This window comes from Oncorhynchus kisutch, linkage group LG20 (assembly GCF_002021735.2).
Source record: "Oncorhynchus kisutch isolate 150728-3 linkage group LG20, Okis_V2, whole genome shotgun sequence".
Lineage (NCBI taxonomy): Eukaryota > Metazoa > Chordata > Actinopteri > Salmoniformes > Salmonidae > Oncorhynchus > Oncorhynchus kisutch.
The window spans coordinates 8,401,525-8,518,868 of NC_034193.2; the positions used below are offsets into that span (position 1 = coordinate 8,401,525).

Here is a 117,344-nt window from a genome sequence, read left to right on the forward strand (position 1 = left end):
GAGCAATTATTAGGAAATGGAAGACATACAAGACTGCTGATAATCTCCCTCGATCTGGGGCTCCACGCAAGATCTCACCCCGTGGGGTCAAAATGATCACAAGAACGGTGAAATCCCAGAACCACACGGGGGGACCTAGTGAATGACCTACAGAGAGCTGGGACCAAAGTAACAAAGCCTACCATCAGTAACACACTACGCCGCCAGGGACTCAAATCCTGCAGTTCCAGACGTGTCCCCCTGCCTAAGCCAGTACATGTCCAGGCCCGTCTGAAGTTTGCTAGAGAGCATTTGGATGATCCAGAAGAAGATTGGGAGAATGTCATATGGTCAGATGAAACCAAAATATAACTTTTTGGTAAAAACTCAACTCGTCGTGTTTGGAGGACAAAGAATGCTGAGTTTTATCCAAAGAACACCATACCTACTGTGAAGCATGAGGGTGGAAACATCATGCTTTGGGGCTGTTTTTCTGCAAAGGGACCAGGACGACTGATCCGTGTAAAGAAAAGAATGAATGGGGCCGTGTATTGTGAGATTTTGAGTGAAAACCTCCTTCCATCAGCAAGGGCATTGAATATGAAACGTGGCTGGGTCTTTCAGCATGACAAGGATCCCAAACACACCACCCGGGCAACAAAGGAGTGGCTTCGTAAGAAGCATTTCAAGGTCCTGGAGTGGCCTAGCCAGTCTCCAGATCTCAACCCCATAGAAAATCTTTGGAGGGAGTTGAAAGTCCGTGTTGCCCAGCAACAGCCCCAAAACATCACTGCTCTAGAGGAGATCTGCATGGAGGAATGGGCCAAAATCCAGCAACAGTGTGTGAATACCTTGTGAAGACTTACAGAAAACGTTTGACCTCTGTCATTGCCAACAAAGGGTGTATAACAAAGTATTGAGAAACTTTTGTTATTGACCAAATACTTATTTTCCACCATAATTTGCAAATAAATTAATGAAAAATCCTACAATGTGATTTTCTGGATTTTTTTTCTTCTCATTTTGTCTGTCACAGTTGAAGTGTACCTATGCTGGAAATACAGGCCTCTCTCATCTTTTTAAGTGGGGGAACTTGCACAATTGGCGGCTGACTAAATACGTTTTTGCTCCACTGTATACCAGGGATCATAAACTAGATTCAGCTGAGGGACGATTTTTTGTTGTTGTTGCGTGGATGGTGGAGGCCGGACCCAAATGACAAATCATTTGTAGACTGCAAATTGACCGCAAGAAGCCCAAACACATCATATTTGTCTAAAACAATCATTTCACACCTTTCTTACATTTGTATATGATCAGGTGTCTCTCTATTATGTGTTGGAATACTTGGGGACATATTTCTCAAAATTAAAATCACTTGGAGCTGATTTAGTGTTTTTGCAATCTTATGTCTAACAAAAATAAAAATACATATTTTATTTGTATTTATTGCTCAGAAAACATGGGGCCAAATGAGACCACCCGCGGTCCAAATTCGGCTCCTGTGCCGTCAGTTGGGGAACTCCGCTATATACCTTAAGTCATGCCTTATTGGAATGGTTTTATTGATACTGTCTGTTGGAAAACAGTGTGGATGTTGCCATACACATACCTACTTATTAACAAAATGAAGGAATTTTCTTTTTAAATTATTCATAAATATTATCCTGCCAACCATTATATGAAGAAGTTTAAAAAAACATACATTCAAATTGTACATTTTGTAATAACCATCCAGAAACGGTTTTGCATCTTATTTGGCACTATATTCATGTAAGGAATCTGTGTCAAGACATCAGTAGATTGTAATTGAACACATTTATTAAGATTTTTACACTATTCTGGAGAGATGTACTGCCTGGATTCTTTACTTAAGATAAAATTGTTTCAACTTATTAATTAATTAATTATTCTTTTGGACAAATTTCATATTCACTTATGTGCATTTACAAACAAAACACCATATTTTTCTTACCTTACAAAAATATTTAAATACTCTGCCAACAAAAAAACTGTTAGAATGATAAACGTGTGTTTGCCACTTAAGGTCCTGTGTAATGTGATATTGTACCCCCTAGCCACGCCCCCAGCCCCACCCCTAGACCATTGTCCTTTGTATATTCCTTATGACCTGTTGTCATGACGTTGGCCTGGGGGTAGGTTTATGATAGTCATAAATGTTACTTTTGCAAACCCCTTGGTTAACATAGAGATTCTGGGAACATCAGAAGGTGGGGGGAAATGAACAATATTCTGGTAAACCGACCAATTGAACATATCCGGTGGTACTTAATGAATATGATGTCAGTTCGGTTGTCATCTGAGACATTCTCATCAATGATAAGATGACAGGAACTCTACAGTGGAAAGTCTACACATCAGAGTTATCAGATTCACATGGAATTGTTGTTCAATTTAAATGTTTGAATATGAAATTATTCGTGATGGGATGAAATGTGATTTTAGCTTCTAAAATGTGAGATTTGGGTTTTCATAAGGTTAGGGCTCTGCTCAATCAGTGGCCCGCCCCTGTGAAGGGACATGGGCTATAAAACGTTTCAAACACGCCCTCCTCTCCCTTCCTATTTAAAGCCTTGACGACAATATAACCTCCTGTTCCGAGGATGTGAGGACGACGGTCCGATGTCAGAATGGTTCAGATAATAACTACAGAACGAAGCCAACATCAGCGTGAGCTTTGGTTGCGAATGGTATGAACATTGAACTCTTATTCACTACAGAAGTGATACCTCCTAGCCGTTGAGTTAGCAACAGTAGCTGCAAACGAGTGTTAGGAAGGAACAGACAGAGTATCCCGTCTATCACACAACGACGTTACTGCAACGTATCCAATTGACCACCAGAGAAATTCTTCAAAGGACAAAGGACTCGGTTTGGCAGCACGGCCTTCCATCTACCACCAACCTACTGAAGCGCAGCTCAGAGTAAATATTTATTGCATTTTCCTTTTCCAAATGGGTGGTAATTTAGAATGCATAAGACACTGTATTTACGATAGCACAGCTTCGCCCTTTGGTCCTCAGTCTTCCCGCTCTTTCACTCAAACCCAGACCCTTTTCTTTTGTGTAACAAGCTGTCATATCTGTCCCGCCCGCTAGGGACATTTTCCTTCATGACATAATTTGTAATCAAGTTATGATTAATTATGTGTATGTGTAATTCTGTGTGATTAGTTAGGTATTTAGTAAATAAATAATTAAACCCAATTTTGCATTGCTGATTCAACTTGTTAGCCAGGGTTCGTGAAGATAACCAAGAATTTACAACTTTCAGTTGAGACTGAATTAGGGTGACGATTAATATTGACTGCTATTGATGTAAAATATTACTAGGTCTTTAAGAGTTTATTCGGAAGATAACAGCTCTATAAATATTATTTCGTGGTGCCCCGACTCTCTAGTTAATTACATTTATTTTTTTACCTTTATTTAACTAGGCAGTCAGTTAAGAACAAATTCTTATTTTCAATGACAGCCTAAGAACAGTGGGTTAACTGCCTGTTCAGGGGCAGAACGACAGATTTGTACCTTGTCAGCTCGGGTTTGAACTTGCAACCTTCCGGTTACTAGTCCAATGCTCTAACCACTAGGCTACCCTGCTGCCCCACATGATTAGCTCAATCAGGTAATATTAATTACGGAGAAATTATTTTATAGAATAGCATGTCATATCACTTAATCCGGCATAGCCAAAGACACGACACTGTGTTCCCCCATGTACTTTTTGGAAGGGATTTGTTGTTAATAATAAGGAAAACATTTAAACGGCAGAGTTCAATACATCAATGTTGTATATCGTTTTACTCGAGTGAGACAACTTGTATTGTGTGAAAAGGTTTTGTCCTGAGTCATATATTAATAATATATTATAGACGTTTCCATTTGTGCTTTTTGAGGTCCATTCGGTTCTATTATTAAAATGTTATCATGGTTATCGAATTCGGTTTTGATTATTTATTTACCTAGGCAAGTCAGTTAAGAACCAATTCTTATTTTCAATGACGGCCTAGGAAGAGTGGGTTAACTGTCTCGTTCAGGGGCAGAACAACAGATTTGTACCTTATCAGCTCGGAGGTTTTGAACTTGCAACCTTCCGGTTACTAGTCCATCGCTCTAACCGCTAGGGTACCCTGCCGCCCCAGATTATTTGGGATGAATGCTGTAACACAGAATAAAACAATGAATAAAAGTCCCATGATGGTAGTGAATTCCCATTACTGCTTGTCCCTTAACAATTTATTCACACTACTACTAATAAAAATATTTCAGTTGTGTATTTTACAGTTTTATTTGACCATTTTATTATTTAATTTCAAGTCATCATCTCACAGTGGCATGTATTCATGGATGCCAAGGGAATCCCGTCTTCCCCAAAAAATGACCAAGGAAAAAAGTATAAAAGAAAATGTATCTTTCATCTCTCTGTTTCATAATTTTCTTTAAATTCGCAAGAGGCTGAATGTACAGTACTTCACTTTAGAAAGCACCGGAGCGAGCCAAACAGCACCCCTCTGTCTCTGTATGTGTAGGCCATTTATCTGATGGCGTCTGGTCCAAAATAGTATGATATTGTTGCCACCTGTAGGATTGAACGCAAAGGGAGCCAGTGTGCATTTGTCCTCCTTTGATAAAAAAAGTATAAAATAATAGCCAATCAACATTGACCTAAACTGAGTGAGCTCAACTGTGAATGGTCCTGGACCCAAAACACGTCCTGGACCCAAAACAAGTGTCAAGGGAAGACAGTTTGCACACATCAAATAACATCGAGCATACGTTATTGACAGAAACAACTTCAATTGTTGCATCTGTACTGAAAAAATTGATAAATGCAACATGCAATTTCAAAGATTTTACTGAGTTACAGTTCATATAAGGATATCAGTCAATTTAAATAAACTAATTAGGCCCTAATCTATGGATTTCACATGACTGGGCAGGGCCGCAGCCTGGGAGGGCATATGCCGACCACTGGGGAGCCAGGCCCAGGCAATCGGATTGAGTTTTCCTGCACAAAAAGGCTTTATTATAGATAGAAATACCCCAACGTTGACAGCAAACCACTCGCCCACACGGCGCCATATACTCCGTCTGCCAGGTACAGCTAAAAATGGGATTCTCAAACCACTCGCCCACACGACACCATTCACGCCGTCTGCCATCTGCCTGGTACAGTTAAAAATAGGATTTGTCTGTGAAGAGCACACTTCTATAGTGTGACAGTGGCCATGGAAGGTGAATATGCCCACTGAAGTCGGTTACGACGCCGAACTGCAGTCAGGTCAAGACCCTGATGAGGACGACGAGCACGCAGATTAGTTTCCCTGAAACTCAAAACTGGACAGAAATGATTTGGTTTTGCAAACCCAGTTTCATCAGCTGGCATGGTTACATGTGGTCTGCGGTTTTGAGGCCAGTTGGATGTACTGCTAAATTCTCTAAAACGATGTTGGAGGCGGCTAATGGTAGTGGAATTAACATTCAATACCATGGCAACAGCTCTGGTAGACATTCCTGCAGTCAGCATGCCAATTCCACGCTCCCTCAAAACTTGAGACATCTGTGGCATTGTGTTGTGTGACAAAACTGCACATTTTAGAGTGGCCTTTTATTGTCCCCAGCACAAGGTGTTCTTGTGTAACAATCATGCTGTTTAATCAGCTTCTTGATATGCCATACCTGTCAGCTGGATGGATTATCTTGACAAAGGATAGAATGTTCACTAACAGGGATGTAAATACATTTGTTCACAATATTTTATAGGAATAAGCTTTTTGTGCGTATGGAACATTACTGGGATCTTTCATTTCAGCTCATGAAACATGGGACCAGCACTTTACATTTAAAAAAAATGTTAATTTAACCTTTATTTAACTAGACAAGTCAGTTAAGAACAAATTCTTATTTCCAATAAGAAGAAATAAAAACGCAAAAGGCCTCGAGCGGGGACGGCGGCCTGGGATTACATTTTTAAATACAAATATATATATATACACAAATATAAATATCAGACAAAACACACATCACAACAAGAGAGACAACACTACATAAAGAGAGACCTAGCAAGACAACAGCAAGGCAGCAACACATAACAAAGCATGGTAGCAACACAGCATGGTAGCAACACAACATGACAACAACATGGTAGCAGCACAAAACAGGGTACAAACATTATTGGGCACAGACAACAGCACAAAGGGCAAGAAGGTGGAGACAACAATACCTCACACAAAGCAGCCACAACTGTCAGTAAGAGTGTCCATGATTGAGTCTTTGAATGAAGAGATTGAGATAAAAAACTGTCCAGTTTGAGTGTTTGTTGCAGCTCGTTCCAGTCGCTAGCTGCAGCAAACTGAAATGAGGAGCGACCCAGGGATGTGTGTGCTTTAGGGACCTTTAACAGAATGCGACTGGCAGAACGGGTGTTGTTTGTGAAGAATGACGGCTGCAGTATATATCTCAGATAGGGGGGAGTGAGGCCTAAGGGTTTTATAAATACGCATCAACCAGTGGGTCTTGCGATGGGTATACAGAGATGAGCAGTTTACAGAGGAGTATAGATCGCAGGGTATTAAAATGACCCTTTGAGGTTTTCATTCAGCTTTGACTTACTGTATCTTCAGATCCTCTTTGTTGCGTTCACATTTCTCCACCGTGTACCCTTTTAGACAAGCCCAAGAGACAACCAATTATAAGCCATTATCAAACATCTGCTAACAGATGTCACATATGACAACACAGAAAAACATTTGATAAGCTATGTTCACCTCACCAACAATGGCCACCATATTTCAAAGGCCTACTTGGCAACATGTCAAAAGAGGTTAGTGGAATAGGTAAGTATACCAATATGAACATACTGTATATTTGCATAAAAACACATACTTATTAGCTAGCATGACAAAAACAGGCTACATACAGTAGCTACATTTCAATGGGGCTCTAGCAAACAGCTGGGCTAAACCCAAATCTCCATGACAACATCTCTATGACAACAGCAAACTGTTTTGTTAAGCAATCTTTCTGATTTTGTAAAAAATTATATAGAAGGTCTAACGACAGGATGACTATGGATGATTACATTCAGGGATTGTCAAAAACAGTAGCTAGGGAACAACCAACTACTTCCTGTTTTGTCTTCTGGTTGTATTTTGAACTTATTTACTACCAACATCAATTAGTACAAAACTCTACCTGATTACTGGAAACTAGTGTTTTCCTACTGAACACTGCAAAACTCTACTTGTACATCTTGAGTAGTGCATGAACTACACATTCACTACTGCACGAATAGGTTTTGTGAATTACTACAAAAATATTTGGAAAAACGTCTAATTTCCATTCATTTTGAAACGGTGGAGGTTGTGTAGATCTGTTGGAAAGAAATCCAATTTAATTCCTTTTAATTTTAAAGGAGGCAAAATGTGAAGTATGTGCGAGGGCTGTGTAGACTTTCAATAGTGTTCTCTCTGGGCAATTGATCAATTAAATAGCAGACAGAAAATAAAACCTACTTGACTGGGGCCCTTGAAAGACAAGTGTTGCTGTGTATAATTCCTTTTAAATTGGTTTGGAGAAAAATTAACACAGTTTAGTAGATTAAAACACTCAAACTGAACACAGGGTGCAAAAATATTTATTGCTAATAAACCGGTTGTCAGTTGGTATACATTGGCTGTATATTTACAACAGTAGAGTACAGAGGGATTGGTATGCGAGGCAAAAAAACCAAAAAACACACATAAATAAATACAAAGGGACTGCCACTGAACAAGACTACAGACATAACCGACTCCAACAAATCATCCTCCCATACAGCTGTGCCAATACGATTACACAGAGAAGAATGTAAATATATTTATATCGGAAATCAGATAATCCCATTCGTTCTGTATGCGTTCAGCAGTCGCCATTCCCAGGGGTCATTTTAAAATGGCCCTGTTTCAGAAAACATTCTATGATGTTAATAATTATCATATAACAAGTCAACACATCAGGCAAGGATGGAGCAACATCCAACATAACAGATAGTTTACTTGTACAACGATGCAGGCAAACATTTGATTTACATAGCTTTGTTAAGGGGATAGAGACAGCATGTGAACACTGCATGTGAACACTGCATGTGAACACTGACCTCACCTAGCATTTGGCTTATGTAAGTCATTATTCCATCATCATCATCATCATCATCATCATCATCATCATCATTATGCAGTTGTGTTTAGCCTTTTACAACATCATAATTATTCCTTCGGCTATTAACACAGACTAAGGAGTCCAAACAGTAGCTTACAGGCCATCTTTGTTAGTGTAGGCACGATCGATGCCTCATTAAAAACCGTACAGAGTATTTACTGTAACACATGGTGATGAAAAACGAAAAAACTAAATGTCACAGTAACTAAAGTGCATGGAATGAGTCGAGACATAAAATTCAAAATCTTCATTACCATGTTTTTTAAAATATATATATATATACACACACGACATGTGTGTGTGTGTGGTGACCAGTGTGTTTCTAAATAAGTAATTACAGAGGTAAAATATAGTGGCCTTTTTAAACATGCTGCAAGGTGGCTGGAGCGGTGCGACTCAGTCAGAACTCCTTAGTGTCTTTGTCAAACAGGTGGAGTCGCTGCTCGGCAGTGAGCCCTTCCTTAAGACTCTGGGGGGGAGAGAGACTGTTAAAGACTGTGGTCAGGTTTAACTGAGACTTTCAGGTAGACAGGACTGAATCATTGACGAGGAAGCAGATTGATGCAAACAGAGAGGTCATTTCTGTCACTGGTAAAACTGATGTTTCTCTCTAGCCCCACTGGTACCAAAAACAAAAAGGTGATCTCATTCCCAATCAAAAATGTGATTTTGACTGTTAATGTGCGAGATTACAAATACTACAAATACTTAGGTGTCTGGTTAGACTGTAAACTCTCCTTCCAGACCCATATCAAACATCTCCAATCCAAAGTTAAATCTAGAATTGGCTTCCTATTTCGCAACAAAGCATCCTTCACTCATGCTGCCAAACATACCCTTGTAAAACTGACCATCCTACCAATCCTCGACTTTGGCGATGTCATTTACAAAATAGCCTCCAATACCCTACTCAACAAATTGGATGCAGTCTATCACAGTGCAATCCGTTTTATCACCAAAGCCCCATATACTACCCACCATTGCGACCTGTACGCTCTCGTTGGCTGGCCCTCGCTTCATACTCGTCGCCAAACCCACTGGCTCCATGTCATCTACAAGACCCTGCTAGGTAAAGTCCCCCCTTATCTCAGCTCGCTGGTCACCATAGCATCTCCCACCTGTAGCACACGCTCCAGCAGGTATATCTCTCTAGTCACCCCCAAGACCAATTCTTTCTTTGGCCGCCTCTCCTTCCAGTTCTCTGCTGCCAATGACTGGAACGAACTACAAAAATCTCTGAAACTGGAAACACTTATCTCCCTCACTAGCTTTAAGCACCAACTGTCAGAGCAGCTCACAGATTACTGCACCTGTACATAGCCCACCTAAAATTTAGCCCAAACAACTACCTCTTTCCCAACTGTATTTAATTTTTATTTATTTATTTATTTTGCTCCTTTGCACCCCATTATTTTTTTATTTCTACTTTGCACATTCTTCCATTGCAAAACTACCATTCCAGTATTTTACTTGCTATATTGTATTTACTTTGCCATCATGGCCTTTTTTTGCCTTTACCTCCCTTCTCACCTCATTTGCTCACATTGTATATAGACTTGTTTATACTGCATTATTGACTGTATGTTTGTTTTTACTCCATGTGTAACTCTGTGTCGTTTTATCTGTCGAACTGCTTTGCTTTATCTTGGCCAGGTCGCAATTGTAAATGAGAACTTGTTCTCAACTTGCCTACCTGGTTAAATAAAGGTAAAATAAATAAATAAAATAAAAGATTCAGAGGAGGGAAAACACAAGAGTCCAGAGGGTCTAGTAATGCAGAGGGCTTTTCTCTCATCCGTACCAGAAACATGGGGAATAATAATGTAAGTCTTTTATACACACCCAGAAGGATGTTGGAGACCATTAGAATGAGCAGAAAGGGGATATAGTGATTATTTCTGGGTAACACACTGCTGAAGGGTGAACATATAAACAAAATGGTGGTACACCAATGGATGTACTACTATTGGTGGTTGTCTGGTTTGGTATGTGACCATAAGGAGAAAAGTAGGCCTATAGGTTCTCAGGCAGCCCTAGCTAGCCCTGGGCACCAGACACAGACTGAGAAGGGGTTTGGGGGGGGACCCATCTCATCACATGTTGGTACACTTCTCTCTTATAGAAGCATTTTAACCCAGAATCAAATAGCACAAAGGGGTTTGTTTAGAGTAATATGACAAACGTGTTGTATGTTGGGGAATTCAAACCTCAAAAGTTGCAGTGTAATGTAGTCGTTAACCTGAAGGTGGCAGTGTGTCACAGCTCAATGGCACTTGGTTCCAAACTGAACAGTTCTCACACACACAACCTTCAGCTGTGGGAGACTTCTCGATTGGGAAATACACATTAAGATGTCTTACTCAGGTGTTAATAAGTTATACCTTTGACCTCATGATGCGCTCGGTGCGTTTGGCGGCAGCAGCCGCCATCTTGAGAATGTCAGGGTTGCTTTTGGACTTCATGATATCTGAGGAGAGATAAGACAATTACTTCATTGACATGTCCTGGGGGGAAAAAGTGGCTAGTTCAGCTTATGTACAGTATACTATAGACACTACTGTAATAAATCTATTTGTCTGGCTGGTTGTCGTAAGGAGGTCAGTGGGTTGCAGGTCAGAGACAGTCTGGAATATGAGACATCTTATGTAAATAGACAGAACAAATGCAAATGTTGGAGGCATTGCCACACACTGGTTATGTGAAACAACCACCAAACTTGTTAAGACTGAAACAAAGGGCTCAGGTCATAAGTTGTGCACTAAGTAGGGACTAGGGTTCCATTTGGAACACTAAGTAGGGACTAGGGTTCCATTTGGAACACTAGGTAGGGACTAGGGTTCCATTTGGAACACTAGGTAGGGACTAGGGTTCCATTTGGAACACTAGGTAGGGACTAGGGTTTCATTTGGAACCCTAGGTAGGGTCTAGGGTTCCATTTGGAACACTAGGTAGGGTCTAGGGTTCCATTTGGAACACTAGGTAGGGTCTAGGGTTCCATTTGGAACACTGGAAGGGTCTAGGGTTCCATTTGGAACACTAGGTAGGGACTAGGGTTCCATTTGGAACACACTACTGGAGTAGCAGAAGGCTAGAAAGTGTTCTGTATTCCTACCGTATCCTCCTGCCCTCTCCACCTCCTCCAGTGACGGTTCCCCCAGTGCCTCGTGGGCCAGCTGCAGCTGCTCTCTGAGCCTCCCCAGGTCTCGCTCTGCTTTGGCCTTCACGATGCTCAGCTCTGTGTAGATGTCCTTGTACTTGTCCGTCGCATACTTCTTATCCTGGAGGGACAAATTATACATTGTTTAAGGTGGCAGGGTGAGAAATACAACCTCGGCATTAAATGAGAAAATAGCATAAAATACAATGAAAAATGATTTTTAAAAAAGCTGTTTTTAGATAACTTGGGTCTTACTCTTTGGGCGGCCTGGAGTTCATCCCTCAGAGAGTTGATTTCCTGTTTCAGATACTGGACCTCCGACTCCTTCACCCTCAACATCACCTGGCAAAGATCAAAACGCTAAGATTTAAGGGCTAAACTTCAGCTGTGTATAAAAGCAAAGTCCCCTTTCAACAAACAGGAAGACTTCAAATCGTCCAATCTTATGTTCACCTCGAGCGGAGCTTACCTCTAGTTCGTACAGTTCCTTCCCATGTGTGATGTTACAGGTGTTTCCACCCCCGTCTTCAGTGGCCATAGAGCGCATCTTAGTGATCTCTGCAGCTAGACGGTTGTTCAGCTCCTACAGACACAAGGCACACTTGGTAAGTGTGTGGACTATTACCTGGGTGTTTGTTAGTGCCTGGGTGTGTGTGTGTGTGTGCACCTGGTTGTGTGCGTTGAGCTCCTGGTTCTCCCTCTGACACTGTCTGAGGGCCTGTCTCTCAGCCTCCAGGGCCTGGGCCAGGTGGGCGTTCTCCAGACACTTCTGAGAGTACTGCTCTGACAACACCTCGATCTCCCTCTGGAACGAACACAGCTCCTCTCTGCAAAACAGATGGGGGAGGGAGAGGGAGAAAGAGAGAGAAAACGAGAGGGAAAGGCAAAGATAGAGAGAGAGGGAAAGAGATAAGGGGAAAGAGAGTGAGAGACAGAGGGAAAGAGGGGAACGTGAGAGGGAAAGAGGGAAAAAGAGAGAGAGAGGGAGAAAGAGGGAGAGAGAGAACACAGGAAAAGACTCAGTAAATAAGGCAATACAAGGCAACACACTCAGCCAATCAACACCATACATTTACCACTCAAGAAACTCAACCAAAAAGACCACGCTGAACACTTTTCCATCATAATAGCTGACCAAAGGAAACAGTAGCACAGATCTGAGAAAACTCCTTCATTTTGTAGGGTGAGTAGGAAAAAACATTGTAAAGAACCAGACTCAGTACAGCCACTCCTTCCTTCATATTTTAGTTCTGGCCTGACACTGGAGCTTCAGTGTATTCAGAGGCTAGACAGACTGTGCCAGACTGCTGCTAATCAGTTCCTTAATAAACCCCAGACAGACGGCTGGAACTGGAACCGTCTGTCATTCCAGGTTTGGCAAGGACACCAGCCACCACCTTTAGTTCCAGGTTGCCCTGGTTACAGCTGGCAAGGCACAGCCAGTCACAGTGACATACTGGCTTTGCCCAGACCTTTGTTCCCATGGCACTGGGTTGGATTTGAACTTCAATATAAAAACAGAATTATAAAATTAAGTTATAAAAGGTGCAGTCACAACCACAGTTTCCAGCAGGTGTAGAAGGTGCAGTCACAACCACAGTTTCCAGCAGGTGTAGAAGGTGCAGTCACAACCACAGTTTCCAGCAGGTGTAGAAGGTGCAGTCACAACCACAGTTTCCAGCAGGTGTAGAAGGTGCAGTCACAACCACAGTTTCCAGCAGGTGTAAAAGGTGCAGTCACAACCACAGTTTCCAGCAGGTGTAGAAGGTGCAGTCACAACCACAGTTTCCAGCAGGTGTAGAAGGTGCAGTCACAACCACAGTTTCCAGCAGGTGTAAAAGGTGCAGTCACAACCACAGTTTCCAGCAGGTGTAGAAGGTGCAGTCACAACCACAGTTCCCTCAACATTACAGAACATTAATTAATAATCAATCATTTTAAAAAGTCAAGTAAAAAAACAAGTAATAGAAGAGGCAGCATAGTAATAATGGACTGGATTTACAAATGTAAAGTGGTTGTGTCTTGGTCGCACAGTAGAATCAATAGTACATGATAGAACAGCAGCGTTGAGTGAGTGTGTGTGTGTGTTAGTGTAAGGCAGCGTTTTCCAAACTCTGTCCTCGGGACCCCAAGGGGTGCAGGTTATAGACCCCAAGGGGTGAAGGTTATAGACCAAGGGGTGCAGGTTATAGACCCCAAGGTGTGCAGGTTATGGACCAAGGGGTGCAGGTTATAGACCCCATGGGGTGCAGGTTATAGACCCCAAGGGGTGCAGGTTATAGAGCCCAAGGGGTGCAGGTTATAGACCCCAAGGGGTGCAGGTTATAGACCCCAAGGGGTGCAGGTTATAGACCCCAAGGGGTGCAGCTTATAGACCAAGGGGTGCAGGTTAAAGACCCCAAGGGGTGCAGGTTAAAGACCCCAAGGGGTGCAGGTTATAGACCCCAAGGGGTGCAGGTTATAGACCCCAAGGGGTGCAGGTTATAGAGCCCAAGGGGTGCAGGTTATGGACCCCAAGGGGTGCAGGTTATAGACCCCAAGGGGTGCAGGTTATGGACCCCAAGGGGTGCAGGTTATAGACCCCAAGGGGTGCAGGTTATGGACCAAGGGCTGCAGGTTATGGACAAAGGGCTGCAGGTTATAGACCCCAAGGGGTGCAGGTTATAGACCCCAAGGGGTGCAGGTTATGGACCCCAAGGGGTGCGGGTTATGGACCCCAAAGGGTGCAGGTTATGGACCCCAAGGGGTGCAGGTTATGGACCCCAAGGGGTGCAGGTTATGGACCCCAAGGGGTGCAGGTTATGGACCCCAAGGAGTGCAAGTTATAGACCCCAAGGAGTGCAAGTTATAGACCCCAAGGGGTGCAGGTTATAGACCCCAAGGGGTGCAGGTTATAGACCCCAAGGGGTGCAGGTTATAGACCCCAAGGGGTGCAGGTTATAGACCCCAAGGGGTGCACGTTATAGACCAAGGGGTGCAGGTTAAAGACCCCAAGGGGTGCAGGTTAAAGACCCCAAGGGGTGCAGGTTATAGACCCCAAGGGGTGCAGGTTATAGACCCCAAGGGGTGCAGGTTATAGAGCCCAAGGGGTGCAGGTTATGGACCCCAAGGGGTGCAGGTTATAGACCCCAAGGGGTGCAGGTTATGGACGAAGGGCTGCAGGTTATAGACCCCAAGGGGTGCAGGTTATAGACCCCAAGGGGTGCAGGTTATGGACCCCAAGGGGTGCAGGTTATGGACCCCAAAGGGTGCAGGTTATGGACCCCAAGGGGTGCAGGTTATGGACCCCAAGGGGTGCAGGTTATGGACCCCAAGGGGTGCAGGTTATGGACCCCAAGGGGTGCAGGTTATGGACCCCAAGGGGTGCAGGTTATGGACCCCAAGGAGTGCAAGTTATAGACCCCAAGGAGTGCAAGTTATAGACCCCAAGGGGTGCAGGTTATAGACCCCAAGGGGTGCAGGTTATAGACCCCAAGGGGTGCAGGTTATAGACCCCAAGGGGTGCACGTTATAGACCCCAAGGGGTGCAAGTTATAGACCCCAAGGGGTGCAAGTTATAGACCCCAAGGGGTGCAGGTTATAGACCAAGGGGTGCAGGTTATGGACCCCAAGGGGTGCAGGTTATAGACCAAGGGGTGCAGATTATAAACCAAGGGGTGCAGGTTATAGACCAAGGGGTGCAGGTTATGGACCCCAAGGGGTGCAGGTAATAGACCCCAAGGGGTGCAGGTCATAGACCCCAAGGGGTGCACTACACAGCTGATTCAAATAAATCACAGCTGATTCAACTCATCATCATGTTTTGATTATTTGAATCAGCTGTGTATTGTTAGGGCAAATACCAAAACGTTCACCCCTTGGGAAATGCATGTGTAAGGGTTGAATGTGTGGAGAGTCCATGCAAATCATTTCTACGGTGCAAAGTCTGAGGTGCAATAGGCTCTAAGGTTTAGGTCTGTGCAGGGAGACATAGCTGTTCAGCAGTCTGATGGCCTTGTGGTAGAAGCTGTCTCGGAGCCTGTTGGTCCGAGACCCGATGCTCCGATACCGTTTCCCAGATGGTAACAGAGTAAACAGTCCATGGCTCAGGTGACTGCAGCCCTTGACGATCTTCCAGGCCTTCCTCAAACACCGCCTGTTGTAGATATAATAGGAGGGCAGGGAGCGTATTGGGCAGTCCATACCACCCTTTGTAGAGCCTTCCGGTTGAGGGCGGTGCAGTTGCTGTACCAGGCGGAGATGCAGGTGGTCTTGGATGCTCTCGATAGTGCAGCGGTAGAACTTCTTGAGGATCTGAGGACTCATGCTGAATTTCTTCAGTCGCCTGATGATGATGATGTTGGAGTCGTATATGGCTATGCAGATGTACAGGAGGGGACTGAGCACACACCCCTGGGGGACCCCGTGTTGAGGGTCAGTGGGGCAGACGTGTGTTGCCTACCCTCACCACCTGGGGTACAGTTGAAGATGCAGGTGTTCATACCCAGGGCCTTGAGCTTAGTGTCAAGCATGGAGGGGCCTATGGTGTTGAAAGCTGATCTGTAGGTGATGAACACCTTTCTTATATAGGTGTTGCTCTTGTCCAGGTGGGATAGGGCAGTGTGTAGGGCAATTGCGATTGCGTCATCTGTGGATATGTTGGGTCAATTGCAAATTTTAGTGGGCCCAGGGTGTCAGGTACGGTGGAGCTGATTTGGTTCTTGGGACCAGCATCTCAAAGCACTTCATGATGACAGAAGTGAGTTCTACAGGGCGACAGTCATTTAGGCAGGTTACCTTTGTTTGCTTGGGTACAGGGACAATGCTGGACATCTTGAAGCATGTGGGGATCACAGACTGGGACAGGGAGAGGTTGAATATGTCCGTGAAAACTCCAGCCAGCTGGTCTGCACATACTTTGAGGACGTGGCCGGGGATACTGTCTGGACCGGCTCCTTTGCGAGCATTCACACGCTTTAAGGTCTTACTGACGTCAGCCGCAGAGATCTAGAGCTCACAGTCTTCTACAGCAGCGGGGGCCCTCATGGGAGGATCGGTGCTGGGGGTATACAGCCGTGATTATAACCACTGGGAATTATCTTGGGAGATAGTGGGGTTGGCATTTAATCGGGAGGTATTACAACAGCGGGAGAACAGAAAGTTGTGAGGAATTGTAAGTTCCCACAGTCACACCATGAGTTGTTGATAATGAAGCAAATGCCTTCTCCTTGACTTTTCCCAGAAAGATTACGCGATAATGGAAAAGACTGGATCCAGCATGGAGCCCGTGAGCCACGTTTCAGTGAGGCAAATTATGTGTCTCTCAGGTCCAGTTGGTAGGAAATCCTCACTCTGAGCTTGTAACTTATTGTCTAGAGACTGTACATTTGCTAGTACAATACTAGGAAGCATTAGGTGATTGGCCATTCTCTTTAGTCTGACTAGAACACTAGCTCTCTTTTTGGTAGAGGCTCCTGGAATGAATGAGAACTGAAAAAAGGGTCGAATCTGTCAAATTTGTGGCGAGTAATCGTCGATTTGATGACCAGGAATGCTCGTCGGTCATCGGAGATAATACTAGAAACATTTTGGGCAAATAAAGTAAAAAAAGAACACTCAAATAAACAAAAAGACGGCAAAGTTGGCTAGGAGCTAGCAACACGGCGAACATGTCACTCGGTGCCATCTTGTCATAACTTACTCGTGTTGCCGGCATATCTCCTCTATGTCTGCGTTCTCCGTGTTGCTGTTGGACTTGCGGGCCTTGTCCAGCTCCTTCTCCAGCTCCGACCGGTGGGCGTTCTTCATCGCCTCGATTGCTGGGGCAACCAAAACAAAGAATGTTATTTAGGAGAGATCATCAAGCATACCCGGACCACGTTAGGTAATCATGTCGTTTTAGAAAGAAAATCCACTGTTTTATAAAGCAGAACCCAAAGACCATGATAACTCACAATTGAGGATTTGTGTACACAAGTGAACAAAATACTTAATGATGGTACTGCTAGCATGGGACACTAGGCCTATATGATTACCAAGGTGCTACTGCTGATAGGGTTAGCGTTAGCCGCTATCGCAATTACTACTGACCGGCTATGGTAGCGGCAGTCTCCTCGGCTAGCAGCCTCTCCTTTTCCTCGTGTAGGTTCTCCAGTGCTCTCTGGTTTTTCCTCTGCAGTTCTTCAATCACCCTCTGGTGGGACTCCTCCATGGCAGCAAAGCCCCTCTCACAGGTGGCCTATCAATGGAGGGGAATGGGTGAAAAGTGAATCTACACGAAACCATAAGCTAGGGCCAGGAGTTTCCTGCCTGACCATGTGACTTGATTAGGAAAACCTCTGGCCCCTAGTTATAGGGTATTTTTCGTGGTCAAACTTGATGTAGTTAAAGCCCAAAAAACTCTGACCCAAAACTCCTGACCCAAAACCACTGTTGACCATCTATTCAATGATCACTGACGACAAACACCAAGCTAGCTACTTTAGCTATTAACAACATAAGCCTCTGGTACAGAATACACAATACGTTGAAGAAATGCGTAGGCAGCTAGAACCCAATGTGATTGAGAAGGCCGTGTTCTGTGTAGCCTAATTATCCCTGCAACAGTGAAGGTATTCAACCTCTGCCAAGATTTTAAGCCAAGTGAAATCCGGGCCGTCTCGCTCATAAAACACCTATTACAAATTGAGTTTGTGTAATAGCGTGTCATATCGTTTAGCCGTCTATAATGTGAAAGACGTCCACTCTGTTTCTATTGGGGATGTCTTGATGGGATGTAGGAGGTTAAGATGAGACCGAGTAAAACACAGGATAATAGGCTGATTCTGTGGGGACAGACAGACAGTGGAGTCTGGTGTCTCCCCATCGTACTGTCTCTGGGCCAGCCTGTCTGTGTCAAATGAGGCACGATTGGCAGCTTCGCACCAACACCTTTTTAGCAGTATAGAGAAAGAAGGCTGGGGAGGGGAGGGGAGGAGGGGGTCTGATCAACACGGTTTTAGAGTCACTCACAATGCTATTATAAATTACAGTGCATGTTTCCACAAGAGAGCATTTGAATGGTCTTCCGACCAGCTCGACCCAAATGTTACTTCCGTCCTCTATTCAGTGCTGCTAATCTGAGTACTGTCCTATGCTCCCTCTCTCGTTTCCTAAAAAGTATTTTCACAGGGATAAGTCCCCAGCGCTCAGGAAACTGGCCCAGGAGGGAACAACCTTTGAGACTGAGCCAACCCCCACGCCCACTGGCTGGGTATTTAGGGGCACTTCCTACTGTGACATCACAGCAAGCAACACCTGCCCTTTGTTTAGTGTGTGTGTCTAAGTGCGTTCGTGGGGGCCATTTCCTGTTTAGGGGAGTGGCTGGTGTATAGTATACAACTACATGTAAATAAAGGGACTGTGTTCCAGGGATGAAACCTGTCCTCGAGGACCAGGAAGGGAACTGCTAAAACGTTATTACTGATTTTACAATGTTATTACTGTTAAGAGGACCGCAAAAATGCTACCACCCGTCCGTCTCCATACACAACAACAATACAAAGATTACAACACCAGCAGCAACAACAAAAGACCTGGTGTAGCGCAGGTCAACTCATGTCAGCTGTGTTCCCAAGCTGTGTTCTAAACCTGAGTAGGAGAACCCATGTCATCTGCTTAGAAACAGTCACTATTCAGGCCTAATAAAAACATGCAGAACACAACAACAGCTCTTAAAACTATTCCTGTAAAGCTGGAGCCTGATTATAAATGACCTGTGATGACCTGTGTAATTCTTATGAACGTCTACAACGTAATGTAGAGACCATGACAATGGATAAACGGTTTTTAGTTTTTTTTTAACTTGAATTCTATGTAGTCTAAATAAATAATAATAAGACAGGATCTATGATGTATAAAAACACCTGGGTAACTATATGTTCACATACATTACCAAAGATTCTAGGTATATGATCATGGTGGAATGTGGTTAATATACTTTTTTTTTTTTATAGCTGCGATTAGATCTTGTTTTGCATTTCTTCCTTTAAAGAATGACGTTTCCAAGGAAGTAAATATCAATCAAATATATTTATAATGCCCTTCTTACATCAGCTGACGCCACAAAGTGCTGTACAGAAACCCAGTCTAAAACCCCAAACAGCAAGCAATACAGGTGTAGAAGCACCTGCATTGCAAATATGTCTATGCTTCAGGCATTCTGCAATGTTTTGATAGCCTGTCAATTATTATAAGTTCAATCAGCATGTCAGAAGGGGGGGAAAGGTTAATTATTATCAGTTAAAGCAAAAGCACATCAAAAAAGACAAAAGAGGTAAGCCCCATGCACCTTCAAATGCAGGTCATTTAAACTTCCTCCTCGAGTCCACTCAATTATCTAAATCATGTATCTGTTGAGGACAACCATAGGTAGACAGCTTTAAAAAAGGGCTTCAACCGTTTGTAATTGACACTTCTAATACATACGACGCCTACTGAAGCAAGGAATCTGTAATGAAGCACATCAAATTGTAGCTTCCGAAGAATTCCTTTCATCAACAACTATACCTGCTGGGATGCTCGTTTCACATTGGATGTGTAAATATGCTGATAGACACTAAATAACATGACCTGAATTCTTTGTCAGCCTGACTTTCATGGGACTGTAAGAGAGGTTCTGGTTGGTCTCCCTAAGCAGATGGGTTGCCTCCCACATAAACAATGTTCCAGTTGGGATTTCGGAGAAGAAGTTCTGGTTAACTAACCTTTTTCCTGTCAAACAAAACGGGTTCCTCAGTGCACACGTAGCGTCAACAACCACATGCACGAACAGTGGATTAGTCACCATGCAACACTGGAGGATACTGATGTACAAAGGAAAGCAAGCAGAGTGAGGATAGCAGGGCTACAGAGGAAAGGGGGGGGGGGGGGTAAGGAGTGGGTCGGGAGGGTGGGGGGGTGCCACAAGGAGAAAAGGCATCACGGACGAAGGAACAGAAAGGACAAGGAAAGGCTTCCACCTTCAGATTCTCCAGGTCTTGGTCGTATTTCAGCCGGAGGTTAGCTGCGTCACCCTGGAGCTCCCTCCGCTTCATCTCCTCTGTCATGGCCGAGACCTGGGCCACCAGCTCCTGGATGCGCTCCTTGAGGGCGGAGGTTGTGGAGGTCTCAGGGGATATCGTCCCACCCTCTGCCCCAGTGGGATAGCTTCCTCCTGGGGTGACATCCATCTGATGGTGGAGCTTCTCCAGTAGGACGATCCTCTCTGTCTCGTGTTTCTTCTTCAGGTTCTCCATGCAGACAGTCAGAGAGTCGATCTCCTTCACATTTTCTTCACGTTCTAGACGCAGTATCTCGGACACCTTCGACACCTCCTGTCGCAGATTTTCTGTTACCTGTGTGTAGACGTCCTTGGTCTCCCTCAGCTCCAGCTTGTGCTTGGCTACAATGTCTTGCAGCTGTATGGCCTTGTCCAGGGAGTCAATGGGCTCCCCTTCGATCTGAATGTGTGTTACTGGTCTAGTATCTTCACTCATAGTGCTTTCAAGGCGTTGCAGAGGATTCTGCTGATCCGCCAATTTGGATTGGAGTTCTCGGTTCTGTCCTCCCAATAGAAAGCAGCTGGCACAGTCAGAGTTGCCAATCTGAAGTTTCTCAACCTGTGTTTCTTTCAGTTCTTTCTCGTGTTGGAAGTTCAGCCTGCTGATGAGATAGGCCATGTGAGCTTCTGTGGCTGCGTCTTGAAGGTGCTCAGACCATTGTTTCTTAACTTTGCCGGAATCAAAGCTAGCTAGGACCAAGGACAGGAGGGTGTCATTTGTGGACATTTCAATGGTGGAGGCAATTAGATTAAACAAATACACTTTCTCTTGCAATGCCTCTGTTAGATCTTTCAAAATGAGAGTGTTGGTGTCGTTATCAAGCCAGCTGCACCAATTCAAAAGGTCTGCTTGCATGGTCTGTGCCATCACAGTCATCTTATTATCAACTTCCATCTTGGGTCGAGGACAAATCCTGTTCATCAACATCAACATGCTCTTCTCAGCTACCGTACGTTGTACTACACGCATTTCAAAACTACATACACGTTCACCTTCAGTCTGGCATGGGCTAACCTCTAAAGCGTTCAACAGACCACTCCAGAACGCTGCGTCTAATACCAACCTTTCCATTACTCTCTGACTTACTTCATCTGGCTCTTCTTCAAAGGATCCAAGGCAGTCTGTGATATGTAAAGAGCTTTTCAGATCATGTAGTGTTTTCTCCACACTAACATCAAGCTTCACTAACACCTCTAAAACCCGACTAAGGGCCTCAGACTTCATTTTTATCTCACCTACTACTTGCTTTATAACACTTTTGTCTGCTACCTTCCTCTCACCTGTCTGCATCAAGTCTTCACTAACATTCACTTCTCTTTCTCCCCTAGCCGACTTTGCCTTTACCCCCAACTTTGCTCGCAACATCCTAATCTCATTCTCTGCCTCTAAAAGTTTCAGACTCTGGACTCTCTCCGATTCCTGGTTTCTAGCTTGAAGTTCAACGTTCTGAGTTTGAAGTTCTCTACAGAGATCTTCCTTTTCTAAGAGCTTTGCCCCTGTTGCCTCCAGCTGCTCTTTGACTTGCCCTTTCTCCTTAGGAGCACCTTCCTCTGCCATCTGAAATCCCAGAGCTTTGAGAGTGGCCTCTTTCAGCTGCAGTCTCCTCTCCCCGTCCTTCAGGCCGCTTCCTAGCACCTCTAAGGTGACAAGGGCCTCATGAAGCTTCACAGACTTCTCATTCAACTCTCTCTCATAGAACTCCCTGTCGATAGCATTGGCTTGGCTCTCTGCTAGTCTGGCCCTGACTCCGTTCAGCTCTTCTAGGATCAGTAGGTGCTGTTTCCCGCCTTGCAGGTTGATCAGCTCAGCTTTGAGCCTGTCGATCTCCCTATCTGCCTCAGTTAGTTGGTTCACTATCTCCTGATAGCGCTGGTTCAGCGCTCCGTTTTCGCTCTTTAGAAGTTCAACCCTGTGGGACAACGCCTGTACAGCGATCTCGTGGCTTTCCGAGTGGTCTTCGATTTGACACAGTGGTCCGTAAGGGGTCTTCTGGCTCTCCACCTTCTGAACCCTTCCTAGCATGTCCTCCATGGCCAGGAGACGCGATTCGTAACTGTGGATGCTTTCGCCGGCCCTGGCCAAGCTCTGCGTCATGGTCTCGTTGTCTACCTCCTGTTGAAACTTCCAGCTCTCCAAAAGCCTCTGGCAACTACCCTGTTGTCCTATTTCCAGACTACCCTCCAGGCAGAATTCACTGTGAGATCGTAGCAATCTAACCAGTGCCTTCAGAGTCAAGGACTTTCCTGATATCAAGTCCTCTAGCTCTTGAATCCTGTCTGCACTATCTTCGATCAAAAAGCGAACAGTTTTTTTGACAAGCGGCTCTGAAGAAGGCAGGCTTTCCAGAGGGGCTGTTGTTTGGGGGTGGTAAAGGTAAAGTTCCTTGATGGAGAGGTGGGAAAGCGAGAGGCCAAGCTGTGCCTGCATATTACGCTTTTTCAGTTCTTGCAGCTGCAGGAGCTCTTTGGTCTCCTGATACTTCCTTGCTAAGCTCTGCGCTTGAGAACTAACCAGTTCCGGCCTCTTCGTCTGGGGCTCGATATCAGCCTCCAGAACCAAAGGGAGATCCAGCTTGGAAAAGGGGACCAGACAGTTGGTTAACACACACAGCAGGGGTGAGAAAGGCTAGCTAAATTGTTTTAGGTAATACATCAATGATTTCCCTCTGGATTCAGAGCAATTAAACATTATGACATCATAATATAAAGCACCAGTCAAAAGTTTGGACACACCTGCTCATTCCAAGGGTTTTCCTTTATTTAATTTGTACCATTTTCTACATTGTATAATAATAATGAAGACATTACAACTATGAAATAACACATATGGTATCATGTAGTAACCAAAAAAGGGTTGAACAAATCAAAATATATTTTATATTTCAGATTCTTCAAAGTAGCCACCCTTTGCCTTGATGACAGCTTTGCACACTCTTGGCATTCTCTCAACCAGCTTTATGAGGTCACCTGGAATGCATTTCAATTAACAGGTGTGCCTTGTTAAAAGTTAATTTGTGGAATTTCTTTTCTTTTTAATGCGTTTGAGCCAATCAGTTGTTTTGTGACAAGGTAGGGGTGGCATACAGAAGCTAGCCCTATTTGGTAAATAAGCAAAGTGAAACGACAGTCCATCATTACTTTACAACATGGTCAGCCAATACAGAAAATTGAGAACTTTAAGTTTCTTCAAGTGCAGTTGGAAAAACCATCAAGCGCTATGATGAAACTGGCTCTCATGAGGACCGTCACAGGAAAGGAAGACCCAGAGTTACCTCTGCTGCAGAGGATAAGTTCATTAGAGTTACCAGCCTCAGAAATTGCAGCCCAAATAAATGCTTCACAGAGTTCAAGTAACAGACACATCTCAACATCAACTGTTCAGAGGAGATTGTGTGAATCAAGCCTTCATGATTGAATTGCTGCAAAGAAACCACTACTAAAGGACACCAAGAAGGAGAAGAGACTTGCTTGGGCCAAGAAACACAAGCAATGGACATTAGACCAGTGGCAATCTTTCCTTTGGTCTGATGAGGCCAAATTTGAGATTTTTTGGTTCCAACCGTTGTGTCTTTGTGAGACGCAGAGTAGGTGAACGGATGATCTCCGCATGTGTGGTTCCCCCCGTGAAGCATGGAGGAGGTGTTGTGATGGTGCTTTGCTGGTGACACAGTCTTTGATTTATTTAGAATTCAAGGCACACATAACCAGCATGGCTACCACAGCATTCTGCAGCGAAACACCATCCCATCTGGTTTGGGACTTAGTGGGACTATCATTTGATTTTCAAAAGGACAATGACCCAACACACCTCAAGGCTGTGTAAGAGCTATTTGACCAAGAAGGAGAGTGATGACCTGGCCTTCACAATCACCCAACCTCAACCCAATTGAGATGGTTTGGGATGATTTGGACCGCAGAGTGAAGGAAAAGCAGCCAACAAGTGCTCAGCATATGTGGGAACTCCTTCAAGACTGTTGGAAAAGCATTCCTCATGAAGCTGTTTGAGAGAACTCCAAGAGTGTGCAAAGCTGTCATCAAGGCAAAGGGTGGCTACTTTGAAGAATCTAAAATATATTTTGATTTGTTTAACACTTTAGTTACTACATGATTCCATTATTTCATAGTTTTGATGTCTTCAATATTATTCTACAATGTATAAAATAGTTTAAAAAATAAAGAAAAACCCTGGAATGAGGAGGTGTGTCCAAACTGACTGGTACTGTATATCATTCTGACTTCAACATTTAACAATAACGAAGAAAAACATTACAGCTTCTATCATTAGGCCAAATTATGAGAATTAGAGCACTGGAAAGAGATTTAATGGCCATGATTAGTGAATCACAAATTAGCATGCACATTAAATGGTTAAGGAGTTCATTCATGGGGTAAGTAATGCAAAGTTAGTGCTAGCTAGGTGGTTTAATTAGAGATGGGAGGCATACCAGGTTCTTGGAATAAACTATGTTCTTGAGTTATCCTTTTTCTGAATTCTTCCCGCTCTTCACAAAACATTTCTCAAAAAGGCACTCATCACATCGCATTTCATTGCGTAATAGTAATAACAATGCAGGCCAGAACTAAAATCAAACAGTGTAATGATGTGAAAATTGCTTCTTAAAACCCAAAATAAGTAAAAACAACACGAACAGGAAATTAATTATTTTCTCCTGAAATTACCTTTTTTTTGGTTGGCTTCAGCAAAAAAATGCAAAGGACAGCATAAACTAACCAGATTCTCTCCCTATCTAAACATCAAAGCCATCAACTCAAAAACGTCCCCTTTTGAACTGATTCAAATTTGTTACACAAGCTATCCAAGAAAACCAACTATCTTTGATAAAACTCAGATTTACACAATTAAGTGGTGAAGAATTCAAAAAAGCATACATTATAACCCTACATACGGACACACTCTGACCCGCTCTCTAACACACACACACACACACACACACACACACACACACACACACACACACACACACACACACACACACACACACACACACACAAAAATGCAACAGAAAACTATTATCTGTATAAAGGTCTGGTCACATCAGTAAAAAGACGAAGGGATGGTCGGGAACAGCAGTAATAACACAAAACATCTGAAATCCATTCAAATAAAAATCACCAGGAGACAAGCCAGACCATGTCATTTTATACAGTTCTGAGCCAAACGTCATTATTTCAACTACTATGGCCGTACTGTTGAAGTCAAGTGTGCATTTATGCCATTTACAGCATCACAGGAACACCGAAAAGGAAACCTATCCATCTAAATGTTAATCGTTAATTGAATGCATCACGTTCGATACACATGCATGAGTTTGCGACATCTGTCATCACCTAAAAAATTTTTTTTTTAAACGAAACATCAGCAAGAAGCCGTAAAAGGAGTCATAAAAACAATATGTTTCTCCTCACATGCAACGAACGGACTCATGCAAAGGAACATTCTGGAGCCCCGATGTCAGTTTGATGTTTTCTCACAATTAAAATACAACATGCAAAAAGAAGGTTATGAAATGAAAAGAGACCAACACTCAATCTGTACGGTTTACTCAACAGCCTATAGAGAATAGAACAGCTCTGTGGTGCGTACCTGGGAGACGTATCCAGAACGGACGTGCTGCTCTCTCTCCAGAGCCGTCCTCAGCTGGACCTCCAGATTCTGTTTGTGCTGGTTGGAGTGCAGCAGCTGCTGGTGACAGCTCCCCAACTGCAGCTTCAGCTCTTCTACCTGGGAGAGGCAAGGTACAATGGACAAGGTGAACACTGACCTATCAGCAACCTCTGACCTTTGACGTTGATCTCGGTTCCCATAAAAACACCCACCCCTTTCTTGTAGCTCTCCAGCAGTTTCTCCAGCTTGGCCGTCTCCCTGGTCTGCAGTGTCGAGGGCAGAGTTACCCTCCTCTCATCCCTGATGGGTGTCTGCTCCACCTGCTGCCAGCGTTGCTCGATCTCCACCTCCACCTTCTGTTGCCTCTCCAGGGAGGGGGGCCCCACGCACTCACCCCCAGGGCTGCCTTCACTCCCTCCCCCCTTCTCAAAGTCCATCCTCCTGCCCTCGGAGCCTGCTGGTTGGTCCTTGGAGGAGCCAGTGACAGATTCATACCTCCTCCGTCGTTCTTCCCTCCTCCGGTTCCGATCGGGGTCTCCAATGTCAGTCTGCAGGGGCTCAGCCTTCTGGGCCCGCTGCTGGGCCAAAGCCTGGGCAATGGGTCGGAACTCGCCCCAGTCGAAGGTCTTTGAGCGGCCTTGTTGTCGGCGCTCGCGTGCCCGGCTCTTCTTAGGGCCTGGACCTGGCTCACGCTCCACGGACGAGGTCTCGGAGGAAGGGGAGTCCTGGGTCACGTCTGGCTGAACCAGTCCCTCCAGTGGGGAGAAGGAGCTGTGGTTGCTAGCCACGTCTGGAGCGGTGGAGGGTCTGACATTCTTCATGACAGCCTGGATCCAGTTCCTCCGTATGCCTGCAGTCATGGCCGACAGGGTGTGCAAGCCCTCCCGGGTCTGAGGAGGACAGTTAGGACGTTAGATTCACACTGTACAATAACAGCTATCCTATTGGGTGACAGTGAAGGGCTCCGTTACATCCATACAACAAAGTGTTTTTTTGATAATAAAAAGTGACAAAAATGGTTAGATAAATGCAAATCAAATCATTATTACGACATTAAAATATTCTGAGATTGTATGTGAGTGATTGGGGCTTACATGTATCTGGAAGCCGTAGTTGCGTTGAGCCTGGTATTCAGTGACGTTATAACATGTAGACAGGTTTATCTCCCCGTCCAGATCTGAAGCCTGAAATACAGCATTATTACAGATGGTGAAGTCAGGAACAGAATAGTCTATTATCAGCAGCCAGTTTTCAGGGACAATTCTTTTGAAACGGGCTACTGTGTACTTACGGCGAACAAAAAATATAAAACGCAACATGCAACAATTTCAAAGAGTTTACATTTCATATAAGGAAATCAGTTAAATGAATTCATTAGGCCCTAATCTATGTATTTCACATGACTGGGGAATACAGATATGCATGTTGGTCAAAGATGACTTTAAAAAAAAAGTAAGGGTGTGGATAAGAAAACCAGTCAGTATCTGGTGTGACCACCATCTGCCTCATGTAGCCTGACACATCTCCTTCACATAGAGTTGATCAGGCTGTTGATTGTGGCCTGTGGAATATTGTCCCACTCCTCTTCAATGGCTGTGTACAGTTGCTGGATATTGGCAGGAACTCGAACACAGTGCCATACACGTCAATTCAGAGCATCCCAAACATGCTCAACGGGTGACATGTCTGGTGAGTATGCAGACAGTGGAAGAACTGGGACATTTTCACCTTCCAGGAATTGTGTACAGATCCTTGGGACATGGGGCCGTGCATTATCATGCTAAAACATGAGGTGATGGAGGCAGATGAATGGCAAGACAATGGTCCTCAGGATCTCTTCACGGTATCTCTCTGCATACAAATTGTCATCGACAAAATGCAATTATCCTAGTTGTCCGTAGCTTAAGCCTGCCCATACCATACCCCCCCAATGGGGCACTCTGTTCACAACGTTGACATCAGCAAAGAGCTCACCCACACGCTGCCATATACGCTTTCTGCCATCTGCCTGGTACAGTTGAAAACGGCATTCGTCTATGAAGCTTCCCTGAGACGGTTTCAGACCGTTTGTGCAGAAATTATTCAGTTTGTGCAAACCCACAGTTTCATCAGCTGCCCGGGTGGCTGGTCTCAGACCATCCCACAAGGTGAAGAAGCCAAATGTGGAGGTCCTGGCCTGGCGTGTTTGAGGCCGGTTGGACGTACTTCCAAATTCTCTAAAACAATGTTCGAGGCCAGCTTTTATTGTCCCCAGCAGAAGGTGCACCTGTGTAATGATCATGCTGTTGAATCAGCTTCTTGATATGCCACACCGGTCAGGTGGATGGATTATCTTGGCCGATGAGAAATGATCACCAACAGGGATGTAAACAAATTTGTGCACAAAATCTGAGAGAAATAAGCTTTTTGTGCACATGGAACATTTCTGCGATCTTTTATTTCAGCTCATGAAACATGGGACCAACCCTTTACATGGTGAATTTATATCTTTGTTTAGTATACAACGTTATCAATAGGAAACCAATACTGTATTGACGAACAGTTATTCCATTTATTTTAAAGGTAACTACTGCCCTTGCTATAGTCGGTCACAGTTAAACTAGCACGATTGACGAGTCTGGATGGATTTAGAGAGAAAAAAGTCACCTCTTCAGCAATGGAGTCCTTATAGTATTGGAGGCTGTGGTCTGTCAGTACGAACCAAAACTTTGTCCACTGTAGAGGGGAGAGAGAGAGAGAGAACACAACAGAGTTCACTGGGAATACATCAACTGTTCTGTTAGTCCAGTAGACTGAGAATAATCAAATCACATTTAATTTTTTAAAGCCCTATTTACATCAGCCAATGTCAGAAAGTGCTGTACAGAAACCCAGCAATGCAATGCATATATAGAAGAATAAAACATATATTTAGCGCCAGTGAGAGTTATCACAATGACATTAGGAGCTCGGTTTCTGTGTGCAATATATACATTTTAGTAATTCAACGGAGTGATATACAGTAGTGAGTGCATACGTTTTCATACTGGTCCCCAGTGGGAAGCGAACCCGCAACCCTGCCGTTACAACCCCACTCTACCAACTGAGCTACACTACACACAGCACAGACAAATACCCGAACAAACCCATAGAAGAGGATACTGAAGTGATGTTGGTAGCCCTCTGAACAGTAAGGACTTCTATGAGAGCTGTGTGTTAACTTGGACTGTGCAATATATCAAATCAAAAAGCTTTGGAGCGTAGCTCTATCCATTAAACGTAGCTCTATCCATTAAACGTAGCTCTATCCATTAAACGTAGCTCTATCCATTAAACGTAGCTCTATCCATTAAACGTAGCTCTATCCATTAAACGTAGCTCTATCCATTAAACGTAGCTCTATCCATTAAACGTAGCTGTATCCGTTAAACGTAGCTGTATCCATTAAACGTAGCTGTATCCATTAAACGTATCTGTATCCGTTAAACGTAGCTGTATCCGTTAAACGTAGCTGTATCTGTTAAACATAGCTGTATCTGTTAAACGTAGCTGTATCCATTAAACGTAGCTGTATCCGTTAAACGTAGCTGTATCCGTTAAACGTAGCTGTATCCGTTAAACAAAGCTCTATCCGTTAAACGTAGCTCTATCCGTTAAACGTATCTGTATCTGTTAAACGTATCTGTATCTGTTAAACGTAGCTGTATCCATTAAACGTAGCTGTATCTGTTAAACGTATCTGTATCTGTTAAACGTATCTGTATCTGTTAAACGTAGCTGTATCTGTTAAACGTAGCTGTATCTGTTAAACGTAGCTGTATCCATTAAACGTAGCTGTATCTGTTAAACGTAGCTGCATCTGTTAAACGTAGCTGTATCCGTTAAACGTAGCTGTATCCGTTAAACGTAGCTCTATCCGTTAAACGTAGCTCTATCCGTTAAACGTAGCTGTATCCATTAAACGTAGCTGTATCTGTTAAACATAGCTGTATCTGTTAAACGTAGCTCTATCCGTTAAACGTAGCTCTATCCGTTAAACGTAGCTGTATCCATTAAACGTAGCTGTATCTGTTAAACATAGCTGTATCCATTAAACGTAGCTGTATCCATTAAACGTAGCTGTATCCATTAAACGTGGCTGTAAAAGAACATCGATCTGCTGTATAAAGAGAAGCACCACACAGCCCTTTCAACGGTCACCCATTGAAGCTGTGCCATCAAAGGGGCGGCAGGGTAGCCTAGTGGTTAGAGCGTTGGACTAGAAACTGGAAGGTTGCAAGTTCAAACCCCCGAGCTGACAAGGTACAAATCTGTTGTTCTGCCCCTGAACAGGCAGTTAACCCACTGTTCCTAGGCCGTCATTGAAAATAAGAATTTGTTTTTAACTGACTTGCCTAGTTAAATAAAGGTAAAATAAATTAAAAAAGACGGACTGACGCTCGGCTCGAAAGGCCATAGAATATTCTAGAAGGCAATAGGGTGAACGTTCAGATGAGTGTTTCAACTGCTACTGATTCCCTGCTTTTTTCTGACCCAAAAAATAAAATAATGTAAATACAATTTTTCAAAATCTCATGGCATCAAATAATGTTCATTTTTCAAGTGTTACGATTTCCAAGGAACATATAAAAAAACATTTTAAAAAACACAACATGAGTTGTTTTGGTGATGTAATGTTTGTTGTTTACTTGTCCATGCTCATCCAGCTTCACCATCCAACCTTTCTTGAAGTTCAGCAAGTCCGGCTGGAAGAAGAAACAGAAAGACAGTGTTTACACACCATCCCTAAAAGCATCACTTCAAATCGACTCTTTAAAAACGCCACTGAAATCAATAAAGCCAGTAAAGTCTAGTGACGCCACACAGCAACATCACGCAAGATGAACCAAGAGATGCTGAAACACACAGAAACCAGGTGACCAAAGTTACAGCCTTTTAAAAACAACTTGTATCTGGGATCCACGCAGGCCTTCATAACTTTAACATGTCATACGTACAGCTGACAGAAAAGGTATGAGTTATCACGACTACAGTACATAGCTGACGGAAAAGGTATGAGTTATCACGACTACAGTACATAGCTGACGGAAAAGGTATGAGTTATCACGACTACAGTACATAGCTGACGGAAAAGGTATGAGTTATCACGACTACAGTACAGAGCTGACAGAAAAGGTATGAGTTATCACGACTACAGTACATAGCTGACGGAAAAGGTATGAGTTATCACGACTACAGTACATAGCTGACGGAAAAGGTATGAGTTATCACGACTACAGTACATAGCTGACAGAAAAGGTATGAGTTATCACGACTACAGTACATAGCTGACGGAAAAGGTATGAGTTATCACGACTACAGTACACAGCTGACGGAAAAGGTATGAGTTATCACGACTACAGTACATAGCTGACAGAAAAGGTATGAGTTATCACGACTACAGTACACAGCTGACGGAAAAGGTATGAGTTATCACGACTACAGTACACAGCTGACGGAAAAGGTATGAGTTATCACGACTACAGTACAGAGCTGACAGAAAAGGTATGAGTTATCACGACTACAGTACATAGCTGACGGAAAAGGTATGAGTTATCACGACTACAGTACATAGCTGACGGAAAAGGTATGAGTTATCACGACTACAGTACATAGCTGACGGAAAAGGTATGAGTTATCACGACTACAGTACAGAGCTGACAGAAAAGGTATGAGTTATCACGACTACAGTACATAGCTGACGGAAAAGGTATGAGTTATCACGACTACAGTACATAGCTGACGGAAAAGGTATGAGTTATCACGACTACAGTACATAGCTGACAGAAAAGGTATGAGTAATCACGACTACAGTACATAGCTGACGGAAAAGGTATGAGTTATCACGACTACAGTACACAGCTGACGGAAAAGGTATGAGTTATCACGACTACAGTACATAGCTGACAGAAAAGGTATGAGTTATCACGACTACAGTACACAGCTGACGGAAAAGGTATGAGTTATCACGACTACAGTACACAGCTGACGGAAAAGGTATGAGTTATCACGACTACAGTACATAGCTGACAGAAAAGGTATGAGTTATCACGACCACAGTACACAGCTGACAGAAAAGGTATGAGTTATCACGACCACAGTACACAGCTGACAGAAAAGGTATGAGTTATCACGACCACAGTACACAGCTGACAGAAAAGGTATGAGTTATCACGACCACAGTACACAGCTGACGGAAACATTGTAATTCCAACACTCTGTATTTTCTGCACTTTGTTAAATAGATGTTGAGTATTTTGAACATTTGCATTGCAAAAAAAAATACACTTCATTAGTTAAGTTAATGTCTGAGAAAGAGCTGGGAAACAAAAGAGGTAGAAGTTTCCCCTGAACACAGACTTAGGATCAGATTGCCTTAGCACTAATCATTTGGAGGATACAATAATAACTGACCCTGGACCAGTGGTTAGGGGAAACATGTATCTACTCCACTATGCATTCACAGATCCTGCTATACAAGTCTTAGTGCTGAGTAAAACAGTTCATGTCTGCTGTGGTTTCACACAGTGGGAGAACACACACACACACAGTGGGAGAACACACACACACACAGTGGGAGAACACACACACACACACACAGTGGGAGAACACACACACACACACACACACAGTGGGAGAACACACACACACACAGTGGGAGAACACACAAACACACAAACACACACACAGTGGGAGAACACACAAACACACACACAGTGGGAGAACACACACACAGTGGGAGAACACACACACACACACAGTGGGAGAACACACAAACACACACACAGTGGGAGAACACACAAACACACACACAGTGGGAGAACACACACACACACAGTGGGAGAACACACACACACACACACACACACACACACACACACACACACACACAGTGGGAGAACACACACACACAGTGGGAGAACACACACACACACACAGTGGGAGAACACACACACACACAGTGGGAGAACACACACACACACACACACACACACAGTGGGAGAACACACACACACACACAGTGGGAGAACACACACACACACACACAGTGGGAGAACACACACACACACAGTGGGAGAACACACACACACAGTGGGAGAACACACACACACAGTGGGAGAACACACACACACACACACACACAGTGGGAAGAACACACACACACACACACACAGTGGAGAACACACACACACACACACAGTGGGAGAACACACACACACAGTGGGAGAACACACACACACACACACACACACACACAGTGGGAGAAACACACACACACACAGTGGAGAACACACACACACACACCAACACACAGTGGGAGAACACACACACACACAGTGGGAGAACACACACACACACACACACAGTGGGAGAACACACACCACACACACACAGTGGGAGAACACACACACACACACAGTGGGAGAACACACACACACACCAGTGGGAGAACACAACACCACACACAGTGGGAGAACACACACACACACACAGTGGGAGAACACACACACACACACACACAGTGGGAGAACACACACCACACAACAGTGGGAGAACACACACACACACAGGGGGAACACCACACACACACACACACACACAGTGGGAGAAAACACACACACACACACAACACACAGTGGGAGAACACGCACACACACACACACACACACAGTGGAGAACACCACACACACACACACACACAGTGGGAGAACACACACACACACACACACACACAGTGGGAGAACACACACACACAGTGGGAGAACACACACACACACAGTGGGAGAACACACACACACACACACACAGTGGGAGAACACACAAACACACACAGTGGGAGAACACACACACACACACACACACACACACACACACACACACACACACACACACACACACACACACACACACACACACACAGTGGGAGAACACACACACACACAGTGGGAGAACACACACACACACACACACAGTGGGAGAACCACACACACACACACAGTGGGAGAACACACACACACACACAGTGGGAGAACACACACACACACACACACAGTGGGAGAACACACACACACACAGTGGGAGAACACACACACACACACACAGTGGGAGAACACACACACACACACACAGTGGGAGAACACACACACACACACACAGTGGGAGAACACACACACACACAGTGGGAGAACACACACACACACAGTGGGAGAACACACACACACACAGTGGGAGAACACACACACACAGTGGGAGAACACACACACACACACACACACAGTGGGAGAACACACACACACAGTGGGAGAACACACACACACACAGTGGGAGAACACACACACACACAGTGGGAGAACACACACACACACACACACAGTGGGAGAACACACACACACACACACAGTGGGAGAACACACACACACAGTGGGAGAACACACACACACACACACACACACACACACACACACACACACACACACACACACACACACACACACACACACACACACACACACAGTGGGAGAACACACACAAACACACACACAGTGGGAGAACACACACACACACATAGTGGGAGAACACACACACACACACAGTGGGAGAACACACACACACACAGTGGGAGAACACACACACACACACACACAGTGGGAGAACACACACACACACACAGTGGGAGAACACACACACACACACAGTGGGAGAACACACACACACACAGTGGGAGAACACACACACACAGTGGGAGAACACAACACACACACACACAGTGGGAGAACACACACACACACACACAGTGGGAGAACACACACACACACACAGTGGGAGAACACACACACACACACACACACACAGTGGGAGAACACACACACACAGTGGGAGAACACACACACACACAGTGGGAGAACACACACACACACAGTGGGAGAACACACACACACACACACACACAGTGGGAGAACACACACACACACACAGTGGGAGAACACACACACACACACACACACACACACACACACACACACACACACACACAGTGGGAGAACACACACACACACACACACACACACACACACACACACACAGTGGGAGAACACACACACACACACACACACAGTGGGAGAACACACACACACACACACACACACACACACACACACACACAGTGGGAGAACACACACACACACACAGTGGGAGAACACACACACACACACACACACAGTGGGAGAACACACACACGTGCAAAATGGGTGCAAACACACGGAGGCCTGAAAGCCATGGCTGAACACAGGATAAGCTGGAGAGGAGAGGGAACTGTGCTGCCCCCTGCAGCGTGGAGGACTGCATTAGGACGTCCACGACACCAACCAACCATCTCTGAAAAAGCATGTCCCAGCCACATCACCCATCACAGCCCCCTTGACTGTACTGTCCCAGCCATATCACCCATCACAGCCCCCTTGCCTGTACTGTCCCAGCCACATCACCCATCACAGCCCCCTTGCCTGTACTGTCCCAGCCACATCACCCATCACAGCCCCCTTGCCTGTACTGTCCCAGCCACATCACCCATCACAGCCCCCTTGCCTGTACTCTACAGTTTAATCCACCACCAACGCAGACATGAAAACCCTGGCCACTAGAACAGTCGGAAAGAGCAGGAACCAAAAGATTCAGAGGTGCAGACTAATAGATCATAAATCACAACAATCCCTAGACAACCTATTTGATTAAACTAACAAAAGGCACGGTGTACCAAAATGGGTTCGTCCCTTCATTACGACGGCTGAGCCAGGAGCTGCTGTAGCAGCATGTTCAGTATCATGTGGCTGAAAGGTTTGGTGGTTTCATAGCACAGTGACTCATCATTATCATAACATTTTCATTAGCTAAGGCCTGCTGCACCTTTTGTCAACCCAAATACTTTACCTCCTTATCTTTCATTATTGCTGCTGGGTTGTCGAGCAGGAACCTGGACAGTAAGCATTTCATTGGACGGTTGAGAGAATGTTTATCCCGTATGTATGCCGAATAAAATTTGAATGCTCTTAACACTGGTAACTCAACCTATACTCTCCACCAACCCAACGACCCATTTAAAACCTCCACTCAGCAGGGATAAAGTCATCCCCTAGCATTGCTGATGACCTCTTAGCCTGCAGCTTTAGGAAAACAGAAGAACTATTGTGATGTTATCTGGACCTGGAGAGAAAGCCCCCCCCCCCCCACACACACACACACACACCTTAAGTAAACAATCAGCGCTAACTGATTACAATGTTCTCAGTTGAAAAGTCTACCTGGTGTATTTGAGTATGTCAGAATGACACACCCGAGAGGCGACAAAGAAACACTGAACGACGGAAGAGAGGAAAGTCAATCAATCAATCAACTGTATTGATAAAGCCCTTTTAATTATTATTATTATAATTTTTTTTTTACATCAGCTGATGTCACAAAGTACTGTACAGAAACTCAAGTCTAAAACCCCAAACAGCAACCAATGCAGATGTAGAGACTGAAATGGTACTCACGGTCATGACAGACTCGGTGGTCCTACGGTCCAGGGACTTGGCTCGTCTGAGAGGGGGCAGGGTGGAAGGGAAGTCCAGGCCCTGGTCATGTCTCTGCTCCTGAAACACACAACGTAACATCAACACTCCAGCAGCCATTTGGGTCTAAATTAAATCGGCATGGCCGATTAATTAGGGCCGATTTCAAGTTTTCATAACAATCGGTATTTGGCATTTTTGGACGCCGATTACATTGCACTCCACGAGGAAACTGCGTGGCAGACTGACCACCTGTTACGCGAGTGCAGCAAGGAGCCAAGGTAAGTTGCTAGCTAGCATTAAACTTATCTTTAAACTTATCACTATTATCACTACTACACATGGTTGATGATATTACTAGTTTAACTAGTTTGTCCTGCGTTGCATATAATGGATGTGGTGCCTGTACATTTTATCATCGAATCACAGCCTACTTCGCCAAACAGGTGATGATTTAAAAAGGGCATTCGCGAAAAAAGTACTGTCGTTGCACCAGTGTACCAAACCATGAACATCAATGGCTTTCTTAAAATCAATACACAAGTATATATTTTTAAATCTGCATATTTAGTTAAAAGAAACTCATGTTAGCAGGCAATATTAACTAGGGAAATTGTGTCACTTCTCTTGCGTTCTGTGCAAGCAGAGTCAGGGTATATGCAGCAGTTTGCAAACTGTGTGAAGACCATTTCTTCCTAAAAAAGACCGTAATTAATTTGCCAGAATGTTAGATAATTATGACATAACATTGAAGGTTGTGCAATGTAACAGTAATATTTAGACCTATGAACGCCACCAGTTAGATAAAATACGGAACGGTTCCGTTTTTAGCTGAAGGAATAAACATTTTGTTTTCAAAATGATAGTTTCTGGATTCGACCATATTAATGATCAAAGGCTCGTATTTCTGTGTGTTATTATGTTATAATTAAGTCTATGATTTGATATTTGATAGAGCAGTCTGACAGAGCAGTGGTAGGCAGCAGCAGGCTCGTATTTCTGTGTGTTATTATGTTATAATTAAGTCTATGATTTGATATTTGATAGAGCAGTCTGACAGAGCAGTGGTAGGCAGCAGCAGGCTCGTATTTCTGTGTGTTATTATGTTATAATTAAGTCTATGATTTGATATTTGATAGAGCAGTCAGACAGAGCAGTGGTAGGCAGCAGCAGGCTCGTAAAAGCATTCAATCAAACAGCACTTTCCAACGTTTTCCAGCAGCTCTTTGCAATGCTTGAAGCACAGCGATGTTTATGACTTCAAGCCTATAAACTCCCGAGATTAGGATGAAAATACTATAGTGCCTATAAGAACATTGAATAGTCAATGGTATATGAAATACAAACGGTATAGAGAGAAATAGTCCTATAATTCCTATAATAACTACAACCTAAAACTTCCTACCTGGGAATATTGAAGACTCATGTTAAAAGGAACCACCAGCTTTCATATGTTCTGAGCAAGGAACTTAAACGATAGCTTTTTTTACATGGCACATATTGCACTTTTACTTTCTTCTCCAACACTTTGTTTTTGCATTATTTAAACCAAATTGAACAAATGGAACATGTTTGAGTATTTAGTTGAGACTAAATTTATTTTTATTTATGTATTATATTAAGTTAAAATAAAAGTGTTCATTCAGTATTGTTGTAATTGTCCTTATTACACATACAGTTGAAGTGGGAAGTTTACATACGCTTAGGTTGGAGTCATTAAAACTCGTTTTTCAACCACTCCACAAGTTTCATGTTAACAACCTATAGTTTTGGCAAGTCGGTTAGGACATCTACTTTGTGCATGACACAAGTCATTTTTACAACAACTGTTTACAGAAAGAATATTTCACTTATAATTCAATGTATCGCAATTCCAGTAGGTCAGAAGTTTACATACACTAAGTTGACTGCGCCTTTAAACAGCCTGGAAAATTCCAGAAAATTATGTCATGGCTTTAGAAGCTTCTGATAGACTTATTGACATAATTTGAGTCAATTGGAGGTGTACCTGTGGATGTATTTCAAGGCCTACTGTCAAACTCAGTGCCTCTTTGCTTGACATCATGGGGAAATCAAAAGAAATCAGCCAAGACCTCAGAATTGTTTTTTTATAGACCTCCACAAGTCTGGTTCATCCTTGGGAGCAATTTCCAAGCGCCTGAAGGTACCACGTTCATTTGTACAAGCAATAGTACGCAAGTATAACAAACACCATGGGACCACGCAGCCATCATACCTCTCAGGAAGGAGACACGCTCTGTCTCCTAGAGATGAACGTACTTTGGTGCAAAAAGTGCAAATCAATCTCAGAACAACAGCAAAGGACCTTGTTAAGATGCTAGAGGAAACAGGTACAAAAGTATCAATATCCATAGTAAAGGAAAAGGCTCTCCAGAGGGTAGTGGGGTCTGCACAACGCATCACAGGGGGCAAACTACCTGCCCTCCAGGAACACCTACACCACCCGATGTCACAGGAAGGCCATAAAGATCATCAAGGACAACAACCACCCGAGCCACTGCCTGTTCACCCCGCTATCATCCAGAAGGCGAGGTCAGTACTGGTGCATCAAAGCTGGGACCGAGAGCCTGAAAAACAGCTTCTATCTCAAGGCCATCAGACTGTTAAACAGCCATCACTAACATTGAGTGGCTGCTGCCAACATACTGACTCAACTCCAGCCACTTTAATAATGTAAAAATGGATGTAAAAAATGTATCACTGGTCACTTTAAACAATGACACTTCATATAATGTTTACATACCCTACATTACTCATCTCATATGTGTATACTGTACTCTATACCATATACTGCATCTTGCCATCTTTATGTAATAAATATATCATTAGCCACTTTAAACAATGCCACTTTTATATGTTTACATACCCTACATTACTCATCTCATATGTATACACTGTACTCTATACCATCTACTGCCTATGCCGTTCTGTACCATCACTCATTCATATATCTTTATGTACATATTCTTCATCCCTTTACACTTGTGTGTATACGGTAGTTGTTGTGATATTGTTAGGTTAGATTACTCGTTGGTTATTACTGCATTGTCGGAACTAGAAGCACAAGCATTTCGCTACACTCGCATTAACATCTGCTAACCATGTGTATGTGAGAAATTCAATTTGATTTGAAACGAGTCCTACATTGACATAACCTGATAGGCAGCTCAGCAAGGAAGTAGCCACTGCTCCAAAACCACCATTAAAAAGCCAGACTACGGTTTGCAACTGCACATGGGGACAAAGATCATACTTTTTGGACAAATGTCCTCTGGTCTGATGAGACAAAAATAGAACTCTTTGGCCATAATGACCATCGTTATGTTTGGTTGAAAAAGGGGGAGGCTTGCAAGCCGAAGAACACCATCCCAACCGTGAAGCACGGGGGTGGCAGCATCATGTTGTGAGGGTGCTTGCTGCAGGAGGGACTGGTGCACTTCACAAAATAGATGGCATCATGAAGATGGAAAATTATGTGGATATATTGAAGCAATATCTCAAGATATCAGTCAGGAAGTTAAAGCTTGGTCACAAATGGGTCTTCCAAATGGACAATGACCCCAAGCATACTTCCAAAGTTGTGGCAAAACGGCTTAAGGACAACAAAGTCAAGGTATTGGAGTGGCAATCACAAAGCCCTGACCTCAATCTCAAAGAAAATATGTGGGCAGACCTGAAAAAGAGTGTGCAAGCAAGGAGGCCTACAAACCTGACTCAGTTACACCAGCTTTGTCAGGAGGAATTCACCCAACTTATTGTGGGAAGCTTGTGGAAGGCTACCTGAAACATTTGACCCAAATTAAACAATTTAAAGGCAATGCTACCAAATACTAATTGAGTGTATGTAAACTTCTGACCCACTGGGAATGTGATGAAATAAATAAAAGCTGAAATAAATCATTCTCTCTACTATTATTCTGACATTTCACATTCTTAAAATAAAGTGGTGATCGTAACTGGTCTAAGACAGGGAATTTTTACTAGGATTTAATGTCTGAGTTTAAAAACTGAGTTTAAATGTATTTGGCTAATGCGAATGTAAACTTCGACTTCAACTGTATGTATGTGTGTGTGTGTATATAAAATAAATACATAATTTGTTTTTGTTTTTTAATATTCGGCCGATTAATCGGTATCGGCTTTTTTTGGTCGTCCAATAATCGGTATCGGCGTTGAAAAATCATAATCCGTCACTTTTTTTATTTTTATTTTCACCTTTATTTATTTAACCAGGTAGGCTAGTTGAGAACACCTTTATTTAACCAGGTAGGTTAGTTGAGAACACCTTTATTTAACCAGGTAGGCTAGTTGCGAACAAGTTCTCCTTTGCAACAGCGACCTGGCCAAGATAAAGCAAAGCAGTGTGAACAGACAACAACACAGAGTTACACATGGAGTAAACAAACAAGCCAATAACACAAACAAGTCATTGGCACAGTAGAGAAAGGAAAGTCTATATACATTGTGTGCAAAAGGCATGAGGAGGTAGGCAATAAATAGGCCATAGGAGCAAATAATTACAATTGAACAGATTAACACTGGAGTGATAAAAGAGCAGATGATTATGTGCACAGCGGAGAAGGTACGGAGGGATTCGAAATGCTCAGTGATCTGTTTATAAACTTTGTATCCGAAGACTTTAGATGGGCAGGGCAGGATGGATAGAGGTCTGTAACAGTTTGGGTCTAGGGTGTCACCCCCTTTGAAGAGGGGGATGACTGCGGCAGCTTTCCAATCTTTAGGGATCTCGGACGATACAAAAGAGGTTGAACAAGCTGGTAATAGGGGTTGCAACAATGGCGGCGGATTGTTTTAGAAAGAGAGGGTCCAGATTGTCTAGTCCAGCTGATTTGTACTGGTCCAGGATTTGCAGCTCATTCAGAACATCTGCTGTCTGGATATGGGTGAAGGAGAAGCTGGGGAGGCTTGGGCGAGTAGCTGCGGGGGGGCGGAGCTGTTGGCCGGGGTTGGAGTAGCCAGGAGGAAGGCATGGCCAGCCGTTGAGAAATGCTTATTGAAATTTTCGATTATCATGGATTTATCAGTGGTGACCGTGCTACCTAGCCTCAGTGCAGTGGGCAGCTGGGAGGAGGTGCTCTTGTTCTCCATGGACTTTACAGTGTCCCAAAACTTTTGGGAGTTAGAGCTACAGGACGCGAATTTCTGCTTGAAAAAAGCTAGCCTTTGCTTTCCTGACTGACTGCCTGTATTCGTTCCTGACTTCCCTGAACAGTTGTATATCGTGGGGACTATTCGATGCTATGGCAGTCCGCCACAGGATGTTTTTGTGCTGGTCAAGGGCAGTCAGGTCTCGAGTGAACCAAGGGTTCTTAGTTCTGCATTTTTTTTCGAACGGGGCATGCTTATCTAAGATGGTGAGGAAATTACTTTTAAAGAATGACCAGGCATCCTCGACTGACGGGATGAGGTCAATATCCTTCCAGGATACCCGGGCCAGGTCGATTAGAAAGGCCTGCTTGCAGAAATGTTTTAGGGAGCTTTTGACAGTGATGAGGGGTGGTCGTTTGACCGCGGAACCATAGCGGATACAGGCAATGAGGCAGTGATCCTGATTGAAAACAGCGGAGGTGTATTTGGAGGGCAAGTTGGTCAGGATAATGTCTATGAGGGTGCCCATGTTAACAGATTTGGGGTTGTACCTGGTGGGTTCCTTGATGATTTGTGTGAGATTGAGGGCATCTAGCTTAGATTGTAGGACTGCCGGGGTGTCCCATATCCCAGTTTAGGTCACCTAACAGAACGATCTCTGAAGCTAGATGGGGAGCGATCAATTCACAAATGGTGTCCAGGGCACAGCTGGGAGCGGAGGGGGGTCGATAGCAGGCGGCAACAGTGAGAGACTTATTTCTGGAGAGGTTCATTTTTTTAATTAGAAGTTCAAACTGTTTGGGTATAGACCTGGAAAGTATGCCAGAACTTTGCCGGCTCTCTCTGCAGTAGATTGCAACTCCTCCCCCTTTGGCAGTTCTATCTTGACGGAAAATGTTATAGCTGGGTATGGAAATCTCAGAATTGTTGGTGGCCTTCCTAAACCAGGATTCAGAAACGGCAAGGACATCAGGGTTGGCGGAGTGTGCTAAAGCAGTGAGTAAAACAAACAGGGAGGAGGCTTCTGATGTTGACATGCATGAAACCAAGGTTTTTTCGATCACAGAAGTCAACAAATGAGGGTGCCTGGGGACACGCGGGCCTGGGTTTACCCCCACATCACCAGAGGAACAGAGGAGGAGTAGGATGAGGGTACAGCTAAAGGCTATCAAAACTGGTCGCCTAGAGCGTTGGGACAGAGAATAAGAGGAGCAGGTTTCTGGGCATGGTAGAATATATTCAGGGCATGGTAGAATATATTCAGGGCATAATGTGCAGACAGGGGTATGGTGGGGTGCGGGTACAGCGGAGGTAAGCGCAGGCATTGGGTGATGATAAGAGAGGTTGTATCTCTGGATAAGCTGGTTATAATGGGTGAGGTCACCGCATGTGTGGGATGTGGGACAAAGGAGGTATCATGAGGTATCATGAGCCTAATTCTGTTGCTCGTCCTTCTCCCTGGAGAGTGCACTCGTACAGAACACCTACCTACCTCATGGATTTCAGAGGATCCAAACATTATACAATAGCCTTAATGTATGTTATTTGTGTTGTTATGAACAGAACATCCGACTTCATCAATGTGAGTAGTTTAACATATGATAAAACGAGATACGATCTCTGCACAGCTGTCATAAGAAGAACAAGTCATTTTTCTAATCAGAATCACACATCTTCTAACCTGAACCCAACAGCCTTTCACCAAACCAGAGAGAACGGAAACAAAGACACTGACACAGAAGAAAACAAGCCTCATTCAGGAGCAGTGTGTGTGTCTAAGAAAGAACGAGAGAGAGAAGGTAATGGGAGTGTGTATGTGCAGGTGGCATGATGTTTACTATAAGCACCCTTTATTTGTGCCAGTCTGAAAATGCTATACATGCTTGACAATACAGACAGGACAAACTTGGTGTACAGGTTTTAAAAGTTGCTCTAAACAGTCTCACTTCTGGGGACATTTTTCTCATTCTTTTTTGGGGGGGAAACAATTGCTCTCTTTCTGTTGTTATTCCTATTACAGAGGTTGGTTTGCCCCGGACCAGAGCAGGCAGGCCAGACCAGAGCAGAGCAGGCCAGAGCAGAGCAGGCCAGAGCAGAGCAGGCAAGACCAGAGTCAGGGGTGGAAAGGGAAGTAAGTGTCAGGGGAATCGAGACACATAATGGAAACTGGAAATGAACAAAGCACAAGCTCCTGATTTCAAAACAAAGAGGATGGAATATGTTCCGGGATTCCTCCAATGGCATTGAGGAGAACACCACATCAGTCACTGGCTTCGTCAATAAGTGTTATCGATGACGTCGTCCCCACATAGACCGTACGTACATACCCCAAACAGAAGCCATGGAATACAGGCAACATTCGCACTGAGCTAAAGGGTAGAGCTGACGCTTTCAAGAAGCGGGACTCTAAACTGGAAGCTTATAAGAAATCTCGCTATGCGCTCCGATGAACCAGCAAACAGGCAAAGCGTCAATTCAGGACTAAGATCGAATCGTACAACACCAACGTGTGGCAGGCTATTACAGACTACACAGGGAAGCACAGCCGAGAGCTGCCCACTAACACGACCCTACCAGACGAGCTAAATTACTTCAATGCTAGCTTCTAGGCAAGTAACACAGAAACATGCATGAGAGCTTCAGCTTTTCCAGACGACTGCGTGATCACACTCTCTGCAGCCGATATGAGTAAGACCTTAAAACAAGTCAACATTCACAAGGCCGCTGGGCCATACGGATTACCAGGACGTGTACTGTGAGCATGCGCTGACCAACTGGCAAGTGTCTTCACTGCCATTTTCAACCTTTCCCTGTCTGAGTCTGTAATACCAACATGTTTCAAGCAGACCACCATAGTCCCTGTGCCAAAGAACACTAAGATAACCTGCCTAAATGACTACTGACCCGTAGCACTCACGTCTGTAGGCTTTGAAAGGCTGGTCATGGCTCACATCAACACCATTATCCCAGAAACCCTAGACCCACTCCAATTTGCATACCGCACCAACAGATACACAGATGACGCAATCTCTATTGCACTCCACACGGCTCTTTCCCACCTGGACAAAAGGAACACCTACATGAGAATGCTATTCATTGACTACAGCTCAGCGTTCAACACCATAGTGCCCTCAAAGCTCATCACTAAGCTAAGGACCCTGGGACTAAACACCTCCCTCTACAACTGGATCCTGGACTTCCTGACGGGCCGCCCCCAGATGGTAAGGTTAGGGAACAACACATCCACCACTCTGATCCTCAACACGGAGGCCCCTCAGGGGTGCGTACTCAGTCCCCTCCTGTACTCCCTGTTTACTCATGACTGCACGGCAAGGCACGACTCCAACACCATCATTAAATTTGCCGATGACAACAGTGGTAGGCCTGATCACCGACAATGATGAGACAGCCTATAGGGAGGAGGTCAGAGACCTGACCGTGTGGTGCAAGGACAACAACTTCTCCCTCAACATGATCAAGACAAAGGAGATGATTGTGCACTACAGTAAAAGGAGGACCGATCACACCCCCATTCTCATCGACAGGGCTGTACACCTGGTGACCTGGTCAGCGTACACTTCGCCCGGCCCGCCACAGGAGTCGCTAATGCACGATGAGACAAGGATATCCCTGCCGGCCAAACCTTGCCTAACCCGGGAGATGCTGGGCCAATTGTGCGCCGCCCCATGGGTCTCCCGGTCGCGGCCGGCTGCGACAGAGCCTGGGCTCTAACCCAGACCGAGTACACCCCCATTCTCATCAACGGGGCTGTAGTGGAGCAGGTTGAGAGCTTCAAGTTCCTTGGCGTCCACATCAACAAACTAACATGGTCCAAGCACACCAAGACAGTCCTGAAGAGGGCACAACAAAACCTATTCCCCCTCAAGAGTCTGAAAAGATTTGGCAAGGCTCCTCAGATCCTCAAAAGGTTTTACAGCTGCACCAACGAGAGCATCCTGACGGGTTGCATCACAGCCTGGCATGGCAACTGCTTGGCCTTAGACCGCAAGGCACTACAGAGTTTAGTGCGAATGGCCCAGTACATCACAGGGGCCAAGCCTCCTGCCACCCAGGACCTCTATACCAGGTGTTGTCAGAGAAAGGCCCTGAAAATAGTCAAAGACTCCAGCCACCCCAGTCATAGACTGTTCTCTCTGCTACCGCATGGCAAGCGGTAGCGGAGCGCCAAGTCTTGGTCCAAGAGGCTTCTAAACAGCTTCTACCCCCAAGCCATAAGATTCATGAACAGCTAATCAAATGGCCACCCAGACTAGTTGCATTGCCTGCCCCCCCCCCACACACACACACTGCTGCTGCTACTCTCTGCTATTATCTACTTTAATAACTCTACTTACATGTACATAATTACCTACATTTCCTCAACATACCGGTGTCCCCCGCACATTGACTCTGTACCGGTACCCCCTGTACATAACCCCACTATTGTTATTTACTGCTGCTCTTTAATTCATTTGTTATTCTTATCTCTTACTTCTTTAGGGATTTCCTTAAAACTGCATTGTTGGTTAAGGGCTTGTAAGTATTTCACTGTAAGGTCTACCTGTTGTATTCGGCGCATGTGACAAATACAATTTGACTTGGCAGAGGGAGTGACAATGTGTGTGTGTGTGTGTGTGTGTGTGTGTGTGTGTGTGTGTGTGTGTGTGTGTGTGTGTGTGTGTGTGTGCGTGCGAGATAGAGAATCTGCTTCATGTGCAACAGCTAACTTCATCTAGCTGAGCTATTTCATGTTATGTTGCTTATAAAACACTGGGATTTTAAACAAGTAGACAATGTCCTGTGTCAGCTAGGACAATAATGTCTGGGCAGAGGCTTTTTTCCATAGTTAATAACCTCTCTTTGATCGACCTCAACTGAATGACGTTAAAGATCATAGTATCTGTACCACACACACGGTCCTGAAGTTGTACCTCTGTGTGGAAGCGTCTGCGTTCGCTGCGGCCCTGCCTGGCTCCTGTCCTCCCAGCCTCCTCCACCTCCATCCTCTCTGGATTCTCCAGCTCCAACGCCTCCAGCTTCTCTATCACCCCAGATCGGCTGGAACACACAGGGAACCAGAGTAGAGGTCAGAGGTGAAGGGTAGAGGCCAGAGGTGAAGGGTAGAGGTCAGAGGTGAAGGGTAGAGGTCAGAGGTGAAGAGTAGAGGTCAGAGGTGAAGAGTAGAGGTCAGAGGTGAACGGTCAGATGCCTTTATTTGAACTTTCATTACATCTTCATTCTTCCTGTGGATTAAAGAAATGGATACAGCGAAAGAGAATTCCTTCTCAGTGGAGAGAATAAAACAACTTTATTGGATAGTGCAGCTTTGCGTGTGTGTGTGCGTGCGTGTGTAGGGGGGGGTTGTTCACCAAGTAAACATTACATAATCCACATGCATATAAATGAATATTACAATACACTGCTACATGAAGACATTGAGAAGGACAGGCTCCTCCTCCTGTGACCGTGTTCAAACTTCCCCAAACACACCCAGATACACCGACAGCCTTCCTCCACACACAGATACACAGACAGCCTTCCTCCACACACAGATACACCGACAGCCTTCCTCCACACACAGATACACCGACAGCCTTCCTCCACACACAGATACACCGACAGCCTTCCTCCACACACAGATACACCGACAGCCTTCCTCCACACACAGATACACCGACAGCCTTCCTCCACACACAGATACACCGACAGCCTTCCTCCACACACAGATACACCGACAGCCTTCCTCCACACACAGATACACCGACAGCCTTCCTCCACACACAGATACACCGACAGCCTTCCTCCACACACAGATACACCGACAGCTTTCCTCCACACACAGATACACCGACAGCCTTCCTCCACACACAGATTTCTTTTGAAGCTCTCTTTTGATAAGGAGAATAATTAATTTACGGGGAGCAAGAGTCGCTTTACGGGGAGCGAGAGACCGGTACTGGGCCGTTCGCAATACCCTCTGTAGTGCCTTGAGGCCGGAGGGCGAGCAGTTGCGTACCAGGCAGTGATACAAACAGTCAGGATGCTCTCGATGTTGCAGCTGTAGAACCTTTTGAGGATCTGAGGACCCATTCCAAATCTTTTCAGTCTCTTGAGGAGGAATAGGTTCTGTTGTGCCCTCTTCACGAATGTCTTGGTGTGCATGTTAGTTTGTTGGTGATGTGGACACCAAGGAACTTGAAGCTCTCAACCTGCTCCACTACAGCCCTGATTATGAGAATGGGGATGCGCTCGGTCCTCCTTTTCCTGTAGTCCACAATGATCTCCTTTGTAGCCTCCCGGGTGGCGCAGTGGTCTAAGGCACTGCATCGCAGTGCTAGCTGTGCCACCAGAGATTCTGGGTTTGAGCCCAGGCTCTGTCGACAGGGAGGTCCATGGGGCGACACACAATTGGCCCAGTATCTTCCGGGTTAGGGAGGGTTTGGCCGGTAGGGATATCCTTGTCTCATCGCGCACTAGCGATTCCTTTGGGGGGCCGGGCGTAGTGCACGCTGACCAGGTCGCCAGGTGTACGGCGTTTCCTCCGACACATTGGTGCGGCTGGCTTCCAGGTTAAATGTGCATTGTGTCAAGAAGCAGTGCGGCTTGGTTGGGTTGTGTTTCGGAGGACGCATGGCTCTTGACCTTCACCTCTCCAAAATCCGTATGGGAGTTGTAGCGATGAGACAAGACTGTAACTACTACCAATTGGATACCATGAAATTGGGGAGAGAAAAAAGGGGGTTAAAAAAAGATCTCCTTTGTCTTGATCACGTTGAGGGAGAGGTTGTTGTCCTGGCACCACACGGTCAGGTCTCTGACCTCTTCCCTATATGCTGTCTCATCGTTGTCGGTGATCAGGCATACCACTGTTGTGTCATCAGCAAACTTAATGATGGTGTTGGAGTCATGCCTGGCAATGCAGTCATGAGTGAACAGGGAGTACAGGAGGGGACTGAGCACGCACCCCTGAGGGGCCCCTGTGTTGAGGATCAGCTTGGCGGAACTTATAAGCTTCCAGTTTAGAGTCCCACTCCTTGAAAGCGGCAGCTCTACCGTTTAGCTCAGTGCGAATGTTGCCTGTAATCCATGGCTTCTGGTTGGTGTATGTACGTACAGTCACTGTGGGGACAACGTCATTGATGCCCTTATTGATAAAGCCAGCGACTGATGGTGAACTCCTCAATGCCATCGGAAGAATCCCGGAATATATTCCAGTCTGTGTTAGCAAAACAGTCCTGAAGTTTAGCATCTGCTTCATCTGACCACTTTTTTATAGACCGAGTCACTGGTGCTTCCTGCTTAAATTTTTGCTTGTAAGCAGGAATCAGGAGGATAGGGTTATGGTCAGATTTGACAAATGGAGGGCGAGGGAGAGTTTTGTACGCGTCTCTGTGTGTGTAGTAAAGGTGGTCTAGAATATTTTTCTTCTCTGGTTGCACATTTAACATGCTGATAGAAATGAAGTTTCCCTGCATTAAAGTCCCCGGCCACTAGGAGTGCCGCCTCTGGATGAGTGTTTTCCTGTTTTCTTATGGTGGAATACAGCTCACTGAGTGCGGTTTTAGTGCCAGCCTTGGTCTGTGAACAGCTACGAAACATACAGATAAATTATCTACCGGTAGGTAGATAGTGTGGTCTACAGCTTATCATGAGATACTCTACCTCAGGCGAGCAAAACCCTGAGACTTCCTTAGATATCGTGCACCAGCTATTGCGTACAAATATGCATAGGGCCTCGCCCCGTGTCTTACCAGAGGCTGCTGTTCTGTATAACCCACCAGCTGTATGTTCTTAATGACGTCGTTCAGCCACGACTCGGTGAAACATAAGATATTACAGTTTTTAAATGTCCCGTTGGTAGGATATATGCGTTTTCAGTTCGTCCCATTTATTTTCCTGTGATTGAACGTTAGCTAGCAGAACAAAGGGCAGATTAGCCACTCATCGCCTGATCCTCACAAGGCATCATGATCTCTTTCCGCGAAACCTACGTTTCCTTTTCCAGCGAATCACAGGGATCTGGACCTGGTCGGGTGTCCGTAGTATATCCCTCGCATTCGACTCTTTGATGAAGAACTCCTCATCCAGTTTGAGATGAGTAGTCCCAGTTCTGATGTCCAGAAGCTCTTTTCGGTCATAAGAGATGGTAGCAGCAACATTATGGACAAATCAAGTTACGAACAACGCGTAAAAACAAACAAAATGGCCTGGTTCGTTAAGAGCCGATAAGACGGCAGCCATCTTTGGCGCTGGAGGGTAGGGCTTATTCTCTATTTGAGCTGTTCTTGCCATAATATGGACTTGGTCTTATAGGGCTATCTTCTGTATACCACCCCAACCTTGTCACAACACAACTGATTGACTCAAACACATTAAGGGAAGAAATTCCACAAATTAACTTTTAAAAATGCAAACCTGTTAATTGAAATGCATTCCAGGTGACTACCTAATGAAGCTGGTTGAGAGAATGCCCAGAGTGTGCAAAGCTGTCAAGGCAAATGGTGGCTACTTTGAATAATCTCAAATATAAAATATGCAAATTTTTAGTAACTGTTTTGGTTACTACATGATTTCATATGTGTTATTTAATAGTTTTGATGTTTTCACTACTATTCTACAATGTAGAAAATTGAATGAGTAGGTGTATACAAACCTTTGACTGGTACTGTAATTCAGTACTAAAGTGCTAGTTGGTTGCTGGGTTCCAGAGTGACAGCGTTTCCAAATGAAACCAAATGGACCGTCAGTCTACTGGACGTCCCTGCACTGCCCTTGCCCTGCCCTCTCTCTGCCCTGCCCTCTCTCTCTGCCCACTCTCTGCCCTGCCCTCGCCCTGCCCTCTCTCTCTCTCTGCCCACTCTCTGCCCTGCCCTCGCCCTGCCCTCTCTCTCGCTCTGCCCACTCTCTGCCCTGCCCTCTCTCTGCCCTGCCCTCTCTCTCTGCCCACTCTCTGCCCTGCCCTCGCCCTGCCCTCTCTCTCTCTCTGCCCACTCTCTGCCCTGCCCTCTCTCTCTGCCCACTCTCTGCCCTGCCCTCGCCCTGCCCTCTCTCTCTGCCCACTCTCTGCCCTGCCCACGCCCTGCCCTTGCCCTGCCCTCTCTCTCTGCCCTGCCCTCGCCCTGCCCTCTCTCTCTCTGCCCTGCCCTCTCTCTCTGCACTGCCCTCGCCCTGCCCTCGCCCTGCCCTCTCTCTCTGCCCACTCTCTCTGCCCACTCTCTCTGCCCACTCTCTCTGCCCACTCTCTCTGCCCACTCTCTCTGCCCACTCTCTGCCCTCTCTCTCTGCCCTGCCCTTGCCCTGCCCTCTCTCTCTGCACTGCCCTCGCCCTGCCCTCGCTCTCTGCCCTCGCGCTGCCCTCGCGCTGCCCTCGCACTGCCCTCGCGCTGCCCTCGCGCTGCCCTCTCGTTTCTCTTTTCCTTTCAGGACTAGTTTTGGATGAGGGGATGAGGCGGGTGGGGGTTGGATCTGGGAGGAAAACGATGAAGCACACCCGTGCGTGTGTGTGACCTCTTGAACCTTTCCTAGAACAGAGTCATGAACGGATGATGAGCGAATGGAAAGTACAAAACCTGTTTATTCAGGATGTTTATGTTGAGCGTCAGCCCTGATAAAACCACAGGGAAAGATGACTAGCAATAATCAACATAGTTCATTCCCATGTGAAGTATACTGGGAACTGTGGAACGCAGACATTCACACATCTTACACTGTCTGGATTACACCAAACACAGCCTTTTCCTCGAGGACAGAGTCTGTGTATTGACACAGATGTGTTGGGGGGGGGGGGGGGGGGGTCACAAAGCTGTGTGTGTTTAGCAGCAGAGACTGTGTATCTTGCTGCGTTATGGGATTCTCTACAGATGTCCTTCTGCTAGTCTCAGCAGTCAGACAGTCCACTAACCTGGTTACCAGCCTATGTCAGTACCTGATTAACAGATAAAGCTTTACCTCGACAAATATATCCCAGGTAACAAACAGTGATTGCGGTCAGGATCACCTCCTCTCTGAACTAACACAGGAAAGGATCAGGATCACCTCCTCTCTGAACTAAGACAGGACAGACAGTCAGAATCATCTAATCTCTGAACTAAGACAGGACAGACGGACGGACGGACGGACGGACGGACGGACGGACGGACGGACGGACGGACGGACAGACAGACAGACAGACAGACAGACAGACAGACAGACAGACAGACAGACAGACAGACAGACACCTCCTCTCAGGACGGAAAACGGCCTCTCTCTCCAAACTAAGACAGGACAGACAGGCAGACTCACCTCTTCTCAGGACTGAAAATGGCCTCTCTCTCCTCACCAGGACTCCTCACTCTGCTCCTCTTCTCTGCCTTCCTGGCCTCGGCCTCCAGCCTCCTGGACCGTGGAGTATCATGGTGCCCTCCCAGGACCAGCCCTAACCGCCCTGCCAGGTGGCTCTCTGTGCTGGCCACCGTGTTGCCGGTTGCGTTGGAGTCCAGCGAGCTGACCGAACCGCTGATGTGGGAGCCGTTGGACAGCAGGGAGCTGCCGGAGGGGAAGGGGTCGCTGGGGAGCGGGGAGAAGCAGCGTGGGACTCCACCCAGGCTGCAGCAGGAGCCCGTGGGAGACAGGAGGTCGTGGTGGCCTAGAGGGACCGAGCCGTGGAGGCCACTTCGGTCCACCTCGTCACCGTTGACTGAGCCGGCGTCTGAGCCACGGGCCACGGAACCACAGTCACCTGGAAAAGGGTCAAAGACAGACAGATGATCTCTCCATGGTAATGTTATAATATTTCACAGCTGTGTTGCTCACACCATTCCAATCCCTTCAGATATATCTGATGCAGCACATACACTAGAGATGGGGACCATGGGGCTAGATGTGTACTGTACCATGGTTCCTCCATACCTGTAGAGGGCTGTGGTGAGCCCAGCCTGGGGAGGTCAGGAGCAGGCCACAAGGCCACCCCCTCGGCCTCTCTGTGGCTCAGCTCCTCCTGCCAGATGATGGAGCTGGAGTCCGGAACGTTCTCCGAGCCCCCCTCTGGGATACCTGATCCCTTCACAGCCACTTTAGCTGGTCCTGGCTCCTGAGAAGTGGTGGGCTCCACCTTGCGTTTCTTCTTCTGGTTCTGCTTGTTAGTCCTGGGATAAACCACCAGCTGTTCAGTCCAGCTGGACAGAGAGAGAGGAACAGAATGTTAGTCAGGGTCCTGGGATAAACCACCAGCTGTTCAGTCCAGCTGGACAGAGAGAGAGGAACAGAATGTTAGTCAGGGTCCTGGGATAAACCACCAGCTGTTCAGTCCAGCTGGACAGAGAGAGAGGAACAGAATGTTAGTCAGGGTCCTGGGATAAAACAACCAGCTGTTCAGTCCAGCTGGACAGAGAGAGAGGAACAGAATGTTAGTCAGGGTCCTGGGATAAACCACAAGCGGCTCAGTCCAGGACATAGAGAACACACACACACCAGACACACACTTACCCATTGATGATCTCTTTGTTCTCCCCTCGTATAAAGTACTCCTGCTCAGGAGTGATGATACAGAGAGCGTTCTTCTGGCCCGTCTTGGGCTCAGCGTCGATGACGTCAGTACACAGGTTCAAATTCACCGTTCCCTGGGGAAGAGTGCTCGACTGGAGGGGGAAGAAGAGACAAACAATATTCAGGCACAGATAACGGCCAACATGACAGCATGTAGACCAGGGAAAATTCAAGCAGAACAAGACTACAACCAGGACAGTGATGAGAGGTTACTGCCCTGTAGCAAACTGGGAAGTACAGTTTACGTCTGATTAGTTCCTCTCAACAGCCGCAGTGGAAACTACAACTTCTGAAAGGTTCAATGATCTCAGTCTGTAACAGGTGGGTTCTAGATCTCAGTCTGTGACAGGTGGGTTCTAGATCTCAATCTGACAGGTGTGTTCTAGATCTCAGTCTGTGACAGGTGGGTTCTAGATCTCAATCTGACAGGTGGGTTCTAGATCTCAGTCTGTGACAGGTGGGTTCTAGATCTCAATCTGACAGGTGTGTTCTAGATCTCAGTCTGTGACAGGTGGGTTCTAGATCTCAGTCTGTGACAGGTGGGTTCTAGATCCCAGTCTGTGACAGGTGGGTTCTAGATCTCAGTCTGTGACAGGCGGGTTCTAGATCTCAGTCTGTGACAGGCGGGTTCTAGATCTCAGTCTGTCAGGCGGGTTCTAGATCTCAGTCTGTGACAGGCGGGTTCTAGATCTCAGTCTGTGACAGGTGTGTTCTAGATCTCAGTCTGTGACAGGTGTGTTCTAGATCTCAGTCTGTGACAGGTGTGTTCTAGATCTCAGTCTGTGACAGGTGTGTTCTAGATCTCAGTCTGTGACAGGTGTGTTCTAGATCTCAGTCTGTGACAGGTGTGTTCTAGATCTCAGTCTGTGACAGGCGGGTTCTAGATCTCAGTCTGTGACAGGCGGGTTCTAGATCTCAGTCTGTGACAGGCGGGTTCATTGATCCTCTTTGGTTGAGTTCCAAATTACTCCCTGTTCCCTATATAGTGCACAACTTTTGAACAGAGCACTATGGACCCTGGTTGAAACGCAGTGCACTATACAGGAAATAGGGTCCCACCTGTAAAGGGAAAGGAAAGGGGGAAACTGAAATATGAGAGGTAAGGGGGGGGGGGGGGGGGGGGGGGGGGGGGGCTGCCTTAACCTTAATCGCCTTAATCGACATCCACGTCTTCAGCGTCCGGGGAACCGTGGGTTAACTGCCTCGCCCAGGGGAACAGTGGGTTAACTGCCTCGCCCAGGGGAACCGTGGGTTAACTGCCTCGCTCAGGGGAAAAGTGGGTTAACTGCCTCGCTCAGGGGAACAGTGGGTTAACTGCCTCGCTCAGGGGAACAGTGGGTTAACTGCCTCGCTCAGGGGAACAGTGGGTTAACTGCCTCGCTCAGGGGAACAGTGGGTTAACTGCCTCGCTCAGGGGAACAGAGGGTTAACTGCCTCGCTCAGGGGAACAGTGGGTTAACTGCCTCGCCCAGGGGAACCGTGGGTTAACTGCCTCGCTCAGGGGAAAAGTGGGTTAACTGCCTCGCTCAGGGGAACAGTGGGTTAACTGCCTCGCTCAGGGGAACAGTGGGTTAACTGCCTCGCTCAGGGGAACAGTGGGTTAACTGCCTCGCTCAGGGGAACAGTGGGTTAACTGCCTCGCTCAGGGGAACAGTGGGTTAACTGCCTCGCCCAGGGGAACCGTGGGTTAACTGCCTCGCTCAGGGGAAAAGTGGGTTAACTGCCTCGCTCAGGGGAACAGTGGGTTAACTGCCTCGCTCAGGGGAACAGTGGGTTAACTGCCTCGCTCAGGGGAACAGTGGGTTAACTGCCTCGCTCAGGGGAACAGTGGGTTAACTGCCTCGCTCAGGGGAACAGAGGGTTAACTGCCTCGCTCAGGGGAACAGTGGGTTAACTGCCTCGCTCAGGGGAACAGTGGGTTAACTGCCTCGCCCAGGGGAACAGTGGGTTAACTGCCTCGCCCAGGGGAACAGTGGGTTAACTGCCTCGCCCAGGGGAACATTGGGTTAACTGCCTCGCCCAGGGGAACCGTGGGTTAACTGCCTCGCCCAGGGGAACCGTGGGTTAACTGCCTCGCCCAGGGGAACCGTGGGTTAACTGCCTCGCTCAGGGGAACAGTGGGTTAACTGCCTCGCCCAGGGGAACAGTGGGTTAACTGCCTCGCCCAGGGGAACCGTCGGTTAACTGCCTCGCTCAGGGGAACAGTGGGTTAACTGCCTCGCTCAGGGGAACAGTGGGTTAACTGCCTCGCCCATGGGAACAGTGGGTTAACTGCCTCGCCCAGGGGAACAGTGGGTTAACTGCCTCGCCCAGGGGAACAGTGGGTTAACTGCCTCGCCCAGGGGAACAGTGGGTTAACTGCCTCGCTCAGGGGAACAGTGGGTTAACTGCCTCGCTCAGGGGAACAGTGGGTTAACTGCCTCGTTCAGGGGAACAGTGTGTTAACTGCCTCGTTCAGGGGAACAGTGGGTTAACGGCCTCGCTCAGGGGAACAGTGGGTTAATGGCCTCGCTCAGGGGAACAGTGGGTTAACTGCCTCGCTCAGGGGAACAGAGGGTTAACTGCCTCGCCCAGGGGAACAGTGGGTTAACTGCCTCGCCCAGGGGAACAGTGGGTTAACTGCCTCGCTCAGGGGAACAGTGGGTTAACTGCCTCGCTCAGGGGAACAGTGGGTTAACTGCCTCGCTCAGGGGAACAGTGGGTTAACTGCCTCGCTCAGGGGAACAGTGGGTTAACTGCCTCGCTCAGGGGAACAGTGGGTTAACTGCCTCGTTCAGGGGAACAGTGTGTTAACTGCCTCGTTCAGGGGAACAGTGGGTTAACGGCCTCGCTCAGGGGAACAGTGGGTTAATGGCCTCGCTCAGGGGAACAGTGGGTTAACTGCCTCGCTCAGGGGAACAGAGGGTTAACTGCCTCACTCAGAGGAACAGTGGGTTAACTGCCTCGCTCAGGGGAACAGTGGGTTAACTGCCTCGTTCAGGGGAACAGTGGGTTAATGGCCTTGCTCAGGGGAACAGTGGGTTAACTGCCTTGTTCAGGGGAACAGTGGGTTAACTGCCTTGTTCAGGGGAACAGTGGGTTAACTGCCTTGTTCAGGGGAACAGTGGGTTAACTGCCTTGTTCAGGGGAACAGTGGGTTAACTGCCTTGTTCAGGGGAACAGTGGGTTAACTGCCTTGTTCATGGGAACAGTGGGTTAACTGCCTTGCTCAGGGGAACAGTGGGTTAACTGCCTTGCTCAGGGGAACAGTGGGTTAACTGCCTTGCTCAGGGGAACAGTGGGTTAACTGCCTTGTTCAGGGGAACAGTGGGTTAACTGCCTTGTTCATGGGAACAGTGGGTTAACTGCCTTGCTCAGGGGAACAGTGGGTTAATGGCCTTGCTCAGGGGAACAGTGGGTTAACTGCCTTGTTCAGGGGAACAGTGGGTTAACTGCCTTGTTCAGGGGAACAGTGGGTTAATGGCCTTGTTCAGGGGCAGAACGACAGATTTTTACATTGTCAGCTCGCGGATTCGATCCAGCAACCTTTCAGTTACTGGCCAAACGCTCTAACCACTAGGCTACCTGCCGCAGTCCATGTGCTGTAGTGGGTTTGATTTCAACAGATCCAATTTCATATCTTTCTATTGTGTCCTCCTTCTACGGGGCCAGCTATATTTATCTGCACAGAGGGAAAATTATTAAAAGCAAACTGCTTTCTCAGACTCTCTGTGACACCGTTTTTATGAACTGAACACACAGAGAAGCAGCATTTTTCAGTGATACCAATTGCCCCACCGAAGACATTATTTTTAACAGACTTTTATATGGACAAGTAAAACTCAGAATAAAAAGGAATGTTTGACATCTTCATAAATCTGAAGGGGGGGGGGGGGGGGGGGGGGGGGGTTAACCTCTCAGCCTTGGAATTGTATCAACCCGCCAGCAAGGGCTTTTACTTACAACATATTTTATCGTTAAATACAGTGAAGAGGAACTATGGGTACATATTGTATCGTTAAATACAGTGAAGAGGAACTATGGGTACATATTGTATCGTTAAATACAGTGAAGAGGAACTATGGGTACATATTGTATCGTTAAATACAGTGAAGAGGATACTATGGGTACATATTGTATCGTTAAATACAGTGAAGAGGAACTATGGGTACATATTGTATCGTTAAATACAGTGAAGAGGAACTATGGGTACATATTGTATCGTTAAATACAGTGAAGAGGAACTATGGGTACATATTGTATCGTTAAATACAGTGAAGAGGAACTATGGGTACATATTGTATCGTCAAATACAGTGAAGAGGAACTATGGGTACATATTGTATCGTTAAATACAGTGAAGAGGAACTATGGGTACATATTGTATCGTTAAATACAGTGAAGAGGAACTATGGGTACATATTGTATCGTTAAATACAGTGAAGAGGAACTATGGGTACATATTGTATCGTTAAATACAGTGAAGAGGAACTATGGGTACATATTGTATCGTTAAATACAGTGAAGAGGAACTATGGGTACATATTGTAATGTTAAATACAGTGAAGAGGAACTATGGGTACATATTGTATCGTTAAATACAGTGAAGAGGATACTATGGGTACATATTGTATCGTTAAATACAGTGAAGAGGAACTATGGGTACATATTGTATCGTTAAATACAGTGAAGAGGAACTATGGGTACATATTTTATCGTTAAATACAGTGAAGAGGAACTATGGGTACATATTGTATCGTTAAATACAGTGAAGAGGAACTATGGGTACATATTGTATCGTTAAATACAGTGAAGAGGAACTATGGGTACATATTGTATCGTTAAATACAGTGAAGAGGAACTATGGGTACATATTGTATCGTTAAATACAGTGAAGAGGAACTATGGGTACATATTGTAATGTTAAATACAGTGAAGAGGAACTATGGGTACATATTGTATCGTTAAATACAGTGAAGAGGAACTATGGGTACATATTGTATCGTTAAATACAGTGAAGAGGAACTATGGGTACATATTGTATCGTTAAATACAGTGAAGAGGAACTATGGGTACATATTGTATCGTTAAATACAGTGAAGAGGAACTATGGGTACATATTGTATCGTTAAATACAGTGAAGAGGAACTATGGGTACATATTGTATCGTTAAATACAGTGAAGAGGTACTATGGGTACATATTTCATCGTTAAATACAGTGAAGAGGAACTATGGGTACATATTGTATCGTTAAATACAGTGAAGAGGAACTATGGGTACATATTGTATCGTTAAATACAGTGAAGAGGTACTATGGGTACATATTTTATCGTTAAATACAGTGAAGAGGTACTATGGGTACATATTTTATCGTTAAATACAGTGAAGAGGTACTATGGGTACATATTTTATCGTTAAATACAGTGAAGAGGAACTATGGGTACATATTGTATCGTTAAATGCAGTGAAGAGGAACTATGGGTACATATTGTATCGTTAAATACAGTGAAGAGGAACTATGGGTACATATTGTATCGTTAAATACAGTGAAGAGGAACTATGGGTACATATTGTATCGTTAAATACAGTGAAGAGGAACTATGGGTACATATTGTAATGTTAAATACAGTGAAGAGGAACTATGGGTACATATTGTATCGTTAAATACAGTGAAGAGGAACTATGGGTACATATTGTATCGTTAAATACAGTGAAGAGGAACTATGGGTACATATTGTATCGTTAAATACAGTGAAGAGGAACTATGGGTACATATTGTATCGTTAAATACAGTGAAGAGGAACTATGGGTACATATTGTATCGTTAAATACAGTGAAGAGGAACTATGGGTACATATTGTATCGTTAAATACAGTGAAGAGGTACTATGGGTACATATTTCATCGTTAAATACAGTGAAGAGGAACTATGGGTACATATTGTATCGTTAAATACAGTGAAGAGGAACTATGGGTACATATTGTATCGTTAAATACAGTGAAGAGGTACTATGGGTACATATTTTATCGTTAAATACAGTGAAGAGGTACTATGGGTACATATTTTATCGTTAAATACAGTGAAGAGGTACTATGGGTACATATTTTATCGTTAAATACAGTGAAGAGGAACTATGGGTACATATTGTATCGTTAAATGCAGTGAAGAGGAACTATGGGTACATATTGTATCGTTAAATACAGTGAAGAGGAACTATGGGTACATATTGAAGAGGAGGCATGTTCATCCCCAGAATATTTCCACGTTTCTATTTTGTAAAGATAAAGCTAAGAATAGGTTTGCAAAAATGCTGGTAACTTTCCCCCAAAATTACCTGGTTTTCCAGAAACTCTGGTTGGAAGATTCCTGGATTTACAGGAATAAGGGAATAAAGCAGGAAATATGGGAATCCTCCAACCAGGATTTCTGGTAAACCAGGGACTTTTTTGAAAAGTTACCAGAATATTTGCAACCCTATTCTAAGAACGTTAACAAGTTGATAAGAGCACTATAACAATACGGAAGAACATGAAATTGATTCTACAAGAATGAAAATCAGTTCCTAAAAACACAACCTTACGGAACAATCCTTAGATGATTTTCAGATTTCACCGATGCATTGGTCTTCATAGAAAACTGAAAGGCATAGAAACTGTAAATGACGTGGTAACAGGAAATACGTGTATTTCCATGATAGAATTTTAAAGTAATTTGGGACTGAACAAAAATATAAATGGAACATGAAATAATTTCAAAGATTTTACTGAGTTACAGTTCATTTAAGGAAATATGTCAATTGAAATAAATAAATTAGGCCCTAATCTATGGATTTCACATGACTGGGAATACAGATATGCATCTGTTGGTAATAGATACCAAAAAAGTAGGGGTGTGGATGAGAAAACCAGTCAGTATCTGGTGTGACCACCATTTGCCTCCTACAGCGTGACATCTTCTTCGCATAGAGTTTATCAGGCTGTTGATTGTGGCCTGTGGAATGTTGTCCCAACTCCTCTTCAATGGCTGTGGGAAGTTGCTGAAATTTGGCAGGAACTAGAACACGCTGTCGTACACGTCAATCTGGAGCATCCCAAACATGCTCAATGGGTGACATGTCTGGTGAGTATGAAGGCCATGGAAGAACTGAGGCATTTTCCATTTCCAGGAATTGTGTACAGATCCTTGCGACATTGGACAGTGCATTATGCTGAAACATGAGGTGATGGCGGCGGATGAATCTAGTCACAGTATCTCTGTGCATTCAAATTGCCATCGACAAAATGCAATTGTGTTCATTGTCCTTAGCTTAAGCCTGCCCGTGCCATAACTCCACCACCACGGGGCACTCGGTTCCCAACGTTGACGTCAGCAAACCACTCGCCCACACAACGCCATCTTGAAAAGAAGAGAGAGAGAGAAGAGCACACTTCTCCAGCACGCCAGTGAAGTTGGTTACGACGCTGAATGATAGCCTAACTCATAAGTCATGTTGTAACCCATAGGCCTATAGAATTAAGGTGGAGTACACCTACTCCATAAATCAGTCCTGGGCAACTCCAGTCCTCTGGGGCATGCATTGGTGTCACACTTTCTCCCCATCCACCCCATCTAGCAAACACATCTGATTTAAACTGCATTTTTAACTGAAGATCATGATTAGTTGATTGTTGGAGTCAGGTGTGTTACCTGGGGCTGGGGGTAAAAGTGTGACCACCAATCACACTCCCGGGGACTGGAGTTGCCCAGGCCTGCCATAAACGATCAATTCTTCTGGTTTTAATTAGATTTTTTATTGCCCGGGCTGGTGGCAAGTAGTGTCAGAAACCACTGCTCTGCTCTGCTCTGCTCTGGGGTGGGAGTGAAGCAGGAAGCTACTGTTTTAAATGGCATATGTGCCTTGACACGTCACTTCCTCCCTGTTGCATCAAACACACTACTCATATCTTCCTCCCTGTTGCATCACACACACTACTCCTATCTTCCTCCCTGTTGCATCACACACACTACTCCTATCTTCCTCCCTGTTACATCACACACACTACTCCTATCTTCCTCCCTGTTGCATCACACACACTACTCCTATCTTCCTCCCTATTGCATCACACACACTACTCCTATCTTCCTCCCTGTTGCATCACACACACTACTCCTATCTTTCTCCCTGTTGCATCACACACACTACTCCTATCTTCCTCCCTGTTGCATCACACACACTACTCCTATCTTCCTCCCGCAGGCAGACAGACTCAGTCACTACAGTTTCTAGTGCCGTCGGCTGAATACTAGGGTTAAATACCTCAGTCAGGATGACAACGACCAAACTATGAATTCAACACCTGGTGCAGAGGTCCCAGACCATAGTGAATCTTCAGGATGGTATCTATGCCTGCTCTCTGTTGTAGCATTATGTCAGACAAAGTGTGGACTATGGAGAGAACTCGATGACCCGGTTTCCTCCCGGTCATTAACCCACTCCGGTCCAGGGTTTCTCAACAACTTATCATCAGGGACTGAGGAGCTGTAGACCGTCTTGGGAGGTCCGCTTCGATTGAAACTGGCCCTTCAGAACTGCCCAACTGGTGTCAGTCAACTACCCAAGGGACTGGTTTGCAGCTACATCTCAGGGTTTGAGAAAACACTGCTAGCCTCTGTCTCTCACCGCATGTCATATGTCTCTCAAATGTACGACACATCCAATCCCATCTGATGTAGTAACATTACATTAGTCTACATTAGTTCTGGGTGTTTGCAGTGGCAGGCTGTGTGTGTGTGTGGAATGTTTGGGTCTGGGGCATATCTGGCATTTCCGTGTGGTTTTTGGGGTCTAATGCTCTCTCTCTCTCTCTCTAGCCCCGATAGTTAGTGGGAGCCTGCTACATTTCACCAAATATGGGCATGTCAGAGGAATGCGGTGTAGAGCCTAGACCTCGGAGCATCTCCTTGACAGTTAGTCTCCTCGTGGACTAAACTAGTCCAGCTCCAAGAAGACACTGCCCACTTGAATTAAACATCTTCAGTGAAATCTTCCCTTAAAGACCTTTTTATTTTACCTTCCAGTAACTATTTTGCTTATTTTATGAGTCACATGCAAAACAACATCTTCTAGGGAAATATTACCTTTCAATCTGCTTTCTACGCACGTCATGGTTCCATGGCAACAAACAACCTGCTCAACTGAATCATGACATAGTTAAATCATTCAAATCCATCTACCTAGAGTCCTGTGAGATGGTGTTTTATTGACCAGGATTCATCAGCTTTAGAACATTTGAAAAGTGCTGCTCTGGTCATTGTTGCCGTTCCCACTAATCTCGTCGTGGCGTCTAGCCCTTCTACCCCTGTGGGTTGGGATGGGCTGCCCAACTCTTCTACCCCTGTGGGTTGGGATGGGCTGCCCACCTCTGGCCTCTTCAGCTGGCCAAGAGCACAAGAATGACTAACAGTTAACCACCACTGAGGAGGAGAAGGGATACAGCAGTCCATATTGGGTGTTTTTATGGGGGTAAAGTAGTAGAGAGTCTGTCAGGGCAGAGGAGAATTAGCGCTGAGCTTCGTATGGTCTCTGGCACATCCCAGCTAGCTAATAGCTTCACGTCAGTTAACGTTCTCTGTGTCTAAAATACACACCATCTTCGTTTTATATAATGCCGAGGCATTCTAGCCTGATGTAGGTTCTCTCAGTGTCTAAAATACACACCATCTTCGTTTTATATAATGCCGAGGCATTCTAGCCTGACGTAGGTTCTCTCAGTGTCTAAAATACACACCATCTTCGTTTTATATAATGCCGAGGCATTCTAGCCTGACGTAGGTTCTCTCAGTGTCTAAAATACACACCATCTTTGTTTTATATAATGCCTCGGCATTCTAGCCTGACGTAGGTTCTCTCAGTGTCTAAAATACACACCATCTTTGTTTTATATAATGCCTCAGCATTCTAGCCTGACGTAGGTTCTCTCAGTGTCTAAAATACACACCATCTTCGTTTTATATAATGCCGAGGCATTCTAGCCTGACGTAGGTTCTCTCAGTGTCTAAAATACACACCATCTTCGTTTTATATAATGCCGAGGCATTCTAGCCTGACGTAGGTTCTCTCAGTGTCTAAAATACACACCATCTTTGTTTTATATAATGCCTCGGCATTCTAGCCTGACGTAGGTTCTCTCAGTGTCTAAAATACACACCATCTTTGTTTTATATAATGCCTCAGCATTCTAGCCTGACGTAGGTTCTCTCAGTGTCTAAAATACACACAATCTTCCTTTTATATAATGCCGAGGCATTCTAGCCTGACGTAGGTTCTCTCAGTGTCTAAAATACACACCATCTTCGTTTTATATAATGCCGAGGCAATCTAGCCTGACGTAGGTTCTCTCAGTGTCTAAAATACACACCATCTTCGTTTTATATAATGCCGAGGCAATCTAGCCTGACGTAGGTTCTCTCAGTGTCTAAAATACACACCATCTTCGTTTTATATAATGCCGAGGCATTCTAGCCTGACGTAGGTTCTCTCAGTGTCTAAAATACACACCATCTTCGTTTTATATAATGCCGAGGCATTCTAGCCTGACGTAGGTTCTCTCAGTGTCTAAAATACACACCATCTTCGTTTTATATAATGCCTCGGGATTCTAGCCTGACGTAGGTTCTCTCAGTGTCTAAAATACACACCATCTTCGTTTTATATAATGCCGAGGCATTCTAGCCTGACGTAGGTTCTCTCAGTGTCTAAAATACACACCATCTTCGTTTTATATAATGCCGAGGCATTCTAGCCTGACGTAGGTTCTCTCAGTGTCTAAAATACACACCATCGTCGTTTTATATAATGCCGAGGCAATCTAGCCTGACGTAGGTTCTCTCAGTGTCTAAAATACACACTATCTTCGTTTTATATAATGCCGAGGCAATCTAGCCTGACGTAGCTTCTCTCAGTGTCTAAAATACACACCATCTTCGTTTTATATAATGCCGAGGCATTCTAGCCTGACGTAGGTTCTCTCAAAACACTTTCAGTAGGACATGACGTGGTATAATATGCAACGTATGCTCACATGTGGTTATCATCAACAACACATATGTGAAGCGTGGTAGTGAATTCTCTGGCGCTAAGTGAACCATATTTAGCATTGTCAGGTGGCTGGCTAATCAAGAACATCATGGTCTGGCATCTTTATCACTGGGAGAGAGAGGAGAGGACTGTACAGTGAGATATGGGAACAAAAGCTCCTCAGAAAGCTCTATGAAAGGCTGAGCAATAGAATAGAAGATCACTTCATCAAAAAGAGCGATATTAATGCTACGTTGTACAGAAGCAGGAAGTAGACTATAGAGATATTAATGCTACGTTGTACAGAAGCAGGAAGTAGACTATAGAGATATTAATGCTACATTGTACAGAAGCAGGAAGTAGACTATAGAGATATTAATGCTACGTTGTACAGAAGCAGGAAGTAGACTATAGAGATATTAATGCTACGTTGTACAGAAGCAGGAAGTAGACTATAGAGATATTAATGCTACGTTGTACAGAAGCAGGAAGTAGACTATAGAGATATTAATGCTACGTTGTACAGAAGCAGGAAGTAGACTATAGAGATATTAATGCTACGTTGTCCAGAAGCAGGAAGTAGACTATAGAGATATTAATGCTACATTGTACAGAAGCAGGAAGTAGACTATAGAGATATTAATGCTACGTTGTACAGAAGCAGGAAGTAGACTATAGAGATATTAATGCTACGTTGTACAGAAGCAGGAAGTAGACTATAGAGATATTAATGCTACGTTGTACAGAAGCAGGAAGTAGACTATAGAGATATTAATGCTACGTTGTACAGAAGCAGGAAGTAGACTATAGAGATATTAATGCTACGTTGTACAGAAGCAGGAAGTAGACTATAGAGATATTAATGCTACATTGTACAGAAGCAGGAAGTAGACTATAGAGATATTAATGCTACGTTGTACAGAAGCAGGAAGTAGACTATAGAGATATTAATGCTACGTTGTACAGAAGCAGGAAGTAGACTATAGAGATATTAATGCTACGTTGTACAGAAGCAGGAAGTAGACTATAGAGATATTAATGCTACGTTGTACAGAAGCAGGAAGTAGACTATAGAGATATTAATGCTACGTTGTACAGAAGCAGGAAGTAGACTATAGAGATATTAATGCTACGTTGTACAGAAGCAGGAAGTAGACTATAGAGATATTAATGCTACATTGTACAGAAGCAGGAAGTAGACTATAGAGATATTAATGCTACGTTGAACAGAAGCAGGAAGTAGACTATAGAGATATTAATGCTACGTTGTACAGAAGCAGGAAGTAGACTATAGAGATATTAATGCTACGTTGTACAGAAGCAGGAAGTAGACTATAGAGATATTAATGCCACGATGTACAGAACCAGGAAGTAGACTATAGAGATATTAATGCTACGTTGTACAGAAGCAGGAAGTAGACTATAGAGATATTAATGCTACGTTGTACAGAACCAGGAAGTAGACTATAGAGATATTAATGTTACGTTGTACAGAACCAGGATATAGACTATAGTGGTATCTGTATTCTGTAGACATAAAGTGTATGTCCATCAAGGAGGAAGATGGAGGGTATTTTTCCTCTAATATACAGTTGGCCTATATAGGGGTTGGGGTCTATATAGGGTTTGGGGTCTATATAGGCGTTGGGGTCTATACAGGGGTTGGGGTCTATACAGGGGTTGGGGTCTATATAGGGTTTGGGGTCTATATAGGGTTTGGGGTCTATACAGGGGTTGGGGTCTATATAGGGGTTGGGGTCTATACAGGGGTTGGGGTCTATACAGGGGTTGGGGTCTATATAGGGGTTGGGGTCTATATAGGGTTTGGGGTCTATATAGGCGTTGGGGTCTATACAGGGGTTGGGGTCTATACAGGGGTTGGGGTCTATATAGGGTTTGGGGTCTATATAGGGTTTGGGGTCTATATAGGGTTTGGGGTCTATACAGGGGTTGGGGTCTATACAGGGGTTGGGGTCTATACAGGGTTTGGGGTCTATATAGGCGTTGGGGTCTATACAGGTGTTGGGGTCTATACAGGGGTTGGGGTCTATACAGGGGTTGGGGTCTATATAGGGGTTGGGGTCTATATAGGCGTTGGGGTCTATATAGGGTTTGGGGTCTATATAGGCGTTGGGGTCTATATAGGGTTTGGGGTCTATACAGGGGCTGGGGTCTATACAGGGGTTGGGGTCTATACAGGGTTTGGGGTCTATATAGGGGTCTATATAGGGGTTGGGGTCTATATAGGGGTTGGGGTATATATAGGGTTCTATATAGGGGTTGGGGTCTATATAGGGTTCTATATAGGGGTTGGGGTCTATATAGGGTTCTATATAGGGGTTGGGGTCTATATAGGGTTCTATATAGGGGTTGGGGTCTATATAGGGTTCTATATAGGGGTTGGGATCTATATAGGGTTCTATATAGGGGTTGGGGTCTATATAGGGTTCTATATAGGGGTTGGGGTCTATATAGGGTTCTATATAGGGGTTGGGGTCTATATAGGGTTCTATATAGGGGTTGGGGTCTATATAGGGGTCTATATAGGGGTTGAGGTCTATATAGGGGTTGAGGTCTATATAGGGGTCTATATAGGGGTTGAGGTCTATATAGGGGTCTATATAGGGGTTGGGGTCTGATCATGTTGATGATGAAGAATCCACTTCCATCTTCTCCTGACGTGTGCGGAACTCCCAAAATAACGTATCAGCAATATTTTGGGAGCGTTCCTATTCTAGGGACCCGGGGGGGCGCACAGTGACGGTAAATAGTGGTCATTTTCCTGACCCCGTTTCCCGGTGCCGTTCCGGAGAGTTCCCTGGGCTGCAGATGAAAAGGCCGGAGGACAATGAGCCCCACCGCGTCAGAGTAACCAGGGTAACAAAGAGAGGAAAACACTATGACAACCCAACGAACACGTGTCAGTCACACAATTGGGAAAAAAATGGACACACGCAAGAATAGACAACACACACACACATGGAAACTGGGATGTTTCCTCCCTTTGTCATCGCGTGGGGATTCATGATTACACAAAGAGAATTATTCTGATTTAAAACATCTCATCTCCAGAAAGCAACCAACTACACACAAACACAGTGCCTTGGGCTTCATCTCAGCAGTCAAAAGCAGAGTCATCTCCTCTTCGTCAATTTGGATTGCAGAGAACTGATAAGTGGGGTTTGATAAGTGGGTTACGTGTAAAGCAGACCCAACGCTAGGGTCAGGGTTAGAAGCTGAAGTCCAGGGACTGAAGCAGCATTGCCAGTCAGGCAGAGTGTGTAAAGGCCTCTCACACAAGCAGCCTAATCTCCAGTATGATCAGCCAGTGGGGTTGGTCACCAGTGTCACATTCCCCAGTGACACGCAGACATGCACACGAACACACACTAAACTGTAATGGACTTTCTCTAGTCTATGTTCTTCTGTTTCTTTCTTTCACAATCTGTATTTTTCTACTTCCCCTCTCTCACACTCTGTTCTCTCACACTCTGTTCTCTCACACTCTGTTCTCTCACACTCTGTTCTCTCACACTCTGTTCTCTCACACTCTGTTCTCTCACACTCTGTTCTCTCACACTCTGTTCTCTCACACTCTGTTCTCTCACACTCTGTTCTCTCACACTCTGTTCTCTCACACTCTGTTCTCTCACACTCTGTTCTCTCACACTCTGTTCTCTCACACTCTGTTCTCTCACACTCTGTTCTCTCACACTCTGTTCTCTCACACTCTGTTCTCTCACACTCTGTTCTCTCACACTCTGTTCTCTCACACTCTGTTCTCTCACACCCTGTTCTCTCACACCCTGTTCTCTCACACTCTGTTCTCTCACACTCTGTTCTCTCACACTCTGTTCTCTCACACTCTGTTCTCTCACACTCTGTTCTCTCACACTCTGTTCTCTCACCCCACTCTGTTCTCTCATCTCACACTCTGTTCTCTCACACTCTGTTCTCTCACACTCTGTTCTCTCACACTCTGTTCTCTCACACTCTGTTCTCTCACACTCTGTTCTCTCACACTCTGTTCTCTCACACTCTGTTCTCTCACACTCTGTTCTCTCACACACTGTTCTCTCACACTCTGTTCTCTCACACTCTGTTCTCTCACACTCTGTTCTCTCACACTCTGTTCTCTCACACTCTGTTCTCTCACACTCTGTTCTCTCACACTCTGTTCTCTCACACTCTGTTCTCTCACACTCTGTTCTCTCTCACCCGTTCTCTCTCCTTCCTCCTCCCTCCCTCCCTCCCTCCACCTCCCTCCCTCCCTCCCTCCCTCACCTCCCTCCCTCCCTCCCTCCCTCCCTCCCTCCCTCCCTCCCTCCCTCCCTCCCTCCCTCCCTCCCTCCCTCCCTCCCTCCCTCCCTCCCTCCCTCTCTCCACCTCCCTCCCTCCCCCCCTCACCTCCCTCACCTCCCTCCCTCCCTCCCTCCCTCCCTCCCTCCCTCTCTCCACCTCCCTCCCTCTCTCCACCTCCCTCCCTCTCTCCCCCTCTCTCCCTCTCTCCCCCTCTCTACCTCCCTCCCTCCCTCTACCTCCCTCCCTCCCTCTACCTCCCTCCCTCCCTCTACCTCCCTCCCTCCCTCTCTCCCTCCCTCTCTCCCTCCACCTCCCTCTCTCTCTCCCTCCCTCTCTCTCTCTCTCCCTCTCTCTCTCTCTCCCTCCCTCTCTCCACCTCCCTCCACTCTAGTATTAGCCTGGTCAGGGACAAAGCTCATGCAAACTTGCAACATTTTGTTAAATATTCGGGGCCCTCAGAATTTCCAGCACCAATGAGATTCAGGCAGACAGACACTGCTGTAGGCTATTTGAGCAAGGGATAAGAAGGAACTAGGTAGGCTTATTTTATGACGTTTCAGAGCATGACCTTTTCATGCTGAGTAGTAATCGAAACAGAGAGAGAAGGAAAGATTAAGTTGAGGAACTATTGCCCTTCTCAATGGATGTAAAAACAGACTGTGTTTACTTACATTGAGAAGCTCCACAGTGATGGTGAGTTGAGACAATCACAAATACTATCAGATGGGTAGATTTAGAGGCCTCAAACTAGTCCTACTTCTATATGCGTAATCAGGTGAGTGTTCTTACTCAAGATTGACAGGAGCGCTCTAAACAAAAGACAACGAATAAATTGACAACTCGTAAATGGAATGAGATAAACCAGTGTCCAGATAAACCAGTGTAGCCTAAGTTGAGAGCTCTAAACAACGTGTCCACTCTGACAATGACAACGCTAAGACTGGAGTAGTAATATATTGAACACGTTAACAGACATTACCGTAACCAAACAAACATCGTAGATTAGAAACGATGGTAATTAACGGTAAACGTACTACTGGTGATAGAGGTGTGCCGTCCCTGAGGCCTCCGCAATGGACTAGTCCACTCAGACAGGCGTGAATCAGACAGGCGTGAATCAGACAGGGGTGAATCAGACAGGCGTGAATCAGACAGGCGTGAATCAGACAGGCGTGAATCAGACAGGCGTGAATCAGACAGGCGTGAATCAGACAGGCGTGAATCAGACGGGGGTGAATCAGACGGGGGTGAATCAGACGGGGGTGAATCAGACGGGGGTGAATCAGACAGGGGTGAATCAGACAGGCGTGAATCAGACAGGCGTAATTATTTTGTATACATTTGCCACTGCTGGACTAAAACAAATCTCGGTCGACCAACAGCCTATCAACCAAACAATCAACTAAATGTGGTAGGCCCTACTTCCTCCATCAACATGGTTATGGTTCCTCGGCGTGAGGTTTACTCTGCGGTAGGCTGGGGTAGAGCTAGGTAGGCTAAAAGAGACGATAATGCTACCAAGTACCACCGATTACATCACCGCTACACAGGCAGGTAACCACCGATTACATCACCACTACACAGGCAGGTCACCACCGATTACATCACCACTACACAGGCAGGTACCACCGATTACATCAACACTACACAGGCAGGTAACCACCGATTACATCACCACTACCACAGGCTGGTACCACCGATTACATCACCACTACACAGGCAGGTACCACCGATTACATCAACACTACACAGGCAGGTAACCACCGATTACATCACCACTACCACAGGCTGGTACCACCGATTACATCACCACTACACAGGCAGGTACCACCGATTACATCACCACTACACAGGCAGGTAACCACCGATTACATCACCACTACACAGGCAGGTAACCACCGATTACATCACCACTACACAGGCAGGTAACCACCGATTACATCACCACTACACAGGCAGGTAACCACCGATTACGTCACCACTACACAGGCAGGTACCACCGATTACATCACCACTACACAGGCAGGTACCACCGATTACATCACCACTACACAGGCAGGTACCACCGATTACATCACCACTACACAGGCAGGTACCACCGATTACATCACCACTACACAGGCAGGTAACCACCGATTACATCACCACTACACAGGCAGGTAACCACCGATTACATCACCACTACACAGGCAGGTCATTCAACCTACAAGGACATTATGAAACACTACTCCTCCTTGTCAAACTGCCTCTGCTTGAAACCATAAGGCAAGAGAGGCAATAACACAACCTGGTTACAGACGCAGGTGAGGAGCTGTTAAGTTGTTAGGTAGCAAGTGGAAGTAGCGTGGCGGCTTTGACAGATCCTTACCGATTCGTCCAGGGCGAAACGCAGGCAGCCATGTTCGTACAGCACAAAGAACCTCCGTTGCCATTTCTGTCGGGAGAGAGAGAGACAACGTTACTATATCTGTCTGCAGAGAGAGAGAGAGACAACGTTACTACATCTGTCTGCAGAGAGAGAGAGAAACAACGTTACTACATCTGTCTGCAGGGAGAGAGAAACAACGTTACTATATCTGTTTGCAGAGAGAGAGAGAGACAACGTTACTACATCTGTCTGCAGAGAGAGAGAGACAACGTTACTACATCTGTCTGCAGGGAGAGAGAGAAACAACGTTACTACATCTGTCTGCAGGGAGAGAGAGAGACAACGTTACTACATCTGTCTGCAGGGAGAGAGAGAAACAACGTTACTATATCTGTCTGCAGGGAGAGAGAGAGACAACGTTACTATATCTGTCTGCAGGGAGAGAGAGACAACGTTACTACATCTGTCTGCAGGGAGAGAGAGAGACAACGTTACTACATCTGTCTGCAGGGAGAGAGAGACAACGTTACTATATCTGTCTGCAGGGAGAGAGAGAGACAACGTTACTACATCTGTCTGCAGGGAGAGAGAGAAACAACGTTACTATATCTGTCTGCAGGGAGAGAGAGAAACAACGTTACTATATCTGTCTGCAGGGAGAGAGAGAGACAACGTTACTATATCTGTCTGCAGGGAGAGAGAGAGACAACGTTACTATATCTGTCTGCAGGGAGAGAGAGAGACAACGTTACTACATCTGTCTGCAGGGAGAGAGAGAGACAACGTTACTATATCTGTCTGCAGGGAGAGAGAGACAACGTTACTATATCTGTCTGCAGGGAGAGAGAGAGACAACGTTACTACATCTGTCTGCAGGGAGAGAGAGAGACAACGTTACTATATCTGTCTGCAGGGAGAGAGAGACAACGTTACTATATCTGTCTGCAGGGAGAGAGAGAGACAACGTTACTATATCTGTCTGCAGGGAGAGAGAGAGACAACGTTACTATATCTGTCTGCAGAGAGAGAGAGAGACAACGTTACTATATCTGTCTGCAGGGAGAGAGAGAGACAACGTTACTATATCTGTCTGCAGGGAGAGAGAGAGACAACGTTACTATATCTGTCTGCAGGGAGAGAGAGACAACGTTACTACATCTGTCTGCAGGGAGAGAGAGAGACAACGTTACTACATCTGTCTGCAGGGAGAGAGAGACAACGTTACTATATCTGTCTGCAGGGAGAGAGAGAGAACGTTACTACATCTGTCTACATCTGTCTGTGGTTAGAGTGTAGGGACGGCAGGTAGACTAGTGGTTAGAGTGTAGGGACGGCAGGTAGACTAGTGGTTAGAGTGTAGGGACGGCAGGTAGACTAGTGGTTAGAGTGTAGGGACGGCAGGTAGACTAGTGGTTAGAGTGTAGGGACGGCAGGTAGGCTAGAGGTTAGAGTGTAGGGACGGCAGGTAGACTAGTGGTTAGAGTGTAGGGACGGCAGGTAGACTAGTGGTTAGAGTGTAGGGACGGCAGGTAGGCTAGTGGTTAGAGTGTAGGGACGGCAGGTAGACTAGTGGTTAGAGTGTAGGGACGGCAGGTAGACTAGTGGTTAGAGTGTAGGGACGGCAGGTAGACTAGTGGTTAGAGTGTAGGGACGGCAGGTAGACTAGTGGTTAGAGTGTAGGGACGGCAGGTATTCTAGTGGTTAGAGTGGAGGGATGGCAGGTAGCCTAGTGGTTAGAGTGTAGTGCGGCAGGTATTCTAGTGGTTAGAGTGTAGGGACGGCAGGTAGACTAGTGGTTAGAGTGTGGCGCCAGTAACCAGAAGGGTGCTAGATCGAATCCCTGAGCTGACAAAGTAAAAATCTGTCGTTATGCCCCTGAACGAGGCAGTTAACCCACTGTTCCTAGGCCGTCATTGTAAAATAAGAATTTGTTCTTAACCTACTTGCCTAGTTAAATAAAGGTTCAATTAAAAAAAAACTAATGACATGACGACCCTGCAGTGGACCCTCAGGCCTACATCCACTACCGACGCAGGTTCAGAGTCCATTTCTCTGACTCTATTGATCATCAGCCTGTAGTGTTTCCATTACGCTCTCAACAAGATCTAGCTTCCTAAGTGGATTTTAAAAACCCAATGAAAACCTCCTGATGGTCCACGTTCACTCATCCCCTCTCTCACTACAGGGTTCTGCTGCCTGGGGAATGGTGTTCGGTGAATGTTTATCATGTGACTACAGTGCTACGGAACAGCGAACATGCATACTAACCCATCCCCCACTTCATGTGAACGTACACACACACATCATGGGTGCTCTTACCCGGGATCTTTGCATGGGATTGCTAAAGTCTGTTCCCTCGGGGGCCAAGCACAGCCATCCGCCATAAATAGGTTTGGCCTGTAAAACACAAGAGAACAGAGCAATTTAGACGAGCATTAACATTGAGGGGGAGGGGGAAAGCAGTGAGAGAGAAAGTCTGGGTGAATGAGGAGAGAGAGACCCTCAAGGCGAGGCCGTCTTAAAACAATGCTACCTAATATAATGTTTACATACCCTACATTATTCATCTCATATGTATATGTATATAGTGTACTCTATATCATCTACTGCATCCTTATGTAATACATGTATCACTAGCCACTTTAACTATGCCACTTTGTTTACATACTCATCTCATATGTATATACTGTACTCGATACCATCTACTGTATCTTGCCTAAGCTGCTCTGTACCATCACTCACTCATATATCTTTATGTACATATTCTTTATCCCCTTACACTTGTGTCTATAAGGTAGTAGTTTTGGAATTGTTAGCTAGATTACTTGTTGGTTATTACTGCATTGTCGGAACTAGAAGCACAAGCATTTCGCTACACTCGCATTAACATCTGCTAACCATGTGTATGTGACAAATACAATTTGATTTGATTTGAAACCACACCGGTTAGCAAGCCTGTCAGCGTAATCAGCACCATTTGATGCTACAATCCACTGCCATTCCGTTCTAATAGCTTCGATGAGTCTAGAATGAAGCTTTCTGTGTGAACAACAACAGCGCCTGCCTATTCATCTATATTCACCTCACGGAAGTTGTTTTGAGCCAAAAAAAAAACTCAACGAAAAAAAACCTTGTTCCTCAACGAAAACACAGAGGAGCAGTTCAGAAAGATGTGGAAACATAAAGACGGAGACAAAGTTCCCACAGGGCCGAGGGGAGAAACATTTCAAATGGGTGCTCTTTGTACTCTATTCAAAAACTCCTGTCTGTCTCTAATTTTGACTGTTAAACATTACCAAGAAGCAGCTGTCAGGCCTGTTGGGCTCCTTTTCCCACTCTGAACCCTTAAATTCCAGGCTAGCGTCTCCCCTGCAGCAGAGAAGTGTAGGATTATTAGTCTTGCGGGGGATTTTGACCATATTGCTAGCTAGCCCGTGCCCCTGTATATCAGTCATAAATCCGCATGTGCCTTGTTTCAGCTTGTGAAGACTGCCTGACTAATGTGTCTACAGAGACAGGTAGATGAAGTGGTGCCTTCTAAAAAGGTGATTGAGGTAAACGTGTCAGGACATAGTCCTTAGACATCTGATAAGAAGAGTCTGGTGGCCTCCCGAGTGGTGCAGTGGTCTTAGTGCTAGCTGTGCCACTAGAGATTCTGGGTTAGAGAGTCCAGGCTCTGTCGCAGCCGGCCGCGACCGGGAGACCCATGGGGCGGCGCACAATTAGCCCGGCGTCGTCGGGGTCAGGGGAGGGTTTGGCCAGCAGGGATGTCCTTGTCCCATCGTGCACTAGCGACTCCTGTGGCGGGCCGGGTGCAGTGCACGCTGACACAGTCACCAGGTGTACAGTGTTTCCTCTGACACATTGGTGCAGCTGGCTTCCAGGTTAAATGGGCATTGTGTCAAGAAGCAGTACGTCTTGGTTGGGTCGCGTTTCGGAGGACTCACGGCTCACAACCTTCGTCTCTTCCGAGTCCGTACGGGGAGTTGCAACAATGAGACAAGACTAACTACCAATTGGAAACCAGGAAATTGGGGTGAAAAAGGGGTACAAATGTTATTATATAATAAAAGAACAATCTGGCATTTACACTGATGATTAGCATACACCAGACACGACCCAAAATGGATGTTTCCTGTCCTCAGATCCTATATAGGGGTGGAAGACAGCCTAGCAATTAAGAGCGGTGGGACAGAAACCGAAAGGTCACTGGTTCGAATCCCCGAGCTGTTTCAGTTGTGCCCTTGAGCAAGGCACTTAACCCTAACTTGCTCCGGGGTCACCGTCAATAATGGCCGACCCCAGGATGTGACCCCATTCTTCGAGGGCGCCTCAGAGGGAGTGGGGTATGCAAAAAAACACAATAAATGAGGCCATACCACACAGGTAAGAGGTGTTTTATAGCATATAGCAACTATTTCTCCATTGGTCGAGAGACATCGACAGAGAGAAACAGAGCGAGAAAGAGACTGACGGGAGAGAATGAGAGGGAGACAAAAGGAGAGATAGAGAGAACGAGTCAGAAAGAGACTGACAGGAGAGAATGAGAGAGACCAAAGGAGAGGTAGAGAGAATGAGAGAGAGACAAAAGGAGAGGTAGAGAGAACGAGTCAGAAAGAGACTGACATTAGAGAATGAGAGAGAGACAAAAGGAGAGGTAGAGAGAATGAGAGAGAGACAAAATTAGAGGTAGAGAGAACGAGCGAGAAAGAGACTGACAGGAGAGAACGAGAGAGAGACAAAAAGGAGAGGTAGAGAGAACGAGAGAGAGACAAAAGGAGAGGTAGAGAGAACGAGAGAGAGCGACAAAAGGAGAGGTAGAGAGAACGAGTCAGAAAGAGACTGACAGGAGAGAATGAGAGAGACAAAAGGAGAGGTAGAGAGAACGAGTCAGAAAGAGACTGACATTAGAGAATGAGAGAGAGACAAAAGGAGAGGTAGAGAGAATGAGAGAGAGACAAAATTAGAGGTAGAGAGAACGAGCGAGAAAGAGACTGACAGGAGAGAACGAGAGAGAGACAAAAGGAGAGGTAGAGAGAACGAGAGAGAGACAAAAGGAGAGGTAGAGAGAACGAGAGAGAGCGACAAAAGGAGAGGTAGAGAGAACGAGAGAGAGACAAAAGGAGAGGTAGAGAGAACGAGAGAGAGACAAAAGGAGAGGTAGAGAGAACGAGAGAGAGACAAAAGGAGAGGTAGAGAGAACGAGAGAGAGACAAAAGGAGAGGTAGAGAGAACGAGAGAGAGACAAAAGGAGAGGTAGAGAGAACGAGAGAGAGACAAAGGAGAGGTAGAGAGAACGAGAGAGACAAAAGGAGAGGTAGAGAGAACGAGAGAGAGACAAAAGGAGAGGTAGAGAGAACGAGAGAGAGACAAAAGGAGAGGTAGAGAGAACGAGAGAGAGACAAAAGAAGAGGTAGAGAGAACGAGAGAGACAAAAGGAGAGGTAGAGAGAACGAGAGAGAGACAAAAGGAGAGGTAGAGAGAACGAGAGAGACAAAAGGAGAGGTAGAGAGAACGAGAGAGAGACAAAAGGAGAGGTAGAGAGAACGAGAGAGAGACAAAAGGAGAGGTAGAGAGAACGAGAGAGAGACAAAAGGAGAGGTAGAGAGAACGAGAGAGAGACAAAAGGAGAGGTAGAGAGAACGAGAGAGAGACAAAAGGAGAGGTAGAGAGAACGAGAGAGAGACAAAAGGAGAGGTAGAGAGAACGAGAGAGAGACAAGAGGAGAGGTAGAGAGAACGAGAGAGAGACAAAAGGAGAGGTAGCGAGAACGAGAGAGAGACAAAAGGAGAGGTAGAGAGAACGAGAGAGAGTAGTAATCGCGCTACATTACTACTCCACATTGAACCACAGAGAAGCGCTTACATTACTACTCCACATTGAACAGCTACATTACTACTCCACATTGAACCACAGAGAAGCGCTTACATTACTACTCCACATTGAACCACAGAGGACGGCTACATTATTGTTTTACTGTTCTCACATGGTATGCATTTGTTGCATGAGAAATAAGGAGAGCTGTTACTGCCTCCAGTACAGACACTGTGAAAAACACAAGGCTCGTCGTCATTGAATTGTGTGGTAGGATTTCCATTAGCGAATGTTGGTGTGATTGATGTAGTGATGTCCCATTCCCTGGGGTCATTTCTCTCTCCCTACCACTAGCTGCTCCGTTCGAGTATCACTCCCACACCAAGGGAGAGTCGAAAACAAGGGGAGGGCTCAGGGAGGGGGTGGGGGGTTATTGGGATTCAACACAACTCTCCATTTCCTCCCCACTACAGACCAAGGGGCCCTTAATGACTGAAGGGGCTTCCTCTCTCCTCCACTCATTTCAGAGCCATGGTAAAAAGTCCATTCAAATGTCCTGTGTAGTCCGATTGTCCACCGTACTCCTGCTAGCCAAGTAAAACCATTGCAGAGCCTTGGTCATTCTGGAATAGAAAGGGAACGTATAGATCTAACATACATGATTCTGGACCATGTGGAATTGAGAACAATGTATGTGTATCCTAGAAGTCTGGTCTCCACCGGTGAGAGTACCCTCTGGGAAACTCTGCTCCAGTTTCAAGCCCGACCCCGCACTTCCTTTCACAAGCTCTTCCTCTCCTTCCTCCCCCCAAACTCCTGCCCCCACCACCTCCTCCCTGAGTTCTCTTCCTCCCTCCAAACTCTTGCCATACCCCTGCTCCCACCACCTCCTCCCTGAGTTCTCTTCCTCCCTCCAAACTCTTGCCATACCCCTGCTCCCACCACCTCCTCCCTGAGTTCTCCTCTCTCTCCTTCCCTCTAAACTCCTGCTCCTACCACCTCCTCCCTGAGTTCTCCTCTCTCTCCTTCCCTCTATACTCCTGCTCCTACCACCTCCTCCCTGAGTTCTCCTCTCTCTCCTTCCCTCTATACTCGTCTCCTACCACCTCCTCCCTGAGTTCTCCTCTCTCTCCTTCCCTCTAAACTCCTGCTCCCACCACCTCCTCCCTGAGTTCTCCTCTCTCTCCTTCCCTCTATACTCCTGCTCCCACCACCTCCTCCCTGAGTTCTCCTCTCTCTCCTTCCCTCTATACCCCTGGTCCCACCACCTCCTCCCTGAGTTCTCCTCTCTCTCCTTCCCTCTATACCCCTGCTCCCACCACCTCCTCCCTGAGTTCTCCTCTCTCTCCTTCCCTCTATACTCGTCTCCTACCACCTCCTCCCTGAGTTCTCCTCTCTCTCCTTCCCTCTATACTTGTCTCCTACCACCTCCTCCCTGAGTTCTCCTCTCTCTCCTCCCCTCTAAACTCCTGCTCCCACCACCTCCTCCCTGAGTTCTCCTCTCTCTCCTTCCCTCTATACCCCTGCTCCCACCACCTCCTCCCTGAGTTCTCCTCTCTCTCCTTCCCTCTATACTCCTGCTCCCACCACCTCCTCCCTGAGTTCTCCTCTCTCTCCTTCCCTCTATACTCGTCTCCTACCACCTCCTCCCTGAGTTCTCCTCTCTCTCCTTCCCTCTGTACTCGTCTCCTACCACCTCCTCACTGAGTTCTCCTCTCTCTGCTTCCCTCTATACCCCTGCTCCTACCACCTCCTCACTGAGTTCTTCTCTCTCTCCTTCCCTCTATACTCCTGCTCCCACCACCACCTCCCTGAGTTCTCCTCTCTCTCCTTCCCTCTATACCCCTGCTCCCACCACCTCCTCCCACCACCTCCTCCCTGAGTTCTCCTCTCTCTCCTTCCCTCTATACTCCTGCTCCCACCACCTCCTCCCTGAGTTCTCCTCTCTCTCCTTCCCTCTATACCCCTGCTCCCACCACCTCCTCCCTGAGTTCTCTCTCTCCTTCCCTCTATACTCATCTCCTACCACCTCCTCCCTGAGTTCTCCTCTCTCTCCTTCCCTCTACACTCATCTCCTACCACCTCCTCCCTGAGTTCTCCTCTCTCTCCTTCCCTCTATACTCGTCTCCTACCACCTCGTCTCCTACCACCTCTCCCAGACTGTTTCTGCTCACTCACTCACTCACCCAGCCACCACCCTCTCTCAAATCCCTGTCTATACCTCCATCACATCCCTGCCCCCTCCATCTCTCCCTCCTCCCTGCCCCCCCACCATCTATCCTGAGTGTGTTGTCCCCCTCTCCGATGCCTCGGGAACTACAGGGCAGTGTAGCTCAGCGATAGTTATTAAGGGTTGTTTTTCTGGATCTAGGCTCTCTCCTCTCCCAAAAGAACATACAAAGTGCTCTCTCTGGCACACATCATCATATGAGCTTGGAGGCATCTAGACCTAGGTCTACACATCAGGGAAATAAGTCATTTTTCCCACTAAACTAACTGCCAAAGACGGAATCAGCTTTGACGCCCCTCTCTCCTCCCACAGTTCCACCTTCCTCCCATCACTGCGGTGTAGAACAAAGAGATTGTTTATATTGGATACTGTTCCTCCACATTCTGTTCCTTTTCCTTCAGATAACTTATCCATGTGGGCTAGGAATATTGTTTTCTCTTCTCAATGTTGCAATCATGGGGGAGGTTTGATCAAATGACAGGAGGGTGAAAGATTGAGCTCAGCAACTCCCTTTTCCATCATGTCCAGAAGCAGATTCAAAATAACTTGTTTTTTAATATAGGGCTCAAATTAAGTTGGACTAAACGAGAGCTTCTCTTGGAGTCATTCAGTGTTTCAACTTCATTAGGACAACATGGAAGCACCCCGACCTCTAGTCATCTACTTACTAGCAGCCCAGTGGAGGGAAGAGGAACCACCCTCCATGTTTCACTTATGATTTCTACACTTCCACTTTCCTGCTATTTCCATTTGGTCCACTCATCTCAAAAGAAGTCATTAAATAATATGAGCGAGCAGATAGCTTCAATAATGTTTACATTGTCTTGTCGAAAATGGAGGTCAATGTCATGGCTAGTTTCTCCGAATGGATTTGGGATAGAATGTGGGTCTTTTAAAGTATGGTTTTATTTGATGAAAGCAGGCCTAGCTAGCGTAGAAGATTATTGTTTACGTTGTCAGGTTAAGATTTGTCCGGTATGAGACCAAGTCATTTCCAGCCCTATATATAGAGAGAGCAGCGAACAGAAGAATCTCTGGCTCCACCTGTGACGTCATAAAGGACAGTCTAAACGGGATCCTTGGGACGTCCCAACGTTGATGTCACCCCCATTGACGTTGAAATGTAAAAATGGTTTGGTAAGTGTTAGGGTTGGGTAAAGGTTATAGGTAAGGGTTATGTTTAGGGGTTAAGGTTAGTGTATAGCCCTCCCAAGGATTCCGGATAGCACTAACCGAGAGAGGAGGGCTGCATCTCAGCGAGATGAAGAAAGTGATGTAAATCACTTTAAGATTCTATGCCTGACTCAGCAGTCCGGGTCGGAAGGGGTTAACCCCACAGTAATCACAAGCAGGCCGTCACACACAAACACACACATCCTCACGCACAGTCTCGTCGGAGGAGAGGACCGCTTGCTGCTGTTGCTGTTCTTAAAGCCACGTTCAAGGGCCCATCTGGACATCATCGCATGGGATCAATTACAGGATACAACCGAGACTAGCTAACGATCTGGAAGACAGATCTTCTCATTCACTACTTCGCTGGCTGAAGGAAAATGCGAGATAAGCTTCTTTTTGGACTGGAAATGTGTAATTTCAACCAAAGACTTGACAGTGCTTTGTTTCTAACGGATGTGTACTCAAGTCCACATACATGACTTTGTGTGTGTACTTGAGTCTAGAGCTTCATATTTTCAGTTGTGTACCAACATCTTGAGTGTAACGTGTCCACGTATTGGTACCAAACCCGGTCGGTACCTCTGGTCCGCACTGTGAATCGAATGAATACAGAAAAACAATAGATGAAGAAAAAGACACTATGCCTATAACGCTGCATTGTGTGCCACTAGTAACTGTGAGATGAAGAAAAAGACACTATGCCTATAACGCTGCATTGTATGCCACTAGTAACTGTGAGATGAAGAAAAAGACACTATGCCTATAACGCTGCATTGTATGCCACTAGTAACTGTGAGATGAAGAAAAAGACACTATGCCTATAACGCTGCATTGTATGCCACTAGTAACTGTGAGATGAAGAAAAAGACACTATGCCTATAACGCTGCATTGTATGCCACTAGTAACTGTGAGATGAAGAAAAAGACACTATGCCTATAACGCTGCATTGTATGCCACTAGTAACTGTGAGATGAAGAAAAAGACACTATGCCTATAACGCTGCATTGTATGCCACTAGTAACTGTGAGATGAAGAAAAAGACACTATGCCTATAACGCTGCATTGTATGCCACTAGTAACTGTGAGATGAAGAAAAAGACACTATGCCTATAACGCTGCATTGTATGCCACTAGTAACTGTGAGATGAAGAAAAAGACACTATGCCTATAACGCTGCATTGTATGCCACTAGTAACTGTGAGATGAAGAAAAAGACACTATGCCTATAACGCTGCATTGTATGCCACTAGTAACTGTGAGATGAAGAAAAAGACACTATGCCTATAACGCTGCATTGTATGCCACTAGTAACTGTGAGATGAAGAAAAAGACACTATGCCTATAACGCTGCATTGTATGCCACTAGTAACTGTGAGATGAAGAAAAAGACACTATGCCTATAACGCTGCATTGTATGCCACTAGTAACTGTGAGATGAAGAAAAAGACACTATGCCTATAACGCTGCATTGTATGCCACTAGTAACTGTGAGATGAAGAAAAAGACACTATGCCTATAACGCTGCATTGTATGCCACTAGTAACTGTGAGATGAAGAAAAAGACACTATGCCTATAACGCTGCATTGTATGCCACTAGTAACTGTGAGATGAAGAAAAAGACACTATGCCTATAACGCTGCATTGTATGCCACTAGTAACTGTGAGATGAAGAAAAAGACACTATGCCTATAACGCTGCATTGTATGCCACTAGTAACTGTGAGATGAAGAAAAAGACACTATGCCTATAACGCTGCATTGTATGCCACTAGTAACTGTGAGATGAAGAAAAAGACACTATGCCTATAACGCTGCATTGTATGCCACTAGTAACTGTGAGATGAAGAAAAAGACACTATGCCTATAACGCTGCATTGTATGCCACTAGTAACTGTGAGATGAAGAAAAAGACACTATGCCTATAACGCTGCATTGTATGCCACTAGTAACTGTGAGATGAAGAAAAAGACACTATGCCTATAACGCTGCATTGTATGCCACTGGTAACTGTGAGATGAAGAAAAAGACACTATGCCTATAACGCTGCATTGTATGCAACTAGTAACTGTGAGATGAAGAAAAAGACACTATGCCTATAACGCTGCATTGTATGCAACTAGTAACTGTGAGATGAAAAAACAACATCTCAGACTATTCCGTTAAAACTACTAGAGCCAATGTGCACATTGTAATCAAAAATGTGAATCTTAACTGGCCCATTTCAAACCTGTCCTTTTGTGAGGCGCAGCGGGGAACTAGTTGTGTATCATGGAGAGTGGTGGATAAACCAGGAGGATCTGCATCATCGGTTAAACCTCTAGTTTGGGAACATTTCATCTTCCCAGTAGATTACAACAGCGAAGGGTATAGAGGGTGTTGCCACTGCTCAACCAGAATAGCCTGTGCAACTGCCAAGACCTCAAATACGTTTTAAAAATATCAATAATAATAATAAACTTCTCCCCTCTGCATTCAAGCACCCCGTCCGCAGCCGATTCTGACCGGGCCAAATAGAATTACTAGAGAGAAAGGTATGTTAATAGCCACGGATATGTGCCCAATCTCAGTGGTTAAGAACAGGGGTTTTCAGCACCTTGTGAAAGTGCTCGAACCACGTTATAAACTTCTCCTTCTCGCACCCATTTCAATAAACAGGAAGTACTCCACTCTATGTATGCAAGCTAAAGTCAATGTTGTCAATGAGTTGGCCAATGAACCCGTGTTGCACTTGTCAGCAATCAAGTTTTCAAGATATGTAACTTTCAAAATACAGAAATCATCCCCGTATGATGCATAGTTGATGAGTAATTGTGCGTTTTCATTTAAGAAAGTCCAGTGTTGTTATTCCTTATGGTGCTCTTTTTATTTTTTTATTTTTATTTCACCTTTATTTAACCAGGTAGGCTAGTTGAGAACAAGTTCTCATTTGCAACTGCGACCTGGCCAAGATAAAGCATAGCAGTGTGAGCATACAACAAAGAGTTACACATGGAGTAAACAATTAACAAGTCAATAACACAGTAGAAAACGAAGGGGGGGTCTATATACAATGTGTGCAAAAGGCATGAGGAGGTAGGCAAATAATTACAATTTTGCAGATTAACACTGGAGTGATAAAAGATCAGATGGTCATGTACAGGTAGAGATATTGGTGTGCAGAAGAGCAGAAAAGTAAATAAATAAAAACAGTACGGGGATGAGGTAGGTGAAAAGGGTGGGCTATTTACCAATAGACTATGTACAGCTGCAGCGATCGGTTAGCTGCTCAGATAGCTGATGTTTGAAGTTGGTGAGGGAGATAAAAGTCTCCAACTTCAGCGATTTTTGCAATTCGTTCCAGTCACAGGCAGCAGAGTACTGGAACGAAAGGCGGCCAAATGAGGTGTTGGCTTTAGGGATGATCAGTGAGATACACCTGCTGGAGCGCGTGCTACGGATGGGTGTTGCCATCGTGACCAGTGAGCTGAGATAAGGCGGAGCTTTACCTAGCATAGACTTGTAGATGACCTGGAGCCAGTGGGTCTGGCGACGAATATGTAGCGAGGGCCAGCCGACTAGAGCATACAAGTCGCAGTGGTGGGTAGTATAAGGTGCTTTAGTGACAAAACGGATGGCACTGTGATAGACTGCATCCAGTTTGCTGAGTAGAGTGTTGGAAGCCATTTTGTAGATGACATCGCCGAAGTCGAGGATCGGTAGGATAGTCAGTTTTACTAGGGTAAGCTTGGCGGCTTGAGTGAAGGAGGCTTTGTTGCGGAATAGAAAGCCGACTCTTGATTTGATTTTCGATTGGAGATGTTTGATATGAGTCTGGAAGGAGAGTTTGCAGTCTAGCCAGACACCTAGGTACTTATAGACGTCCACATATTCTAGGTCGGAACCATCCAGGGTGGTGATGCTAGTCGGGCGTGCAGGTGCAGGCAGCGACCGGTTGAAAAGCATGCATTTGGTTTTACTAGCGTTTAAGAGCAGTTGGAGGCCACGGAAGGAGTGTTGTATGGCATTGAAGCTTGTTTGGAGGTTAGATAGCACAGTGTCCAAAGACGGGCCGAAAGTATATAGAATGGTGTCGTCTGCGTAGAGGTGGATCAGGGAATCGCCCGCAGCAAGAGCAACATCATTGATATACACAGAGAAAAGAGTCGGCCCGAGAATTGAACCCTGTGGCACCCCCATAGAGACTGCCAGAGGACCGGACAGCATGCCCTCCGATTTGACACACTGAACTCTGTCTGCAAAGTAATTGGTGAACCAGGCAAGGCAGTCATCCGAAAAACCGAGGCTACTGAGTCTGCCGATAAGAATATGGTGATTGACAGAGTCGAAAGCCTTGGCAAGGTCGATGAAGACGGCTGCACAGTACTGTCTTTTATCGATGGCGGTTATGATGTCGTTTAGTACCTTGAGTGTGGCTGAGGTGCACCCATGACCGGCTCGGAAACCAGATTGCACAGCGGAGAAGGTACGGTGGGATTCGAGATGGTCAGTGACCTGTTTGTTGACTTGGCTTTCGAAGACCTTAGATAGGCAGGGCAGGATGGATATAGGTCTGTAACAGTTTGGGTCCAGGGTGTCTCCCTCTTTGAAGAGGGGGATGACTGCGGCAGCTTTCCAATCCTTGGGGATCTCAGACGAGATGAAAGAGAGGTTGAACAGGCTGGTAATAGGGGTTGCGACAATGGTGGCAGATAGTTTCAGAAATAGAGGGTCCAGATTGTCAAGCCCAGCTGATTTGTACGGGTCCAGGTTTTGCAGCTCTTTCAGAACATCTGCTATCTGGATTTGGGTAAAGGAGAACCTGGAGAGGCTTGGGCGAGGAGCTGCGGGGGGGGCGGAGCTGTTGGCCGAGGTTGAAGTAGCCAGGCGGAAGGCAAGGCTCTTATGTGATTTGACTTGGATCAGGCCTTATACGACTGATGATCTTGTATGGAGTCAGGAATAACAACACTTTGGATTTTATTAAATAAACAAAAAAACATTTTGGGCATTTCATTTTCCCGCTGTTTACTGAAACTGAACTGTGACCCCGGAAACAGCAGTAAGTACCAAACAATGGGTTTGATGAACCACTACACCCCTAATCTTGAGTCAGCTCAGCTGCAGAGAACCCACAGCCGGGGTCACATTCAGGAGGGCACCACCGTATTGTTTGCGTCCACAGATATCTGTGTGTGGCAGACAATGCCCCTGAGTCAGCTGGTGACCATGCTTGCCAATGCCAGCCCTATGGGACAAGGGGATCGTTCAGGTCAATGTCTCCCAAATATTGGGTCAGGACCCATGATAGGTCAGCTGATTACTCCTTTTGGATGGGTGGTGTGATTTGCCAGTTATAAAATGTTATTTCTAACCAGAAGCTAGAGAAAACCCTGGTTCATCCATCTATTCAAATCTAAAATGTTCATCTGTGGCTTTCCACGATTGTCATATTATCACATCTTATTCCTACATTTGAACCAGTGGTTGATTGCGAGAAACACTGGTTCTTCCCATCAGAACCACACCTTAGTTTGTCAGGCTGAAGCAGGGTAAACAGTTACTGAATGAGGATACAGCCTGAATGTCTTACACACACACACACACACACACACACACACACACTATTGGCAATACGAGGATACAGCCTGAATGTCTTACACACACACACTATTGGCAATACGAAAGCTGATTAATAGACTTGAGGAATTCGCTACAGCCGCAATAACATCTGCTAAATATGTGTATGTGACCAATACAATTTTATTTGATTTTAGGATTTCAAAGTAGACCGCATGAAATAGGTCAACACTGTGTCACCGTTTTAAAACTCTGGTATAAAAACCTACAATACTATGCGAAGTTCCATTGCAAGATTGACTAGCTAACTGTCTAATTCAATTATTACATAACCTGCCAGCAACAGCAAGCTCGACACGCCCAAATGGTTATATTGTAGCTAGATTAGCAACGAGTTCACGTTACAAGCACCTATGCTACAATGTGGCATCAGCACCACAATAACAACGCATTACCTGATTCAGATCTTGATCGGTCAAGAGATGCAACTCCCGAGGTTTGAAGCAATTCTGACATTTACTTTTATTGAAAATGTTCGCCTGGAATTTCCTGCAAGAGTTGTCTTTCGCCGTAGACATTGTATTTCGCCTCCGTTCACCGTAAAATGCAAACGTGAAAGGAAAAAAAAAGAATGAAAAAAATGTAGAGTGTTTAATTCCGTTGTTTTCTTTAGCTACGTTTATTTCATCCAATTTGGCACATTGTCCCAGCAATCCAATTGCATGATCATCCCAATAACAAGCGGTCTCGAGTTCACACACACACACAATCCATATTCAAAGGTCTTGTGTTGTTTAGTTGTACCCAATGTACATAATCCAATATTGACTGCTAGACGACACCATTCGTGTGCGTTATTCAGTCCATGGCCTGTATCCACAAAGGCAAGCGAGTAACAAGGTAGTTTTTGTTGTAATCGATAGTTAGCTAACTAGCCAATGTTATTGTGCGAACCACAAAAATAGAAATTGCAGTGTTAGCAGCCTCAAGCTCCAAGGTAACAGCTTCCATCGGGTGGTAACCTAAGTTACACCCATTGAAAGGGGGAGAAAAAAAACACAAAAGTGGAGGTAGCTGGCTAGCAAGCGCTAACAAGCTACAAACGTAACAGTAACTCTTTGCGAAGTTTATCACGACTGTTTATTCACTGGCTAGCAAGCTGGGTAATAAAATCCTCTCGCCTAGCTAGGTATTTAGGTAGTGTGGAATACAAAGCTTCTGCGTAATTAACTCCCCGCTGACACATAGTACTCAGACGAAGCGCTTCTTACACAATCATTGAAGCACACACGAATTTTTCGGTTTTGGTTTCCATGGATAGCAGCGCCCCTGGGTTCATTTTTCTTCTTCTTTTTTTTTCTTCCGGGAGATCTCTTAACCAATGGGAGGGAGGTCGCGGACGCACAGATTTTCTGATGGAATTGTCATGGTATCTCGCGATAGTTGCTCTACAACGCCATCTAGCTAGGGATGGGGACGCAACAATAACGAATAAACACTAGAATGTGTTTTTGCTTTGTGTTGGCCAATGACAGGCTTTGAATTACTAGTCGGCCATATTGGTAATCCGCAGAAGATGCAGTCCTCATAGGAATGAAGTGAATTCTACATTATTTAAGTTAAATGTTTCAAGGACAAAAGTACATTGATTTGATGTATTTTGTTGTTGTTGTTGTAGTGGGGACAATAACATTAATAATCTAAAAAAAAGTATACTTTAAGGAAAAGGTATTTCTAAATGTTTTTATTCATATGTTAAGCTCACATAATATAATTGAATAGCATTATGCATTAAGGTGTTTGTAATCGATTAAACGTGGCAAAAACAAATGTTTTTCTATTGCTTCTAAAATCATTGTTACAACGATGGGACAGTAGTAAAATGGAGGAGTGGTGGCTTCGAAACAGCGCCCCCTACCAGTCTTCTAGTATATATAAACCATTGGCCACACGGAGAGCTCCAATGACCATTTGTGCCACTGAACAGATCTAGAATCAGATTTCTCTTCTGTTATCCCATCCTAAAACCAACCCAGGATCAATAGCTAATGGAATAAGCACCAGGGACAAAACCAGTAGCGGTGCTTGGTAAAATCTCTGAGGAAGCCAAGCCAACCCAGGATCAATAGCGAGTGGAATAAGTACCAGGGACAAAACCAGTATCGGTGCATAGGTAAAATCTCTGAGGAAGCCAAGCCAACCCAGGATCAATAGCTAGTGGAATAAGTACCAGGGACAAAACCAGTAGCGGTGCATAGGTAAAGTCTCTGAGGAAGCCAAGCCAACCCAGGATCAATAGCTAGTGGAATAAGTACCAGGGACAAAACCAGTATTGGTGCATAGGTAAAATCTCTGAGGAAGCCAAGCCAAGGCAGTAAAAAGGCCATATTACAACCTACAACCTTGTGATAATGGTGTTGTTTGCTCTGTAACCCATTCGTTCACACGCCACCGTGATAAACAATAACGCCGTGACAACAAAAAGACAACAATCACACAGTGGCGGAATAAATTCAACAACAGATACGTTTGTTTCATCACAAAACCAGAGAGCAACATCTGTCCGGTGACAAAGCAAATACTGCATGTAAACAAGCCGTTATTATCACCTGCACCTAAGCAAGTTAACGTTTTCAACACTAAACAACTACTGATTTAGAACCATGGAGTTACAGTCATCACAAAGACAACAGGAGCCCATACCAGCACCATTTCAACTTAAACTGCTTCAAGTTAGCATTCTAAAGCATTTTTAAACTGTGACAGCATGTTGTCATATTTTATGCTGTCTGTCAACTTTGCCATCCTCAAGGCTATTAAGTGATGGGCATCAACGTGTCTTCTGTGATTATAGCTCAGCTTTTCTGTTGCTGAACATGTAACATCCAATTTACACAGACATTCTTTCAACCCGTAGAGTTTTCAAGTCGTGGTTTCTGACACATCCCTGAAAATCCCAGATCTTTCACGTACCATTGTAATATTCCTACAGTCTAGTATCACAAGTCTGTCCTACTATCTGCGACGATAAGCAGAAGTACCGCACTCATTCGAAGGGTATGTGAAACACCCCACCCATCCTCGGTCTTTATAAAATGAGAATGAATCGAATTGGTTTTTCCCCCACACATGTTCAAATAAAGTTTTTGTATATTGAGATCTGACTGCCTTCTTAGTGGTTTTTCCACCACACTGTAAATTAGTCCTCAGATGTCAATGATAACATCTGAATAGAGAGGTAGCCTACTTTTTATCAACATAGTCTGCATGCCCATAGTGAACCTCTAAAATAGATTTTGGGCACTATATATGCCTACTAATAATGCGACAATCAACGAGGCACACAACTGTAGAATCTGTTCACATTGTTGTTCAATAATTTTGTTGACACAGTGTAGATGGAGTGCGATGAAGTAATATGTTTGGCATTTAGTTACACAGTTGCAGTTCAATTGCAGTAACTAGCACTTCACACCACACCACCCTTTCTCACAGTTTTGCTACTTTAAAAACTGATTGGTAACCTATTCATTAATCAGTGACAAGTAAACGTCTGAATAGTTCTGAATGCTAACAATAAGCTTATTTTCAGACAGAGACAATACATTTGAATGGACGAAGGGATAGAGACATAGATCGGTTACCTAACTGAACCTGCAAAACAACAGAGGATTATTGCCTTACGCAAACTGTAAGTGATCTGAGAATAACTCAGATTACAGGTGTGTGTGTGTGTGTGTGTGTGTGTGTGTGTGTGTGTGTGTGTGTGTGTGTGTGTGTGTGTGTGTGTGTGTGTGTGTGTAGCCGTCTAGTGTGTGTGTGCGCGCTGTAGCCGTCTAGCCTATTTGTTAACCAGGCGATAACATAGACAGATCCCTAGGCCTTGTGTCAACCTACCAATGCTTTGGTTGTGCTGTGCTGTGGTGCCTGCATACAGAGCATGCATATCGTTAATGAGAATTGGTGTCACGATAAGTTATATTTCTTATTGTATAGGGTGGGTAAGGTCATGTGTTTATGTCCCCATTTCCTTCCTAGGGGTACCCAGGGACTATCCTGGGTGTGACACAGTGCAAGTATCCTGGAGGCATTTAATGACTATCCTGGAGGCACTTAGTGATGTCCTGGAGGCATTTAGTGACTGTCCTGGAGGCATTTAATGACTATCCTGGAGGCATTTAGTGACTGTCGTGGAGGCATTTAGTGACTGTCGTGGAGGCATTTAGTGACTGTCCTGGAGGCATTTAGTGACTATCCGGGAGGCATTTAGTGACTATCCTGGAGGCATTTAGTGACTATCCGGGAGGCATTTAGTGACTATCCTGGAGACATTTAGTGACTGTCCTGGAGGCATTTAGTGACTGTCCTGGAGGCATTTAATGACTATGCTGGAGGCATTTAGTGACTGTCGTGGAGGCATTTAGTGACTGTCGTGGAGGCATTTAGTGACTATCCGGGAGGCATTTAGTGACTATCCTGGAGGCATTTAGTGACTATCCGGGAGGCATTTAGTGACTATCCTGGAGGCACTTAGTGACTGTCCTGGAGGCATTTAGTGACTATCCTGGAGGCATTTAGTGACTATCCTGGAGGCATTTAGTGACTATCCTGGAGGCATTTAATGACTATCCTGGAGGCATTTAGTGACTGTCCTGGAGGCATGTAATGACTATCCTGGAGGCACTTAGTGACTGTCCTGGAGGCATTTAGTGACTATCCTTGAGGCATTTAATGACTATCCTGGAGGCATTTAGTGACTGTCCTGGGGGGGGGGCATTTAATGACTATCCTGGGGGGCATTTAGTGACTAGCCTCGAGGTGACAGAAAGGCCATTTGGGGCAACAGGCAACTTGGTCCGGCCCAAGGTATTTTTCGGTGTTTTCCTCAGACACTCTTTACATGGCCAGTGTGTCATCAGTGCTACCACACTCACCCTGCAAAACCCTGGAGGCTCACATCCACAGCGGAAAGACAGGGATATACATCGAGTAGAGGGGGGATGTTGTGTGTATTGTCTTTTGTATACAGTGACTGTACATGATTGGGGCTACTGGTGTGGCTATATTTTAGTAATATTGTCAGTGTGACGAGTAAAAAGGGTTCTGCGGTTGTCCCCATAGAGAACCCTTTTTGGTTACATGTATAGCTCTTTGTGGTTCCATGTAGAACCCTTTGTGGAACAGGTTCTACCTGGAACCCAAAAGGCTTCTACTTGGAAACAAATGGGGTTCTTCAAAAGGTTATTCTATGGGTACAGCCAAAGAACCCATTTGGTTCTAGATAGCACCTTTTTTTCTAGAGTGTAGGAGTAAAATAGAAGTGTTTGCCTTCTAGGTGGTTAATTAGGTGGTGTCTTTGCCATATGCATGTTCCTATCCAATCCTTGTAGATCTAGAGCCAAGGGGTTTGGGGTGGGTTTGGAAGTAGGCCTTGGGGTTTGGGGTGGGTTTGGAAGTAGGGCTTGGGGTTTGGTGTGGGTTTGGAAGTAGGCCTTGGGGTTTGGGGTGGGTTTGGAAGTAGGCCTTGGGGTTTGGGGTGGGTTTGGAAGTAGGCCTTGGGGTTTGGGGTGGGTTTGGAAGTAGGCCTTGGGGTTTGGGGTGGGTTTGGAAGTAGGCCTTGGGGTTTGGGGTGGGTTTGGAAGTAGGCCTTGGGGTTTGGGGTGGGTTTGACTTAAGGAAGTGGATGGCTGCAAACGTTCCACCAAGAAACAAAGGGATCTTCTGTTGAATCTGACAATTAATCTTGATGGTTGTACAGTCGTCTCAAATAAAACTGTAAAGGACCTCGGCGTTACTCTGGACCCTGATCTCAGGGAGTCACTGGCTTACTGGTGCTTTCTCATGCCGTCCTTAGGAGGGGTGCGTCACTTGAGTGGGTTGAGTCACTGACGTGATCTTGCTGTCTGGGTTGGCACCCCCACTTGAGTTGTGCTGTGGCGAAGATCTTTGTGGGCTATACTCGGCCTTGTCTCAGGATGGTAAGTGACATCAGCTGATATCTCAAAGTGCTGTACAGAAACCCAGCCTAAAACCCCAAACAGCAAGCAATGCAGGTGTAGAAGCACGGTGGCTAGGAAAAACTCCCTAGAAAGGCCAAAACCTAGGAAGAAACCTAGAGAGGAACCAGGCTATGAGGGGTGGCTAGTCCTCTTCTGGCTATGCCGGGTGGAGATTATAACAGAACATGGCCAAGATGTTCAAATGTTCATAAATGACCAGCATGGTCATGTGTGAATTTAAGTATGCTCTCTCTAATTCTCTCTTTCTTTCTCTCTCTCGGAGGACCTGAGCCCTAGGACCATGCCTTAGGACTACCTGGCATGATGACTCCTTGCTGTCTCCAGTCCACCTGGTCGTGCTGCTGCTCCAGTTTCAACTGTTCTGCCTGCGGCTATGGAATCCTGACCTGTTCACCGGACGTGCTACCTGTCCCAGACCTGCTGTTTTCAACTCTCTAGAGACAGCAGGAATGGTAGAGATACTCTTAATGATCGTCTATGAAAAGCCAACTGACATTTACTCCTGAGGTGCTGACTTGCTGCACCCTAGACAACTACTGTGATTATTATTATTTGACCATGCTGGTCATTTATGAACATTTGAACATCTTGGCCATGTTCTGTTATAATCTCCACCCGGCATAGCCAGAAGAGGACTAGCCACCCCTCATAGCCTGGTTCCTCTCTAGGTTTCTTCCTAGGTTTTGGCCTTTCTAGGGAGTTTTTCCTAGCCACCGTGCTTCTACACCTGCATTGCTTGCTGTTTGGGGTTTTAGGCTGGGTTTCTGTACAGCACTTTGAGATATCAGCTGATGTACAAAGGGCTTTATAAATCAATTTGATTTGATTTGATTTGTTTTGTTTGGAAGTGAGCACAGCTGTCCTCAGGAAGGGTTCAGAGTCAAACCCATATGACTGCCTCTACATGGTGAAACCCACAGGTTTCTCTGTCATCCTCGTTCACGTCTTTACGTGAATATAGGAAGAGGGGTGTTGAATTCTGTCCTGCGGTAGACACCTTATCTGGGGAACACCAGCATTCTTCCAAAACCCCAGGTTCATTCCTCAAATGTAGAACTTGTGTTACACTGCGTTTACTAGAGTTAAAATATTTGCTATTTGATAACATCATATTGAGATATGATTTCTGTTTGTCAATGATACACAAACATGATCGGAACTTAAAATATTGTACATCAAAAATCACATCACAGACTGCAGTACAAAACAATCACATATTGTGTATTTTTTATTTTATTTAAACTAGGCAAGTCAGTTAAGAACAAATTCTTATTTACAATGACGGCCTACCCCGGCCAAACCCTAACGACGCTGGCCCAATTGCGCGCCGCCCTATGGGACTCCCAATCACAGCCAGTTGTGACACAGCCTGGTTGTGTGAAGTGACGCCTCAAGCACTGAGATGCAGTGCCTTAGACTGCCCCGCCACTCGGGAGCTCCAGTTACTGATGGCCTCTGTCTCTCTCCCTCTCCCTCCTCTATCCCTCTCTCTCTCTCTCTCCTCTATCTCCCCTCTCTCTCCTGTCCCCCCCGATCAGTAATATAATAGGAATATCTAATCAGTTGTACAACTGAAATGTGTCTTCCGCATAATTGACATCCACAGCTTAGGTGAGCAGTGGATTAACTGCCTTGATCAGTGGCAGAGCAACAGATTTTTTCCTTGTCAGCTCAGGGATTTGATCCAGCAACTTTTGATTACTGGCCCAATGCTCTAACCATTAGGCTACCTGCCACCTTTAGTTAAAAAATTGTTTTTATTTTATTTACAATAGGTAGAATCTATGAAACTAGAAAGGTTCAGAACTTTTGTGAACATCACAGCACAGTTGGAAAATATATGGTAAATAGAAATCAAAACTGGATGGTGTTCAGAGATAGATGGGAGGGGTTGAGTAGAGCTGAAGGATGGGACTGGATGGTGTTCAGATATAGATGGGAGGGGTTGAGGGTAGCTGAAGGATGGGACTAAAAACAAACAAAAGATAACTATTGTAAAATGTACTGTGTCCGTAAAATGTATATAGTATGTACAAACTGGAAGTAGGAGCCTAAGAGTTGTTGGCCATTAGATAACTCCAATTAAGGGAGGGATGGTAGGGTTAGTGGAAAATCATTAAGGAAAATATATATATATATATATATATATATATATATATATATATATATATATATATATATATATATATATATATACACACACACTACCGGTCAAAAGGTTTAGAACACCTGGGGTTTTTCTTTATTTTTTACTATTTTCTACATTGTAGAATAATAGTGAAGATGTCAAAACTATGAAATAACACATATGGAATCATGTTGTAACCAAAAAAGTGTTAAACAAATCAAAATATATTTAATATTTGAGATACTTTAAATAGCCACCCTTTTCCTTGATGACAGTTTTTCACACTCTTGGCATTCTCTCAACCAGCTTCATGAGGTAGGGACCTGGAATGCATTTCAATTAACAGGTGTGCTTTCTTGAAAGTTCATTTGTGGTATATCTTTCCTTCTTAATGTGTTTGAGCCAATCAGTTGTGTTGTGACAAGGTAGGGGGTATACAGAAGATAGCCCTATTTGGTAAAATACCAAGTCCATATTATGGCAAGAACAGCTTAAATAAGTTAAGAGAAACAACAGTCAATCATTACTTTAAGACATGAAGGTCAGTCAATATGGAACATTTCAATGCACTCGCAAAAACCATCAAACGCTATGATGAAACTGGCTCTCATGAGGACCACCACAGGAAAGGAAGACCCAGAGGTAACTCTGCTGCAGAGGATAAGTTAAAGTAACCAGCCTCAGAAATTGCAGCCCAAATAAGTGCTTCATGGAGTTCAAGTAACAGACACATCTCAACATCAACTGCTCAGAGGAGACTGTGTGAATCAGGCCTTCATGGTTGAATTGCTGCAAAGAAACCACTACTAAAGGACACCAATAAGAAGAAGAGACTTGCTTTGGCCAAGATGAGTAATGGACATTAGACTGGTGGAAATTTGTCCTTTGGTATTGAGTCCAAATTGGAGATTTTTGGTTCCAACCGCTGTGAACGGATGATCTCTGCATGTGTGGTTCCCACCATAAAGCATGGAAGAGGAGGAGCGGTTATGGTGTGGGGGTGTTTTGCTGGTGACACTGTCTGTGATTTATTTATAATTCAAGGCACACTTAACCAGAATGGCTACCACAGCATTCTGCAGCAATACGCCATCCCATCTGGTTTGGCGTATCATTTGTTTTTCAACAGGACAATGACCCAACACACCTCCAGACTGTGTAAGGGCTATTTTACCAAGAAGGAGAGTGATGGAGTCCTGCATTAGATGACATGGCCTCCACAATCACCTGACCTCAACCAAATTAAGATGGTTTGGGATGAGTTGGACTGCAGAGTGAAGGAAAAGCAGCCTAGGAAAAGTGCTCAGCATATGTGCGAACTCCTTCAAGACTGTTGGAAAAGTATTCCAGGTGAAGCTGGTTGAGAGAATGCCAAGAGTGCAAAGATGTCATGAAGGGATAAGGTGGCTACTTTGAAGAATCTCAAATATAAAATATATTTAGATTTGTTTAACACTTTTTTGGTTACTGTATGATTCCATATGTGCTATTTCCTAGTTTGGATGTCTTCGCTATTATTCTGTAGAAAATAGCAAAAATAAAGAAAAACCCTTGAATGAGTCGGTGTGTCCAAACTTTTGACTGGTACTGTATATAAATATATATATTTAGTTACCAAAAAAATATATGGGGGATTGGAAATGTTGAAGATACATACATAGAAGCCAACATCTATCTGCAATATTAAAGCTGATCTACCCTTTAAAAATAAAAACAATTGTTCAATGCAGAAACAAGAGGCTTCCACCTTGAACAGGGTTAATACCACAGTTAATTAAATCCATCCCTCGCTCTCTATCAGGTTTCAGGTAAGACCCAAGTGCAGACTGTTATTGCAACAACAAGGGCAGGCAAACGACAGGTCAAGGCAGGCAGAGGTCGGTAATCCAGAGTAGCGAGGCCAAGGTACAGGACCTCAGGCAGGCCTAGGGACAGGTCAGGCAGAGGTCGGTAATCCAGAGTAGCGAGGCCAAGGTACAGGACCTCAGGCAGGCCCAGGGACAGGTAAGGCAGAGGTCGGTAATCCAGAGTAGCGAGGCCAAGGTACAGGACCTCAGGCAGGCCCAGGTTATCCAGAGTAGCGAGGCCAAGGTACAGGACCTCAGGCAGGCCTAGGGACAGGTCAGGCAGAGGTCGGTAATCCAGAGTAGCGAGGCCAAGGTACAGGACCTCAGGCAGGCCCAGGGACAGGTAAGGCAGAGGTCGGTAATCCAGAGTAGCGAGGCCAAGGTACAGGACCTCAGGCAGGCCCAGGTTATCCAGAGTAGCGAGGCCAAGGTACAGGACCTCAGGCAGGCCCAGGGACAGGTAAGGCAGAGGTCGGTAATCCAGAGTAGGGGTAAAGTCACAGGACGGTAGGCAGGCTCAGAGTCAGAACAGGCAAGGGTCAAAACCAGGAGGACGAGGAAAAAGAGAACCTGCGGAAAAGCAAGCGCTGAGACAAACGGTGGTTGACTTGAACAAACAAGACAAACTGGCAACAGACAGACAGAAAACACTGGTATAAATACCCAGGGGACAAGTGGGGAAGATTGGCGACACCTGGAGGGGGGTGGAGACAAGCACAAAAACAGGTGAAACGGATCAGGGCATGACACTTTCTCTCCCACTCCTTTCTCCCTCCCTCCATACCTCCCTCCCAGTCCAGACTGTGCTTGTCTCTTCCATAAGGGTGGTGCCAAGTTGATTCTGTGTGGGCTCAGCTGGGACAAGATGTAGTCTCTGTACAACACTTTGGCTGAACCCAGCGTGGTGAGTCATTAACCAGCAGGGCTGATCCCAGAGTGGGGAGTCATTGACCAGCAGGGCTGATCCCAGAGTGGTGAGTCATGAACCAGCGGGGCTGAACCCCAGAGTGGTGAGTCATTTGACCAGCGGGGCTGAACCCCAGAGTGGTGAGTCATTAACCAGCGGGGCTGATCCCAGAGTGGTGAGTCATTAACCAGCGGGGCTGATCCCAGAGTGGTGAGTCATTGACCAGCGGGGCTAAACCCCAGAGTGGTGAGTCATTGACCAGCAGGGCTGATCCCCAGAGTGGTGAGTCATTGACCAGCGAGGCTGAACCCCAGAGTGAGGAGTCATTTGACCAGCAGGGCTGAACCCCAGAGTGGTGAGTCATTGACCAGCGAGGCTGAACCCCAGAGTGGTGAGTCATTGACCAGTGTGGCTGAACCCCAGAGTGGTGAGTCATTGACCAGTGCGGCTGAACCCCCGAGTGGTGAGTCATTTGACCAGTGGGGCTGAACCCCAGAGTGGTGAGTCATTGACCAGCGAGGCTGAACCCCAGAGTGGTGAGTCATTGACCAGTGCGGCTGAACCCCAGAGTGGTGAGTCATTGACCAGTGCGGCTGAACCCCAGAGTGGTGAGTCATTTGACCAGTGGGGCTGAACCCCAGAGTGGTGAGTCATTGACCAGCGAGGCTGAACCCCAGAGTGGTGAGTCATTGACCAGTGCGGCTGAACCCCAGAGTGGTGAGTCATTGACCAGCGAGGCTGAACCCAGAGTCGTGAGTCACAACACTAATAGGAGTAAACTAATTAAAGTTCTTATCATAGTTTTATGCTCATCTGTTGTCTCCATCTCCCCTGTCAACATTCCTCTTCTGAGGACAGACAATGGCAGGTTATCCCCTCTGAAAGTGCTCTGTCCTCCGGGTGTCTCTCTGCTGCACAGGGCAGAGCAGTGGTGTGTTCATGGAAAAATGACATATGTCATCAACACCAACACCACAAAGGGGAGATATGATGATGAGCAAAGACTCCTGTTAGGGAGTAAGTTAAGTGTGTGTCACACCAGCCTTCGCTTTGGCGCCCCCTCCTGTCCGACTCGCCGGCCTTCTAGCTGCTGCCGAACCTGCTGCTGGCAAACGCCCTTCACTCATCAACCCTGGACTTGTCTCGTCATCACAACACAAACCTGCTTCCAATCCCCACTCTATCACTGTATATATACTCCCTCTGTCATTTGTATTTGTCGGTCATTGTATACGTTGCTTGTTTTCCTGAGAGGAATCTCTCCTACTATTTCCTGAGAGGAATCTCTCCTACTATTTCCTGAGAGGAATCTCTCCTACTATTTCCTGAGAGGAATCTCTCCTACTTCCTGAGAGGAATCTCTCCTACTATTTCCTGAGAGGAATCTCTCCTACTATTTCCTGAGAGGAATCTCTCCTACTATTTCCTGAGAGGAATCTCTCCTACTATTTCCTGAGAGGAATCTCTCCTACTATTTCCTGAGAGGAATCTCTCCTACTATTTCCTGAGAGGAATCTCTCCTACTATTTCCTGAGAGGAATCTCTCCTACTATTTCCTGAGAGGAATCTCTCCTACTACTTCCTGAGAGGAATCTCTCCTACTATTTCCTGAGAGGAATCTCTCCTACTATTTCCTGAGAGGAATCTCTCCTACTATTTCCTGAGAGGAATCTCTCCTACTTCCTGAGAGGAATCTCTCCTACTATTTCCTGAGAGGAATCTCTCCTACTTCCTGAGAGGAATCTCTCCTACTATTTCCTGAGAGGAATCTCTCCTACTATTTCCTGAGAGGAATCTCTCCTACTTCCTGAGAGGAATCTCTCCTACTATTTCCTGAGAGGAATCTCTCCTACTTCCTGAGAGGAATCTCTCCTACTTCCTGAGAGGAATCTCTCCTACTTCCTGAGAGGAATCTCTCCTACTACTTCCTGAGAGGAATCTCTCCTACTTCCTGAGAGGAATCTCTCCTACTTCCTGAGAGGAATCTCTCCTACTACTTCCTGAGAGGAATCTCTCCTACTACTTCCTGAGAGGAATCTCTCCTACTTCCTGAGAGGAATCTCTCCTACTTCCTGAGAGGAATCTCTCCTACTACTTCCTGAGAGGAATCTCTCCTATTTCCTGAGAGGAATCTCTCCTATTTCCTGAGAGGAATCTCTCCTATTTCCTGAGAGGAATCTCTCCTACTATTTCCTGAGAGGAATCTCTCCTACTTCCTGAGAGGAATCTCTCCTACTACTTCCTGAGAGGAATCTCTCCTACTTCCTGAGAGGAATCTCTCCTACTATTTCCTGAGAGGAATCTCTCCTACTTCCTGAGAGGAATCTCTCCTACTTCCTGAGAGGAATCTCTCCTACTTCCTGAGAGGAATCTCTCCTACTTCCTGAGAGGAATCTCTCCTACTTCCTGAGAGGAATCTCTCCTACTTCCTGAGAGGAATCTCTCCTACTATTTCCTGAGCACTTTATTATTTAGCACTTTGGAGCTTTAATAAATTCAGTATTTCTAAACCTGCGACTGCCTCCACCTCTCTACACTTGTGACAGTGTAAGAGTAGTTTAAAGTTAGGGTAAGAGGTTAAATAATCATTTATTTCTAGCACAAGCAAGCGCCAGCTGTCTTCAGAACTTCACACCCATGTTGCTATTGTATTGCTTAATGTAAAGTTGTCTTAACAGTATAAAGTCCCTCTCCTGTCCTTGCTTCTCTCATCCATATGTTATTTTCATTTTGCATCCCTCTTTCCTCTTACATAGTTCCCCTTTAGAACCTCCTGTACGGATGGATTACATAGTTCCCCTTTAGAACCTCCTGTACGGATGGATTACATAGTTCCCCTTTAGAACCTCCTATATGGATGGATTACATAGTTCCCTTTTAGAACCTCCTATATGGATGGATTACATAGTTCCCCTTTAGAACCTCCTGTACGGATGGATTACATAGTTCCCCTTTAGAACCTCCTATATGGATGGATTACATAGTTCCCCTTTAGAACCTCCTATATGGATGGATTACATAGTTCCCCTTTAGAACCTCCTGTACGGATGGATTACATAGTTCCCCTTTAGAACCTCCTATATGGATGGATTACATAGTTCCCCTTTAGAACCTCCTGTATGGATGGATTACATAGTTCCCCTTTAGAACCTCCTATATGGATGGATTACATAGTTCCCCTTTAGAACCTCCTGTATGGATGGATTACATAGTTCCCCTTTAGAACCTCCTGTATGGATGGATTACATAGTTCCCCTTTAGAACCTCCTGTATGGATGGATTACATAGTTCCCCTTTAGAACCTCCTGTACGGATGGATTACATAGTTCCCCTTTAGAACCTCCTGTACGGATGGATTACCTAGTTCCCCTTTAGAACCTCCTATATGGATGTATTACATAGTTCCCCTTTAGAACCTCCTGTACGGATGGATTACATAGTTCCGTGCCTTTGCCAAACGTTACACCACCCTACTAGTGTCAAAACTCACTTGTTTGGCTCTCACTTTAAATATAATTGTTTCTATTGGATATGCAGTGCAAGCATTCTTTTACTGCCTGCAAGCCGAGGTGGAGGAGTATAGGACACTAGTCAGCACATTCTGGCCACACCTTCATCAACGCAGCTGCCCGCTCCAAGCCCCCTGCTAAACCTCAGAAGGACCAGTCTGCATGTAAGTACACACATACACCGTACTGTACATGCACCGTACTGTACATGCACCGTACTGAACATGCACCGTACTGAACATGCACCGTACTGAACATGTACCATACTGTACATGCACCGTACTGTACATGCACCGTACTGAACATGCACCGTACTGAACAGACACCGTACTGAACATGCACCGTACTGAACATGCACCGTACTGAACAGACAGTGTACTGGACAGACAGCTCTCTCTGTCTAGTGTCTCCAAACACATGCATACTGTATGCACCTACTGGTTTCCAAACAAAAGGAGGGTGTGGCAGTATGTGAGTAGAGACAAATATACATTCATAGACTTCAGTCTAGAAAGACGTTCAGTAAAATCATTAGGCTATATGGTATATGTTTTGAGTTTAAAAATTATATATTAATTCTGGACATTCTGAGGTCTCCTTCTCTCCTCAGTTGGCGTGCACCTGGACGATCTGGCCAATGAGATTGTGTGAACGGTAAGCAGGAAAAATAAATAGGTTCGGCTGGCCACGCCCATCCCCAGGGTCACTCGCTACCTCCTCTCCTTCTTCCCCTCAGTCTTCTTTGCCAGAGTTGCCGGGGGCGCGAAGGACTCTGTCATGGCAGAACAGACGCAGTAGAAGGAAGGAAAGAGAGAAGAAGAGACTAGAAGGGAAGAGAGAAAATGTAAGAAGGATAATAGAAGGTATAGCATATTACAGCACAGTTCAATACAATGTAATCTAACCCATCAGGGTAGAAGCATATAGTCTACATGTCAACGGCCTCTGATGACATTGCAGTTCGCCTTTGTTCCTGTAGATGACAGCATTTAACTGTTCTTGTATTCTTACAATGTGCCTGTGCCAAACGTTATACCACCCCTACCACTATCAAGATTCACTAGCCACATTATATGGCCTCATGTGAAGATGTAGTTCGGTAGGTGATGGTTGTCTTTTCATTTGACATTATTCTTTATCCAATACACTTGTCTGCCTGAATGACTTTATTTGTCTTTTTATAGAAAACATTTCTGTAAATATTTATTGACTTCATTTATATTTCAACGCTATTGTATATGGCACTAATGTCGAGCAATAATACAGACTTGGGATTGATTTTGTTTACAACTTGGGGCTGCAGGTAGCCTAGTGGTTAGAGCGTTGGGCCAGTAACCAAAAGGTTGGTAGATTGAATCCCTGGGCAGACAAGGTAAAAATCTGTTATTCTGCCCCTGAACAAGGCAGGTCGTCAGTGTAAATTAGAATTTGTTCTTAACTGGATTACCTAGTTAAATAAAAAAATACAACATACACACTCAGCCATGTGACCACCATGTCTGGGATGACCCCTCCCTTGCGTGCACACACAAAGCATTGTGATGACCCCTCCCTGTGAAATTGTCATGCAAATGAAGGAGTCAGAAAGAAGGTTGGGCATTAAGTCCCAGTCAACATCATGTCTAGTTTAGTGGATCCATGTCTGTGACATGTTGTCTACTGTTTATTGTCTACGTTAATTATAAATTAAAATCATACCCCCCAAAAAAACATTTAGTCCGAGACTGAGGTTGTCATCTCCAAGCCTGTGTGTGCTGTATTCAAGTGTGTGTGTGTGTGTGTGTGTATCCGTATTTAAGTGTGTGCATGTGTCCCAGTCTGAGGTCCAGCTGGTCTGCAGGTCTCTCTCCCTAGGGAACCCTCTTCTCTCCCTCTGTCCTGGAGAGGAATCTAACTCTGACACACACATGAATAAATGCAACTCGCTGATAGACCAGAGGGATGTATTTGAGTGATCAGCTGGACCTTCCAAATTGGCCTTTTAATCTGCAGTATTTACAGCTGTCATGTAAGGATGGTGGAATTATCTATGTTTTATTGTATGCAATAAAGGTTATATGATTCACTTATCCATGTTTCACGAGTGAGAGTGGATCATGTATGAGGAATTAAATGACATACATGTATAGACATTATGGACAGTATGTGGATAGAATATGTAGTATATCTGAAGAATACATAGGATAGAATAGTATATTGAATACTTTCTGAATGCACTGTATATTTGGGCATTTTGTCACTTTCAACTGAGTATCAATTACTGGTGAACAGCATTCAAATGACTGAACCAGATATACTGTGCAGTTGGATGCCACGACGACTAAAGACTAATTACACATTTACAGTCTCTCCCCATTCATTGGTTATTCATCTCATTTAATATGTAGGTAATAATATCAATTATTGTACTAAATCTATATATGAAGTGGCATGTATTCAATGTCAGCCATGACACCATTAGTGAAAGACAGACACCTTGTACTGATACTTACCTCCTCAGGAATGGGCTGTGAGAGAGGCAGGTGATCAACCTTATCGATATTTAAGACTCTGTGTTGACTCTATCCTGAGTTACGGAGGTTATATAGGGGTTAATGATTACCCAAACCTTCATCTACACCAGCTTTACCACTAGACCTAAAGTAGCTGACAGATCTGATACATCCAACCCTGGTGCTTTAATTATTTGACTATAAGATATGAGGAAAATACAAGCATTGTCAATGTCCCTTCCCCCTCAATGGGCGTTCTGACAATCTCACTGTCTGCGTTGTCTGTTCCATCAGATGATGCCTCTCCATGAGAACATGCAATGACTGTTGTATTTCTTTAGATATGATATATTTATTCTTTAAACTAGATTCTAATCTTTTATCAACTCCAGTGTGCACAGATCTTCCTTCCATAGAAAGGTTCCTCACAGATGAATCTGAAAATAAAGTATCACTCAGCATGTTACCGGGGAACTGATACAGTGAGGAAAACCATATTCTCCCAGTGTTCTCCAGTGTTGAATCAACACTGATCATGTTCAATTGAAGACATTCCAGGAGATTTGTCCAGAGCGGATTGTGGATTAATATTGGTTTTATTTAATTTGATCTTTTTATCTGTAAAATGCGAAGACGTAAAAGGCATTTTTGGCGCATTCCCCCCCCCCCCCCCAAATGTTATTTATAGTAAAACATGTACAACATATCAACAGTTCCCTCTGGGCAAGTCGGTACATATATCTGAGGATAACCACACAACATTTGCCCCATGCAGATGTCAAATGGCAGTCAAGCATCCAGACCGGTGCCAGGATAAAGTGACTATGGGGACAATTTGGTGTTCTTGCATTGGAATTATATTGAATTCTGCTTATATCACGCTATACCAATAGAAACATAAATTTAAAATGCAGAGACTGTTATTATTGAGTGTTTTTGAAGTGACAGGTTGGCGCGAAATCTGTAGCCTATCTACGCTGCGCTGTATCAACGTAAAAGTTAGGCTTTTGAGCAGTCATAGTGACCAAGATTCAGCAGGAGGCAGGCAGATAGCGGTGCCAATGAGTTTGGGATTTATTTACAGAGATGATGTTTCAAAGATGAAGATGACAGGCTATTTACAAATATATGTATATACAAAATATTGACTTCAAAAGGTCAGCATTCAAAGAAGAAAAACTCTCCTCAGGTCAAATCTGTTTTAACCAATAAACCATAGGCGGTGTCTACCAGGCTCAAATACAGCCATCCCTTGAATTACCCAAAAGTGAACTAACTACTAGAACATCCCCAAAACCGTCACATAAATACATTTGTGAGCTCTCCAAACATCGTTTCCACTTGGAGAATGAGAATGGTATGAATGTATATTATATTTACTGAATAATCAACATTTCCATAACCAAACATTCTAAATTAATGGGGTAAAATGTTCGTTTCGGTACAATTTTATAAATGCTTACAGATAATTTGTTCTTTAGACATGGTGGGATCTTTTTGTGTCTGTAAAACGAATTATCCGAGAAATGGCGGTGGAAACGCCTTTATGCACAACTATTGATATAATGACCATCATTTGGAAGTAACCTCCTCCTCTCACTTCGACTCGGGGAATACATGCAGTTTATTAGGCTACAGATTATATAAATCATGATTAACTTCACAGTAGTGAAGTAGTGCACTGTGAACTTCATGCACCTTTCCAATAAATATCAAGGTTCTTACTCTGGTGACTTGCCGATCGATGCTAGTTTTAACAGGTGTTGTGCCGAAAAGCTCCCCCCTGCCAGAATCTATGTTTATATAACAAACATACATTCATGATTAATTTCGGTTGACTAGCCTGACGTGAAGTTTGTTCTATAGAAAGTATTTGACTCTGATGTGTGTCGTAGAAAGTATTTGACTCTAGCCACAAAATTAAGGAAATTAGAAGAGGGGGGGATTTCGGCAAGGCCATTTTCTTGCCGCTTGTTTCCTTTCGGGCAATAGTACAGAGTAGGACCGGAAACATTTGACAGCGAATAGGAAGCGAACTAGCCGGCTAGCAGTCATGTCGAGCAAAAATATATTTCAGACAGAGTTATCCCACATTATGGGGTTATACGTTGAAACAACAGTTAGGGAGATGGAGAGACTCCTCGACGAGTGTGCTGCTGTTTTGGAGAATGAAGAGAATAGTTTACTGAAGAGAGAAATGGAGCGTGTGAATACAACCAACACGGTGAGTCCATCATTAGCCCCACTGCCGCCAGTATTATTAATATTATTCCTTACGTCGTTTGTAATACGTTATCCGTATTTCAGTCAGTTGTTCTCAATCTTTCAGATGAAATTTGCGTCAATCATGGAAGTGTTGAGTGAAGGCTTGATGGAGAAAATATCACTGCTGATGATGGTGGACGAAACGGAGGTAAAAACTGTGGAGAAGACTGGTGGAGGTGGTGAGAGCTGTGGAGAAGATGGGCGCTTCAGTCGGGAACTAGCAACACAAAAAGTAGCAGTAGAGGGTGAGTAGCTTTTATTTCGATTTTTTTTTATTGTTGGGTGTTCCCAGTACCCATTTCAAACAGAACATTTCCGTTTCCTGTGTAAATTCAATGATATCACAAGTGTTTTTTTTTTGTCAACAATCAGATGATTTATCTTCCAGTTTTTTTCTGCATGTGCACAGCAACAACCAAGATGACCCTCTCTGTTACAGATGACGTGTCTTCTTCTGAGTCTGATCATCAGGAGGAGGACCTTGACCCCCTGTCCTTACCTTCATCGGACGAGGAATGCCTAGTTGAGGTTGATCCCAGTCAGCATGCTGACCCATCTGCATCAGACCCAGATAAACAAGGCCCAGCTAGGGATGGAGAAGATGTCCAATGTGGGGATTCTGGACCCCTCACCTGTTCCCATTGTGGAAAATGTTTCAGGAAGAAAGGGTTTCTGACGAGACACATTCAGTCCTGTAAAAAACCCTACAGCTGTTCTCCGTCTAGGAAAGGTTTTGATCTGGCCAAACAGCTTGAGGTACATTCTGTTAAACCACGCATAGAGAACACCTTCAGTTGTAACGACTGCAGTGCTGTGTTTCACCGTAAATGTACTTTGCAGTCCCACTTGAAGGGTCACCTAATGGAGGAAACGGTCACATGTACAGTTTGTGAAAGAAAGTTTCTAGGGGAAAAAAGACTGGAGTTGCACAAGTGCAATGGACGGAAAATATTCAGCTGCTCTTCCTGCCCGGAGATCTTAAAGACTAGGGAAGGGTTGTCTTATCGTGAGGAGACGCTTTCAGAGGAGAGGAAATATAGCTGTGAAACATGCAGCAAAACGTTCTTAACGACTGTGTCCTTAAAGACCCATATGATGTCCCATAAAGAGAAGGATCATCGTTGTACTGTATGTAGCCAACATTTCAGCCATGCACCTGCTCTCAGAAAGCATATGTTGGTCACCCATCCTGGAGAAATGCCTGAAAAACATTGCATCTGCAGTGTGTGTGGTAGATGTTTCACCAAAAGGAACAATCTGTATAAACATATGAGGACACACAAGGAAGAGAGACCTTTTTCTTGCAACATTTGTGACAAGAAGTTTAATTCTTCCGGTAATCTCAGCAGACACAATAGAACCCACACGGGCCAGAAATTATATTCCTGTGACCTTTGTGACAAAAGCTTCACCCAGTCCGGAACCCTGAAGACTCATAAACTAAACGCTCACACTGAAGGTGAAGAAAAGCCTTCTTTCAAGTGTGAGATTTGCGGGGATGTTTGTTCAAGTCGTTATACTCTAAAGAATCATATGGTCACTCACACAGGGAAGAAACCATATCATTGTAGCGTTTGTGGGAAAGGTTTCTTTAGCAATAATCTTCTTAAAGTTCACATTCACATTCACACAGGGGAGAAACCCTTTGAGTGTGATCAATGTGGGAAGAGGTTCAGTCAGAAAAGTCATCTAAAATATCACGAGCGTGTGCACAGCGGTGTCAAAGCATTCGTGTGCGGCGTCTGTGGGAAGGCCTATGCTAATAGACAGAATCTGAAACTCCACAAGTGCAGCATTTCTGCAAAATTGTAGTTCTTTAGCGCCACAGCTAATTAACCATTTTATTTTTTGAATTGGACTCATTCATTCATGTTCCTCCATTGTGAAGTGAAACTACAAAGGATCAATCTAAGGAAAATGATTTGTTGTTCCTGTTGTTATGACTGTGCTCCATTCTGTGTCCTAGCGCCAGACAGACGGTGTAGTAGCTTGCTCTTTATCACAATGTCACTGTGAATGTATTGATCCTGCTGATTCTAATAAGAGACCTTTCATATTGTTGGAGTCTCTTATTGATTATTTTTGTTCTGTACTCATTATCAATCAATATTTCAGCTCAATTTCCAATGTCATCCGGTTGGCATGTGTTTTGTTTACTGAGGTTATGAATTTAACTCTCTTAGGCTGATGTCTGTTTGCTTTGTTATCTAGATGATAGCAATGTTTTCCTGCTTAAATTTAAAAAAAATTGACAATCAACAGAGAAATCCGATGACAGCATTAGTGATTTTTACCCCAGCATCATTGGTTAGGCTTTAGATTAAAGTATTCTTTGTAAATAATGCATAAACCAATTACTCTTTTTATTAATTTATCCTTCACACTGTATTGAGTTATCTCTCTCAGCGTGTTATGAGTACAATGGGATTCTATAAGATCTCTGGCAACATATTATACTGAACCAAAATATAAACGCAACATGTAAACTGTTGGTCCCATGTTTCATAAGCTGAAATAAAAGATCCCAGAAATGTTCCATGTGCACAAAAAGCTTATTTCTCTCAAATTTTGTGCACAAATTTGTTTACATCCCTGTTGGTGAGCATTTCTCCTTTGCCAAGATAATCCATCCACCTGACAGGTGTGGCATATCAAGAAGCTTATTAAACGGATGATTACACAGGTGCACCTTGTGCTGGGAACAATAAAAGGCCACTCTAAAATGTGCAGTTTTGACACACAACACAATCCCTCAGATATTTCATGTTTTGAGGGAGTGTGCAACTGACATGCTGACTGCAAGAATGTCCACCAGAGATGTTACCAGATAATTGACTGTTAATTTCTATACCAGAAGCCGTCTCCAAATGTCATTTTAGAGAATTTGGCCAGCTGGCCTCACAACCGCAGACCACGTGTAAACTCGCCCTCCCATGACCTCCACATCCGGCTTCTTCACCTGCGGGATCGTCTGAGACAAGCCATCCGGACAGCTGATGAAAATGTGGGTTTGCACAAACTGAAGAATTTCTGCACAAACTGTCAGAAACCGTCTCAGGGAAGCTCATCTGCATGCTCGTCATCCTCACCAGGGTCTTGACCTGACTGCAGTTCGCCGTCATGACCGACTTCAGTGGGACAATGCTCACATTCGATGGTCACTGACACGCTGGAGAAGTGTGCTCTTCAAGGAATTAATCCCGAATTCAACTGTACTGGGCAGATGGTGTCGTGTGGGCGGGTGGATTGCTGATGTCAACGTTGCGAACAGCACCGCATGGTGGGGTTATGGTATGGGCACCGCATGGTGGGGTTATGGTATGGGCAGGCATAAGCTACGGACAACACACAATTGCATTTTATGTTGCAATGATCTGTACACAATTCATGGAAGCTGAAAATGTCCCAGTTCTTCCATGGCCTCCATACTCAGCAGACATCTCACCCATTTGAGCATGTTTGGGATGTTCTGGATCGAAGTCTACCACAGCGTGTTCCAGTTCCCGCCAATATCCAGAAACTTTGAACAGCCATTGAAGAGGAGGTGGGACAACAACCAACAGCCGGATCAACTCTATGCGAAGGAGATGTGTTGCGCTGCATGAGGCAGATGGTCATCACACCAGATACTGACTGGTTTTCTGATTTACACCCCTACCTTTTTCTTAAAGATACAGTATCTGTAACCAACAGATGCGTATCTGTAACCAGTGGAGGCTGCTGAGGTGAGGACTGCTCATATTAATGGCTGAAACTGAGCAAATGTACACCATGAATTTGATACCATTTCGCTCTAGCCATTACCACAAGCCCGTCCTCCCCAATTAAGTTGGCACCAACCTCCTGTGCTGTGTTCCCAGTCATGTGATTAGGGACAGAGATTAGGGCCTAATTCATTTATTTCAATTGGACTGATTTCCTTATATGAACTGCAACTCGGTAAAAATCTTTGAAATTGTGGCACATTGCATTTATATTATTGAATAGAAGGGCCACTGAGCTGGGAAACCTTGTTAGAGTGTAGGGACGGCAGGTAGACTAGTGGTTAGAGTGTAGGGACGGCAGGTAGACTAGTGGTTAGAGTGTAGGAACGGCAGGTAGCCTAGTGGTTAGAGTGTAGGGACGGCAGGTAGACTAGTGGTTAGAGTGTAGGTACGGCAGGTAGACTAGTGGTTAGAGTGTAGGGACGGCAGGTAGACTAGTGGTTAGAGTGTAGGGACGGCAGGTAGACTAGTGGTTAGAGTGTAGGGACGGCAGGTAGACTAGTGGTTAGAGTATAGAGACGGCAGGTAGCCTAGTGGTTAGAGTGTAGGTACGGCAGGTAGCCTAGTGGTTAGAGTGTAGGGACGGCAGGTAGCCTAGTGGTTAGAGTGTAGGGACGGCAGGTAGCCTAGAGGTTAGAGTGTAGGAACGGCAGGTAGCCTAGTGGTTAGAGTGTAGGAACGGCAGGTAGCCTAGTGGTTAGAGTGTAGGGACGGCAGGTAGCCTAGTGGTTAGAGTGTAGGGACGGCAGGTAGACTAGTGGTTAGAGTGTAGGAACGGCAGGTAGACTAGTGGTTAGAGTGTAGGGACGGCAGGTAGACTAGTGGTTAGAGTGTAGGGACGGCAGGTAGACTAGTGGTTAGAGTGTAGGAACGGCAGGTAGCCTAGTGGTTAGAGTGTAGGAACGGCAGGTAGCCTAGTGGTTAGAGTGTAGGGACGGCAGGTAGACTAGTGGTTAGAGTATAGAGACGGCAGGTAGCCTAGTGGTTAGAGTGTAGGTACGGCAGGTAGCCTAGTGGTTAGAGTGTAGGGACGGCAGGTAGCCTAGTGGTTAGAGTGTAGGGACGGCAGGTAGCCTAGAGGTTAGAGTGTAGGAACGGCAGGTAGCCTAGTGGTTAGAGTGTAGGAACGGCAGGTAGCCTAGTGGTTAGAGTGTAGGGACGGCAGGTAGCCTAGTGGTTAGAGTGTAGGGACGGCAGGTAGACTAGTGGTTAGAGTGTAGGGACGGCAGGTAGACTAGTGGTTAGAGTGTAGGGACGGCAGGTAGACTAGTGGTTAGAGTGTAGGAACGGCAGGTAGCCTAGTGGTTAGAGTGTAGGAACGGCAGGTAGCCTAGTGGTTAGAGTGTAGGGACGGCAGGTAGACTAGTGGTTAGAGTATAGAGACGGCAGGTAGCCTAGTGGTTAGAGTGTAGGTACGGCAGGTAGCCTAGTGGTTAGAGTGTAGGGACGGCAGGTAGCCTAGTGGTTAGAGTGTAGGGACGGCAGGTAGCCTAGAGGTTAGAGTGTAGGGACGGCAGGTAGCCTAGTGGTTAGAGTGTAGGAACGGCAGGTAGCCTAGTGGTTAGAGTGTAGGGACGGCAGGTAGCCTAGTGGTTAGAGTGTAGGGACGGCAGGTAGACTAGTGGTTAGAGTGTAGGAACGGCAGGTAGACTAGTGATTAGAGTATAGGGACGGCAGGTAGCCTAGTGGTTAGAGTGTAGGGACGGCAGGTAGACTAGTGGTTAGAGTGTAGGGACGGCAGGCAGCCTAGTGGTTAGAGTGTAGGTACGGCAGGTAGCCTAGTGGTTAGAGTGTAGGAACGGCAGGTAGCCTAGTGGTTAGAGTGTAGGAACGGCAGGTAGACTAGTGGTTAGAGTGTAGGGACGGCAGGTAGACTAGTGGTTAGAGTGTAGGAACGGCAGGTAGACTAGTGGTTAGAGTATAGGGACGGCAGGTAGACGTGGTTAGAGTGTAGGGACGGCAGGTAGACTAGTGGTTAGAGTGTAGGGACGGCAGGTAGACTAGGGTTAGAGTGTAGGAACGGCAGGTAGCCTAGTGGTTAGAGTGTAGGGACGGCAGGTAGACTAGTGGTTAGAGTGTAGGGACGGCAGGTAGCCTAATGGTTAGAGTGTAGGGACGGCAGGTAGACTAGTGGTTAGAGTGTAGGGACGGCAGGTAGACTAGTGGTTAGAGTGTAGGGACGGCAGGTAGACTAGTGGTTAGAGTGTAGGGACGGCAGGTAGCCTAGAGGTTAGAGTGTAGGAACGGCAGGTAGCCTAGTGGTTAGAGTGTAGGAACGGCAGGTAGCCTAGTGGTTAGAGTGTAGGGACGGCAGGTAGCCTAGTGGTTAGAGTGTAGGGACGGCAGGTAGACTAGTGGTTAGAGTGTAGGGACGGCAGGTAGACTAGTGGTTAGAGTGTAGGAACGGCAGGTAGCCTAGTGGTTAGAGTGTAGGAACGGCAGGTAGCCTAGTGGTTAGAGTGTAGGGACGGCAGGTAGACTAGTGGTTAGAGTGTAGGAACGGCAGGTAGCCTAGTGGTTAGAGTGTAGGGACGGCAGGTAGCCTAGTGGTTAGAGTGTAGGGACGGCAGGTAGCCTAGTGGTTAGAGTGTAGGGACGGCAGGTAGCCTAGTGGTTAGAGTGTAGGGACGGCAGGTAGCCTAGTGGTTAGAGTGTAGGAACGGCAGGTAGCCTAGTGGTTAGAGTGTAGGAACGGCAGGTAGACTAGTGGTTAGAGTGTAGGGACGGCAGGTAGACTAGTGGTTAGAGTGTAGGAACGACAGGTAGACTAGTGGTTAGAGTATAGGGACGGCAGGTAGCCTAGTGGTTAGAGTGTAGGGACGGCAGGTAGACTAGTGGTTAGAGTGTAGGGACGGCAGGCAGCCTAGTGGTTAGAGTGTAGGAACGGCAGGTAGCCTAGTGGTTAGAGTGTAGGGACGGCAGGTAGACTAGTGGTTAGAGTGTAGGAACGGCAGGTAGACTAGTGGTTAGAGTATAGGGACGGCAGGTAGACTAGTGGTTAGAGTGTAGGGACGGCAGGTAGACTAGTGGTTAGAGTGTAGGGACGGCAGGTAGACTAGGGTTAGAGTGTGGGAACGGCAGGTAGCCTAGTGGTTAGAGTGTAGGGACGGCAGGTAGACTAGTGGTTAGAGTGTAGGGACGGCAGGTAGCCTAATGGTTAGAGTGTAGGGACGGCAGGTAGACTAGTGGTTAGAGTGTAGGGACGGCAGGTAGACTAGTGGTTAGAGTGTAGGGACGGCAGGTAGACTAGTGGTTAGAGTGTAGGGACGGCAGGTAGACTAGTGGTTAGAGTGTAGGGACGGCAGGTAGACTAGTGGTTAGAGTGTAGGGACGGCAGGTAGACTAGTGGTTAGAGTGTAGGGACGGCAGGTAGCCTAATGGTTCGAGTGTAGGAACGGCAGGTAGACTAGTGGTTAGAGTGTAGGGACGGCAGGTATCCTAATGGTTAGAGTGTAGGGACGGCAGGTAGCCTAATGGTTAGAGTGTAGGAACGGCAGGTAGACTAGTGGTTAGAGTGTAGGAACGGCAGGTAGACTAGTGGTTAGAGTGTAGGGACGGCAGGTATCCTAATGGTTAGAGTGTAGGGACGGCAGGTAGCCTAATGGTTAGAGTGTAGGAACGGCAGGTAGACTAGTGGTTAGAGTGTAGGAACGGCAGGTAGACTAGTGGTTAGAGTGTAGGAACGGCAGGTAGACTAGTGGTTAGAGTGTAGGGACGGCAGGTAGACTAGTGGTTAGAGTGTAGGGACGGCAGGTAGACTAGTGGTTAGAGTGTAGGAACGGCAGGTAGACTAGTGGTTAGAGTGTAGGGACGGCAGGTAGCCTAGTGGTTAGAGTGTAGGAACGGCAGGTAGCCTAGTGGTTAGAGTGTAGGAACGGCAGGTAGACTAGTGGTTAGAGTGTAGGGACGGCAGGTAGACTAGTGGTTAGAGTGTAGGAACGGCAGGTAGACTAGTGGTTAGAGTATAGGGACGGCAGGTAGCCTAGTGGTTAGAGTGTAGGGACGGCAGGTAGACTAGTGGTTAGAGTGTAGGGACGGCAGGCAGCCTAGTGGTTAGAGTGTAGGAACGGCAGGTAGCCTAGTGGTTAGAGTGTAGGAACGGCAGGTAGCGTAGTGGTTAGAGTGTAGGAACGGCAGGTAGACTAGTGGTTAGAGTGTAGGGACGGCAGGTAGACTAGTGGTTAGAGTGTAGGAACGGCAGGTAGACTAGTGGTTAGAGTGTAGGGACGGCAGGTAGACTAGTGGTTAGAGTGTAGGGACGGCAGGTAGACTAGTGGTTAGAGTGTAGGAACGGCAGGTAGACTAGTGGTTAGAATGTAGGGACGGCAGGTAGCCTAATGGTTAGAGTGTAGGAACGGCAGGTAGACTAGTGGTTAGAGTGTAGGAACGGCAGGTAGCCTAATGGTTAGAGTGTAGGAACGGCAGGTAGACTAGTGGTTAGAGTGTAGGAACGGCAGGTAGACTAGTGGTTAGAGTGTAGGAACGGCAGGTAGACTAGTGGTTAGAGTGTAGGGACGGCAGGTAGACTAGTGGTTAGAGTGTAGGGACGGCAGGTAGCCTAGTGGTTAGAGTGTAGGAACGGCAGGTAGACTAGTGGTTAGAGTGTAGGAACGGCAGGTAGACTAGTGGTTAGAGTGTAGGGACGGCAGGTAGACTAGGGTTAGATTGTAGGTACGGCAGGTAGCCTAGTGGTTAGAGTGTAGGGACGGCAGGTAGATTAGTGGTTAGAGTGTAGGTACGGCAGGTAGCCTAGTGGTTAGAGTGTAGGGACGGCAGGTAGATTAGTGGTTAGAGTGTAGGGACGGCAGGTAGATTAGTAGTTAGAGTGTAGGGACGGCAGGTAGACTAGTGGTTAGAGTGTAGGGACGGCAGGTAGCCTAGTGGTTAGAGTGTAGGGACGGCAGGTAGCCTAATGGTTAGAGTGGAGGGACGGCAGGTAGACTAGTGGTTAGAGTGGAGGGACGGCAGGTAGACTAGTGGTTAGAGTGGAGGGACGGCAGGTAGACTAGTGGTTAGAGTGGAGGGACGGCATGTAGCCTAATGGTTAGAGTGTAGGGACGGCAGATAGCCTAATGGTTAGAGTGGAGGGACGGCAGGTAGACTAGTGGTTAGAGTGGATGGACGGCAGGTAGACTAGTGGTTAGAGTGGATGGACGGCAGGTATCCTAATGGTTAGAGTGTAGGGACGGCAGGTATCCTAATGGTTAGAGTGTAGGGACGGCAGGTAGCCTAATGGTTAGAGTGTAGGGACGGCAGGTAGCCTAATGGTTAGAGTGTAGGGACGGCAGGTAGCCTAGTGGTTAGAGTGTAGGGACGGCAGGTAGCCTAGTGGTTAGAGTGTAGGGACGGCAGGTAGCCTAGTGGTTAGAGTGTAGGGACGGCAGGTAGCCTAGTGGTTAGAGTGTAGGGACGGCAGGTAGCCTAGTGGTTAGAGTGTAGGGACGGCAGGTAGCCTAGTGGTTAGAGTGTAGGGACGGCAGGTAGACTAGTGGTTAGAGTGTAGGAACGGCAGGTAGACTAGTGGTTAGAGTGTAGGAACGGCAGGTAGACTAGTGGTTAGAGTGTAGGGACGGCAGGTAGACTAGTGGTTAGAGTGTAGGGACGGCAGGTAGCCTAGTGGTTAGAGTGTAGGAACGGCAGGTAGACTAGTGGTTAGAGTGTAGGGACGGCAGGTAGACTAGTGGTTAGAGTGTAGGGACGGCAGGTAGACTAGTGGTTAGAGTGTAGGGACGGCAGGTAGACTAGTGGTTAGAGTGTAGGGACGGCAGGTAGACTAGTGGTTAGAGTGTAGGAACGGCAGGTAGCCTAGTGGTTAGAGTGTAGGGACGGCAGGTAGACTAGTGGTTAGAGTGTAGGTACGGCAGGTACACTAGTGGTTAGAGTGTAGGGACGGCAGGTAGACTAGTGGTTAGAGTGTAGGAACGGCAGGTAGACTAGTGGTTAGAGTGTAGGGACGGCAGGTAGACTAGTGGTTAGAGTGTAGGGACGGCAGGTAGACTAGTGGTTAGAGTGTAGGAACGGCAGGTAGCCTAGTGGTTAGAGTGTAGGAACGGCAGGTAGCCTAGTGGTTAGAGTGTAGGGACGGCAGGTAGACTAGTGGTTAGAGTGTAGGAACGGCAGGTAGCCTAGTGGTTAGAGTGTAGGGACGGCAGGTAGCCTAGTGGTTAGAGTGTAGGGACGGCAGGTAGCCTAGTGGTTAGAGTGTAGGGACGGCAGGTAGCCTAGTGGTTAGAGTGTAGGGACGGCAGGTAGCCTAGTGGTTAGAGTGTAGGGACGGCAGGTAGCCTAGTGGTTAGAGTGTAGGGACGGCAGGTAGCCTAGTGGTTAGAGTGTAGGGACGGCAGGTAGACTAGTGGTTAGAGTGTAGGAACGGCAGGTAGCCTAGTGGTTAGAGTGTAGGAACGGCAGGTAGACTAGTGGTTAGAGTGTAGGGACGGCAGGTAGACTAGTGGTTAGAGTGTAGGAACGGCAGGTAGACTAGTGGTTAGAGTATAGGGACGGCAGGTAGCCTAGTGGTTAGAGTGTAGGGACGGCAGGTAGACTAGTGGTTAGAGTGTAGGGACGGCAGGCAGCCTAGTGGTTAGAGTGTAGGAACGGCAGGTAGCCTAGTGGTTAGAGTGTAGGAACGGCAGGTAGCGTAGTGGTTAGAGTGTAGGAACGGCAGGTAGACTAGTGGTTAGAGTGTAGGGACGGCAGGTAGACTAGTGGTTAGAGTGTAGGAACGGCAGGTAGACTAGTGGTTAGAGTATAGGGACGGCAGGTAGACTAGTGGTTAGAGTGTAGGGACGGCAGGTAGACTAGTGGTTAGAGTGTAGGGACGGCAGGTAGACTAGGGTTAGAGTGTAGGAACGGCAGGTAGCCTAGTGGTTAGAGTGTAGGGACGGCAGGTAGACTAGTGGTTAGAGTGTAGGGACGGCAGGTAGCCTAATGGTTAGAGTGTAGGGACGGCAGGTAGACTAGTGGTTAGAGTGTAGGGACGGCAGGTAGACTAGTGGTTAGAGTGTAGGGACGGCAGGTAGACTAGTGGTTAGAGTGTAGGGACGGCAGGTAGACTAGTGGTTAGAGTGTAGGGACGGCAGGTAGACTAGTGGTTAGAGTGTAGGGACGGCAGGTAGACTAGTGGTTAGATTGTAGGGACGGCAGGTAGCCTAATGGTTCGAGTGTAGGAACGGCAGGTAGACTAGTGGTTAGAGTGTAGGGACGGCAGGTATCCTAATGGTTAGAGTGTAGGGACGGCAGGTAGCCTAATGGTTAGAGTGTAGGAACGGCAGGTAGACTAGTGGTTAGAGTGTAGGAACGGCAGGTAGACTAGTGGTTAGAGTGTAGGAACGGCAGGTAGACTAGTGGTTAGAGTGTAGGGACGGCAGGTAGACTAGTGGTTAGAGTGTAGGGACGGCAGGTAGACTAGTGGTTAGAGTGTAGGAACGGCAGGTAGACTAGTGGTTAGAATGTAGGGACGGCAGGTAGCCTAATGGTTAGAGTGTAGGAACGGCAGGTAGACTAGTGGTTAGAGTGTAGGAACGGCAGGTAGCCTAATGGTTAGAGTGTAGGAACGGCAGGTAGACTAGTGGTTAGAGTGTAGGAACGGCAGGTAGACTAGTGGTTAGAGTGTAGGGACGGCAGGTAGACTAGTGGTTAGAGTGTAGGGACGGCAGGTAGCCTAGTGGTTAGAGTGTAGGAACGGCAGGTAGACTAGTGGTTAGAGTGTAGGAACGGCAGGTAGACTAGTGGTTAGAGTGTAGGGACGGCAGGTAGACTAGGGTTAGATTGTAGGTACGGCAGGTAGCCTAGTGGTTAGAGTGTAGGGACGGCAGGTAGATTAGTGGTTAGAGTGTAGGTACGGCAGGTAGCCTAGTGGTTAGAGTGTAGGGACGGCAGGTAGATTAGTGGTTAGAGTGTAGGGACGGCAGGTAGATTAGTAGTTAGAGTGTAGGGACGGCAGGTAGACTAGTGGTTAGAGTGTAGGGACGGCAGGTAGCCTAGTGGTTAGAGTGTAGGGACGGCAGGTAGCCTAATGGTTAGAGTGGAGGGACGGCAGGTAGACTAGTGGTTAGAGTGGAGGGACGGCAGGTAGACTAGTGGTTAGAGTGGAGGGACGGCAGGTAGACTAGTGGTTAGAGTGGAGGGACGGCATGTAGCCTAATGGTTAGAGTGTAGGGACGGCAGATAGCCTAATGGTTAGAGTGGAGGGACGGCAGGTAGACTAGTGGTTAGAGTGGATGGACGGCAGGTAGACTAGTGGTTAGAGTGGATGGACGGCAGGTATCCTAATGGTTAGAGTGTAGGGACGGCAGGTATCCTAATGGTTAGAGTGTAGGGACGGCAGGTAGCCTAATGGTTAGAGTGTAGGGACGGCAGGTAGCCTAATGGTTAGAGTGTAGGGACGGCAGGTAGCCTAGTGGTTAGAGTGTAGGGACGGCAGGTAGCCTAGTGGTTAGAGTGTAGGGACGGCAGGTAGCCTAGTGGTTAGAGTGTAGGGACGGCAGGTAGCCTAGTGGTTAGAGTGTAGGGACGGCAGGTAGCCTAGTGGTTAGAGTGTAGGGACGGCAGGTAGCCTAGTGGTTAGAGTGTAGGGACGGCAGGTAGCCTAGTGGTTAGAGTGTAGGGACGGCAGGTAGCCTAGTGGTTAGAGTGTAGGGACGGCAGGTAGCCTAGTGGTTAGAGTGTAGG

The 117,344-nt window shown here is 45.6% G+C and overlaps 2 protein-coding genes across 5 annotated transcripts; one reads left to right on the forward strand and one right to left on the reverse strand.

The window, feature by feature from the left end:
• Positions 1 to 7,619: 7,619 nt before the first annotated feature.
• Positions 7,620 to 87,105, reverse strand: LOC109865231 (myosin phosphatase Rho-interacting protein). Of its 3 annotated transcripts, none has more exons than XM_031798986.1 (22): positions 87,014 to 87,105; positions 73,285 to 73,362; positions 70,966 to 71,031; positions 53,201 to 53,352; positions 52,625 to 52,890; positions 52,019 to 52,454; positions 46,669 to 46,795; positions 36,590 to 36,688; positions 30,707 to 30,763; positions 28,686 to 28,754; positions 27,134 to 27,223; positions 26,252 to 26,929; positions 26,019 to 26,156; positions 20,334 to 22,985; positions 17,425 to 17,572; positions 17,036 to 17,153; positions 12,023 to 12,182; positions 11,825 to 11,938; positions 11,611 to 11,697; positions 11,311 to 11,476; positions 10,580 to 10,665; positions 7,620 to 8,667 (listed from the first exon to the last, which is right to left on the reverse strand). In XM_031798986.1, the coding sequence occupies exons 2-22, from the start codon at positions 73,297 to 73,299 to the stop codon at positions 8,599 to 8,601; spliced, it is 5,793 nt and encodes a 1,930-aa protein (XP_031654846.1). In that variant the 5' UTR covers positions 73,300 to 73,362; positions 87,014 to 87,105; the 3' UTR covers positions 7,620 to 8,598. The 3 variants fall into 3 exon arrangements, with proteins under 3 accessions (XP_031654846.1, XP_031654845.1, XP_031654847.1); XM_031798985.1 differs by lacking the exon at positions 87,014 to 87,105 and adding an exon at positions 86,198 to 87,007; XM_031798987.1 differs by lacking the exon at positions 20,334 to 22,985 and having other exon boundaries at positions 86,198 to 87,028.
• A 16,977-nt stretch (positions 87,106 to 104,082) lies between these two features.
• On the forward strand, positions 104,083 to 107,446 carry LOC109865232 (oocyte zinc finger protein XlCOF6). Of its 2 annotated transcripts, none has more exons than XM_020453341.2 (3): positions 104,083 to 104,869; positions 104,975 to 105,155; positions 105,320 to 107,446. In XM_020453341.2, exons 1-3 carry the CDS (start codon positions 104,699 to 104,701, stop codon positions 106,720 to 106,722), a joined length of 1,755 nt encoding a protein of 584 aa, XP_020308930.1. In that variant the 5' UTR covers positions 104,083 to 104,698; the 3' UTR covers positions 106,723 to 107,446. The 2 variants fall into 2 exon arrangements, with proteins under 2 accessions (XP_020308930.1, XP_020308931.1); XM_020453342.2 differs by having other exon boundaries at positions 105,350 to 107,446.
• The last annotated feature ends 9,898 nt before the right edge of the window (positions 107,447 to 117,344 follow it).

What these genes read in the sequence shown, in the direction of transcription:
- LOC109865231 (XM_031798985.1), bottom strand. Translation starts at nt 86,320, where the DNA reads ATGTCTACGGCGAAAGACAACTCTTGCAGGAAATTCCAGGCGAACATT. An exon ending in ATTTTCAGTCCTGAGAAGAG is followed by an intron (nt 46,796 to 52,018) that starts GTGAGTCTGCCT and finishes TGTGTGTTCCAG; the next exon opens with CCGATCTGGGGTGATAGAGA. An exon ending in AGGACTCCATTGCTGAAGAG is followed by an intron (nt 27,224 to 28,685) that starts GTGACTTTTTTC and finishes GCTGTATTTCAG; the next exon opens with GCTTCAGATCTGGACGGGGA.
- LOC109865232 (XM_020453341.2), top strand. Translation starts at nt 104,699, where the DNA reads ATGTCGAGCAAAAATATATTTCAGACAGAGTTATCCCACATTATGGGG. An exon ending in GTGTGAATACAACCAACACG is followed by an intron (nt 104,870 to 104,974) that starts GTGAGTCCATCA and finishes TCAATCTTTCAG; the next exon opens with ATGAAATTTGCGTCAATCAT. An exon ending in ACAAAAAGTAGCAGTAGAGG is followed by an intron (nt 105,156 to 105,319) that starts GTGAGTAGCTTT and finishes GCATGTGCACAG; the next exon opens with CAACAACCAAGATGACCCTC.